The sequence below is a fragment of the Hippoglossus stenolepis genome, chromosome 23 (assembly GCF_022539355.2).
Source record: "Hippoglossus stenolepis isolate QCI-W04-F060 chromosome 23, HSTE1.2, whole genome shotgun sequence".
In the NCBI taxonomy this organism is placed as follows: Eukaryota; Metazoa; Chordata; class Actinopteri; order Pleuronectiformes; family Pleuronectidae; genus Hippoglossus; species Hippoglossus stenolepis.
The window spans coordinates 6,514,140-6,654,338 of NC_061505.1; the positions used below are offsets into that span (position 1 = coordinate 6,514,140).

General features: G+C 42.2%; 9 protein-coding genes, 4 long non-coding RNA genes and 2 other non-coding genes across 26 annotated transcripts; 3 read left to right on the top strand and 12 right to left on the bottom strand.

The window, feature by feature from the left end:
* Positions 1-859: 859 nt before the first annotated feature.
* Positions 860-13,255, bottom strand: LOC118102305 (hepatocyte growth factor activator). The gene is made up of 14 exons (XM_035148407.2): positions 12,921-13,255; positions 12,742-12,805; positions 11,388-11,481; positions 9,579-9,652; positions 9,306-9,449; positions 8,611-8,742; positions 7,210-7,320; positions 6,464-6,638; positions 5,591-5,688; positions 4,095-4,341; positions 3,028-3,167; positions 2,592-2,732; positions 1,758-1,900; positions 860-1,202 (listed from the first exon to the last, which is right to left on the bottom strand). The coding sequence occupies exons 1-14, from the start codon at positions 12,969-12,971 to the stop codon at positions 1,017-1,019; spliced, it is 1,800 nt and encodes a 599-aa protein (XP_035004298.1). The 5' UTR covers positions 12,972-13,255; the 3' UTR covers positions 860-1,016.
* Positions 13,256-15,145: 1,890 nt separating this feature from the next.
* rgs12a (regulator of G protein signaling 12a) lies at positions 15,146-53,751 on the bottom strand. Of its 8 annotated transcripts, none has more exons than XM_047338901.1 (19): positions 53,674-53,751; positions 49,785-51,663; positions 47,974-48,066; positions 31,055-31,076; positions 30,020-30,052; positions 29,305-29,474; positions 28,503-28,595; positions 27,486-27,629; positions 26,762-26,944; positions 26,506-26,656; positions 25,765-25,862; positions 25,349-25,534; positions 24,901-24,974; positions 24,673-24,799; positions 24,095-24,191; positions 23,564-23,625; positions 22,989-23,100; positions 22,171-22,740; positions 15,146-16,478 (listed from the first exon to the last, which is right to left on the bottom strand). In XM_047338901.1, the coding sequence occupies exons 2-19, from the start codon at positions 51,579-51,581 to the stop codon at positions 16,201-16,203; spliced, it is 4,290 nt and encodes a 1,429-aa protein (XP_047194857.1). In that variant the 5' UTR covers positions 51,582-51,663; positions 53,674-53,751; the 3' UTR covers positions 15,146-16,200. The 8 variants fall into 8 exon arrangements, with proteins under 8 accessions (XP_047194857.1, XP_035004253.2, XP_047194856.1 ...); XM_035148362.2 differs by lacking the exon at positions 53,674-53,751 and adding an exon at positions 52,762-53,129 and having other exon boundaries at positions 23,564-23,622; XM_047338900.1 differs by lacking the exon at positions 53,674-53,751 and adding an exon at positions 52,762-53,129.
* Positions 53,752-54,236: 485 nt separating this feature from the next.
* Positions 54,237-57,745, bottom strand: msantd1 (Myb/SANT-like DNA-binding domain containing 1). The gene is made up of 3 exons (XM_035148442.2): positions 57,117-57,745; positions 56,732-57,025; positions 54,237-55,404 (listed from the first exon to the last, which is right to left on the bottom strand). The coding sequence occupies exons 1-3, from the start codon at positions 57,365-57,367 to the stop codon at positions 55,119-55,121; spliced, it is 831 nt and encodes a 276-aa protein (XP_035004333.2). The 5' UTR covers positions 57,368-57,745; the 3' UTR covers positions 54,237-55,118.
* A 2,492-nt stretch (positions 57,746-60,237) lies between these two features.
* dtx4a (deltex 4, E3 ubiquitin ligase a) lies at positions 60,238-70,282 on the bottom strand. Of its 2 annotated transcripts, none has more exons than XM_035148391.2 (9): positions 70,117-70,282; positions 69,364-69,578; positions 66,397-67,567; positions 62,264-62,325; positions 61,826-61,987; positions 61,669-61,730; positions 61,166-61,486; positions 60,988-61,077; positions 60,238-60,891 (listed from the first exon to the last, which is right to left on the bottom strand). In XM_035148391.2, the coding sequence occupies exons 2-9, from the start codon at positions 69,569-69,571 to the stop codon at positions 60,661-60,663; spliced, it is 2,307 nt and encodes a 768-aa protein (XP_035004282.1). In that variant the 5' UTR covers positions 69,572-69,578; positions 70,117-70,282; the 3' UTR covers positions 60,238-60,660. The 2 variants fall into 2 exon arrangements, with proteins under 2 accessions (XP_035004282.1, XP_035004283.1); XM_035148392.2 differs by lacking the exon at positions 70,117-70,282 and adding an exon at positions 69,824-70,083.
* Positions 70,283-70,519: 237 nt separating this feature from the next.
* Positions 70,520-70,591, bottom strand: trnaa-cgc. Its single transcript has one exon. It is a non-coding gene; the product is annotated as a tRNA-Ala (tRNA).
* An 846-nt stretch (positions 70,592-71,437) lies between these two features.
* si:ch211-119e14.1 lies at positions 71,438-74,264 on the bottom strand. 2 transcript variants are annotated; one of them, XM_047338884.1, is made up of 4 exons: positions 74,103-74,264; positions 73,611-73,712; positions 73,418-73,519; positions 71,438-72,598 (listed from the first exon to the last, which is right to left on the bottom strand). In XM_047338884.1, the coding sequence occupies exon 4, from the start codon at positions 72,594-72,596 to the stop codon at positions 72,000-72,002; it is 597 nt and encodes a 198-aa protein (XP_047194840.1). In that variant the 5' UTR covers positions 72,597-72,598; positions 73,418-73,519; positions 73,611-73,712; positions 74,103-74,264; the 3' UTR covers positions 71,438-71,999. The 2 variants fall into 2 exon arrangements, with proteins under 2 accessions (XP_047194840.1, XP_035004348.1); XM_035148457.2 differs by lacking the exon at positions 73,611-73,712 and having other exon boundaries at positions 74,103-74,261.
* Positions 74,265-75,739: 1,475 nt separating this feature from the next.
* On the bottom strand, positions 75,740-83,383 carry coro1b (coronin, actin binding protein, 1B). The gene is made up of 12 exons (XM_035148412.2): positions 83,166-83,383; positions 82,901-83,045; positions 81,574-81,779; positions 81,234-81,356; positions 80,660-80,789; positions 79,044-79,225; positions 78,805-78,924; positions 78,514-78,618; positions 78,282-78,427; positions 77,823-77,880; positions 77,419-77,739; positions 75,740-77,166 (listed from the first exon to the last, which is right to left on the bottom strand). Exons 3-12 carry the CDS (start codon positions 81,775-81,777, stop codon positions 77,044-77,046), a joined length of 1,512 nt encoding a protein of 503 aa, XP_035004303.1. The 5' UTR covers positions 81,778-81,779; positions 82,901-83,045; positions 83,166-83,383; the 3' UTR covers positions 75,740-77,043.
* A 1,353-nt stretch (positions 83,384-84,736) lies between these two features.
* trnar-ucu lies at positions 84,737-84,825 on the top strand. Its single transcript is given in 2 exon segments — positions 84,737-84,773; positions 84,790-84,825. It is a non-coding gene; the product is annotated as a tRNA-Arg (tRNA).
* Positions 84,826-85,424: 599 nt separating this feature from the next.
* On the top strand, positions 85,425-98,830 carry LOC118102294 (oxysterol-binding protein 1). 3 transcript variants are annotated; one of them, XM_035148388.2, is made up of 17 exons: positions 85,711-86,038; positions 86,963-87,135; positions 87,417-87,625; positions 88,225-88,393; positions 88,740-88,851; positions 89,076-89,259; positions 89,975-90,092; positions 90,367-90,424; positions 90,609-90,773; positions 92,224-92,469; positions 93,164-93,284; positions 93,503-93,606; positions 93,907-94,002; positions 95,089-95,276; positions 96,561-96,796; positions 96,920-96,958; positions 97,085-98,830. In XM_035148388.2, exons 2-17 carry the CDS (start codon positions 86,999-87,001, stop codon positions 97,225-97,227), a joined length of 2,325 nt encoding a protein of 774 aa, XP_035004279.1. In that variant the 5' UTR covers positions 85,711-86,038; positions 86,963-86,998; the 3' UTR covers positions 97,228-98,830. The 3 variants fall into 3 exon arrangements, with proteins under 3 accessions (XP_047194848.1, XP_035004279.1, XP_047194847.1); XM_047338892.1 differs by lacking the exon at positions 85,711-86,038 and adding an exon at positions 85,425-85,575 and having other exon boundaries at positions 96,920-98,830; XM_047338891.1 differs by having other exon boundaries at positions 96,920-98,830.
* Positions 98,831-100,260: 1,430 nt separating this feature from the next.
* On the top strand, positions 100,261-103,483 carry LOC118102323 (N-acyl-aromatic-L-amino acid amidohydrolase (carboxylate-forming) B). The gene is made up of 6 exons (XM_035148434.2): positions 100,261-100,526; positions 100,608-100,803; positions 100,916-101,009; positions 101,107-101,214; positions 101,339-101,451; positions 103,179-103,483. The coding sequence occupies exons 1-6, from the start codon at positions 100,264-100,266 to the stop codon at positions 103,419-103,421; spliced, it is 1,017 nt and encodes a 338-aa protein (XP_035004325.1). The 5' UTR covers positions 100,261-100,263; the 3' UTR covers positions 103,422-103,483.
* LOC118102334 (claudin domain-containing protein 1) lies at positions 103,466-109,737 on the bottom strand. The gene is made up of 4 exons (XM_035148447.2): positions 108,920-109,737; positions 107,660-107,767; positions 107,236-107,373; positions 103,466-105,994 (listed from the first exon to the last, which is right to left on the bottom strand). Exons 1-4 carry the CDS (start codon positions 109,209-109,211, stop codon positions 105,774-105,776), a joined length of 759 nt encoding a protein of 252 aa, XP_035004338.1. The 5' UTR covers positions 109,212-109,737; the 3' UTR covers positions 103,466-105,773.
* Positions 109,738-111,052: 1,315 nt separating this feature from the next.
* On the bottom strand, positions 111,053-112,447 carry LOC118102355. Its single transcript, XR_004694656.1, has 4 exons — positions 112,223-112,447; positions 111,998-112,062; positions 111,762-111,910; positions 111,053-111,665 (listed from the first exon to the last, which is right to left on the bottom strand). It is a non-coding gene; the product is annotated as an uncharacterized LOC118102355 (long non-coding RNA).
* A 613-nt stretch (positions 112,448-113,060) lies between these two features.
* Positions 113,061-115,176, bottom strand: LOC118102354. The gene is made up of 3 exons (XR_004694655.2): positions 115,025-115,176; positions 113,498-113,554; positions 113,061-113,214 (listed from the first exon to the last, which is right to left on the bottom strand). It is a non-coding gene; the product is annotated as an uncharacterized LOC118102354 (long non-coding RNA).
* Positions 115,177-120,860: 5,684 nt separating this feature from the next.
* LOC118102359 lies at positions 120,861-122,921 on the bottom strand. Its single transcript, XR_004694660.2, has 3 exons — positions 122,795-122,921; positions 121,231-121,287; positions 120,861-120,967 (listed from the first exon to the last, which is right to left on the bottom strand). It is a non-coding gene; the product is annotated as an uncharacterized LOC118102359 (long non-coding RNA).
* Positions 122,922-134,271: 11,350 nt separating this feature from the next.
* LOC124851348 lies at positions 134,272-136,341 on the bottom strand. The gene is made up of 3 exons (XR_007032388.1): positions 136,225-136,341; positions 134,694-134,750; positions 134,272-134,410 (listed from the first exon to the last, which is right to left on the bottom strand). It is a non-coding gene; the product is annotated as an uncharacterized LOC124851348 (long non-coding RNA).
* Between the last annotated feature and the right edge of the window lie 3,858 nt (positions 136,342-140,199).

A 140,199-nucleotide genomic window follows, 5' to 3' on the forward strand; every position in this document is an offset into this window, starting at 1 on the left:
ATCTTTAAAATCATTAGCAAACATTTACTTTAACTCATTTAAAAATGGAAAGCTAAGTTTATGGATTAAAACAAGTTAGTACATTTAAAAAACGTGCATTAAGACAACACAAGTGTATAACAGGATTATATGAAGTCTTATGACGAAGTTGATGCAGTAACATTCAACTCATCTTGCAACTTTTACTTTCATGCAATAAGAAAAAAAACATGTAAAAAATTGTCCTCACCCCTTCCTTATCGAACACTTGTGTAAATACATTACACCTTCAAAGTAAGAGGACGACCAGGCTGCTGCAGGACAGAAAACTACCAGAAGAGACAATCACATTAATCTGTTCGTCACAAGTAACACATTTCATACAATGCATCTCTAAAATCAAACATTTACTTAATTAAAAAGTGTAACGAGACAAACGCATATTAATGAAAAAAAACTAGCTGAAAATATTTCACAGCTAGTTGACTTGATGACGACAGTGTTAATGCAGTTACTACAAAACACATCTTATACTTAAAATAATTATGACATAACCCCCCCATCAAAGACACGGAAATATATTACACCATTAAAGTAAGAAACATGTGTAAACACGTCAAACTACATTGTACAACATGGTGAAATCAACTTTAAATACCGACAGTCATTTTCAAGTTTTGCCATTCTAGAACGAACACAATCACAACAATGACACAATTATAACCTCATTGAAAAGAGTAGCTATTGACCTTGAGAAAAGCATAAACGGTTCAATGGCTAAAATATCAACTACTGAGCTCACACAGACAAAACAAACAAACACCAGCAAATCAAAAAGTTGAAAGCGTTGGACGCCAACAAAAAAGACGCGATGAAGCAGTTCAAGATGCAAAGTTTCAAGTCAGTGAAGGTTTAATCAGTCAAAATGTTTCACAGTTAAAAAAAAGAATGTATAAACTTCCACAATTTGTTATCAATAAAAAAACAGTTATAATAAAATACATTACATCATCTTATATTAAAGCAAAATGTCCAGGTCAACTTTCGTTCACGAAAGCTTTGGATTTACGTCGGATCACTGAATGGATCCAATCGATATAATTTACCACTTTAGTGTAAACGCCAGGTTTTCCCGAGCGGCCGCAGCCCTCGCCCCAGCTGATGATCCCGTACAGGAAGCTGACATCACCCCTCACACAGGCCAGAGGGCCCCCAGAGTCGCCCTGAGGTCAACACACACACACACACACACAAGTAGATTCAGTCACACACAAACATTCATGCACAGATCAAAACAAGAGGCCCACAGGCAGCTGAGTCACACCCACACTTCACCGGGCTCATTAGGAACCTGTGCTCTACCCACGAGGAACCTTGACGTTTAATTGAAGAGGAAGGAGCTCCCCGGTGTGTGGATCCATAAAGTTTTATCTTATTAAAAAAAAAAAAACTGTATTTAGTGAGGAATCTTAAAATATGAAGATTTCTAAGAAAAGAGTTTGGTGCATTTGCTACAGCCGCAGCTCTTCTGGTTCAGGAACCAGCCAGGGCTCATGGGTAATATCCATCATTTACAGTTTTTTTTCTCTACATTCAAATCATTGAATTACTCAGATATGGGAACACGACCGAATTTCTCACCACATATAGCAGAGGGCGCTGTGGCTCAGTAAAAGATTAGCCCACACTTTTTAACTACCAGGTGTAACTCTAACTGGATTTTAAACTGTAAAGCGTGTGTGTGTGTGTGTGTGTTCTGTCCTCGTATGTTCTCTTACCTGGCAGGCGTCATGGCAGCCGTTGAGCCCGGCACACATCATGTCGGCGGTGACGTGGTTGCCGTAGACTTCCGGCTTCCTACAGGCGTCGTGAGGAATCAGCCGGACTCCGGCCTCCTGCAGAGTGGAGTATCCTGCAGCCTCTGTCACATGAAGACAGTTCACGTGTTAAAACTTTTTGGTCTGTGTGTTACTCAGTTGTGTTTTACTGCTCCACACAATGGCTCCCACTTAATCAGCCTGATTAGCCTCCTCTGTGTGTGTGTGTGTGTGTGTAGGGGCAGGTAGAGGTATAATTACAGACTGGGAAACACCTGTATGGCTGTGCAGAGCCTTAAAAAAGACACATTTAAATTCAAAATAAGTATATTCTGACTAAAATAAGTGACTTATAACGAGTCTGGAATCTGTAGCTCTTTCACAGACACATAAATAAATGTGTTTCCATCATATTTCCCAATATGAAGGTGAAACGACAGAATCTAACATCCACCAGGTTCCTAAAACAACCTTAACTTGTGTTAAGTTGTGTTATAGATTGTGATGCCTTTGTTTGTTTGATCTTAAGCAGGATTGCACAAAAGTTTATTTTACACAAACTTAGTCATGGATTTGTGAATAGATGCCAAAAGCTGATCCTGGTTCTAAGATAATGTTTCTAATGTTTTAATGTTTTAATGTTTTGCAAAAGTGCAAACAAACACTGACTCGGCTCTGACTCTTGCACATATAAATCCAAAATAAATCATTTATCATTGACTGAATGTGAAGTTATTGAAACAATGCAGGTAGTTGTTGTCACGACGACTCTGCCGTGACGTCTTCATCACTCACTCTCGTGCATGTATCCCCAGCCGCTGATGGTGCAGCAGTAACCGCTGGGGAACGTCGTGCTTTTCTCCGGCAGACAGATGGGCCGGATGAACGGCGTCTTCCTCACACAGCGGCCGTCCTGCTTCTTCAGCTTGATCAGAACTGAGCGGGGGGGAATAAAAAGTTATCAAAACGGGAGAATAGAGGTGGAGTTAGTGATGAAGCAAGTGGTGGACATGGAGACTCTGTGTGTGTGTGTGTGTTTGTGTTTGTGTGTTTGTGCAGGGGGGAGCACAGAAACACAGCTGTTCAGTGACGCACAGCTGTGCACACAGACTGGGGTCTTAAGTGAATTTGTGTTTTTCTGAATGGGGACAGGAGGTCTTCCAGTTCATGAGTCACTTGCGCGTGTGTGTGTGTGTGTGTGTGTGTGTGTGTGTGTGCAGTGAATGATTACCAATGTCATACAGCGTAGGATTAAACACTGAGAACTGTTTTGGGAAGACGTACTCCTCCACGCCGAACGTCCTGGTGTTGGGGCCGGAGACGTTGAAGTTCTGCTGGCCGAGGACCACGCGGATCTGAGACCTCAGCGGGCTGCGAGGAGACAGTTTCTTTTAAATCAATTCGGGCTCTGACTGTCCAACATTTCAGCCCAGAGCCAAGTTATCTCTAACAACTGCTGGCTGCGGGATTTCATTGAACTTTTCTTTGAACTGTCTCCAGACGTTGAAGCCTGAGATACCCCAACGTCTCTTTTTTTACCATTTTATCATCAGTCTATTCCACGTTTGCACAAGAAACAGTAAAAATCCAACAAGCGCAGGGCCACGAAATCGATCTATTACATTCATACTTATTCATATATTTGGCCATCAGGGCCCCAAGACTCTGGATCAATAAAGCTTTCTGAGACAATGTCTTCTTCCTTTTTTTTCTCTCTCTATTATAACATTATTATTTATGCACTTCCTGTACTTTCTGTATTCTAACCATTTGTTTTCTTGTTGTGCAGCACTTTCTACTTTGTGTTGAAAAGTGCTCTATAAATATAGTTACAATCATTATTATATTCACCAGAGGATATTGTAAAGTGGCGTGTAATCAACATGGTGGACTCTTATCAAAACTGATAAGAAAACAGTTAGAATAAATCCCTGCATTTGTCTCTTTCTAAAAGATAAAATGCTTTTTGCACTCGTGTTTAACTTAATGATTTAATGCTTGAACAAAAGATCTTTGAACTTGAACAGTTGCCTCATTTGTTGACATCAGGAGCAAATGGAACCATTCGCACGTAAACAGCATCTGTGCACGAGGTGTTTTTAGGTTTTCCTCGAACTGGTCGCCGCTCTAAATATAGTGCGTTCACAAAGCTGTGAAGCCGAGGGGTCACAGTCCTTGAATGACGCACGTGTTGAGTATGACCGTATACGTTTTACATTGTCTCCAAAGGGCATCAAACCCTCTCCTTGATCTGCAGATACATGTATTTAAACATCCACTCGTGCGTATGTTCCATACTTGCGGAAGAAGCAGTGCGCCGCAGACACGATCCAGCAGGAGGAGACGAGGGTGCCGGCACAGAAGTCGGACTTATCGATATAAATCGCCGCCATCCAGGGGTGAGTGCCTGGCATAGCAGCGTTTCCTCCCATTATTCGCCCCCTGGCTATCGACAGCCTCTTCTTGTGCTTTTTCCCGCACACAGGCTTTCTGCTCGGCTTGCGGGAGCTTGGTTTGTTGAATGGGATGATCCTCCGCGAAGAAGCTGCACGAGGAAACAAGTGCTTGGTTATGAATCAATAAAACAGGAAGTATCATCAAAAACTGGTCTAACAGCTAGAACCCTGCTAGAACTTGCTCGCACACTTCCCAAACACATGCCCTGAATGTGTTGTTTGCTGATTTCCCACCTGCAGGAATCAGAGCAGCTTCATCTGTAAATAAAATGATGAGTTTGTGGATTCTGTTCCTAAACCTGGCACTCTGACAAACGGACAAATCCCCCTCAACACATAAACATTTGGTTTCACCTGACGTGACTTATTTCCCTCCTATCTCATCTTAACCCACGTCTTGAGGGAAAAAGGCTCGTTGCTGAACTCCCTCTGAATTCAGCTTTTTTTCGCAGCAGCAGTGACTCAGCAGAGATAAGCTGTGTTTTTAGTTCTCAAATGTTTCTCAGATGGCGAGAGTCACCGACTGTGTCATTTAATCAAGGCAGAGACAAAGACTCAGAGATTGAATAATGCAGGAATTGGCCTTCAGGAAAAGTCTGTTTCATCCTTTATAATGACAAGACGGAGACTTAAAGAGCGGTTTAGGACAAGGACAGATAAATGAAATAAGAATATGTCTTCGTTGATAAGGTTCATAAGGAAATAGACATCTAGCTTCTCAGGGGCGACAAGAATTTCTGCAGGAAATGATGAATGCAAATCATCTGTCTGACCAGGCATCAGAGTGAAAGAACCTGTGTTCTCTCCAATGACCAGCAGGGGGTGACAAAAAGAAGAATTTCTGTTGAAGTCTATGAAGAAATTCTAACTCTCTAGTTATTCAATACAACATGATGTTAATTTCGTCCATTATATTCATTTAGTGAACTAGAATATCCAGTAGACTGCATACATCCTCCACCAACTGTTTCCTTAGATTTAACCAAGCTGCACCAAATTAATAAATATATATCAGTTGCCTAAATGTGCCAGATTTTTTTTGTCATCAAGATCCATGAATTATTCCCTGGGAAATTGGTGAAAAAAACTCAAAATGGCATGGATACTGTGTGATTGACACCTAGTACCGTCCAATGGGTGCAGGTCACAGGTGCAGGTGGGCGTGCAGTGTCCTTGAGCTACTTCTAGCTTTAAAAAAACCAAGATTGCGAAAAATGCCAAACTCAATACACCGGTTCGCTACAGTTTTGAATGAATTACAGGCGCTATCCAGTTCTAAACACGTTCTCCTGACACCAGAACTTCCACAACACCTCTTCCCTGTGTGTGTTTACTCACACACGGGCATCACACAGGAGGGGACGCCACAGTACTCCCAGGAGATGGCATCGTCATTCAGCGTGTAGCACCACGGCTTCTTGTCCCCGTCTGGGTTCCTGCACACACACAAACACAGTGGACATTGTGAGTGTGTGTGTGTGTGTAGAGGTGTGGCAACACTGTTTTTAGCTCCATGCATTACTCAATACAATACAGAAGCTAAAGGGATTATACAGGGGATTTGTCTCTATTCAGAAGGTGAAAGCTGGTTGGGATCTCCAACCAAAGCCTCACAACTTCAATTAAATGGAGATTTAATAACTATCTGAAAGAGTGGTGATAGTTCATATTAAAACTGCAACATGCAACCTTTCCAGCCCTAAACTAACAGGAATTCCGACTGTGAGCCTGTCAGTTGCTAGAAATTGGCGTCTCTTTGATGTTTGGGGCGTTTTAGGACATATAGCCTCCTGTTTGTGGATATGCCAAATGGCTGACGGGTCGTCATGGCAACAGCAACAAGTGAAAGGAGTGAGAAAGGGAAGAGGAGCGAAGAGATAAGAAATGTTTCTTTCTTTTTGTATCACACATAAGCTGGATTCACCGTGTGCTTCTTCAATGCTCGTGGTGGTTTCATGGCTGCTGGTTCTCTCTGGGGAGATTTGAGGGCTCGTGCATATGGGGGACACATGCTGACACACACTTTTGACCGATAAGCCTTGTAAACAGTTTGTCACCACGAGGGGGGGGGGAGTGGATATGTTAGCTTTGAAATAGATTTTACGACAAACGTATGAGGAAATCTTGTAATTATCGCCTCAAAGCCATAATTTGAAGAATCTTTCATTCAACTCGCAGGATGTCTCAGCACGTGCACGCACACACACACACCTGCAGTAGGCGTGTTCGCCAAGGCCCCTGAGCTGTGACGCGACCACCGTGCCCACGTGCAGCTCGTCGTGCAGCAGGTCTGAGTTCCACGGCAGACACCGGGCTCCAGACACCGTGGTGTTCGCCAGCCCTCGGTAACTCTTTCCCCTGCTGTTATAGCACTCGGTCTCCGGCTCTGCACACACACACACACACACACACACACACACACACACACACACACACACACACACACACACACACACACACACACACACACACACACACACACACACACACACACACACACACACACACACACACACACACACACACAGAAACTCAGTATCACCCAGGTATGTAAACAACACAAGTGCAATCAGACTGTTTGTGAATGCAGATGAGAATCTCTGTGACGATCTCTTTCTCTTCACGCTGGAATCAGTCGGAACAAGTCTAGAAGAAACGCCACAGTTACAACAACTGTGGACAAGTTTGGCAGCCTGCTCGTGTCTCCACCTGCTGCCATTAATAAAAGCCTTTTCACACACATGCATGAACACACATGCATGTGTAGGAACATGCGTAAAGGACAAATGCACAGAAGGGAACATAAATAATGTCTTCGAAGAACTGGTGACGCAGACTGTGCAGCCACTGGAAAATGTGAATCCACTGAACCATTATTTTCAACCTGATATGAGCATTGTGTTTTTAAATATATTTATAATTTAACGAGGGGAACAGCGTCACACAGTGTAACTCACCGAAGCTGCAGTCGGCGCCACTGTAGCCGTGCCTGCAGTTACACACTTCCTTGCCGGTGGCTGTGATGAGTCGACACGTTCCGTCGTTGTGACACTGGTTCGTACGGCACACTGGACACATCGAGACACACAATACGACAACTTAACACCATGCACTTCTCATGTGTCCAAGATTCCCTGTTTTAATGTTTGACACAACTTTGACACACCTCTACATCAGCATCATGACATTATCTTTCTATCTTTCTTTCTGAATTTAAAGCTGCACTAAGAGAAATTTCTTATCTGAACAATGGACCAAAACCTGATCTCACAGGAGTCGCTTGTATTGTTCAATATACACCGAAATATTACACTGTGGGACATCGCAGCTAAAAAGACACATATTTGCCTCTTCTTCACCAAGTCTCCCTCATAAAAGAGATTTTTAATTTAAGTGCGACTAACTTGTTTAAATAAAGGCTAATAAAAATAATTAAAACGTGGTACACCGCCTTTTGTGCTGCCCAATGAATGCAGGTTTAGCTACAATAAATCTCACCACTGAAATATGGTTTAAATTTTTTCATTGTCATTTTTTTACATAAAGTATATTTGGTCCTGAATCTTTCTCTAAGATCTGATGCCGGATCTCTGAAATGTGACTGAGAACAGTTATGCTTCATCTGCATCGGATCCATCTAAAGAGCACAGGCCCCAGCAGGTGATTTGGGAAGTGAACTCACCCCCTTAAGAAACTTTTACTTAATAAATAAATGCAGCTGATATCAGCACAAAATAAAGATAACGTGAAATTCCAGCTCAAAGCCGAGTCAAAGCACATTCAGGTACAAGGAGTGATTTTCAAATTCATGGCCACTGGATGACAAAAGGAAAAAAAAGTGACAGTTTCAGTTCAGGGAGCCTGAAACCACCTCAGTGCTGCTCGCTCCTTTATGCCAAAGAATGTGTTCAGATGAAAGCACTGTATGGACCCATGGGGTGTGTCCTAAAACACCATTCCTGAGTCACAGTGAGTCATATAATCTGCATTTTTTTTCCCCAAGGTAACGGCAAACTGTGGAGCTTTGATCAAAGAGAGGGCAGGACACACCTTTCATATCATCTACAAGGACGTGATTTTGGAAGGAGAGAAAAGAGCTTTTTTTTTTTCCAGGATGGGACGAGACATGATACTTAGACGTCTCTTGGGGGGGTCATACTTTCCACTATCTTTGATTTTTGGGGAAAGCCTTTGTACATCAGGTGTATGTGATGAGTAAAATGCTGAATACATGTATTTCATTGTTAGCTGATGGTTAGATTAAGAGCTTGCTCAGGGCAGGACCAAGGGAACAAAAGCAGAGCAGAGAACAAACGCCAGACACAGTCGGAGCCGAGGAACAAAAGCTGACGTCTTACCTGAGTAGCGGACTCTTTCACACTCGATTTCCCCCGCCACACATGTGCACTGTTCCACGTTACGGAGGTGGATGCGTCCCCAAGACTCTCCGATGTCATAATGGCGCAGGTGTACGGTTTCGTAGCACTTCTCTGGAAAGCCGACAGAAAACATAAAAGGCCGTGGGTTGAAATGTGAGAGGAGATGGAGGAGCTCAGTGGAGCGTACAGAGTAAAAAGGCCTGACAGGAGAGTGGCTGCATGTGGACACAGGGTTTTTAACTGTTTTTGTAGTCGGCCATTTAAATCATTTCAAAAGTGCAAATGGCCCATAACTGATTTTTCCATTTTACTTTGGCGTATCTGGAAATAAAGGTGAAATCTTTTTAACTATCTATTTCACATCCTAAATCATGTATCATGTATGTTTCTGCTGTTCATTTAACCGAGTTAAGTTAAATCTCACTCAATTACTTGATGTAGATTGTGGTACGTGATGAAAAGAACTGGGAAACACTCGTAAGTGGAAAGCAAGTGGTGTAAAATCCAGATTAGATGAACTCTTAACCCTTAATAGTTGATAGTTTTAAGTCGGCAAGTTAATAACATTGCATAATAACATGGACAACAAAAGTGAAGCCAAATCATCAAAGGCTGAATGAATGAATGAACATTAGAAAACACTGGCATTATACTTATAGTAATAATCGACCTACCCTCTTCACACAGTCTCCCAGAGAATCTCTCGGGACAGTGGCACTCGAACGTGTGTCTGTGGGGGATCAACGCGCAGACGCCGCCGTTCCGACACGGGTTCGCCTGACATGGATCTGTGATTTTACGAGACGTGTGGACGAAGACTGAAACACAGGAGAAAAGAGGAGCACGATGAAAGGATGATGAAGAAAAGAAAAACAGGATATTTCTCATGACAAAATGACTCTGGTGTCAGTGATTGAATGCACTTTTATAGTGTTTGGTGAACTTACCGTTTGGTTGAGTTCTGTCCGGTGCACAGAAACCCCACAGCCGGTCCCGGTCAAAGTTATGAGAGAGTGAGCACCTGAGAGAAGGGAAACAGAAAGATAAAACCAGTGAGGGCAGATTACACTCTGAAGAAAAGATAGATGGATAGATAGATAGATAGATAGATAGATAGATAGATAGATAGATAGATAAAAGTTTTTTGAAAATGTAATACACTGATATGGTGACATAAAATCCTTTCTATCACGATGGAGGATTTTACGTAATCCAACCACCTCTGTGATAGAAATGTTGCACCTTGGCAGCCAGTTTGAGTCTCAGGTGGAAAGGAAAAACACTTTCTGTAATAACCAACCAACTCCGGTGAAGTCTATCAATCATCCACTCATTTAATCAACGAGACGAACCATCAGCGTACTTCAATGTGCCGCTCACTGATTCTGCAGAGCGTAATAGTAAATCTATCTCACCGCCGGGCGCATGAGCACATCGAGGAAACATGCAGGCTCATATTGCCGTAATGTGTTTATGTGTAGGTGGACCAGAGACGTCGGGCCGTATATGGTGTAATTGCATACGTGTTGCTCCATCGTGCTGCCTGGCATCCGCCCTGACTGTCTCATATCCAAAGAATGAAGACGAGCGCAGAGCCCCACAGCAAGTCTCGTGTCTTTTTTTTCTTTTCCAAAATACACATCCAACGAAAAGAAAAAAAGAAAGAGTGCAGCTGCGTCATAATCTGAGGTAATAAAAATGCACTTGGGATGGTTTTGCTGAGGCAGATACACACCCTTAGGATAAACTGTAAGAAGCGGTAAGTGTCTTATAAACTTCATCTGTAGTCACAGTTTAGATTTCACAGACATATCTCGGTTTTTGTGATGACGACAGTACATTTTCAGCCTACGTACATTTTTTTCAAGAATCAGATGCAATCACCATGACCGAAAACGTGTTTCGTAAAGGTCAAGGTGACCTTTGATCACCAAATTCTAATCAGTTAATCCGTGAATCCAAGTGACATTTTTTTATCAAATTCAAAAGGACTCCGTGGAGGTGTTTCTGAGATATCGCCTTCACAGAGCAATACATTTATTTTGTGAGGTCACTATGACCTTGACCTTTGAACTTTGGCCCCTTTAGGGTTTGAAAACGAGATCTTAGGCCTCACTAACTGGACATAAACATGTATATGCATGTTATATGGATGTCACAAATATTATACTCATTAATATTAATAACAGCATCAGCCCCCAAACATCCAAACCGGCCGTGCTCTAGTTTTAAAGGAGGTTTCTACATTTCACCTTTAAAATCAGCTCCTTCTGATACCTCTGTTCCGATGTTGTAGCTGTGACACACAAATCATTACGAGGCCCACACACAACTCAGAAATGAGAATTTCACTAAAGCGTATTAGCCCATTACCTCATTATAAAATTGCATTATGTCTCCTGTTGCACAAATCCCTCATCAGTGCGACCTGTAATTAAGTGCGACTAGGCGCCACGATTACACACCGCCTCAGTGTCGCAGGCGTAGCTGCAATGCATGATGGAAAATCACAGTGTTGATTTATGCCACCTTGAGGAAGAGTCAGACAGAGGCCTGTGACGTAATAGCTGCGCTGGGTGAGTGTGAGAGTGGCTGGAGAAGTTCTGTGGTTTCTGAGTGTGTGTCTGGGCAAAATTAAATATGACGAGGCAGCACAGTCTGACCTAAGTGTGTGGTAACCGAGGGTGATTACGCACACACACTTGATTGTTTGTGTAACCAAAAAACAATGGATCCAGACGAGGTGGAGGACTCACCAGGGTCTTGAGGACAGGATGGTGACGCAGTGATAGTAGAGTCTGCCGCCCTGACGAAACGGGAACTTACACTCTTTGCCCGTCGTAGTGAGAACTGACCAACAGAGGAAGAAAGAAAAATGTTACGTTCACTGGTCACAGAAACAAACAGAACGGTGAAATGAGAAGAACACTTATGCAGTTTCCCTCTTGTACCTCACACACAACTGCTTTCACTTCGAAAAGGCCATTACATCTCTTCAGACAATTCAATCCTGCTGTTGAGTGACAGGTAACAGACCAATACAAGCACATGCTCAATATTTATTATATAATATATCTTTCAGTTTGAGAGCAGGACTTATTGATTTCACGTTCAGATTTTGTAACGCTTGCACTCAAAACCCTGTGCTTGCACTCAGATGGCTCCTGCTTGTGTGTAGATTTGCTCTGCTTGTGCTCAAACTTTGCAGATATTTTCTTGCTTGGACAGATTTCCTAATTTTTTGTTCTTCTGCAATTGGATTTTTTTGTGCAACGCAGATGTGTCGTGACGAATTAAATTGTCCCTCCCTGGTTGTGGGTACATTAGCTTTACTTCCTTAAGAGTCCCGTATCGGTGGTTACTTTAACCCTGTTCATGCAGTCCCATACAGGAGTTGGTTGGGGGAACTTTGCCAGGCTAGTTGCCCAAAGCACCGAAGAAAAAACGTTGCAACAAAATATGTGAGTGCAAGCGCACAGCTTGAGCACAAGCAGGGTTTTGAGTGAAAGCTTTACAAACCTGAACGCAGCATCAATACGTCCAAGACCATGATCTTGATTATAGTTTGAGGACAAAAACATAGGCTCCTGGTCAAGATGGGCAGGGCTGGATGATATGGTCAACTGTTATATCAAGATAAAAATCAGTCGACATTGATAATTATCACGATAAATGTCACATTATTATTTATTTACAGACTGATCAGTCGTGCTCTAGTTTTAGAGGAAGTTTCTACATTTGACCTTTAACAACGACCTTAAAAACGACTCCATTTGAACTTGATAAACAGAAAAACCTTTCATAAATCTGAGGTGGATCAATGAAGCGTCATACCTCCACACCTTGTTTTTAAACTGCATGATAACCAATACAATCGCATCTATCGAACCGTTGCTATATTGCTTTCGATGACAATTAAATCGTGATAATTATTAACATGGTTTTATCGCACAGCCCTACCCACAAACTTCACATTCATGTTGCACAACAGACTTTCTCAGTGAAAAAAAACCTTCATCCCCATTCACTGCCAGTCTAATGCGCATCCCCTCTTCCTCCCTCCCTCCCTCTTCTTCCTCTGAATTAGACACAGGACTCAGTCCAACATACCTCTCGTGCTCTCCCTGTGCGGCTCTGTGGAGATGACTGCTTCACGTCCAGGGACCAACATGCGCTGAAAACAAGTCAAAAGAAAGTGGTTTGGCACGTTTCTTCCTTTTTTACGCACGCACGGTGGCACAGTGGATAAAACAAGTTGCGCAAAGGTGGATGAGATGGCGAGAACCTACCGTCCCGACGCCGAGAACACAAGGCAGCAAAAGTAATATGAGGTGAGCCATCGTGAGAGTTTGCACCGGTGTCCGGAGCTGCTGCTTTCCTGCTGGAGGAGGAACAGTCAAGTTATACCAGAGAGTTTGTGAGTCCTCTGCCTGCTGTTGGTCATAGGAAACGTGGGAATCCCTGCATGTATTATCCTGTCCCTCACAATATTAAGCGCTATTGAGTAAACCCGTTGCGTCATCATCCTCTGGTGGCTGGAGCTTCCCTCACACCCACGGGTTATTATCACTGGAGGAACTTTCCAGAGGCTGAGGCAGAAGCTGCACGGGCCACTAGAGCCCTGAGACCCCCCCAGGCACCATGTAATGCCCCCCCTTTTCACTGACACCTGGCTTTTGTCTTCAATCGGATTTCACTCTCGGGGTCAAATGACTGGAGGACGCTTTTATCGTCCCTGGCTTTGATTAGCAGTGACGCAAACGTGCCGCCCGAGTGAACGCAAGACAGCGAGGTGACAGGTTAGTTTATCTTCCTCTCTTTTTCCTATAAATAACAATGCAAATTTGTTTATACTTGATTTTGGGTATGTGAGTTTGTATATATGTATAAATATATTCAGAGTATAGAGGGACGTCACGACTGTGTATGAGCACATTATCTACAGTTGTGTAGTGTCTCGGGGGACATGGCTTCTTTCTATGTCAGGTCTATTTACTGCCCTCGTATTAAATGTAGTGCGACAATCATGATTTGAATGGCAGAACACATTTTAAACCAGTTTTACACTGTAACAGACAGCAAACGTGGCTTTAGGGCCGTGCATCATGTTCCACTGAAAATAAAACTGAATGTTCCACAATGAAATCAAATATAACTTTTAAGAAATTAAATTAAAGAAATGTTAGGCCAACTACTCTCAAAACGCTACTCCAGAAAATGAAAGTTGTTTTTTTTTGGAATTGTTTAGAAAATATTTTTACCTTGCAGTTAAACCCCCTCGCCAGTAGGGAGTGCATCTTCTTCTTCAAGTGTCCTTGGCTTCAACAATTGGGTTCAATGAAAAGTTAGCACACGTCCGTCAAAACGCTCCCACGACCAAACAAATTAAGTTAGCAGAAACACAAGCACACAACATTAAGACTGGAATATGAACCCCCCACACACACACAAACATACGTACACATGCACACAGGTGTTTAAATGACTTGGGCGGAGTCTGTGGTGGGAACTACAAGATCGTAGGCAAATGCAGCTGTCAGTCAAAACCAATTAGTCCACTCCCACATGGTCCTGAGAGGAGGTGTGATCAGGAAACACGTGTGTGTTAAATGACTCTAAACAGAAAATTAAATTATATCGGCTGTACTCAAAAATAATTCTACAGAAAATATAATATTGTGCTGTTTTTCAATCAATTTTAAGCTACAAAATTTCTATATATATATATCATATATTATCTGAGAAAATGTTATTTTAATTCAAGTTTTTTCTTGTTCTCCTCAAGACGTATGTTGCACTTGCTATATTTTAATATTTTAAATATTTAATACATCACAGTAGAAGTGCTTTATTTGTGGCAAAATGTGACTGAGGTAATAAAGAGGTTTCTGCCCTTCAAAATAAAAGTGGAAGCAGTCTGCACATCAAAACATTTCCAGCTGATCTACTGAATTATCCTGAATTTCCAAGATAAGAGAAAGTCTAGAGCCTGGAGGCAGTAAATGGTTCTGAATGAAGAACTCAGTAATGACAGTGGCTTTGAAATGAGGGAGTTGAAAAGCCGAAGTAACTCGTGTGTTGTCAGCATTCCTGCAGTGACTTGCCGTGTCACGACAAAGTCTCATAATCTAACCTCTAATTTTCACCAGCTGTAATAATCTCTCTCCAGATGCTGAGCTAAAAATACAAAGAGGAGGCCGGACGACGAAGGAGCACATTCACATGGGCAACTAATCCGCAGGTGAAGGTTCTACAGAGGAAGTTGTTCAACTAAAGTCAACTGCAGCGTTAATTATTGACATTTCTGGCAAAGCAAACACATTAAACCAGCCAAACACGTCAAGATTGTCAATGGAGGAGTCTTGCTTAAGACTAATCTGCAACAGAGGAGTATTTCAGGTATGTTTTTACAAGGTGAGCCCAGGGTTGGAATGGGATGGTGAGGATTTCCCTGCTGTCAGAAGCACCAGCATCAATCATACGCAGCGAAGAAAAAGAAAAGGAAGGACGAGGATTTGCCGCCGTCAAAGCTTTTTAATCATTCAACATTTGGACAACCTCAAAACCACAGAAGAAGAAAGTACAGACAATAGAGGTACTGTCATGTATTAGCATCTGTAAAACATAGGAAGTAGATATATACGTAGGAAATAGTTAAATATCCAAGTAAAGCGTGATTTGCCTCCGTTTTGATCCTATAAACTGATTTCTGATGTCTAACATGTGATCCAACGGCTGAGGTCACCACTTTCCAACAGGGCACACATTACAAAGTTCATTTTTTCATCTCAGAAATAGGAAACAATGGACACGGAGTTAAGTTCTAAGTATTTATGGGTTCCAATTTATAGCACAATTCATTTTAATGAATTGCTTAACTCAAGAGTATTACATCTTCTTTTCATTTTTTAGCAATAACTACATTTTATAGCAGTTCCAGGATGTTGCGGGAATGGAAAAGTGGACACTTAGGTTAAGACCTGTTGTGTCACATTTTATAATTTAGTAATGCTTTAGGAATAAGTTGTTCATTAAAATGATGTCGTCCAGCTTCTTCTGGAGGTTTTAGCTGTATCTCACAGTCTTCCTCAGAGGAAGAGTAGTGGAAAAAAGCTGGAGTTATATAGTGTTTCTAAATTGTAATAAATTTAAATCCCTTCAGCTGATACATATATTTCATAATGTAACTCCCTCATTAGCAAGCAATGACTGATGCATAAAAAAAATAATCACAAATAAATAATTGGTAATGTATGCCTCATTAGACAATGGAACCTAAAGTGGCTTCTTCCATGGCTGTCCTCGGTCTAACATGGCTCATGATAGAACTGCTTTGTGCCTAATCATTGAACTATACCATAACAAAAACGTACCACTGTCCCAAAATCACAACCAGTACTAAAAAAGACGCCAGAAGAAATATACAACATCTATCACTATAATCTTGATATTTTTGGAGTGGTCATTTACATCTTTCTACATGCAGCCCATCACTTTGACTCGCTCTCTTTCAAAAGACGTTGCCTCAGGCTTAAAAAGTGCAGCAGTTGGGGGGGGGGGGTTTCCCTTTTAAACAATTGTGGCCTTGTAAAGTTCTGTCTGGCAGTCGTTGCCCTCCGGTGGATTGCGGCCGTTCTGCGGCAGCTGGCCCGTCCTCATCTTGCTCTGGCACTGCCGCAGCTCGGCCACGTAGCCCTGGAAGCTCAGGCTGAGTTCAGACTCCTCTCCCCCCCGGGGCGTCTCCAGTGTCCCCTCCTCGAGATGCACCCCCTCCACGTCCATCACCTCCTGAACCGTCAGTGGGCCACCGGCCCTTTCGCTAGATGATTTTGCGTTGGGGGTTGTTACTGTTCAAAGAAAAGACAAAGAAAATTTGAGATCAAACATCATTGATTGTGGAGAAAACTGTGAATGTGAAATATAGCAAACAACCAAACACGTAAACATGCGACGTAACTTCAGCCACTAGGGGTCTCTCAATCAAAACAATAAGAAAAGACCTAACAATGGGATCATGGGAGTTCTTCAACACCATTGCTGATGAAAATCAACGTGATACGACTCGGGCTCAAATTATGTTCAGAGATGAGGTAATGTATTAAAATTGTATTCACGTTACGCAGCAAACGGCAATGAATTGTCGTGATCCATTACAAAAAAAACAGCCTGGACAACTGGCTAGCAGCGTGTTTCTCATTCGTCATACTTTGTTTACGTTGATGAGAGCAGGAAATATACCAATGTCAGCTGATGAGCTCAAAGAAGATGCAAAAACTGGGAAGCTACAGCTGCAGGTTGAGTGATAATTGTCTGTGGGTTTGTTACCTTGAACGAACCCCTTCACATTCAATGTTGTAATTTGCTGTAAAAAAAAAATGTATTGAAAAGAACAGACAAACTTATAATTAAATTGGGATAATTACCACCACAGGCAACTATCCTTACTTAACATATGGTTGTCACGGCAACCAAACACAGATACAACACAACCCCAATCATGACTCACGTGGGGACTGAGCGCTGACTTTACAATACACCTCTGTGTGTGTGTACACTACATTTCAGAGGATGTAAGAAATGGAAAGTTTCTCACCCACGGGTGCACATACACTTTAACTGTGCATCACTTGAATGAACACATCGGCGTTGGGCTGCGTGTGTGTGTGATCTGACAACGCTGCGGTTGTGTAATCTGGACAGCTGTCGTCAAGACAAACCTGATGACATCACCGCTGCTGCTCCAACTTGCTTCACTCACTTGCTAATTCATGGGAAAGAACCTTATGACATTTAACCAGGATGAAATACAGTCGTCGTCACATTGTGGTAGATTTCATAATTTCAACCTGTATTTCATTCTCAAACTATTCGGAGCTGCATGACTTCATCAGAAGGTTCCGGTCGCAACTTATTTATTAAAACTTTAGCCTCACTTTAGAAGAGGGTGTGTTGGACATGGGGGCTCTAATGTTCCTCTGCCCTAACGAGGATGTGCTCAGGGGGCTAAAAGCTGATGTTTCCGGGACACCGGCAGCGTAGATACACTGAGGGATAAACTCCCTACTTGTGAACCCTGTGGCCCCTCAGACTCTAAACACTGAGGCCCGAGTGACTCAAACACTTCAACACAGCGACTCTCCCAATGCTGTGATTCTGTGATTCACTGCTGTCCAGCACACGCGTAAACAGTCTCTGAGCTCCAGCAGCTGACCCTCCAAATAACACAGTGCAAGGTGGACGACCAGATTGAAACCACCCAGGCAAGTACGAGGACTTTACAACAACATTGTGAGTTTAAAGGAGATGATAACGAGTTGTCAGGGACATTGGTTGAAATCAGTTTAATTCAGGCCTCTTGTCAGAACTTGTGCCGCATCCACACGGATCTCCGTCACAGGCTTTTCCGCAGGATGTGATGTGTGGATGTTGGTATGTGGAGCTGTTAGGTGACACATTATGATGAATTAGGATTTAGTACATTTAAAAGAACTCAGTACTTCAAAGGCCAAAGAGATGTTCACTTCCTCTACGCCCCATTTGTCCATTCTCTATATCAGTAGATCCCACTCTGGGCATTGGGACCCTCTTACGGGTCGCAAGAAAAACCTGAAGGGTCAGAGTGTGATAACAATTTGGAAGATATGAGAAAAAAACAAAAACTATCAATAAAACGTAAACGCTAACCTCTGTTTTATTTTTGAAATACTGGTTAGCTTTATTGCTTCAGGTTTTAAAATGCATTTGAAATCCATTATGTGGAGGTAAAATCTATTAGCTTCAGCTCATAGCTCTTGAAAATATGCACCAATATGGAAACTTTGCTTCTCGTGTCACAAGTGAGAGTGCAACTTAATTACTTGATTTAATAGTTGCTCCATAAAACATTATTTTTCCCAGTCTCATGCTAAATTTAAAGTTGTCTTTAAAAATACAGTACTTCTCCGTCCTGGTTAATTGGTGGTTAGCCATCAGCTTAGCCTCAGTACTTCTCCTAGAAGATATATAATTAAGCAATTAATTAGGATTTAAGGTTATTTTATCTGACCAATAGTCTAAAACCTAAAGATGTGCCACTTAGACACATACAGAAAAATGAGAAAGTATGAAAGACTTATCTAGAAGCCATGACCTCACTAGACCTCATCAGAGCAGTGTCTCACATCTTTATTCTTTAGCTATAGATTTTATTACACATGATATTTTACATCTTCCAACTTGGTGACTGTGATTCCTGTGGCGAGTCTCGTCCACAGTCATGTCAGCAGCAGCCAGCTTGGAGCGGACCCAGCTACAGCCCTCGCCGAGGCCCGGCTGCCAGAGAAGCACCGTGCGGAGCCCTGCTCTCACCGGAGGCATATGGTGCCTGAGGTGCACACGGCTGCAAACAGAGTCATTACAGAGCACGTTCTGCTGATAGTGGATGTCTCTAATCTTCTGTGTGTGGGGTTAAAATCACATCAGGTGACCTCTGACCCTCACTGCTGAGAGGACACAGAAACACGACCTCACTACTATCTCTTCTACAATATACTCCTTATTGTTAATGAATACTTATACTACATACAGCTATATTGTTGACTCAACTGAAAACTATTGAGTTAGAAAACAGTTTAATAAGAATGGAGTTACACTGTGTGATGTCACCCCCTAGTGGACGTCCTAATCCCTACAGACCTGAGAGCTGCCAGACAGTGATTACAGCCACTTGTGCACAGAGAGCAGAAGTTTTCTTCCTCTGGAGACAAAAAGGCTCTGGTTATAATTTCTTACAGTGTATTTAGGAAGCTAATTTACAACTGACTCTACCCATTACCCAGAAACACTCATAAGAGGTAGGATAGGAAAAACTCATATTTAGACTCACATATGAGGGAAAGTCTGACTCTGTTCTCTTACACATCACTTTAAGCGTCCTGCTATTGTGATGAGCTCGTGGGTGAGTTTTGATTTAAGGGAGATGTTGGTCCACATCAGCTGTAATGACATCTGCTCCCTTGGAACAGCAGGGGGCGTCAGTATTACACAGTAATACAGAGGGTCTGCAGGGACTGAATCAATCTGATTGGCAGTAAGAGTGAAGCGATGGTATAAGGTCATATTTGTCTTGTTTGGTGCTGTGAATTCATCATTTAAATCAGTGAGTGTTTGCCTCCTGAACACAATGTACCTGCGAGTGTCTTTCCACCCAAATTCAAAATCTAATAACTTCATAAAGTGACGAAAAAGTGGTAAATAACGGAGGCGTAGCTGCAGTTTCCAGCAGATTCAGCCCAAGAGTGTTAAAAATACGGCTCTGTTGAATCATAGCTGTTCCTATTTTAGCTATTAAGCTGGAGAATTGGGAGAGAAATGGGCTCCGGAGATAAGACGAAAACCAGCAGTGACAGTTTCTATCTGTAGCCCTGTTAACTCTCGGATAAGGTTACCATGGCGCCCGGTGGTGGTGGGAAGAATCAAGTTCGTGCTCTTAGCAACCAGAAAAAGAAAAAGGAGCGAGTCTGCGGAGGAGCTGAAAGGCTTTAATTCCTCCTCCTCATCTCATATCACCTTTTGATTAAAGCCCCGGCCATTAACACGAGGTGGCGAGGTCAGAGTGAACACGTCTGCAGCCGCCTCGATTAAGAGCTTTGATACTCATCAAACGAGCTTTGTTGTTGGGAACATGTTGAGTGTGATTATCTTCCTCTTTTTTTATTGAGTTCACAAGAATTTCAAAAGAGGCTTCCTGGGATTTTCATGAAAGCTAGAATAGAGAATTTGTTGTCTCTAATTGGATATCTGACACACACACACACACACACACACACACACACACACACACACACACACACACACACACACACACACACACACACACACACACACACACACACACACACACACACACACACACACACGGTGCAACAAGATTCTGACAACTGCAGAAGAAACCAACACCTTTAGAAATCAGTCCACCACTTGTTTGTTTACCCATAAGCCTCATCCCTCAACGTACACAGTGGGAAAGCGGGAAAAATTTACAGATCAACACTGGAAAAAGTGGATGAAAATCCATTTGCAGGAGACGACAATGACCTTGCACCTGACAGACCCAACACTCCAGCAAGCTTTGAAAACAAGAGACACACAGGACAGACTCAAGAGATCCACAACGCCACGCTGAAGCTACACACAACAGAGCCGAGACCCCCATGAATAAACCACACCAAGCAGGTAGACCAAGCTGTGTTTGACAAGACCGCACAAACATGCCACACACAACAATCTGAAGACACAAAGCAAGCAGCGGCTGCCTGACAACAAGCGCACACATGAAAGTACACAGAAAGGAGTGGGAGCCGACGAGAGGAGGAAGCCACAAGACTAAATGAGACCGAGCTGAGGGAGAGCGGAGAGAAGGCATGCGGAGGCGGAGAGGAGGCGATGGAGTAGGAGGAGGAGGAGGAGGAGGAGGAGGAGGAGGATGGATACTGGGATCACAAACGTGTAAAAAGACAGACGAGAGTGATTTCCAATTCTAACATTTATTAGATCTACTCAATCACAGGTACAGAGTTTATTGGCAGTGATTATCTACAACAGGAATCTGAGAGAGAGAGAGATTGAGAGAGAGGGAGGGAGGGAATGGGGTGACCCAGATAAAGAATGACAGGCAATTCAACAGTGTCACCGGCGCTGAGCAGCACTTGTCCTTCGGTGAATAATTATTTTCACCGCTGCTGAAATTGCTGCAGCACGAGCCGACACCGTTTAATGAGTCACCGGTTGTAGAGAGTTACATAAGGAGGAGGAGAAGAAGAAGCTTTTCGACGCTGACGTTGTTGAATTGCTCTTAACCAGAGGTGGTGGGATGGAGAGGAACACAGCATTTGTTTTGTAATGACCGTTTAGCATCAGCACGTCCAACACTGTGCAACATTTCCATGGGTCTGACCTACAATGTTTTCTAATTGTATACGATGAACCCGAAAACGCCTGGAAACACCTGCTGATCTCGTGACTTTTCACTGTTCGGCTGCTCTGAACTATAAACCTCAGTACAACATTTACTGACTACAGTACTGTCAAATATTGATTATTATTGATCTGTATGCAGTATTCATATATTAAAAAAAGCTCAGCAGTCAGTTACATCAGCGTTCTCATGCACCCAAAACCTACAAAATAAATTCGAACCGGAATAAACTCCAGTCATGTGGCGAAACCCAACAGTTTGTGTCGTGGGGAGTGACATCAAAGTAAACGTTACTTACTGAACAAAATATACACATCACTATTTACATGATGATCTGAGCAAAATCCCGATCAATCGCACACATGCTCTGCTATGTTTCAGTTAAACAAATCAGTTTAAGAGGAAATTGGCAAACTGAGAAAGAGTCAATATCAATTTGTCATTAAAGTGCATCAGGGTCAGTGTAGAAGGGGGGGGTTGATTGGGGTGGTGGTCGGGTAGAGACCACCAGAGGGAGCGCACACATGCACATACGACACACACGCAAACACACGGAGCACTGGTTGGTTACACTGTAGAAATACCTGAAGTGGACTTTCCCTCTCCACCTGCGTCTTGAGACTGGGAGTAGGGTGGCGGTGGCGGTGGAGTGAAGTTGGCCTCGGGCAGGCTGATATTGAAGGACAGCCTGGGGGACGGCGACGGGGGCAGCAATGTGCTGTTGGGGCTGCTGATGTCGCCCTCACCCACGAGTGTCAGGTCAGAGTGGGTGTCCTCCTCCACGGTGCGGAGGCTCGGCCGGGTGTCTGAGGGCCGGGGGATGGGGGACAGGTGCATGCCAAAAGTCGGGTGGCGGGGAGGGGGCATTAGGCACCGCCTGGTTCCGGAGTGTCCGTTGGCACTAGAGCTGAGGGAGGAGTCGAGGCTTTCCGAACGAAGACTGGAGGTGAGGGGGGCCCGGGAGGGGACTCCGTTCTCTCTGCTCTGTTTTAGTGAATCAGGAGTGGAGCAGGCCAAGTCAGAGGAGACGGAGCAGGAGGAGATGGGTGGGATCAGACGCAGGAAGTCGGGAAGCACCAGGTCTTCTTTTCTCAGGAGTCCGCGCTGGTCGTTGGCTCGGCTGCTCTGTGCCCGGCTCAGCAGCTCAAAGAATTCTGCAAAACAAACCACGACAAGTTCTCTCACTATTACTTTCTGAACAGGTGAACGCCTCGGAGAAAAGGATTAATTGGTTTAACATGCAGCGTAGCAGCCTCACACCTGACAGAGACAAATAACCCTGTAGTGAAGCCAAAGAAATCAGTTAGTCCTGAGGGCGAAGCAAAGCTAAGAAATCCACCACAAATAAAAATAAATAAATGAAAGAGAAAGAGAAAGAGAAAGAAGGAAAAGGGGGGTTTACCTTCAGCTTCATCTATATTAATCTTTTTCTGTTTTCTCTTTTCCCCTGGGAGTGCTGAGTCTGGTCCACTTGCTCTCACAGAAAAGTCCTTTGGTGTTGACCTCTCATCTCCCTGCAGATGCAACAATAACAATGCACTCTGTTAGGGGATGGAGGGATGAGGAGTGGGAGTGGGGGGTGGGGGGTAAGCATGAGCTGCTGAGCACCCTACTGAGCTGAGAGTCCAGATTTACTGGGATCTTTATATAAAGAGGAGACGGGTCCATCTGGTGGCTCAGCGTCTTCTCTGACCTTGCCAGTATCTGGACCGAGAACCATCTGACTACATATGGTGCAGTTACTCCAGCACGGAGAAATATGAGTGAGTGAGTCAGCCACAGGCAGTGTTAGGTCGAAGAACACAGACAAAAAAACCCAGGAAATAAACACCAACGGATGGCTTAGCATTGGCTACGTGTTAATAAAGATTAATGTGGGCTGATATTCAATGATACTGAATGTTTGCAGAAGCAGCACAGCAACAGGAAAGGACAAAACACCACCATGTGACCGACATTGAACGTGGGAGAACTTACTGTTGCAGAAAAACTCCTGGTAGGAGGGTGACCTTTTAGAGAGGAAGACTTGGATTTGTCTGCTTGAAAAAGAGAAACAAGAAAGAAGAAAATAAATGAGAGAGAGAGGACACTTAATTCATATATTAATTAAATCACATGAATAACAGAGGTGGACATGGTTTATAATCAGGAGTTAAACTTCTCAAAGTTCTTATTCCTTTGTCAAGTTTCTAGTAACCTCAAACAAGAAGGTTGTATTTTATTTGTTTAGCTGCTTTCAGATATGCAACGAACTCTGGAGATTTTCCAGTACAATTAAACAAAAACAAATTAACGAATTTCTACTTTTCTTTGTTCTTTTTTGCCATTTTCGCGGATTTCCCAAGGACTTATTCATGGTTCTGAATTAAACAGGTTTAAGGGACTGATATTGAGTGTGTGCAATTTAAATGTGGCTTCATACGGGGACTGCTGGGCCTTGGCAGCTGTATGTACTCGAGTGAGGGCCATTCTAGTATTTGGGATTAACAGTGTCTAATGTCTTCTTACCTTTCCCTGAAGCTTGGTCGGCTTTGTCCAACACAACTCGCAGGCCGTCCAAACTGGATATGGGAGCACCCAGATCCAAAGGCTCAGTCTCACCACTCTGAAACAAAACATAATTAGACGTTCAGCGAGTTCGTAACATCCCCTGTTTTGCAGCAGTCTCCATATGCTGCGAGTTAATTCCTCTTTGCATATGGTCGTTTTCTGAGGGCATGAGCCGTTTGGCTAATTTATGAACTGTGTTTCGGCTCAGGTCTACTATATAATACAGTTATAATGCCTGGAAACCGACAAGACGAAAATAAATCATCTGGCAGGGGTTGAGGGGAGGAGTAAACAGTCGGCATGTTTGAGGAGTGTCGTCATTCTTAATCATAGCCCCGGTTCTCCATCTTCAGAGGCTGGGCTGAGTCAGAGCACTAACCACCGTGTAGAGATGGAAAAGGATGCGGTCGCTTCCCTCCCCTAACCATGATCCTCCACCCTGTGGCAGTGTCACACACACAGCGCAGGGCTGCTCTCCGGACACACAGCAGCTTCAAACACATTAAGCCATTGTAGACGACAGGGGGGTGACTTACTATCTTGGCCACAAGATCGCTGAGGTGGAGGCCATATTTAGCCACCACGGGACGTAGGACCTCAGTGACTGGTTTGGTGGGTTTGGCTTTCAGGCCCACGGAGCGGTTAATGGGAACCAGGTCCAATCTGAGAGCAGATAGAGTACAAGTAAATATCACAGCATTAAAAGAATAAACAGAAAATATGGAGCTGACGGATCAAGTCAAAGTTTGAAGGGTTGTTCTCACCTAAACAATGTTCGCTTCTCCAGCCTGAGGTCTCGTGAGCTGAGGGTCATGCAGTCTTGGTCCAACACCAAAGGCTACGAGGAGAAAATATATAAAATTACACATTATCAACACAGAAATCCCACCGAAAACTAAAATCTTTTTACCAAGACCTTAACCTACGGACAAATTCTGCACTAAAATCCTCTAATCTGTTCAATTCCCTTCAGATTGTTTCACTTAACTTCTCACAATGAATCCTAACAACAAAACAAAGCACATTTAAATGTTAAGTGCAGTCATACTGTATTTATCAAAGCTTGAATCGTAATAAACGAGAGCCGAGTCAATTCATTCAAGAGCTCCTCGCAGCACCGCTCTGATTCCTGATCTATTAGCAGCAGATGTTCTCCGCATTTTTGTCAGTAATTTGTTGGCAGAGTGTGCCCCCCCCCACACCCCGCCTCACCTTCTCCCCTCCCACCAGGAACAGGTCGGCGGCTGCGATGTTGATGCTGATGCTCTGGCAGAGATCATGGAGGACGTCCCTGATGGAGGCGCCGGGCCGAAGACTGATGGAGGAGCAGGAGCCGTTGGGCAGAATCACGCTGCAGTGTTTGGGGGAGCGTTCCCAGACTGAGTGGCGATTATCAGACTAAGGAAAGAAGGTTTAAATGGTTAATTTAGCTCAAAATGGAAGAATTGAGTGATACATAGATTCAGTTGTAAATGAATTTCTTCATTTTCTCAATTATTCCATCTATAAACCAAAAGTGAGTGGGCTGACAAGTTGAAAGAAAAAAAAAACAGCTCTGGCCTTTAATGATGACTACACCAGTTGCTGGGCCCTGTGTTTCCATGGTGATCTGTCCAGAAGAATCTTACCTCAATCTTGCCGGCAGAGCAGGAAGTGGCCATCTCCAGACTGGTACCGGACGACAAGGAGCCCTGGGACTCCCTCCGCCCATTGCTGCCCCAGTAGTCTGCTCAAAACACAGAAAAAGAGGATGAGTTGATGCAGAGAAGAATTAACACATTAAATGAGATTTTAACATACGCAACACCAACATTATTAAGCTATAGCTTATAGGGTTCTGTGGACTGAGACACTTTTACAGTTTCAGGAAGAAAGCTGCAACCAGCACAACCACAGTCCAAGCAAACAACCCATTACTAATAAGCATGTTTAGAAACGGCCACTGCACCAGTAAGACTACATTTTATTGTATTTATATATTATGATATTATAACCATCAACATTGAAGAATACATTTCACATCACCATATTGACGACATGTGGTTCGTTTAAAACACTGGCTCCTGGCTGATAATTCTCTAAATCTCCCCTAACTGTGTAAAAAAGCCACTGTATGTTTTTGCCAGTGTGCCAGCAGTGTGTGTGTGTGTGTGTGTGTGTGTGTGTGTGTGTGTGTGTGTGTGTGTGTGTGATCAGTGCAGGGCAGCTGTGTTTCTTCATTCCCCCGCATGTTGCTAATGACAGGAGCTGGCATTGATTTGGTGTATTGTTCGTGGACACTAAAGAACTGTTAAAGTTTGTGCGTTGCTGAAGACTCCGTGGGGATCTTTGTAACCAGAAGGCAACAGGCTTGTTAATTAATTTCTTACCGAGGTTAATGTCTCCGATTTCCTTCTTCTTTGGACCCTTCCCAAAGCTCCTGTTGCGGGACCACGAGAAGAAGATCCCACGTTTCTTGTCTGCGCTTTCGTCTTTGCTGTCCTCGTTCAGTGACCTCCCTGACCTCTGCTTTCTGACCTCCTGTGAGATGGAAGACAAGCAATATGTTCTTAACCTGTCACACTGAACTGATGACCAGACATTTTCATCTGTTATCACTTAAAGCAGTCTAGTCTCTTGTGGCACCTTCTTCGGAGTGGACAGGGTGGAGCGGTCCGAGCTGGCGCTGTGTTTGGACGGCGCAGGGCTGCAGGGGATCTGGTAGGGGTCCGGCAGGGGCTGACCGTCCACCTCAGCGCGCATGCACTCCAGGTAGAGGGAGGACTTGAGGAATCGTGAATAGCTGTCGAACTTCATCAGGTTGAAGATCTGGAGACATTGAGAAAGAGCAATGAAGAGACAGAAGTCAAGAGGGTTCATTAAAGTGAGAAAAGAGGCAGACTAAAACAAGAGACAAAACTACTAGTGTTAACACAAGTTTATAGCTGATGTTATGACAGGTGTCTCAACAGTTATCATTTCTATCATGCTCGTGTGCAGGCTGGAAATATACAGATCTCTTGACTGCATGTCTATGTGTCTGTGTGTACAGTATGCTCTAGATTCTCTGTGGGTGTATGCCAGTTTGTGTTTATCTCTGTGGGAAAGCCTCAGCGCCCTTTCGTAAACAAACCCAGATGGCCACCAAAGAACCCAATATGCTTGTGCAAAGTGGCTAAAGGCGAGAAGAGAACAAAGCCCCCTATAAAAGAATGTCTCCTGATAATACTGCAGGGTGAATACTCTTAATCTTCAGCCCTTGTTAATCAAAGATGTGAAATACTGGAATAACTGTGAAAACACTGTTTTTTTAATCAACCAGCAGATTGTGGTGTCTCATTTAATCAACTCCGCTGCCGTGTGTTCGTACCTGTAGCTGCTGGGTCTTGAACATGTCGGGGCGTGGGGAGGTGAGGACGTCGTCGGCCAGTTGGGCTTGGCTGTCGATGTTGACCGGCATGGTGGCCTTGCTGGACAGGAAGCTGTTGTAGATCTCTCCTGCTCTCTGGGACAGCTGCAAGGAAACGAGAGAGGTGATGCCGGATTACAAAAACAACAGCAGCTTCCATGTTGTGTCTTCTTATCTAACTGTTTCACACAGTGAGACCCCTTGTTTTAGCCCCATTAGTGGCTCTATTACCATAAAGCAGTGGTTCCAAACCTGGGAGTCATGACCCACAAATGGGGTCACAAGATAAACATGAGGCTACATCCATAGAACGAGTTTGTTTCAAAATGGCGTATTAAAACTGTGCTTTAAGATGTGTATCATACCTTGACCATAATAACACACCTGATAACTTACACCATGTGACCTGTCACATACACTGGGCATGTGGATGCCGGTGTAAACAGGAAGCACATTGTCTACTCTGCAGCTCATTGCTTGGTTTCAGAAAATTCTATGAAGGAGAAGCAGCAAAGGTGAAATATAAGAGGGGGGTCTTTCTTCTCTTGGACCCACAACGAGGTGGAGCTGTTACTGATGGTGAGTGTTAACAATGTTTTGCATTCAACATTGGTAGTAGGCAACATTTGTTTGAATACTGTGGACGCCAGACATAAACTGAGCAACAGTGGTGCAATATAAATATAAATGTGGCCTTGTGGATGTAGCCTGAGGGAGCAGAGATTATTTATGGAATATGAGAAATTTAATACATGGATTCCTTCAGGTGTCAAAAAAGATGCAAATGAACCAATACACTTTAAAACCTGCGAAAAAAGAGGTCACAGAATGTATTGTGTTTTAAATTGGAAACCACTGCTGTTAAGACAATTATAATTGAACCACTGTGTATTAAGATTTAAACAATAACATAATGTGTCAGTTTACATTGGACCACAAAGCTTAGACTGCAGCTGTAGCTGCATACCGTGGACTTACCTGCTTTTTATCAGTTGCTGGGACATGACTGAAGTATTCACAGGCCTGCCAGAACAAGATATTCTCCTCACTGAATTCTTTCTTGAGAAATTCCTGTGAAGACACACAAACCCAATAAGTTTCTCTCTGATCTCAAAGTGCTGATCACTTTCACATCCTCCCGGAGCTGCTGCTACTGCTGCTGCTGAAGCCACTAGCGAGGAAAGAACATTATTTAGTTTTATGCTGTGACCAAAATTGGTGTAAGTGTGGGCGCAGGATGGAGTGGGCGAGTGCGGCTCTGATCAGCGCTGAGGGAAGGTGAGGAGGGAGGTGGTTCTGGGACGCCAGGACTTAATGCGGAGCCTTCTGAAGGTGTCGTGGGCTAAATTCAAACACACATCTTTTATGTGGGAGGTTTGGTAACATAAAGGAAAACTGGCTCTGAACTTGAACTTATTCCAAATTTATACATAACTAGTATTTGTTAAGAAAAGCTCTCACATCACTGCAATACATGCGGGTCAACAGTCAGAGAGGAAACACTTACAAAATGTAATGACTGTGTGTAAATAATTGAATAGATGAAGGAGGGTGAGCAAACACAAAACATTTACTGTAAGTTTACATACGCGTACAAATTAATGTTTATTTTACTTTTCTACTCCTTTAGCTTTCATTGAATTAATGAGCAGAATTAAAAGAATCTAAACTGTAGCACGGACTCCCTGTGTTTAGCTCTTACATCTGAATCATGAAGCTGTTTTCAACACCACTCCGCAAACTTTCAATCAACGTGAGAAACTTGTTCTACCCAGCTTACCGAGAAGTAGCGCACGCCCACTGGATCCTGGAGGAGCCGCTCGAAGCAGGCGGCCCAGCTGGCAACGCGCTGCTCTGGAACTCCCCGGTGGCTGCCCGCTCCTGGAAGACTGCCATTGCTGTTCAGGCTGCTCTGGCTGCAGCATCCCTGCAACTGGACTCCACTGTAGTCTGCAGGAGCGGGAGAGTGACGCAAAGCTTTAGACAGATCAACGGGCAAAACGTAAAAGGGTAAAATTACAGATATCAGCCCTAATCAGCATTTTATTGTTCTTTTTTACCTTTTAAATGTAATCTGTAGTAAAATAGCTCCAATATATTTTCCTAGACCTTGTTAAAGATATGATTGAAGAAATATTATTATTATTAACACACATCTAGAATAGGACTGCGCAAAAGTGTAAGATATTTGGTGAAACAACATAAATGCTCATAGGTTAAAACAATACAAATACATCAGATTCGGGCTCTGGTGCTAATGTTACTAGCTCTAGAGGGACGTGTGGAGCACAACACATCTGATTGCATCCTACAAGGAGTGAAACAGCAGATGCCACTCAGGTGATAAAAGAGGAGCTAACAGGGTGCATGACAAAGAGGGAGAGGAATAAAAGAAGGAGAGTAGACACAGACGAGAAAAGGGAGACATGCAGGGAGACTGGGTGAGGAGCTGGGGGTCAACTAAAGTGGAGAAGGAGGCACGTCCTCTGCGGTACCTGCTAGCGTGGCAGCAGATGGCCACTTTAGGGCTGCAGGACGAGCAGGGAGGGAGTGCAGAGCAAAAACAAAACAAAAGGATCACAATAGAACTGGTTACAGATAAACAGGCGCCTGGTGTCATTTTGTGAGAGAGAGAGTTAAACGGTTGGCATGGGCAACTGATATTGACAGACTTTATCTTTTCTATTGAAAGTAGAAATGTTGGATTCACAGAAATTTGACTGTGGCATTGTGAAATAAAGCAACTGTAAATCTAAAATAAAGTTATAATGTGGCCTCTTTATGACCTTTCAAAGTGCAATTTGAATAACAGTGAATTATCTCTTTCGCTGTGACAACACAGGCCAGATGACTGATTTCCTTGTGTCACTTTCTGTCCACAGTTTGCTGACAAGCCATTTGTTTGGACGCGGTTTAATGTATTAGGACTGAGGCTTTTGAGATGCCTGTTTACCACATTGTGTGCAGCTCAGTTAATGAGATGGCTTTGGAAAGCAAACAGCCCTGCATGTCTGATCCACATCCACAGTGAAAGGAGCGGTGCTGCGCGTCCACAACCGCAGCCTCGGTCGGCCTGTTAGCAAATGTTATTAACTGCTATGAAAGGGAAGGACCAGACAGCATGCACGCTAGAACCGACTGTGACCCGAAACACGCTCAACAAACATCCTTTGTTAATGAGGCATTCTGCCTGCAGTGCATACATCATTCTCACTAAAAGTCTTTTTATTAGACCATTTTATTGAGCGGCGACAAAGTCCTCTGTTGAGGCCAGAGCAGAAAATGAGAAATAAAAATGCAGACACAGGAAAAAATGGACACAGCAGCAATATGAGCAAGAGGAGATGAAAAAGTTTCAGTGTTAGTGAAAAGGAATGAAAGAGGAAAAGCTTTAAAATCTTGTTAACAAGCCTCTTGTTTACTTTGAGCGTTAAGATCACAAATAGGCCATTAAATAGCTTGAATTCGACTCTGCTTTTACACTTAAGTTTCCTTTTTTAAAAAAGTGGTAGTATATGAATGGTACTCACCGCCATCTGAAGAAGCAGCAGACTGAAAGAGAACAAAGAGAGACATGAGTGAGGAGCTGCTCTCATGACCTCTTGTGCTCAGACAAGAGGCTGAATACTGTGCGGATAGCAGCGTCTCTCCAGGCATCTGACCAGTAGCTCTGAGGTGTGTGTAAGAATGTGAGTGTGTGTGTGTGCTACTAGAAAACATTCATTTGTAAGTGGGTGGACCCCTGCTTGCTACCACACACAGCTGTTCACACCTCCACACCAGGACCCACCCCTCACTTTATATTTTCCTCTCAGGCTTGAATGTGTGCATTCCTGCAAACTGTAGCCACAAAGATCACAGCTCATCAAGGCTGAGCTGCTTGAGAGGCCATCACTGGCCTTAATGGTCATCCTTTCACTTGCTAATTCAGGAAGTGAGTGGTCTATGCATGAGTAGATGTTGCTGAATAGACGCCAAACAGTTCCACCCCCCCGGTGAGCACGGAGATTTCACAGTGACCACTTTCTGTAACTGGTGTGTAATTAAAGCCAAGAAATGATGCCCAGATCTCACGATGGCTCAACAAATATTTAAACGCAATTTATTCAGCTTTCGGGCTTCTGTAAAAACCTGTCTGGATTATTTTGGTCGGGCTAATAAAGAGAGATTTAACGCCTAATCTGTGAAGCTGTTATCGTAAATAAATTGAAAGGCAGGGGAGGATATGAGAGGCGGATCTCAGGGTTCGGTCCAAGAACAGTACAAATCTGTGCGTTGGAGGATTCATCTGAAAAGGGGAGACTATTTCCAGAAGAGTGTTTGCTGAGCTGCCACTTCAAAGTGCGAATATTCAAGACTGATAATGCAGCTAAACAAGGCTCCTTTTCCCACACACTAAGCTTTGGTGTGAGCTGTAGATACAATTTGTGATTCATCGTATAATACTGGATTGTAGATCTAAAATGAATATAAAATAAATAAAATCCTGGACACACTGCCTGATCTGGATCCACACCAAACTTTAAAGGGTTCTTCCTTGACCAATACCACATGTATCCACCAACTTTCGTGGTGATACGTCCTGTGGTTTTTGTGCAATCCTGCTAATTAACAGACACACAAACAAATGCAGATGATCACATAACATCCTTGGCGGAGGAAATAAGGGTGAGTTTTGTTGTCATTATCAGGTTTCAGCCTCATCAATGAGCCTGAGAACAGGTCCAGACATATCGTGCTCCGGCCTCTTCAACTGGCCATCTGAAGGCCGAGGACGTCACCTCCGTCATGTGCTGCTTGCTTCCATTTTGGGAGTGACCACATGTAAAAACTCTATCAGACACAGACCGCTAAACCACTAATTGTCCGTCACAGCCCCTTTACAACTCGGCTGCTGCTGACTATAAGGAGCTCCCGGCTGCATACAGTCAACACCCAAAATCATGGGTGGGTAGCACGAAGACCAACATGAAGCTGAAACAGAGGAGGGAGAGAAGAGAGAACACCCACTCCATCTGTCCGTCCCTTTTGGATCTAAAAACAGCTAAACCTCTAACCTTAAATATATGGAGTGTTGAGACTGCGGTTCGTTTTAAAGAACAAGACAGACATCAAACAATGTGACGTAAATGTTGGATTTGAGCGAACAAAAGGGTTCCCAGCCTGGGACTTTGAAATTATGAATTGGTATATTCACGATTGTCAATGCTTAATGAGCCCTTGCTAATTCTTAAGCCTCCGCATGGAGAGATTTTACATCTGAGATGATATCAAAGATCTACGTGTGGTAGGAACGAAACTTCCTCAGCGACACGCACAGTAACAAGTGGGAGAGTTACAATAAATCACGAGGAAGTCTCCGTTGGCACACACTAATGATGTCATAGCTAAGCTTTTATAAATCATACGTGTGTCAGAGGAGAATTATGTCGATGACACACCGCCATGAGTTGCGTTGAACACGCCTGAGCATCTGAACAAATGTAATTTTGCAAAACCCCACAATCTAAGCAAGTGTCATAATTTATAACAATATCATTTTGTTGCTTTTGTTCCTTTTCTTGTTCTTTACAGTGGCCGTGGGTACCTTGAATGAGGCTATATAAATCAAAGCTTTATCAAATGGCAGGAAATTGTAGAAAAAAATGCCCACGGTAACATGTCCGAATGGCATATATAATATAAAACCCCCAAACATTCCATATGAGATGATATCAAATATAAAATACGTGAAAACCTTTATATATGAGAGGCTGGAAAACACAGATACGTCGCTCTTTAACTTGATAAATGACTTAAATGATAAATCAGTTGGTTAATAATCTGTAGATCAGCTAATTAGCTGACTGACTAATTGCTTAAGAACTGACATCAACATAATTACACATAATTTAAAGTTGAGCAGGTAGAGCTGGCAAAGATACAGAGGGCGGTGTGTGTGTGTGTGTGTGTGTGTGTGTGTGTGTGTGTGTGTGTGTGTGAGGCAGCAGGGGTTAGACCACACACACACCACCGAGTGTTTTTAAAGTCGTAAGTGCTTCCTTGACCACGAGTACCCCACAATGAGTCTGAAGTGCTGACCCATCCACACCATCCCCTCTTGTCCACATACGCTTCCTCTGTCGACACCTCTGGTGACAAGCGGCTCCACTGTGGGTGGCTCTGCAGCACTGCAGGCCCTCTTTGATCCCTTTCATCGGAGGTCAGATTGCAAATATCCAATTTCACAGTTGGAATCGCTCTGAGTGCCATACGTATGTTGGGTTGTTATCAAGCAAACAGACAACATCACAGTTCAAGTCACAGTGAGTTCCCACCGGCTCTGAAAAGAGCATGATTTGGCTCTTCGGTTGGAAAATGCTCTTCCAAGCTTTACTGTGGTACAACCCCCACGCCGTGTAGTCTGGCATCTCAAGACACCGCATGCTAAAGGAACGTAGATGAGCACACCGACAGATTTATGTGTGTGTGATCTGAAGTGACACATCAGGACTGAAACACACACTTGTGTTAAATGTAGGGTTGTTCGGTTGGTTGGTCGATATGCTCTTGTCCAACCAATTGTCATCGGTGGAAACTCGAGCCAGGGCCGATGCCAATATTAGGAGGTACAAACATTTCAATACTGATATATATTGGCCAGTATACTTATCCAACCCTTACCGTAAAATTATATTTGAATGTTTTAACAATAAAATCTAATATAAATAACTATAAAAGGAAAAATAAAACACAGATACTACAGTATAAGCAACTTTAAATTAGGGAATAAACATTAATACACATCTTTTCTGTAATGTTTATTCTGAAAAATAAGTTTTCATATCAGCAAACATAAACACTAATACCTATATGTCTATGAAAGGCTCATATGGACTGATTTTAATGGTCCAACCGATAAATTGGTCAGGCTCTGGTGAAAACTGTATCACAACTTTGAAGTCACGTAACCTAATGAAAACCACTGGGTCTGACTGATTTAATATGTGTTGAACCTTAACTCTTTGTCTGTTCAGTTAAACAAACCAAAAGGTCCAACATCAGTTTGTATATCACAGCTCAACAGCAAACACGGTCCATCAACTTGCTCCTTCAACTTTGTGTTAAAAGTTGAGTGTGAACATATCAGAATTGGCATATTTCAATAGGTTTGCTCTTATAATTAGCTTTAAATTAAATATGCTGCAAAGACTAACCGAAGATTTTTTTGTTACCCCCGTGACTAATCGATTAGCTGTAGAGTCGGTACGATTACACGGTTTTACGTGGCTGACACCTGACCGAGTCAAATCGGTTAAAAGATAAACAACATTCACACAAACGTTAATGCAGCTCATTAGCTCCTCTCACAGAGTTAATTTCCGATGTGTTAAAAGTTAGTTTTTTCTTGATAAGGCATGTTCCTGCCGTCAGAATCTGGATTGAGATGTACCCTGTTAAACACACGGATTAAAAAAAACCCAGAAGCAAAGTCAAGTCAAGGCTGATTCTCGCACCCCGCGAACAAACAGCCACCGTTCCCGACCGCTTAAAACAGCTGTTCAGAGCGTTGGAGAGAACAGCGACAAAGAGGGAAATTAATGAGAAAAACAGCTGACTTAACAAAAGGAGTTTCACCACTTCGTACAGAGGAGCGAGAGGAGGCTTGTGCGGCAAACCACAGTTTACTTACAGTGCCGAAGTTCCAGGTCCTCTTGAAGGAAAGTCTCTTTTTGAGACTCATTGTTCCCTAGTCTGCTACACCAGCAGCACACAGACAGAATGTGTGTGTGTGTGTGTGTGTGTGTATGTGTGTGTGTGTGTGTGAGAGTGTGTGAGTGTGTGAATGCATACCTGAACATTCCCCACCCAAAACTCAGAAAACCATGTCTGTACAAGTCGGAGAGAGGGAAAGAGAGGGAGGGAGAGGTAAGCAGAAATCTGACAAGGTACTGGACAGAGAGGAGGAAGAAGAGGAGGGTGGGGGTATGAAGGGCGGAAAGACAGATTTCCTTACTCTGCAGCTGTTACCATGGTAACCCAGCCGACAATACATACAGCTTGTGCCACAGTGGCATGAAGGAATCAGATGAATCAATCCCCCCACCACCCTCAACTATTGCCACAAAAACAAGCACTCGCTATGTCAAAACCACAGCGGCCTTCCCCTTTTGTTTCCAGTCCGGGACCCCCACCCCTCTCTCAGAAATAAGTACTCAGTCGAAACTTAAATGGAAACCAGATGGATTTGGTTTAATCAAAATAAAAGTTTGGTCGTCTCTTAGCTGAACTCTGGGCTTCATTATCCGCTGTCAAAAAGCACCATTCTTATGAGCCCAGCCGTAATCCTGTCAATTGGTGTTTTCTGCGAGCAAAGTAGCTCACGTACGAGAAAAGGAAAATATTTTTTTTTTTGCTTTCCTTTTATATTCTGGCATCGCTCCTCGTCTCCGCTGCGTTTCCGCGCCTCCACATATCTTCTAAATCTCTGTATTTCGAGAAACTATTATTCTTGAATAATAGGGCCGTGTGTTCTGAGGTTTTCCGACAAACGTGTTTGTGTTCTTTGGACTTAATTTTGACATAAATAATGGATGAGATATGGTGTTTATTAACAGACTGCTTTTCATGGTAGATTTATCCTGTTTAATTGGATTTCTACATGGTCTCCCCCTTTGGATATCTTGGATGTTTGTAATATTTGCACGCCTGTGTTGATGGTTTGAAAAGGCAAACCACAGATTACATCCTAATACCCTCAGGAGAGGCTTTGTTCATGTATGCACTGGGTTGTATAGATTTGTGTTTGCACTGAAATGTACAAATGCAGATAAATAATGGTGGGACACTTTCATGTGTTGCACCAGATTGTGACAGACAAATATTTTGAGTTGCATTTTCAACGGCTATGGGAATTTTTGCATTTCACAAATCGCAATAATCGTACACATCACAAATAAATCTAAAAATAATGTATAAAAAATGGTAATGATGTGATTCTCTTGCCAGCGTCTGCGCCACAACAAGTAGGGCTCCCACGATGAATCATATTAAAAATGCGTTCTCGATGCATATACGCCAATTCAATCTCACTTCCAAGTGACATCGACTCTGCAGCATTGTCATTAGGGAAATCAGCTGCATCAAAACAAGCGTTCCCACTTTGTCCCTCAACAAATGACAGCGCGGCGTTACACCACATGATGCAGCAGAAAATTGGCAGTGAGAGAAGTAAACCCATCGAGAGCAATTCAGAGACTCAGAAGACAAATTGAGTCCAGAAGAAAGTCCCATTGATGGGGCGGAAGGAAGATGATGTATTTGTGTAGTTTATAGGAAAAGCATCTGTTGCATCTGCGTTTCTATCTGTATCATGAAAACAACTGCAATAAACATATATATTTAAAAATAAGTGAAAATATCTCACTAAATTCTGAGTAAGACATTTTTGATTCTCATATCATCCAAAGCTGTGCAGGACTACACACTAACATGTTCCTTTATGTGTCTTCATGTGGACAATATGATTTGTAGTTATTATAAATCAAGCATCAGAAAGCTTCATTCATAATTGTATGTTTTGGCCAAAATCTCCCACACCTACAATTCATTATCGAATTGTAAAGTAATGTGCTGTAAAGAAAAACGGTGCTTTTCATTTGTACGTCATGTCCGGCCTCCTGTTGCTCTACCCAGGTGCCACCACATGTTCCAGACATTTTCCTGTTGACCCACACATGTCTTGCTGCACTCTTCATATGTGAAAGACAAACTCCAGAAAATGTCTGGATCCAATTCTCCAGATATTTAGCATTTTTAAGCTTTTTTGAGATGAATTCGATAATTGCATGTTTCGGTCTGAATATAAGAAATCCTGTGGGCTCCTCACTGGGACAAAATAATCTGTGTTCATTGTGTGCAATATTGTCCTACAATACAAAGCACAACAGAAATAGACGAGCTCTCACAGCTGGAAAAATTTAAAAATAATTCTAGACAGTGTTGATACAGCTCCAAGAACATCTCAAAAACACCAAATAAAGAATTAAAACTCTGGAGGATCTATTCTCTTTATGAGTTTTAATTGGCAGTAGCTTTCCAAAGTCATGTTTGATGTTCACCACCACATATGTTGTATCATTTTAGTACAAAAGGTTATTTATTAAAAAACACAGTACTGTGCAGATAATTACTAGTGTACATACGTAATGCTATAATATAGAACTGTAGCACAGAAAGCATGTGCGCCTTCATGTGCAGATAAAATCTGTCCTGCAGTAATTAGAAGCTATTCGAGGCACTGAGCTGAGTCATCCATAGCTGTGGTTAGAAACTCACAGAACGCAGATCGCTCAGCCCCCCAGCTCTAATTTTGCTCTTTGACCCCCCTGAGGCAGAGAGTGGCTGCAGAAAGGTGACCGCATCTATAGGTTCACAACAGGAGCGAAACATGTTGGAACTCTTCAAGCAAAAGGCCTCCAGGAAAAAAACATTTCACTGGCGTTTTCTCCAGTGTTGCTGCTCCAAGAAATCAAGCCTGTTGCCACAAAGTAAAAAGGATTCACGTGAGCTCTGAGCCTTCGCTTGATTAAATCAATGTGCAAAACATTTCCACACGGGCTTCACAGCGACAACGAGCGCCGCTTGTCACAAGACCTAATTGCATGTCAAGCTCTCCGCCAGGCAATCTTGACCGAGGACGGGAAAATAATCTGGACCTGCTATCTGCGGCAGACGACAAACTATTCCCTGAAAATAACATCAAGAGAGAGCTTCGCATGGAGGCAACTTCCTTTAGAGGGAGGGAGGGAGAGGGTGCGGTGACTGATAAGATGGAAGAGACATTTCTTTCCCAACCAAGCAAGGAGTGTGTGAGAGAGGGAGGGAGGGAGTCAGACTGATTCGGAGAATTATGAAACTCATTCGACAATATCCAAGTGAAGATAAGTGTAGACAGACAACAGACAAGCTTGTATTTGATTTCTGGTGGTTAACAAGTGGAACCCAGTGTTTTTATTGAGGGTAATCTTGTTTGTCACCACAAATATGCCAGACACTCTATCACATTAGCAAGGATCTGTTGAGGTCAGCATGCTTATGTGATGCTAAGGGACCAGGAATGGTAAACAACACGAACACAATTCCTGAGTCTCCTTTGCTATTATGTCCATACATATCAAGGGCTGTGAAACTCGAACATTTCAACATGTAACTGACGAACGCTATTCTGGTCACAAGAGTCTAAGAAATGATGCCAGTGGTGTAATTTCACTTTTGCTTTTAATACTGAAGGAAAATTAAATTTAGAAATGTTCTGATTTTCGTTTTTTTCTACAAGGGGCACATAATGTTGGTGGAAAAAAACCACACTGCTCAAATCATCCTGGATTTCAATCATGAAACATCATGTGTGACCAGCAATCTGGAGCGCAATATCGTGGTTTAACACCATGTCACAAGGAAAAGATGGCGGCACCCGCATCCAGGATATTTTGTACAATGGGAGGAAGTTAATTTGTGTCGTCCAGCTTTATATACAGTCTATAGTTCAGACCTGGTACTAACATCCGTCTCTGGTGATCCAATCACAAATGAACAGCTCTCACGTCAGTCCACACCTGGCTTTAGAATGTGTCTCCTCTCCCCACATGGGATTGGATCTCACTTCCCTACTCCCTATGCAAATAACACGTACATCATTTCTGTTTGCAAAGACCAAGTGATGTTGTTTTTTCGCCAGTCTAAGTTTGACAGACAGGTTCATTTACAGTGTGTGTGTGTGTGTGTGTGTGTGTGTGTGTGTGTGTGTGTGTGTGTGTGTGTGTGTGTGTGTGTGTGTGTGTGTGAGAGGGAGAAAGAGGCTGTGAGAGAACAGGCCTAGGAAGGGCTGAGAGAATCAAGGGCTGAGAGAATCAAGATTTTACTCATTTGAAACAGTGAAAAGAAAATAGAAAATCAATGTGGCAGTCGGTTGTAATATTGCGGAGGTGGCCACAAATAAATCAATCAATGGATGGGAAAGACTGAGAATTGTAATAATCGTTTTAAGTTAATTATTATACTGTAGGGGGTCAGAGGATGTAGTATCCTTGAATGGACCCAGGACACGTGTGTTCATGCTGCTAAAAGAATGTGGTCACAAGTGTCCCAGACCATGGACCTCACTTGGTGTCCTCAATGCATCGTGGGTACATTCACACCTGTGCTTCATCACCCGAGACGGACGTTTAATACCAGGCCTGAACAGGGCCTAACAATGGCCGCTTGTAATGGGTGCTTTAATTAAGTTGCTCTCTAAATAGTTTGATTTAGAAACAAATAAACTAAAAGGGATTTTCCTGTTAAACAAACATATGAAAGTTCTACCTCAGAATGTATAATGATGCTGGGTGAACAAACGTCAGGCCCTGTGTCATGAGCCAAGTAAAGGGTCCAGACTTGTGTCGAGGCGGCTTTTAAACGTAATCCTATCAGTAAACAAATGAGTTGCTCTCTCGGTGTCTTTAAAGACATGAGTGATTTGCATGCAAACAGAGGCCATCGTCACGGTGCGTTTCATCTCTTAATCCCCTTGATCAACTGTAATCTACCGCCTGTTCCCCAATGCTAACCGGTGAGCCCCAGCAGATGGGTATGGCTCTACTCCTGTCTGGATTAACGTGGCATTACTATGATTTCCGCAGTGCTCCTGCTGTGTGTGGGTGCACATATGCGTGCGCGTGCGTGCGTGCGTGTGCGTGTGTGTGTGTGTGTGTGTTTGTGCCACTTGCTGCTGATAAAGAAGCTGACAGGGTGTGCTAGCCTGTTTACATGTTTCCCTTTGCTGCCCTCCTCGCTGAAGCAACCCAACCAGTATCAGACTCTCTCTTTCCCAACTCATAACAATGTAAATTCTGATCTTCACTTTGTCTGAACCTGTTCAGCTCATGTTAGCAGACACTCGACTCAGTCACTACAACTGTGAAGCCTTATCACAAGCATTAAAACACAACATTAACTCCCTTTGCTGTGTTGGACAAACACACATGAAGAGCGGCACAACACAGCTGGATCCCACGAAAATAGAATAACTGAAGAGAGCGAAATTAGAACCGGAGACCAAGACCCCTCCCATCCCCATTTATTATCATAGAAAAAGGGCCGCGCACACATGAGCCTGGAGGGCTTTAGGTGGGTAAAACCACATAAGATGCCACCACACCCTCCCGCTGCTGCTCTCCTTGTCTTCCATAAAAAAAACCACCAGAAAACGGACTTTCCAACCTGGAACCTGACACCTATAATTAGCCCTGTGAACCCCCCACCCCACGTTTTCCACCACACGTACTTACACGAACACTTAGTGTATGTTGTTTTGAAAAGTCTGTGTGCTTGGGTACATTTGGTTGAGCGATGATAAGGCCGAGATATGTATGCATATCGGCCTCCCGGGAGTGTACAAGGCTATTTAATGCCTGTGACAAGGAACTGGCATAATTGTTTATTTCCTGTGGGAGTCCTCCTGACCTTACGGGGGTGCACTAATCCTATTGGTTATGCAGGGAACATTAGCTGGATGGATGAGACTAGGGAAGAGGTGAGGACAAGCTTGGCTTAAGTCCATCCCTTTAGTTTGAGGGCTGTAGGAGGACACTGAATCTCTACTGGTATTTGGCATGATAACAAAACCATGACAATGCTCACAGTATTGTTGTAGCTGAATAGCTGGTTATACAATACTGTGTGGTGAGTTTTTACTTTTGCCAAAAAAGTGCTCGTCTGCACACTCAATGCTTCCTAGTAGACAGTTACTTATTTATGTCATAACTATGCTTCTGCCATTTTACATAGAGCATTGAGTTATCTAGCACTACACAATTTGCATTTCAGGGCAACCTTTTCATTTACTGCCTTTAAAAGCACTTAAAAGCACAATAACTCATGGTGCAGGACATAACACGCCCGTGGCATTTTCCTCAACCAAAAGATCGAAGCTATATATTTCTTCATGTTGACCACGGGATTATGATGTTTATAGAAAAAGTGCATGAGGAGAAGTTAGTGTTTACACTGCCAAAATGGAGCGCCAAGCCTCACAATATCACAGGGAGAACTTGTCTGCCCTGACAATCCATGTTTACGACTTCCACAGTGCGACCTTGGCCTGATTCTGCAGCATCTTGTGCCAATTCAAGGCCACAACGATACCAACTACACACTCAGCTCTGGGCCTCCCTGCCATCCCATCACGTTCTAATGAGACAGCTCTGTCTTGCTCAATGCGAATCCACCTCAGCGTTGTCTGAGCTACAGGTGTGGGGTAAAGAGTTGAACACGACAGGCAGATCGCTCTATCCCAGACATGTCTCAACTGTTACCAGGGAGGTGATAAAAGACTTTGGCAGGTCCTGAGCCGTTCCTTGTTGAGTAACCTCCACACCCTTGGCAGTAGATTCCCTTTCGGTGAAGCAGAGAAATGTAATAATAGTACAATTGAGGAAGGTAAACAGTGAGTGGTGAATCATTCCCCACAGTTGTGTATCAGATGTATAGACATCATGGTACAGACAGCTTTTACGACAGCCAATCAACAGATGATGATATGTGGTTAACTGAAAAAGATACATCATAATCATGGATGTTGATAGATGATGTCATAGCGTTTTTGCGTGACAACAGCCAACAGTTGAGCTGCAGTGCGTCTCCGTCCAGAGATGGCGAGGCAGCGGGTATTTTCCGTGGTTACAGCGCGGTCAAATAGCAAACTCAGCAACCACAGCCACATCTGGTCATCTGGTTATTGGCTGTTGCACGTTCATGCAGCGAAAACATCAGCCGGACATTTTAAATAACTTCTACTCGAGTGCTAAGTTTTGTTGTGTTAACGCGCTGTTTTTCCAGTTGGTGGGTTTGAAGAGAGCAAAATTACAAGTAATCGCAGTGAAATGTCTCGCAAGGAGGAGGAGAAGGAGAAAAGGAATCATATAGTGGAGACACTTACAAAATGTCAGGCTACTTAGTCTTTGCATCCTATAATGCTAGCCTAAGGACACATTTCGTGAGTGCAAATGTCCACCCACACTCCAGAGCTGGCCATGTGATGTCAGTGAGAAGTGCGTCGTGTTCGCCTGCCTGTAACGCAGATCCCCTGGAACACACTATTCTGGTTCCTATCCTCAAGTCATAACACCCTCATCCATAATAGACAGATTAATTAATATAATCAAGTGTGGCATCCAATCTTTGTAACTAATGCAATATAGTTGAGGAAAAAAAGATCAAGCAGCACCAAAAGTAGGACATATTTGAGCAAAGAGAAAAGTGAATAAGACTTTGAATCAGAGAGAGGACATGTCTGCACAACACTAACACAGGCAAGGTAAAATCACAGGCAACCATTTCAAGTTTAAACTAAAGTCTTGCTGTAACATGACCACTGCAAATACAGTGCTCCTGAAGATCCCTGAAAATGTAACTCTGTCAGACAACCATAACCTCAGAGAATTTAACTTCTCCCATTGTCACCAACTGACTGGGAGAAGGCTTCCCCTCTCAGAGCGAGTACAGCCGAGCGCACATCATTCAAAGGCTCATACAGTTCACAAGAATAATCCGGGGTCACTTTACAAACCCCTTTTAGTATAGCTAGGTCTAATTTAAAGTCAGCATGCATCCTGATGTCGGAGCTACACCACATTTTGCTGTATACAGCAGTGCTGTGTGTACCATAAAGCACATGAGAATTCAGCTGGCACGACTCAAAACATTCCTCTGACAGACCACACAAGCTAACCACTGTATGCCGCTCAAAGGCTACAACAGGAGCCACAAAGAGCCCAAAGAAGGAAAAGTAACGGTGGCAGGGAAGATACCACCACAAGTGTGAAAGATGAGGTTGGCATCGCCAAAACAGAGAAGTGAGGACAGACGGAGAGATGAAGACTTCCAAGATTTTTATGACAAGGACTTACAGAGTTGAGAGTTAAAGTTTGCTCCATGTATGACGCTGTGTGCGTGCGTTTGGCTCGTCTTCAGCGCTTCTCCACACGCCTGCTGTGTGTAAACGAGTCCATCCGCTGGAGCTCCCTGGCGTGTGTGTGTGTCAGTGTTTGCAGCGCAGAGAGACAGAGCTCAACCGGGGGACGAGAAAGCGTGCAGGAGAGCCAGCAATCCTGACAGCTACTGGGAGTTCAAAAGCTCCCTCTCTCTTCCTCTGCTGCCGGTTCCTCTCTCTCTCTCTCTCTCTCCCTCCCTCCCTCTTCCACCCTCCTCTCTCTCTCGTTGCTGTAAATTCCTCCTCCTTTCCTCTCTGTTTACCTCCCTCCCCGCCTCTGTGTCTTCATGCCTTTCTGAAACGCCCACAGGATAGATCTATTACCCACAGGCGTGCAAACGAGAGCTGCTAATGTCTCCACACCTGAAAGGAGAAACTTCACACTAATGGAGCAAAAAAAAAAGAAGAAGAAGAGGTGCCCAAAATTTCCCAGCAGACACTGAGAGTACGCCTGAATAAAACAGTGTGCCCTCACGTTAACAGATGTTTTCACATGCAGCAGCACATCAGAGGACAGAGTCAGTGTGAACACAGACACAGCATCCAGCCAATGGTGTCATCTCTGTAAAATTGCAAAGCATCAGTTTGGAGCTGGTAACAAGGGGGAGGAAGGAATCGACTCATAGTGGTGGTGGAGTGGTGCGGTGGGATGTGGGGGGGGGGCATTTTCAGTTGGGCTCAGAACATTTCTGCGTGGAAATAACATAAAAAGCAACACATTCTTCAACATGCACAGACATAAGGGGACGTGACAACAAAAGCTCAGCATACATCGAAATCTCTTCATCGCAGGATGCAGGGGGAAAAAAACCAGTCACCTCAAAGACAAACAGAGAATTAAAAAGAAGCTTCTCCCTCTATTGAACTAGACAAGCACAGGTCCAAATGTGTCCAAAAGGCACAGGATTATGTGTGTGCTGTTCTGACTCGTGGGTGCGTGGGTTTGCAAGAAAGCTACGTGTCGGAGTCTTTGTAATGTGAAGAAAAACAACAAGCCATTGCTCATTCCTGCGCCGGCCACTGTGACGCACACCGCCAACCATGGAAAGAGCAACACGGCCACACGCGTCCAAAATTGTGCTGGGCTCGTCCAGAACGCGCAGCGAGGCCACGTACAGGGGTTATCCACAAGGGTCTGCCCCGAGCACTGATGGTGAACTCCGGAATAGTCTCACGGTGTCCTTGTGAGTACAGATGCGAGCGCTGGCTGAGAGCTTATCGTGGTTTTTCTTTGGCATGAGAGCAGTCCTTCAGAACATCCTTCACAACAACACACGAGCTAGAAAGCGCCGCAGAAACCAGACACTTTACACCTGTCAAGTTTGTTCCTGCGCTGCTATCACTGAATATGTAAAAGCTTGTAGTCACTCAAGGTGAGCGCTTTAGTTTGGTAGGTTAATCGTTTCCTTTTCAGCGTTCTCTCTGAAGAGGAGTGCAACCTTCACAAGACGAGCGAAGTTCTGAGAGTTGAGTTTTTTCAGACTCTGCTGTCTGATGCACAAGGTCTTCATAGTTTCTGGTTTTACCCCACCTCTCACCCAAAGTAAGCTGGGATTGGCTAAAGCCCCTCATTCTCTGCGGGGATAAGTGGTATAGATAATGGATGGATGGTTTAGAGACAAGTGGTTCTCCAGATCTGCTGCTTCAGATAAACCACCAAACCTTGTATAAACCGTATGCAAGTCTCCATTAGAACACAATTGGTAATGCCAATAAATGGGCTTTGGTTTGCTTTGTAAATACACAATCTGATCTCTGACCGTGAACTCAGGGTGAAGCCCCTTGAAATGAGACCCTAAGTGCTGTGCAAGGATCTAGTTGCCTTTGACGATCATAAAACATTCCCTATGGGGTCATTTCTTGGAATGTATAGGTGCAACGTGGTGGGAAACGGCACAGGTTTGATAATGCTCTCGATTAGACGCAGTGTGATGAGTCCAGTGCATCGTGAGAAACTTGTCTTGTCTTTCCTATAGGAGGTAAAGCTTGACTGATAACTTGTACAAGACATAACAGCAGAGAAATGTTGAAGTGGAGTGATTTAGAAAGAGTGTACATCATTTTGAGGACATATCTAGGATATAATAAATAACAACATTGAAGGGATCAAAAAAGGCTTTTTTATGCTATGGGTTGATGTTATACCTTTTTAGTTTTCTACTGAGCCTCGAAAATCCAGCACTACTTTCCTTTAAGACAGGAAACATGCTACCAGAAATCTGAGGGTACAAAACCTTATTGTAATTGATTATTCGAAACCTCTGAACAGGGGAATCAATCCTTTATCATCCTTCACTTCCTCTGTAATAAACATGGCTCCTTGCAACTAGAGGTATAGAGTGTACTCACTATGAGTTTGCCCTACAGATGGATTTTGACTTAACATATATCGAGCTTCGGAAAAATGTCCACAAAATTGGATGTAGACATTCTCTGGGGTTTGCAATTCACATATGAAGAGATTAAATGGATCAGATGTGTAGACAGAAAAATGGTAAACAAAACTCAGCCTATCTCACCTGGTCAAACTCAGCCTTTCCATCATTTATTCTACATGTCAGAACTTGACTATGCGCAGAAATACTGATAATGCTGCCGTGAAGAAGACCACTGTTTTTAAACAATGATGACACTTAAAAAGCTATAAGACCAGCCTGAGCCTGTCTTCTCACTTCTCACTGCAGGTCCCGATATAGTCGAGGTGTGAAGTCCAGGTATTACAGGTGACAAAATATTGCGTAACAAAGCAAACTCAAGGTGTAAAAATAAAAGAAAGAGAAGTCAACACAACGCACCACAAGTGTGAAAGCATCCGGCTCACCACGGAGCCAATGTTAGTTTGTTCCATAGAAAAAAGATCGACCACGGAAACGGCTTACACCCTAAACTGAGAGCAGGAATAAATGTCTCATAACAAGGCCGGCAGAAGTTGTTAGGGATGATGTTAAACTTTTGATAGATTCCCTACACTTAGCAACTGCTAGGACACCAACCGCCATAGCAACTGAATGTATTAAACAACATCGTCAAACCAACACAAACATGTGGAAATATCAACACATTCCAATTTAACGACTCGTTTCTATGATGTGAACATACAGTATGGATGAGGGGGGAGTATCTTTAGTATCTGAAGCATTTTTGGATCTCTTTTGTACAAGAACCTGAATGTAGTGTGGTCTGGTGATTACGGTAAAAGCAAATCTATGCTCATCGTTAGATACGTATAAGGATAAGGACGGAGCCTTCTGGTCGTACTCTGCGTTCATTTCGACCATATTTGTGCACCTCTCCTTAAAGTTTATGGATCAGGGACCAAACAGATCAAACGGAGCAGCACCATTGGAAATCATGCGGGGGGGCAGTAAAGCCAATAGTTCAAACAAGACATACATAGGACACAAAGAAGAATTTTCAATAATGGCAGGACTTTTTGAACAAAGACTTTGTGAGCAAAAGTCGTTCACAACACGCCCTTATCTGGCTTACTGTCCAAATCTTTATCACACATAAAGCACACATGTGGGAAGTGATGGTTACGTTGTTTCAAACAGACGTATCTCTTCGTTTGTAGGGGCAACATGACTGAGCCTTAAATCAACAAGGAAAGAAGGCAAAGAAGTTCTGCTGTACGCAAGCCAGAGCTCTGTGGCTGTACCTTTATATAGCCACCTTTAATCCTGTGGCTGTGCATCTGCAGCAGACCCTGAGATTTTTAAACAATAGCGCTGTATAGTGTGGGTTGGAATAATCCCGAGGAGGAGATCTGTGGCGAGTCTCTTTGAGTACAATGTGTGGTCTGCAGGTGTGTCTGTGTGTGACTAATAGTTGGATATGCAATACAGTACACCACTTTTTGGTTTGTTACAGTGTCTGAACATGTGCGTTCGGAGCAATTATGGGATGAAGGAACGTTTTTATGAATGTGAATCCGCTGTGTATGAGTAATGCGTTGAATGGAGGGACGACAGGAGAAGCAGAGTTCCTCGGCAGCATTTATACGAGAGACTGCGAGGGCGATGTTCAGTCGCGCGGCAGTGCTCATTAGCGAGACCAAACAAACAGGGCCGTGCCTCTGGCCCCCGCACAAAGGCCACTTTGTGTTGTTCCCCCTGTGCGCAAGTGCAGCAGCAAATGCGGAGTTCAAGGCAACGGAAATGAAAGGTTAAAAAAAGAGCTGGAATTGGAGCAGAATCGGTCACAATGGTTCACCTGAATGTGCACATTAAAGAATCTGGCCGACCTTTCTGCAAACAGGCCCAGCCGAAAGGGAAATACACTGTCAGACCGTCAGCTTGGATTTAAAAAACTGTCAATTCTAAAATGGGGAAAAGTGGTGCACGTCACATATTACACTGCCACTGTTTGTTATTTTAAAACAACTCAATAACTCACATGCTGGGAAAACTAGCAATAAGAAAAGAATTTGGTGAATACCTCAAGGTCATCCAGTGACCGTGCCAGGCTGAGACGTTTGGCAGAGCGGCGCTTTGAGGCACGAGCACCGCCCATTCCCCAAAACCTGGAGCCCTGTCAAAATAAAGGAGAGATGGATGAGCAAAAACACACACATGAACATTGATATCCTTGTACAGGTAGCAAACTTATACAAACCTCTAAAAAGGTTTATGGAACAGTCAGTCATAAGCACTGGCTCCAAGTTACTGTCATTAATTTAATTCAACTTTATTGTCAATATACTTGTGTAAAATCCAGATGTAGGTATGACAGCATGGAAATGTTAGTGTTCCTACTAAATTTGACGGATTTCCTTGTTTGAGCTTCTACAATTATGAGGGTGATGACACACAATTGCAAGTGGTAGCATCAGGTTCATGTGAACTTGTGAGGCCCAGTTACAAAGCACCAAACGAGAAGCACTTCATCTGTCACAAACTACCATTGGAAATCAGAGAGAGAAGCACTATGGTTATCTGCCTTCCCATCATTGCGGGAATGATTATGCAGTTTAACCAGCCACCCCTATTCTTATGATGAGGGACGCTGTGTCCAAAGTTTCAAACAGGAGTTGAAGAATTACAGATAATTACCAGTGCATGACACGGGCTCTACCCTGTAATTTCCCTGGCTTCCTGCACAAGATTGTCCTCTTTCTGATTTAACAGCTCGGGGACGAAGGCACAAATTCAGCTGTGGTGTAAAAATACTTTAAAAACTTTGCTTTGAAGGAGGCAAACTCCAGTAAATGGTACTTCTACTATTTGTGTTGTTAAAATACAAACACACTCTGAACATAACTTAGATTGTCCTTCAATACTTAACTTTGTACAAAATATCTGTTACTATATGTCAGCTAACTGGAGCCATTTCTGTGGCTGAGAGACAGAAACTAATTCAGAGATTCTGCAAACACATCCATGTCACGGCTCATTTCCTGCACTACATGGGAACACGGGGACATCTTGTGGCCAACGAGAAGCACAACACACGCACAGAAAACACGCATGACAAAGACATCATTGAGTCACAACAGGTGCTTTCTGAGTTCGATTCACACTTGGCACCAATTGACTGTTGAAATAGTAGAACTGTATCTGATTTGAGGTGACACAAAAAACAGACTTGCTAACACCCCCGGCCCTCGATGTCTGGAAACCTAAGTCCCCATGAACATTTAATACTTCCTGTGTCGCTGTGTTAGACACGAACCAAGTACAGAAACAGATGCTCTCGGACAATGGAACTATTTGATGTCACTTCGCATGAGGTTTTCTCTCCACCACATGGCAAAGAAATTATTCAGGATACAAGTATACAAGCAAAAATAAGACTTGTCAGAATTTATAATCCTGTAGTATCTGGATAAAATACGCACAAATACAAAATATACACAGGTTTTAAATAATCTGTGTTTTTAGACCATTTGAGAGGATCAGATTTTTTTGTTTATGTGTGAAGCTGTTTCACCAAATCTCATACAGGCAGTCGAAATTATATTATATCACTAGTTAATGATATTTGATTGAATTGATTGAGATCAGTGGTTCATCATAATCAAACTATGCTCTGTAACATGTAAATGGGAATATGAATGAAGTATTCTTTTAGCAACGTATGTAAATATGTTATTTAAATAATGTCTTAGTCGGAATAAGATCAATAGTCGCGGTTATAATCAAATAAGGTGTGGAATCCCTGAAATAGACCACTGCTCACCTATGTGACCTGAGTAAGGAAAGTATCTTCATGTGTGATTTTTAAACGTTAGGTAAACAAAGCTTACTCACATGTTTGTTGCTACCATCTTTCCGTTGTTTCTCTCTCTGCTCCAGAAACCTATTGGTCCATTCCTCTCTGGGAGGCAGCATCATGACCTCTGCCGACTGGTATCTGTCTGAAGGAATCTGGTGCATGGCGGGCGGCAGGTTATTCGTGCCTGAGCTGAGGTTAATGCACGAGGAACAGCTAGTGGTGAGCATCACCGGAGGCTCAGGGTCATCATTCGGGGCTTTAGGCCACTTCTGCTTAGAGAACCACCTTTGGCTACCTCTGAAGGACTCTCCGAAGATGTTGTTTTTTTTACCCAAAGGCAGAGGAGGTGGTGGGGGCTTGAACTGGAATTCGAGCCTGGGTGGGGGACCTCCGTAAAAGCCGGTTAGGGAATCAGGACCAGGTAGAGATTCCGAAAGGGAATGTGTGCTGGCACTGTTGTCTGGATTAAGTTTTTGTCCATTCTCAGGGAGGTTTATTGGGGTAAAGTCTTCAGTCGGAGGATAATCCCAAGGACAGCTGGGGAGGTGGGCCCCAGGGTGGTTTTGGATTGCAGGAGGGAAATCCCTATCCGTTCTCTCCTCAGGGGGGGATGCATTTCCAATACCACTGTCCCCATTGCTGCTGGCGCTGCCTTGTTTGTCAGTGCTGCCATTCGCCTTGGCTTGCTGCTGAGCCTCCGTGTCCAGTTTTCCTCTGAGCCTCTCCACGGGCTCTCCCATGTCACTATACAGGACAGTGACAAAGTGAAGAACATCGGGGGGAGTCTGAGGGAATTCCAGGCAGCCCACGGCATCTGGATCTGGAGTGCAGTCAAAGCCAAAGCGTCCAGCGATCCCTTTGTGGTCCTCGTGGCTTCCCAGCTCTGGGTCCATAAAGAACACATGGCAGGAGGCCCGAAGAGGACCATCCTCTGGTACATGGCCATCTATTATATGTGCTGTAGTGACCAGGCAAAAGAACCGAGGGTCTTCAGCACACACAGCCCCTAAGACGAGGTTCTCAGCGGGGAGGGCTGCCAAGACAGCTCCTGTGTCGTCACAAAGACGGATGCAGTCAAACATAATTTTCATCAACACCAGAGTGTGGGTATCCTGCTCTGTTCCCAACTGTCGTATTCGCTCCCGAATGGCCTTTAAACAGTCCTCCTCTGATTCTGTAGTGTTCAAAATCAGCTCTGTGGAGCTCAGGTAGCCGACCACCAAGGTCATGTTTAAAATACCCCAGTCTGGGCTGACGTCCTCTGGGTCTGTAAACACAGAGTCTGAGTACCCCACGCTGGACGTTTCCTCCTTGGGTTGCTCAGTTACCATACTCCACTGCTGGGACCACTGAGACATGTCGGGCTCAGACACAGGCCTCTGTTTAGGGGTGACAGCGTGACTCGCGTTAAAGGAGGAATTGCTTGAATCGTGAGAGATAGTGCGAAGAACACCAGCCTTTTGGTAAAACCCCCCTTTATTGCCAATCCCAAATTTTTCATCATGAAGGATGGGGTTCCCCATTATCCTGCTGTCAGCATGCACCACCAACCGCAACGGTCCTTTGCAGCTGCCAATCAGCTGCACAACAGTCTCATGCAAAGCAGCGGACACGTCTGTTCCGTTGATTGCCATGATGCGATCCCCTTGTTTGAGTCCCACCAGGTCAGCAGGACTTCCCTCCAGGATGCCACTCAACAAACATGGCCTCTGTCCAGTAATAGTAAAACCATATCCTGCTCGACCACGGATGATCTCCACTCCCCTGAGCTCACCGAGTGCATTTAAATCCAGACGCCTCCTTGCGCCCTCAGGCTGTCCCTGTATCCTCATCTTTGTTGTCGGGGGCTGTGAGATCCAGTGTGTGGGAACCGAAACACTTGCAGGTTGCCAACACTATTGTGTGGGTGTCATCCTACAGTTACACAAAGTGGACACAACAAAAAAATTGTGAGAAACAAAGTTAAAAATGTGTTGCAGTTCACCGAACTACACAAAACATATGATCACTCAGATGAAGGAATAATTCACTTGCTCATCACCTATCAACAGTGACCTGTTGTGATCAAACATTAATTTGCTTTAAACCAGGGATGCAACTGAATATTTAAGTTTTCAATTATTCTAAACCCTGAGTTAATAGTGATATAAAAACTGACAATTCAGACCATTGTCTGACCACCCGTTCATTATTTGGTCTATAAAATGCAAAAACCCATATTGGCACCTGCTAATTTCTTATCTTAACTTATCTTTAACTTAAACAGTCAATCAACAAAAACAAGTTCCTGTCAAATAATGAACTGATAAATGGACTATTTGTTCTAGATCTCAATAGTTTTCATTAAACACTTTTGAGCACACTTAAATCTGATATATCTCACTCAGGTTTAACTATTCTAACTGAGCGATACTCATTTTGTATCATTTTTGTATATATTATTGCTATCTTTTATAATTCCTGAGTTTATATTGAATGTTTACTTATTTATCAAAATTTCTGTTGAATGATTATATTGTATGTTCTGTTTACACTGCATAAATAATTTTCTTTATGTTTATATGGTATGTTGTTACTCTTCCTGATGCTTCTATTTTTACTATCCCCTTTGCTGCTCTAAAATGCAAAAGTTCCCAAATTGTGGTACTATTAAAGGATTATATCATAATACTTGAACACTAATAATACATATGGTTTTAGAGCAATTTGGTGAAATAAAAATTACAGAATACACCTACATAACAAATCTAAATGCAAAGCCCCATAAATTCACTTTATGGATGAATTATAAAAAGGTAAATATTGGGGATATAAAAAAAAATAATAATAACACAGACCTTATGGAAATGAATTGTTTCCTCTAATTGTTTAACCTAAACGCTAAATAGAACATTAACATCAATCTGATTTAAGCGATTATCTGTCACACGCAGCTCCCCCCCCCCCACTCGCCCACTCCCCACAGACCTGGTCCCAGCTGCCTCCTCTCTCACCAACAACACTTTGACTCACCGCAGTTTCAAATCGCTCCAGGTTTCCATTCACCACAACTGCTGTTGTTTTTGGAAAACCAGGAACCAGGTGAAGAATCGCGGGGGCGGCGCCGCTTGTATTTCAAACTCAGGTGTAAAAAACGTCCAACCGGTAAAACGACGCTGCGCCACTTTTGTCCCAAACTACCGCACGTTAAATTTCCCAACTACCTTTTCTCCCCAGCGGCGAAAACTTCCCTTAAAAAAAACTCTCCACGCTTCACTTCCGCGTTTAAAAGAGTCCTCACGTTTACATGTCCCCGCATTACGCGTGTTTTTCTCTAATAGTTAGTTTAAACTATTGTTTTACTCCGCGGAGGTTCCGTCCACGTGGCTCCGCCTCCCGCCGCCGAGACCACAAAGCGTCTTTCACTGTAACCATGACAGCGTAACGACTCCGGGACGTGACGTGGCGGGGCGCTGGCCAATCACCGCGCCCATATTCAAACGATCGCAGTGACGCTATTGGCTGACGCGTGTCTGACAGTTGGCAGGCTTTTGTTTTCTTTTTGTGCTGAAGTGAAATTTAAAAGCCTGAGACACATTCTGCGTATTTAATGTGTTTATATGATATATTATTTTTATATTGTATGTATTATTTCTATTTGTTTATATATCCTTGCTTAAATATAGAAACGTGTGATTTTAAACTACACTTTACTCGTTTCATGCTTCAAATCTTTGTTAAAGATTTTATTTTATCATCATTATGATATATTTACAAATGTGCTATACTAATAAAGTTGACATTGACATATCACAAGGAAGCACTTTACATAAAAAAAATGCACAACACACCGGATTAATAATAATAATAATAATGCCCAAATATTATATACTCTCAATAAGTATAATTTAAAAATATACATAATAAATAATGTAAAAATCTTACCAGTATAATTTTGCTATTAATCCACTCCACCTCCACATGTGTGTTTCCTCCTGTGTCCTTGGAGGAAGGTGTGTAAACATTACCTCTGTGGTCAAAGGGCTGCAACGGCTGCACGCCGAGTCACATGACTTTATTACAGGCGTGCAGCCAACACATTTGCGGCAAACAGAGAATACGTCATGAGACAATAGGATTATTGATTATTGATTGAACTCGTGCAGCACCATGACGACAGGTTGCACTTTGTTTCATTAATCATTGATGTGAGTGTAGTGTCCCATCACAGGCTGCAAGATTGGTGTTTATATTTTGGGGTAAAAAAACTGAGTTGCATTATTCCTTTTTCTTGAAGCGGTGGCTTCCATGGAGTTGGTGTGGTGTGCGATGGAACCAATTTAATCCCTAGTTTCTCCAAATCCTCTTAAAATAGGCTGGAAGGCAAAGACCTTAACATTTCAGTTCTATCGCTCCTCGTCCTTCTGTGTATTTTTGCATGTCAATAATCACGCTGCAGAAACAGATATGCTGAGGTGAATTTACAGTGAGACACACGAAATCATGGCCGGATTATGAGTTGTTTTTATTCAGCAGAAATGCAAAACGAGACCAAGTCATCTTAACATATGAAGAGAAAAGAAAACGTGTTATTCTGTCTCTGTCATGACATCAGCATGTGTCAAATCCTAAAAGCACACATACCCAAAAGTCTGTATCGGGTCACAATGACACACACGGTAATCCGAAGTTGCTGGATTTGAAAAGGATTTATTTTATTCATCACATATAAATGTTCTTGACCTTGGAATAGTTTTTTTTTTTTGTGTATCTGGATGTTACCACTCTACAGGGCACCTGTCTTTTCTATGGAGCTACATCAACGGCCACTGTAGAATCAAAACACAATTACGTCTCTTCTGCAGGAGACTGTAGGCCGGAGTGTTTTTGTTATTACTGACTGTTCTGCTATTGAGCACAAAAAGGACATATCTAAGAGCTATAAAATGCCCCCTAACATGGAATCTGATGCACGTTGTCTTGATTGCGATGCTATTTGCTGACAATCCCCTACAGCACAACAGGCATTATTGCCTCAATTTCTGCTTCATCACAAATTGTCCTGTTTTGGCATCAAACCGCCCCAACTTGCAATTATCTTGGCACATTGAAAGGAAAAACTGAAGTGATAAGATAGGTCTGTTTTTTCTTTGTTGTTTTCACCACAGCGTTTTTAATGGTTGCAAATTCTCAAGAATGATCTGCTACAAGTGTCCTTGACTTTCATTAATGACATTCAGGCTGAGCACGCCTCTAGAAATCAAAAGTGCATGTTGTTGTTCCTCTCTGTTCAACGTTGAGGCAAAATCAAAAATAAATATGCTTTATTTTTGTGTCCGAGAGGCTTTTGGCGTGGCAGGATCTCACCCAGTAACCATAACCTACATGCTTCATGGGTTCCCTGGGTCCTGGTTTCCACTCTGAACCCATGACGTGGCAGAGGGCGGCTGGATCAACTTCTCCAGGAGGTTCATCATACGCTCCTGCAGCTGCAGACACTGCACCTGGAGGAGGTTCTGTTGGTGCATGGCTCGACGGACCTCCCTGCACGTCTCCTCGATGGCTCGGCTCGACCGCCTTTGTTGCTGCAGCATGGCCTGCATTAACTGCAGCTTCTTCCTCTTCATGGAAAGAGGCTTGTTGGCGTGCCTCTTCTTCACTGAAATAGGATGGGAGCTGGAGAACAGAAAGACGGGGAGGAAATGGCCTCAAAATCAATTTTTAAACCCAAGAGTCTTTAGCCAGCGTCTATTCTGCAGTTTGTGAACACCAACAACTTTCTCTCAAAGCCGAAAGTCATAAAACTAGAGTAGAATAAAAGTTTTTTTTAAAGCAATGTTGAATACCGAATCAAGGGATTTAATTGGCATTGATTTATATACTGGTTTACAAAAGCTAGAATGTAAATGCAGTTAACATTTTATTTAAGACTAGCATCTGACCAGATAACCTTTGTTTTCAAACAAAGGTTTTTCAACCTCATCAAAAAAGTATTGTTATTTCATATGTTTTTATGATTTCAAGGAAGACAGCATGTAAGATGTGCTGTTGACCAAGTACAAAGGTTAACGCTCAATACCGAACTAGTCAACTGCCTATAGCTGGTCGTGGAGCACCAAATCTAGCTGAAGATAACCATTGGATAACCCTAACCCTAACCCTAACCCTTATGCCACAGTTATTACGTTTTTTTTTCAATTCGGTGAGGCAGCACCTAATTCCAGCTTTAGGGAGGAAACATTCTCCAGCTACAAAGCTAACAGACCTAGCTTGGATTAAAAAGCAGCTTTTGACTTTAAGGGAGTCAAGTTTTATATTCAATTCAAGGTGATTCAATTAAGTGTCAGTGAAAGAGAGCTTAGAGAAGCACACATTTTGTTTGTTGATGTAATACAGTATCAACAAGACAAGATAAAATCTGGTATTTCCCCTTCATATTTCCTGTTGTTTCCCAAAAGCTGTTTGATTACTTAGTTTTAAAATAGTCTTAAGAGACATAAAATGAATAAATTTGATCCGAGCCATCTGTAACAGTTTACTGAGTCAGCCTGAACATTATCATACCATTCTCCACAGCTATTTTAATTTTAGCACCACAGTCTGCTATTTATTGTGCAGAACTTGTTTTTATTTCTCAGTGCTACTTCTAACTTTCCTGCACTTTCAGCCACACTTCATGGCCTTCTTCAGTGGCTGGAGTAGCTTAGTAGTTTTCATAGAGATAGCATTAATACGTTTGTGAATGTATGTTAGTTACTGGAAACATGTGTCACATTCCGGCATCTAGACATCCCATTTTGGATGGATGGATGGATGAATGGATGGATGCATGGATAGATAGAGATATAAATAGATAGATAGATAGATAGATAGATAGATAGATAGATAGATGATTAGATAGATAGACTGACTGACTGACTGACTAACTGATGGACGGGCAGACGGACAGACGGACAGACATACAGATAGATAAATAGATAGATAGACTAATATTTCATATTACCTGGATCCCTGTGTGTTGTCACTGTCGGAGCTCAACGACTCCAGCTCTTGCTTTATCTCCATTTCATCTGAGGAGCCTGTGTACTCTGGCAGGAATCCCATTATGCCCTCCTCCGACGGGGCCACCAGGTTCTCTGTGGACTGGGAGGAAGTGGAGGGACCCACAGCGGAGGCCTGAAACTCCACAGAGCTCACCCGCCCGTTCTCCAGCGGCTTGGTGAGGATCTTCTCGATGGATTTGAAGTACGGCCAGTCCGGCATCTCCCCGTTTTCTGTAATTGTGGATTTCAGCCGCCTGTTGGGAGCAAAAGAGGGACGTTAATAGTCATGCAACATCTGGAGTGAAGAGTCACTGCTCTGGATGGACACCGATCTGGTGCACTTGCCTGTACTGGAAGGACATGTTGGTGATTTTCATCTTGATCTCCTCTTTGAACCGCTGCTCCCCGGTCAGCTGGAAAAACCTCTGCGACATCTTCTCGTAAACCTTGGCGTTCCTCTTGCTCATTTTCAGTTCGTTGTGGTGTTCGTCCCACACGTAGAGGAGGGCTTTCATTTCGCCGTCGGTCCAGTTCGGTGCCCGTCTGTGTTTCTCATTGTGGCCTGGTATCAGGTAGCTGAAATCCTCTGATGCCATTTTTTCTTTGAAATGGTTCTCTTGGCCTCTGTGTTTGCAGAAAGTGGATCTTTAGAGGCTGGATTTGAAAGTCTTTTACTGAGCTGGGAGCTGTGTGAGGTGTGAGACATGCATGGAGGCACACACACGCCTGTGCCCTTCCCCTTAGCCTTGCTGAAAGAGGACTCAAAATGGGGCCTAAGGCAGGAGAGGAATCCGGTTAAAAGCTTTTAGTGGTGCATGATGTCACCGTGACATCAAGTTGCCTTGGCAACGGTGAGGGAGGCCCTTCATTTTCCCTCCCCTCTGCTCTAACCACTCCCGTCCGCTCGCCTTTCCCCTCCATTCTGCACCACTGGCAGCACAAAAAGCTTTTAGCTGAAATGCAGCAGTGTGAGCGCACCACAATCCTGACAGTTTTGAAATATGAGCCTCCAGGGGAGGAGGAGAGAAAAAAGGAGAAGAGAGACAACGGTTATGCGTTTCCTCGGCAACAAGGCACCAGAATTGGTAGTCAGCCAACACGCTGCTCCATTTAAAAGCTTTTAATAATAGACAAGTCATTTTGATGCAGGGAGAGGGGAGATTTGCTTTGTCTGGCGTGATGTAGCAGAGCAGAAAAATACATCCAGGCTGCAGTCTGGACCTAAAAGGAGCAAAAGCCTTTCACTGGAAAGATGTGAAACACTTAAGGTGGAAATAATAAAAGGAGAGCTATCAGACAAAATGGCAACATGTGGTGATCAAACCACAGGCGACCCTGGAGTGGAGCACAATATGCTGACTGCTGTAATCAGCTTTCTATTCATAGCAGTGGGAGGTAGACAATGGACCCCAGCAGGAAGGGTCTCTCTGACCAGTAAGAGACCCCTCCCCCATTCAAGTCTCAGCAAGGCGCAGATCTCCGTCTGCCCCCATCTCTGCCACCTTAACCTAGCATAACATTTGCATTTTGCCTCTTGTCTGCTCCTCCCTTTCTCTCTCTCTCTCCCCTCTTTGTTCCCCCTTTCTCTGCAGCATCTCAGCTGCTGCTCTGCCTCTCCATATTTATCTTTGCAGAGCAGGAATGGTGATGCAGCAACACAATCATGTTTATCCACCCACTTCATCTTTATTAGTGCCACAAGTTGATGTCAGCTCGGCTTAACTCAGTTCTGGTCTGATTAGACCCTCAACCCCATCTGCTCCTCAGTAACCTGACAGGCGGCTGGTGAGTTTGTGTCATATAACGCAAATTGGCAGCTTTAGCCAATCCATCACATCTGTCACTTTAGAGAAACGTTAAGCTCTGTTTGTGCAGAAATGGGAAAAGTGAATGAAAGTTAGCGTGAAAGGCTTTGTATTTTGTTTTTTCTCATTTGCCTTCAGCCGACAGTTAAAAGGCCTGCACCTCCAAAAGAGCAGAAATGTGATTATTTGTTTCAGTGTGAGCTCATGCTCAACTCATTATTTCTGCAGGGTTGTGTCTGTATCCTTGAAAACAGAGTAGACGCCTTAAAGTAATTAAATCTAAAATAAAAACGTACTATTTCAGTGACTTAACAAGCGCAGCTGCCTATAAACCTTCTTCTATTTCAGCATCATGACTGGGTTTTCCTACTGGGCTCCGTATAATTGTATTTTCCTCAGTAATTTGTTTCATTCATTAAGGTAGTGGTAATCCAGACTACTAATCCAAGAGCCAGACTAATCTACAGATAAACTGGTCATGCGCCACTCATGTCTAAGAAGTAGAATGTGAGTTATCTAAAGCAACCTTAAAATTTAACTATACGACAAGGCTAACTAGAGTGTATCTTTCAGGAACTTTCGGAATTTGATGCAATTTTACCAACGTAACAATAAAGATTACAACAATATGGATTATGCAGTATCAAGATGTAAAGTAAGCCATTTAAAACAGTAGTAGTGCCACCTCTATGTTGTTATTCCTATCTGAGTAGAACAAATGTGAGAATATATTAACAAAAGCATTATTTCTTAGTTTAGTTAAGTTAAAATTAAATAATAAGAATATTAATATATTTATCTGCTTTAGCCAGAGACAAAAAAGTACTTTTGCTAGTCTTCAGTTCCACTTTACTTTATATGCAAGCGGCTTTACATAGCCTACAGTACTGTCATTAGTTTCTGCAGTAGTCTTTGTGGTCATCTTACTTTTTCTTCCCATAAATATTCAAACCAAATTTAATGATATTGATCCAAAGAGCTGAAAACACTAAACCCTTTATTTAGTGAAAATTATTTAGTGCCTTTGAGTGTTTGTAAAAGATCATGGTCCTTGAAAAAGTAAATGAAGGATTGAATGTTACAATCTTTGTCTCATGATCAAAAAGCTGCAGTAGCATTAGGTTGTGGTGGCTAATATTAGCTAACATTATTACTTAAAGGTTCAGTGTGTAGAATTTAGTGACATCTAGTGGTGAAGTTGCATGTTGCAGCTAAATACCCTTCATTGGTACAATGCTGCCACATTTATTAAATAAAAATCACATGATCAACAATACAAAAAATAAGAGTAAAACCAGAGTAGGGTTCTGATACGTTGGAACCTTAGAAAAACGTTTAATGCAAATTTGTGCACATAAAACACATACAGTACAGTGCATACGTAACGTATCATAAAGTATAAATGCTTTTAATGTTGGCCCACGTTAGTATGTCAACACATACTGTTGTACACATCGTCTATATTACCTCATCATAAACCGGTCTGTGGAGGACCGGATGCAATCTGACTGGACCACCTGGTCCAAAGCTGCTTCCCCAACAAGAGATAGTCTTTTGCACCTGCTCATGCAGGCGAACACCAAACATGACGAAAACAACTAATTGGCCGCATTTTGTAGTTTGATAAGAGCATTTGAGGCTGGTGTGTGTGTATTAACTCAACTTCATTTTAATCTCCTTCAATTCCACATAGCAGCAGTCGCAGTGATAAACACTCCAGTTCAGCAAAATTGACTTAGTTACATTCTTGATAAGAAGTCTCACAGTAGAAATTATTTTTTCCCTTCAAATGTCCCACTGGATAACATCTGTGATCTTGACACCGTTACTGCATCAGGGGACGACAATGATTCCCCATGTTTCAAAACTGACTCATGCAGTCATAGGAGAATTTTTCATCTCGAATTCGGCTGAAACTACTTCTGTAAAGTTCCAGTGAAGAGTTTTGTTTTTTAAACTGTGGTGGTAAAAGTTAGTCTTTTATAGATTTTGAAAATGTCCAACTCCGGATCCTGTTTCCAGTGTCGTGCGTTTACAGACTCCGGTCTGGTGTCTCGTCTCTTCAGTGTCTTGAGTGTCTCGGCTCAGTCTCTGGGTAGACACTCCTCCTCGGTGATGCCCTGAGCCTTGAGCTCCTCCAGGACGTTGTCCAAGTGGCCGGGGTCAGGGTAGCCGTGGCCCGTCAGGTTTGAGCCAAACTCCGTCTTGTGGTGCACCTCGTTCCAGATAACTGTGTCGGACTCGCCGGTGGTGCTGGACGTGCCAACGGAGAAGATGAGCCGGCGGTCCCACGCTACCAGGAGCAGCCTCAGAACCTGGACGAAGAAATTAAATATGTAATTTTCACATAATCAAGGCATTTTTGTCTTCATACTACTAATAAAATCAGAAAGAGATGTTCTCTCATTTACCCTGCGTCCCTTCTCACTGTCAGGGAGGTAGCAGTGTCTGGGGAACCCACGGGCGGTGAAGGGTTTGCCTGGATTTGGATGCTCTGGGCCCTAAAGAGAAAGCTCATCACATCATCCGAGCCAAGATTTAATATCTAAGATAGACATAATCTTACATCACAGAAGCACCTCAATGTACCTGGATGCCAGGAGGGATGTTGTAAATGATCCGGATGGTTTTACAGTCCGGGTGGCCGGGCAGTGAGTGAGGGATGACGTGGTACTCCATCTTGCCCGGGGGCTGGTTGCCGGTCTTGACTCCGTAAATGGTTTTGCAGGTGGGGCACTGCAGGCTGCCGTCCTTGTTGCCGTTGTTGTACATGGCGACGAGGCACTGGAGGTGGTACTGGTGGCCACACTGTGCCAGGCGGCCCACCGATTCAGCCCGGGAGATGCCGCCCACGCCGGGTCCCTTGTAGCCCGACGGTCCTGCCAGGGCCTCCATGCAGATGGTGCAGTCCTGAGATGGGTGAGGAAGGTTTAAGATTTATTTCTCATCCAACATGATACAAACGGACACTTTTGAACGCAAACATTCTTCGACATTTTTCATGTATATATATTTTGTATCTGTATGTGGAAATAAATAACTAACAAACCTATGTTGAAGTGTGTATTTGGGCCAGTTGTTGCTGAACTCACCTCTTCTGGAGGATTACGAACTTTCTGAAGGTACCGCTTCACCACCTCCTCGGGGGTCTTGCCTGAGAAATAAAAACACAAAATGTGTCAGCTGTTCGTGAACAAAATGCACGTTTCAGGTAAAAGCGAAAGCAGACTTCCTCATCATCGTGCCCACCTTTACGGGCCTGCTTCTTGGTGGTCTTGCGGCAGCAGTGGCCCAGACCGGGCACGGGCTTGATGTCACTCTTGCTGACGGGTGGAGGATGAAGCACCAGCTTGGGCGGGCGGGTCAGACAGACAGGAAGCCCTGCTGCGCTCATCAGGATGCCTGTTATGCCTGCATGTAGCCACAAGAGGGAGGATGTGAGGTTTACTCATTGCATGATGAGTGAATTATATATGGACCGTCCTGGTGAATGTGGATTTACTCAAATACTAGTTCAATATGGGGCCAAATGTGACTATGTGTGTCGTCTGTGGGGAAATAAATCAATGAGATGCCTCTTTAATAGGCTTAAAGGCTGGAAGGCTGGATTTTAGACCCAATATAGAGTAAATATGTCTGATTGATTTAAATCTAATAAGGAAATAGGTTATATATCCATATTTGTACCTGCCAGTGCAGGGTGCACAGGGCTAGATCCATTCAGGTTCTTCACCGGAACTGTTGGCACACTGAAACACATGAGGAAAAAACCCACTTGAATTAATCTTCAGATACATTATTTGCTAAAATGAAACACTCAACAGGTCGGGTCAACTCAGCAGCACCAGATTGAAGGTGTCAATATCTGACGAGTCACCTGTGCACACACAGCCGGACGCAGCATAAGCTAGACGCCGGCTGACCCAGTGTCAGCGGTCTAAGGAGCTTTTGTCGAGTCATGAGGAGAAACAAATAGACCTGTTGACATACTGTCCCATAATTATCAGTGGGACTGCCGGCTGTGTGAGGCTTAAGCTTAGGATGACAGCACATGACAGACAAGGTATTTTTGCTGCTAATTATAGAGTGTGACTGATATTGTACTTCTCGATACCTAAGCCTTTAAAATATTGATAATTAATGGACTATGATTCAAAGTTTTTGAAAGAACAAATTAAAGTATTTTCGACTTAAAATGAGGATATCATCACGTCATGTTCAAACAAGAATGACACTCAGTAGAGCATATACCTCCTCCAGGGCCCAACAGTCCCTTGTGAAATGTAAAATCCCTGTTCCCCCCCGATCGAAATCTACACCAGAAGTGTTTACTTGGTTTATGCCCTACCCCTCCACAAATTTCATGGAAAGCAACTGACTAATAAAAAGCGCAGACAAAAACATAAACGTCCTCGGTGGAGGCAATTTCAGCAGCAACATAAATTTGTACAATGAGCCCAAAACATAATTTTAATCAAAATTAAACTCATATGCTTTTATTTAAATAAAATATCAAACCATTGAACTATATCTCTGCTCATCCAGAGGGGAAACACACATGAATCCTACATTAATATCACCACTTCAACTGTCCTCTCGCAGGTGTGTACTTACATTCTGGCCGTAGTGATAACAGTCATCTTTCCTTCTCAAAATCACCAAACACCACTGATATGAGTGAAAATATTCCTGCAGCAATATCCACTTGTTGCAACAGTCGTTTCTGACTCTTCCTTTTTTTACACCTGCTAACCTAACCGAACCTCACGTTTAACAGCGGTGTCTCCGTCTCTCTCCTCCTCTGCTTGTGTGCACGTCTCCTTCCTCATTTATAGAGCTAATCCACCTGTTGGCTACAGTCTAGTGGCAGGCCACAGATTCGTCACAGCAGGGATTACCTGTGGGTTACCACGTCACACTGCCAGGCTGCCATAAGGCTGACAGACAACTTCCGGAAACAACTGTATACCAACACAATGCTGCTACACAGAAATCACAAGATGTTGATGTAATAAAAACAGGATTTCCACCTCTGACCCCTGTAGATTTAAGAACCAGCACCTTGCAAACACGTTTAAAAGAATATATCAACCTGTCAAATTAAATATGTGAATTGGGAATTTTTGGTACGGCCAACAACATGAATTAATGTAAGGTAATTTGAAATCATCAGATTCTCCATATTTTAAAATTATTTGGACAACTACACTCATTTAACTCTTTCAACACAGAAATGTCCGCTTCAAGAAACGAGTACTTGCTAGTGTGACCTTTAAATCTGAGCCTAGTTACCCACATCATATGATAAAACTACCACAGGGTTCATCAGCTCCATGACGTGGAGCTCTTCATCTGTGACATGACGGGGTTTTACCGCAGCAGCAGGTGTGACCATCTGCTGGAGGGAGGAGGACTCTCACCTGATTTGCCGAAAGAACGGGTCAGTCACACAACTCAGATTACCAGAGCAGTGACATTAAGCCTGTGCTTGTCAGTATTTATATGAGGATTAGCTGGTGTGGAGGTCGTCTTCACTAATGTGAGGATTCAGAGCACATAGTCTTTTTACAGGAAGTGTTGGTTCACAGTACAAGCAGCCAAAATTCATTAAGACTCTTCAGTGACTCTGTGTGTGTTTGAACAATGTGGGATACACAAGACCTTGCTTTACTATTCTTCTCTTTTATATTTGAGGCTGGAAACAAATAAGTAAGCGTCCCAGATAGAAAAAAAGAGTTTCAGCGAGACGCAACGATCGTGAGGAGGCTGTAATTGGAATATGATGAAATCGAGACGTTAACATTCGTAACACGCTCACAAAAACTCGCCGCCAGCTGCAAAACAGAGAGTTGTGATAAAATAATGAAGAACCAGCTGCGTCCTTGTTCACCGAGCCACAAACCTCTTACAAACCAGCGCCCTCTGGTGACGACACCCGCACACTGAGACTGGCCTCGCTTATTTACCTTCACTGATGCTGACAACTGTTTAAAACTAGTCTTTGGCAGAAATACAAAAAAAAGTCACCCTGCAGATATGTCAAAAGACAATTAATCTGCTCTAAGTAAAAATGTGTTCCTGAGGTGTTTTTTTAAAATATAACAATACATTTTATGATTTACGTTCTCAATGTCACCAACAAATCCATAATTTGTAAATATACAAACATTTTATATTTCAAAATGTAACTACTGAACAAAAGACTTTTCCTACGTCAATGAAACATCCATGTGAATGAGCCCCGGGGGTGTTTTCAATGAGTGGCTTTAATATGCTAATCTTTTTCTTTCTCTACTCAAGGAGCTATTGCCAAGCTCTAAGCTAAAAGTGAAAGTATAAGGAAGGCTTGTACTGAGAAAAAATCTAATTCTGTCCCATCCCAGTTGAGCAACATTTTTGCAGGGCTTTAGGTGGCGTTCACATGGATTTTCCCAGTCTCTTCCCCAAATTTTCTCAGATTGTTCCGACACCACCTGAGGAGCACTGAGTCGACAGCACAGGAGGAGCACTGATAAAAAAAATCCTAAATAAATCAACCATTTGTTTACAGAAATCTGAATAACCCCAGATGTGTTCCCGGTGTATCCAGCATGCATTCCAGATGTGGTCAGGGTCAAACCAACAGCAATCAGCAAAGTTATTCAAACTACTCCATAAACCTGCTTTCTATCGTCACTGGTCCACATTGGTTGCTATGGTTACCAGTTCCAAGTGTTCCCAGGCCATTCTGATTCCCCACCATCCTGACTGTTTGGTGAAAACTGTATACTAACTACTTTATAAGTCAACTGCATGTGCACAGTTGTGTGTGTGTTGATGAAGTAATTTGCTGCATGACAAATGTGTGGAATGTGTGAAACACTTGTTCGACTTCACTGTGAAAGCTCGTCATTGTTTCTCCGTTGAAAAGAATGAATTCAGTGGACTTTGTCACAAAGATTAAAGGCTCACAATCGCTAATGAGCACTAATGTCACACTGTGTAATGAGGCCTTCCAACACATGAGAAATCCCTGTCCTTTTTTCCAACGCACCCCGATTAGTGTATACAGCAAATTGATACGGGATGTGATCACTGCGAAGATTTGAATTATAAATTTTAGCTAAACTTTCCCATCAAAAAGTGCAGAATACATGTTGTATGATTTATGTAATTTGCTTAACAACTGGTACTGTTATTTTCAAAAGCAGCAAATTAATATTTGGATATTTACAGTTTACAGGTAACGTCACTGCCTTCATATCACACCTGTCTATATACAAGCCTGTTCATTCATTTGCAAATGTAAATAAAGATGGACGACATGACAGCTCCTAATGAGTGAAGCCGATTCATCTCGATCGCCCCCCAGTGGATGGCTACAATATAGGTCATAAACCATCCCTCCTTCATGTTAGTGGATGGAACTTGGACCAAACTAAATAGTCAAAGTAAATAGGTTTTAGTTAGTTATTTGATGTTATAAAGATGGGGTGAAACATCATGATTGACAGCTGAGACTGTCTCGTGATTGGTCCAAATGATGAATGTGTAAGATGTGTCAAAAGTGCAAGATGGCTGTGCTCTTATCCCAGAATTATTTGGCTTAATTTTTTCACAGTGGAAGGAAGTGTAGATGTGTCGTCCATCTTTATTTACAGTCTATGATTTGCAAGGAAAAAAGAGGGTTTTTTTGGAGCTAAATTGAAAGACTGAACTTTTCTGATTCCATGTGACTTTTGTCAGAATGTACGTTTTTGTCATCTGTTGGAGAACAGAAACGTTTGGGTTGTACGAGAATATTTTGAGTGACAATGTGACGGCAGCGGTCGTCTACTCACCCAGAGGCAATGAGGGCACGTGACTGAGCCATGGCGATACGCTGCAGTGCAGGTCGGCTCAGCCCCGCTAGGCTGGACCGGGGCGGCAGAGGCGCCGCGCAGGCAGCAGCACCGGACGTAGACACTGGGCCCAGGACGCGGGCAGAAGGCGAGGGCGTGCACGTGGAGGCAGCCGTAGAGATGAGTGCGGGGCCCGCAGTGGGCGCTGCGGGGCCAGGACAGGAAATGGAGAGGGAGGTGGAAGGATGAGGGGCAGAGGTGGCGATGGATGAGGACAAGGTGCCTGGTGGAGGAGGAGGCGGCGGGGGTGGGGGCAGAGGTGGAGGAGGGGGCCGGGTGGAGGAGATGGAGAGGGCTGCGGTGGCCGAGCCGAGGAGGGAAAGAGAGTGAGTGAAGCCTCCTCCAAAGCCGTAGTTGGCATTGCTGATGCCGCTGCCCCCGACGATACTCACACCTCCAGGCCCACCCATACCACCCACACTGAAGCCACCTGTCGCCCCAACTATAGACGTCCTGTTTGGGGAAAGTGATCGGGACAGGGACGGTGGCCGAGGAAGGGTCAGTGAATACGACCCTCCTGGAACAGGGTGACTGCTGAATTTGGGACTGGGTGGTTTGGTCAGTGGCGGTCTTCGACCCAGAGTGTGAGTGGTTGACATGGTGCCTGCTTTGACACTCAGCACCAGCATACACTGCTGACAGGCGCAGGGCTGTCCCAGAGAGGTGATGGCTGACGCAGGGAGAGCGCCGCTGGGGTACGCACTCCCGTTCCCGCTGCTGCTCACCCTGAGCCCCATGCCCACCCCAGACACGTCCACACCGAGCAGTCCTCCGTGGCTGGGCATCGACGCCGGTCCCCAGGCGTGGTGGGACTTGGGCAGGGGCCCTGACACCAGCGGGTAAGCCAGGTCGGAGCGACGCTGGATGCGCCGGCAGCGTTGCGTCTGCCCGTTGATTTGGGTCATGCTTTCGAAGTCAATGAGGTAGCAGAAACCCAGCGGCGCCAGGTCCAGCCAGGGCTGCTGACGATCTCGTGCCGCCTGGATGGCGATGCCCACGTCCGTGTCGTACGCCGTCCAACTGCCAGTGTCGTTCTCCCACTCCCACAACCAGCCCTGGCCTGGCGCTGAGGTGGGGTCGTAGAAGCTACGTCGTACCGGTCGAAGGGTACCTGAGGCAGAGGTCAGAGGTCACGACATAAGTGAAGGTTTCATGCACATTATGAAGACTGTAAATGCAGCTCTGCAGATTTCTACACACTTTTACTGTAGATATAAAGTTTAAAGCTCCTTGACCAGTAATAAAGATGCTCTATGATGAGAGGTAGATGTGAGTGGAGGTTTACACTATTTACTGTGGACAAGTAGATTACAACCCTAACAAATTCAACATGTCTGCGTTTGCTTGCTAGGAATTTGGGCAAACAGGTTGCCCCTGGTAACAGCACACGGTGTTCTGATTTCTGATTGGCTGGCAGCCTTGATCCGAACCAAAGCTGCCTGTGTTTGCTTTCCCAGGCTGTCCAAGAGACACTCCACTTCCAAAACCTTCCACTGTCAAATTCTGTCTTCAGGAGGAGCCAGATATAGGCACAAGTGTAAAAAGAAATTTACATTTCAATATGTATTATTTCTCTTTTCTTTAATAAGCAGCGATGAAAGCCATGGAGGGATTATAAGAAAAATTTCACGGACAGATAAAAACACTCCCTCAGGCAAAAGTTTGTGTCTCTTTACGGTCATTTTTCATCCCTTTGTGGTTGGTTGGCCTTTTCTTTGAGACTATTTTGCATCTCTTTGTGGCCATTTTGTGTCTTTTAACTGCATATTAACAGCCAACGTCATGCTGTGTTGCCGGCCCGAGGGCCTCATGACCCCTCCTGCTCCCGGGCCTGTGGCTGCCAGGTAGGTATAGGTCCACTACCCCACCCATGCATTACAAAAACCAGCCAGCCTCTCACCCATACAGTACGTGTGACCGCTTTACACCAGACAACAGGGGAGTTCATTCACAAAAGCTGCTCCCGTCGACCCCATTTCCTCACTGACCTCAGACTCCTGAAATTCCTCACTCCCCCCCTTGTCTCCTATTTAGACTTGGGGGGGGGGCACCCGGCCTGCCTCCCACATAGTTTCAGCCTCTGCTGGGTTCGGAAAACAAACTGCACAAAGGCTTTTGTCAGCCGGCGTTGAGAGAGAGAGGAGGGTGGTGTTGGTGTGTCTGCCAAAGTTAGACGTCTGACAACTGACAATCCCCGCCTTTGTCTTTGTCCTGCTTATATGAAGCTTTCACTTGGTCTGTAAATATAGCCCTGAACCTGCTTTACAGTATTTCAAGCATTCACACATATATGCAGCACTTTCTCTGTCATACTTCACACTGCTGCCACCGCCATCAGGGGCAAGGTGGGGTTCAGTGTCTTGCAGAATGGGGGCGAATGTGATCAAACAGCCGACCCTCTGTTTAGTGGGCTACCCGCTCTACCTCCTGAGTCACAGCCTCTTGTGATGGATCATCCCTCATGTCCATATGCTCTTATAAAAATACAGAAGTGGTTATAGTGGTTTAAATGGACGTGCCGAAGTTAAGTGTCTACAGTGTGTGTGAGTGTGAGAGTATGACTGGACACTTCAGCTGTTACTGTGTCCTATGTGACACACACACACGCACACAACAGATGTGCAGCAAAACATCCCTGTCCTTAAATCATGTTTGCATAAAACATGGACATATTGTGATATTTTGGATCCTATTGCACATTAGAATTTGAACCCTGCAGATGTTGGAGGCCACTTTGCAGCAAAAAAAACCTCCAACATCTGGAGCAGACGAGATAAATCACACATGAGCAATAATAATAATAAAAGGCCTCCACCCGAGGCCCTGGCTGCACCGTAGCATCCTCCACCGGGTGTCTCTGCCTCCCCTCCCCTCTCCTCCCGTGTCCTCCCTCCTCCTCCTCCTCACCTGTGTCTTGTCGGAACTGGTGCATGGAATGCAAATCGATGATGTAGGGCGAGAGGCGAGAGTCCACCTGGCCGAGGACGACGCTACCACAGCGCGGGTCGCTCCGGATGACTGCCTCGATGTGGTGACAGACAGCCGGGCTGTAGGGCCGCCAGCGTCCGTGCTCGTTCAGCCATTCCCAGACCACAACGGCGGACGCTAGTAACATCCTACTCCTGCGGATGCGAGAAAAAAAAAAACGATGATGTTGATGTGTGATGAGTGATGGGCTTGTTTTTTTTTTTACAGATCCCCTGCTGCCGCTCCGCCGTGCATCCGTGCGCACAGCGGCGCTGCATCCATCTTGGACAGTTTTCAACCCAGATGTGTCTCCTATCTCTGGATATAAATATATATATATAAATATATATATATATATTGTGAGGGGGGGGCGAGGGATGACACTACATGCAAACTGTACCTTCCATGTTTGTAGTTTCGGATGTGCAGCAGTAAGTGGATCCCCTGATCACAAGCCGAGCACAGAGAGCGTTTCTGGGCGATAAGAAAAACACAGCCTCGCAGGATGGTTGCATCTTAGTCCCTATGCAGATGAGTGACGTGGACTGAAATCATGTCTCCGGCAACAATCAAGTTAGGCTGAGAGGACGCAACTCTGGTGCTCGGGGTGGTGAAGCAGGTTACTGTGACAGATCGTGCACATATTTACACGTTAGGCCGAATGAGGGGTGTGAGGATCAGACGGGTATTTACCGGGTTTGATCGGCTCCGGGGTTTTAATGATCCATCTGAGAGGCTGCTTCACTCCAGGTGAACCTCCCTGCTCCTCCTCGGCTCCATCTTTGTGTCTGATGGCTCCTCCACACCGACGGCTCCTCTCGTCACAGCTGGAAATTATTCAACCGGCGGAAAAATAGAAAATCTGTGACACCCGCGTGCGCGAACACGCCCACGCCTCTGCCGCCTCCGACATCCAATCAGGTTGGAGCCAGGGCCCCGTCCGGCCAATAAGGAGGGACTCTCATGTCACACACACGTAGAGACGCGTTGAAATACGAGTGTATTAAATGTATTAATCACATCAGTTAAAACAGTTGAACACGTTTACATGACAAACACCTGTCGTGGTGTGAATTTAATTTAAAAATAAAAGTGGTGGAGATGCCGGGGATTGAACCCGGGACCTCATACATGCGAAGCATGCGCTCTACCACTGAGCTACATCCCCATTGGTTCATACTGAGGACAAATGTCACTAGTTGATTATGTTGTCACTGTAGTTTTTTGTTGTTGTGCTGTTATACACTTTCTAAATACAATTTATGGTGTTTAGAGTAAACATTGCCCTCAAAAAAAGGTAAATTCATATTTTCAGCAGATCCATAATGTCTGTCTGTTATTTTCGTTCATTAACAGTGCTCTACATTTTACCGCAACATTTATTTATAAACTATGAAATCACCAGTTGCATTGCAGAGTGTGGTTTTACATATACTACACTATATGATAAACTTATATATAGTGTGATGCCTCATCATAGATTTTAAAAAGTATAGTCGATCAAATCCACCTCAACTTTCTTTCGACTTTGAAGTATTCTTCATGTGAAAATGCATCTGTGATAAAATAACAGTAAATATATAATATAAAAAATAATAGATTTGTGCTTTTACCTTTGTTACTTCAAATACATCTAGCGTATAATACTAAAGAATGTAAGATGTGTACTAGTTACCTTAACTACAGTAAATCTCACTAGAATATCATTAAACAGCTCGGCCATAACCACAATTGTTTACCTGTAAGTTGATGCCACTTTCAGTTCATAGTGACATTTGTTGTTGGAATTATTTAATTGTACATTTATTATATGCATAAACATATAATGATACAGTCAGCTGTAGAGTCAATATATGATTCCTGGAACCATTTACTTTTTCCAATTTCTTATTAAAGAAATAAATAAAAAATAATAATCAATTATCAATAAAGTTGCCTATCAATGTTCTGTCACATAAGCAATTGATCGTGTCAATATCATTTTAAGTAAAAGAAAAACATGTTGAAGTCTGTATGTATTCTTCTGTTTTTATTCTCAAAAAACATTTTTAAACAATTGAAAATATGTTACACTCCAAAATTTACCACATATAGATGGTTGACAAAATAATAGAAAATCTGATTTCTTAACTGAATCAGTGTGACATAATAAAACATAACATTCTTAAACAAACAGTGTACGTCTGCATTTATACCAGCTTCATTCACCAGTCAGCTTTGTATTGTGCTACAGCAGGAAGTAATAATACCAGGGCTTTATTGTAATTAAAAAAATACTCATAGTGGATGTTTTACAGAGTGATTCCAGTATTTATTATCATTATTTCTAGAAAACCACACAAGGATCAGCATTTCTACTACATCCAAAATTGCTTACCCAGTTAAAGAGAAATAGGCTACTTCAATTGGTAACACGCAAATGAATTAGGTTTGTTCAAATTAAAAATGAATAAGCTATATTAACTCAGTTGAACTGTAATTGGAAAAAAACTTGATTCATTTGTGGGGTACAAACTGAAATATCCTTTAAGCTGGTAAATGATTTTCTTTGGTCAGTGCACCTTCTTCTTCTGAGCTCACAGAGAAGTCACCTCCCTCTCCATCCCCTTCTCTTCAGACCAGATCGCACTTCCAGAAAACTGCTTCAGGTCGATCAGCAATCCAGACCCTCCTCTTTCCTCTCCTCTACTTGCCACTTCCTCCCTTTTCCCCTCCATCTCCACATTTGCCTCTGGCTGATCCGTCAGTCTGGTTTGCTCCCCTGCCTTCAAACCCTCTGAGCTCGAGGAATCATGTGAGGTGTTATCTCCTTTTCCCTGCTCCTCATTATCCTCCTCCTCCTCCTGGCTGCTCCCCTCGCTGTAACTCCCCTGGCTACCCCCCTCCTCCACCTGTCCCTCCTCATCTCTGACCTCCTGCATTTCCTCCCCTTCCTCATATGAATCACTGCCAGGACACAGTCGGGCTCTGACACGTGTCCCCAGAGCTATTCCTGCGACCCTCGTCTGGTCCCTGATCCCTCCTTCCTTAAGCACCATGCGCTGGATGGTGTATTCTCCATCATTCTCCTGGTTCATCTTTTTGTAGAAGAAGAACAGTAATAAAAGCAGGGCTACTAGGAAGAAAGAAAGGATCATGATATTCACAGTGGATTGTCGGTAATCATCCGCCATGCCTGTAATGAAGACAGAAAAAAAGGTTGACTGAGTTAATGTGTCACATATTCAGTGCTTGGATTTCATCAATTCAAAGATTTGTTGTTTTTGTGAGACTGTCTCCTAAAGAAATAGACACTTTGCAAACTGATCTCATTTGCTTTTTTGCTTATTGTTGAAAGAGTCATTTGTATTTTCACAACTGCACTATTAACGGTTTAGCAGGAGCCATCTCATTGGAATGCTTACCATCTAATGTTTTGTAGAGCATATTTCAATCAATCAAATTATATTTGTATAGCCCATATTCACAAATTCAAATTTGCCTCGTAGGGCTTAACAAAGTGCGACATTCTTTGTCCTAAACCCTCGACTTGAGTGAGGAAAAACTTCCCAAAAAAACGTAGAAACCTCAGAGAGAGTTGCAAGTGAAGGACTGACAGAAGTACAACAGATGCCTGGTGTTGAGCACATTAACAAAATAACAATATGTACAAAAACATTTCCTAAACTGTAGAACAACTCTTCTAAAACAATAGACTTTTGGACTTGAAAAGAGGTTTTATGAGTTATTGCTCATATTTGGTTGCCACACTGTTGTCGGCTGTCTTAAAACAATGCTGCATGTAAAAGCAGGATAAGACTATCCCACAAAAATCGAGATCTTTATATATGTTTCTGCTGTATATAAGTTTTGTGAAACCTAGTTTCTCCTGTGACAAACTAAAATCAGGTTGACACACATATTATGCAGAGAGTGTGAACCAAAATCCTGTGAGTTTTAACAAACTCTTAATCCCGGAATACTAAATCAGACTGGAATCAGAAATGTACTGTACCTCTTTAGAAAGTTCCCTGTTAAGTAGAAAAATCCCACTGGCTTGGTGTTCCAGTTCAAGGCTGGTTTTTGCCGTTAACTCTGACAAATTTACATTCAGGATCTAGAAAAAAAGTAAAGTTAATGAAAACACATTGCAAATAATGCTTCAATACTACACAAATCATGTTGGAGAAAAATATTAATATACATACGTTTTCTGGAGATATAACAAAATGTCTGTGTCGCCTTTATCTCTGCATGCATGCGTTGCAATGACAGGAAACTAGCAGAGCGCTCGCACCATCGCTGGTTTCCTGTCAAAATTATAATTAAGCATCAGTGTTGAAGAACACTTTTTTTTTACTAAGATCATACATTAAGTGCTGCAAAATCAAGTTTTAAAATACTAATAGGAAATGAAGTAAGTGCACTGAACACACGATTAGAGCTGAAAGGTATGAGGGCAACTGACCATAGTGGTAAATTAATGCCTGCAACATTGTAATTATAAAACCATTTCACATGTACGGTATGTTAAGTAATGGTTCAAGTGTTTGAAATGTGAAAGGTGTAATATTAAGATTATGCATTTGGAGTTTTAATTGTAGAGAAGTATTTAGAGTATTTGAAGTATTTAGACAAAAATGTGCTAAACAATTGTTAAGAAATATTAAAAAAAAGGAAGTAAATTGTGAACAACTCACCGAAGTCAAGAGCAGCAGATAAAGTTTGTGCAGCCAAACAAGAAGACGAGTCAGGAACTGAGTGGTGATCAAGTAATTTTGAAGTGTGACAGAGCGTGCGTGTGTTTGTGTGTGTGTGTGTGTGTGTGTGTGTGCATGAGATGTGGTGAGCTGTCTGAAACTCTCTGTGGACGGTGGAAGGTGGAGGCTGAAGGCAGCAATGACAGATTGAAGACAAAAATCAAGCAGGGCGTGGTGGAAAGTACCATTCAGAACTATTTTGACTGTTCATGGAAAGAGGAAGACGTAGAGATATGAATTTATTCTACTACAAAGTCGACTTATGTCACTTTTACTCTGCAGCACAGGTGCAGGTTATTACACAACATATTCTGAGTACATATAGGCATTTTGACTTGAATTCACCTATGAGCAATGAACAGAATACAGTGGTTTCTCGTGACAGATTCTAATCATGCACTGTCATTTCCGTGAACAGGTTGCAATAACAGCTCATTATAGGGGTGAAGAACAGAAGGGGTCTATAAATTTTTTTTCAAATTAACATCACTTCAAGAATTAAAGCCTGAATCAGATGACAATGTGATTTAGGCTGGGTTTATCACGGTTTGCAAAGATGTGAGCCAATCAGAAGAATGCACGAGTTCAAAAGCTGCACGCTGACTGTGAAACATGTCAGCCACATCCTGTTTCATGCTTCAGTGGCCTAGCAGAGACGACTAACTGTATGACAGTGTATTTCACCCTGAGTTACACAAAAGACCCCGCACAAAACACCCACGACTGTGTGTCGTGCAGAGCATGAGACATTATTGATTTACAGTCGGAGAGCAACTGTGCTGTGAAGTTTCAAAGAAATGTTTTGGCGGCATCCATAGTTTGTATCATCTCAGTGTGTTGTAAGCTCTTTATCAACAATCCAGATATTAACACGCTGTAATAAAACTACAAACAAGAGCAACATGAAACTGATAAGAGCTTTACATGTTTTGTCTATCTCAGTAAACTCAGCTTCATACCTTATGTCTCTGTCTGTAGTTTGAGAGATAACGTGACATTTCCAGGGTTACTCCCCACTTGGCTATTATACATTTTCTTCAATTATGGGGAAGTGTAAGTAAATCTTGGTGTCCGATATTCCTTCATATCTGTTGTACTTAAAATCGGTTTTAAATTTCATTCATTATGGATTTGAAAGAGATCTCTCTTAAGGTAAAGCATTCACAAGGTAAAAAAGTTGTGAGGTCACAGTGATCTTAAGCTTTGTCCTCTGACCATCCAAAATGTAATCAGTTCAAACTTGAATCTAACAAGTATAACGTAAGAACCAAAATTTGAATAAATTCCTTCAAGGAGTTCTTGAGATGTCGCGACAGATGGAGGGATAACCCGAGAAAACCCTGGTGTCATCGGCACGGAGGCTTACAAAGCAAAACCCTGAGAAATCCCATAATCAAGGTTGCTTCAGTACTTGATGAATGCAGTGTGTGCATACAGTAAGGCCATTAAAGCAGCAGCCACCTTACACTCAATAAACAGTGAACACTATTAAAACATATCATGATCTGAAATTCACCACAAATCAATGAACACGAGCAAAACATTTCTTGGCGTAAAGAAAAAAGCCACTCCATTTATACAAAGGAGGAATGAATATTTATTGAGCTTTCACAATGTAGTCTCATTTTAAATGCTACCGCTTTCACAATTAGTGTTAGGAGGTCAGTGCATTGAGATATATAAATCACAAGTAAAGGAATGAAAGGAAAAGCGTGATGTGAAAAGTACCATTGTTGCATTATGAGTATACTATGCTATAAGTGCCTTTAAATGTACCGGCAAAAAGTAAAACAAAAAAACAAAAACAAAAATAATCAGTTTCAACACCATTACAAATGCAAAATGTAGAAAATGTGTCACATTTCGGTGTAACTCCCTCTTTCTTGTGGCTGTAAAACTGATGATTCGAATATATATTTAGTGTGTTACCAGCGAGGCCGCACTGTAACTCGTGTTAAGGTTTGTATTTGAAAAAAAATGCTCAGGAGACTTCACGACTCACAAGTGTCAAGGAAGCTTAAGGGGCGAGTGTTTTTCTGCGTAATATTTTTTTTTTATCTTCATGTGGACAAATATCTCACCTCATGACGTGAACAACACGAGGTACGAATTCACAAGCGGTACCTTTTCATCGACGACACGGAATTACACGACACATAAATATTTAGCTACGCTCTCATCGGCTACCGTTCCAACACATCTCTCCGTCCAGGTCAAGATTTGTTCACCAGAAGATTTTCCTACCGTCAACCTCACACACACAGCGTCCTACAAGTTAAACAAAAGCACAAGTCACAAGATGGGTAACGATTGAGGGTCTGATATGACATCACTGTTTAGCAGCTTTAACTACCTGATTAAATAGCCCTAATGGTTACATTTGTGAGTGCGTCAGAAAGGAAGAAAATCATATTAGAGGTACTTAATTGCTTTGCTATAGAATATGAACCTTCATTAGCTTGAATATAACGCTTGTTGCTAGCGTGTGCATTAATTTGGGGCAATGGTGCCGGTGTAACTGCTTCGAAAAAACCTTCAAAATTATGACATGGAATTCTGCAAAGCTCCAATATATGCACCACCAAATCGCTGCTACCACACTCCCTCATAAAACCAAACATTATCTCACTGTTAAACTTCACGCTACGCAGATGACGCCTTGTTCTCCAACCACAATCTGGAAAACTCACCGAAACAAACTGCAGGGCTGTTTTCACTGCAATAGTTGACTTGAGTCGTAAGCAACTGTGATTCACAGTTAGTTGCTACCGTACACTACATTCTCCCACTTACACAGCTTAAGGTACAGTTGATTCTAGTAAGGCTATGGTCTATGGATTAAGAGGGAATGCCCTCGGAATGTAGTGAATCTCCTGCGTCCTCATACGTCCCCATCCTCAATCCGAGCCAGCTGCCGCTCCAGCAGCTCGATCCTCTGGCTCTGAGCGAGCACGACGGCGCGCAAAGCCTTCATTTCTGCCAACAACTCGTTCAGCACGTCATCCTGAGGAGAGAGAAGAGACGGAACATGTCAGAAAAATGACTCTGAGCACGAAAGACATTAGTTAGGTCAATGGGCCTCATACAAGAATGTGCTTGTTTTCTTATCCAAAATGTCAACTTCCTATGGTGAGTCTGTCAGATTCAACAAACTTGTCTACCTTCATTGAAGTGTGTAAATGATGATAGATTTCATGAAATCTCTTCGTACAAACGGTTCTTCCATGAGGCCTGAAATGTCTCACTATCGACTCACCTCTCTCTTCGGCCTCTCTGCATTTCCATCCGTCTCTCTCACGGCTACTCGTGGCTGTGGCGCCTCTTCTTCCGGCTCCTTGGTGGGCGCTGCTGTGGGAGCTGCTACGTTGCCTGACGACGGCGGGGCACCAGAGTCCTGTGAGGCAAGCTTGGGCTTGCTCCTGAGGGTGTCTCGGTGCTTGGATGGCGGAGCCGAGTAGCCACCGCTCAGGGAGACCAACAGCGGCGGCGCGTCCTGCCCGGCGATCCATTCGTCGGCCAGGAGAGCCGGCTCCGAGCTGGCTGTGTCCGGGTAAAGGTCTCCCTGAAATAGATCTGACTGGGGAGGCAAGATAGAGATGGGGTGGATAAGTAAAGTGTATTTATTGTTAACATGATGTCATCAATTTGTTAATGTCTTACCTTGCGTGGTACAGTCATAGAGATGGGTTCCACTTTTCTTTCATGCAGTTTGTAGAACCTACAAAAAAACCAGGGAATTAGAAACCTTGTTTAGGGACAAGTCTACTGTAATTCTATCTTCTCCCATGAATTTCAATGTGGTAGTCTTTCTTCTAAGACTCTCAGACTTACATATATATATATCTCATGAATTAAATAAAGGCCTCATTCTGGCTTAGCTCATTGTCATTAATGAACCAATCAGACCATTGGAAATTATAATAAAACCACAACACCCTCCACCCCTCCAGGGTCCGTGCCACGTTTAACCATATACACATTAACATGGTTTTTATACGGAAGTCCTGCCACTTGAATCTTTCACTCAGAAATTACATTTGAACCCAAATTTGACCCAAACACTGGGAAGAAACACATACAATTCCCTCAGCCTCATCTGACTAAACAAACTGTACCTACCGTGCGATTTCACACTTGTTGACGTCCACGCCTCTTTTACTGAGAAAGCCCGCCCCTCGCTGCGGCTCCTTGCTGCTGTACAGGCTGAGGAAGTGAACATACGGGGATTCATCCGTCACCTCAAAATACCGGATGGTGCAGTCCCCCTGAAAACATGAAGATAAAACAGAATGAAAACGAGTGCATCAAACTAAACATTACCAGCTGGGTGAATTGGGGTTTGAGGGTATACCTTTCCACACAGGTAGACCATGTTGGTGTCAGGGTCGTAAAAGGGTAGAAGAACTCCATTACTCGTATCCATTTCTTGCACAGCCATTGGCTCGGAGAGATCTTTCTGTAAAACAATAAATATTGATCCGATACTTATTATAAGTGCTTACTAATGTCCATCTAATGCATCCCAACCTTCACTAAACAAAGGGCAGAGTATTTCCCGCAAACAATATGGATATTGGATGCAAGTAGTGTACGTCAGAATTTTCCGATACTGATGTAATACCTTGGGGTGCTAGTGACCTACCGTATCCCACAGTGCCAGCTGTCTCTCACTCATACGACTGAAGCCTGTGGTCAGGATCTTCCCGTCAGAGAGGAACACAGCTCTCATAGGCCTGGTACCGTCATGGACCTTCTCTCTGACCTGGTAGAAGAAGGAGAATGGAGCACAATGGGATTTCTTTAGCGTCAGGATATGTTCACGCATGATGCGGAACTGCGCAACCTCTTTTGTACGCATATGCACACAAATATTCAAATAACCTTGAGGACGGTGTTTCTCCGAGGGTCAATGATGCGCAGGGCCTTGTCTTTGCAGACGGTGCACACAGCGCTGCCGTCCTTATTCCAGCCGACACTGTAGATCAGGTCTGGATGGGCATCGCTCAGCTGGTACACGAGCTCCCCCGTCCCCACGTTCCACACACACATCACGTTATCACAGCCTAGGGAGAGAGAGCTGAAGAGGTGAGGACGCAGACGGAGGACACACAGAGTTTTATAGATCTGGAGTGGGACAGGAGACATTTGAAGCTTGACTGGGGAGATCTGGGAAATGGTTCAGGGTTTACTTTCCCATAAGTCCTTGGGATTCATTATGACGCTAACCTTGGGCTGTTTAACAGCAAAGCATTTTATTAAGGAGTGTTTATGGCCGTGCTCGTCGGCTCTTAAATCTTAGATGTGAATGAACGGGTTTGCTGTGTGACAGGTGTGTGCCTGAATGCAAATACAGGGAAAGAAGGTGATTGGGTCAAGAGCTGATGGCATCTGCTGCAAGGAGATATCAGGTCGAATTTAGCTACGCCAGTCAAATCTCACCTTATTATGCTCATATTCGGGTTCAAGCTGAAACTGAAAAGGTTTACATGCTCTCAAGTTAAGAAAGCACATCACTTTCCTCAGGCTGTCCATTGATGCAGCTCCTCTGTTCAGCCTCTGTCTCAAACACTTAGCTTAGTGGTGGAGAGGAGCTCCCTTTACTGCGGACTTTAGGCTTTTTAACTTTGCATAACCTTTACATACACAAAACAAATAACACAACACACAAGAGGAAAGACCAACTGAAAAAGCCTCATGTGTCTCCTTTAACTCTTGATAAACACAATCTAACACGTGAAAGTTTCCAAACTTTAACTTTGATTTAGACTTTCTCAAAAATACCTAATGCTTATAGCAAGAAAATACTTTGATCCAGAGGCAAGTTTAGGAGCTTAAATATAATTTTATTTTGCTTATTTGAATAAGGGTTGCGTTAAGATGGCGAGTAGTTGCATGGCAAATTCAAGCCGGTATGTTAGGGAGGTTGCTTTCTTCAGTTTTGTTAGATCTCTCCTCTTTGTTTTCTTATGTTGGCCTTGTAAATTGTAAAAGCATCGTTATAGTTCATCAATATACGTCTTTGGTTACTTGTAGTTTAATTGGAAAATGAGGCACTGTAAATGATGTGCACACTCACGAGCATACAATAACAGCAGCTCACAATCTCACACAGGTTTAACCAGAATTGCACCTCCAGTGATTTGATTATATACAAAGATAAACATGGTCTCGTACACTTGCCAAATGAAACTAAATCCAGTGCAGTTGCAGCAGAGTGTACTTATATCTCAGGTTAGTCCGGTCGATCAAGCTGCACTGCATGCTATGAATTCCTGTCAGGACTTCGGATTCCTTGCTTGTATACTGCGGCAGTATTTGAACTGGCTGTCACTGAACGCCAACTCCTTCCAGACAGATTTACATACGTCACATTCCTGGAGATTCACATTGGTATACAACTCAAGAATGACACATAATGATACAAAATGAATAAATACATAATCCAAGTACTTTTTTGAAACCGAAAAGCGAAACCAGAATGTGACGAATGACGCTACCTGCAGTGAGGAGGATGTTGAAAGCGGTTGGGTGCCAAGCCAGGATGCCCACTCTTTTACTGTGGCCCTCCAGGGTCACAATGGCCTCAGTCATTGGACTTGTCAAGCCCCCGTCTGGGATCTGCCACACCTACAGGCAACACAACACAGCAGGCATTTGTTTAGGTACAGCAGCATGCATTCACATAGAATGTCTTTAAATTGGCTCACAGAATTTGTTCTTGGTCACGGAAAGGAAAACTGGTGTTTCAAAAACATTAACACCAGCTAAACAAGGACTTAAGAAATAGGTTTTCTCCTTGCTAAGGGTGTATGATGACATTTTTATTTTTCTGTGTAAACCTCAAAAGTAACTTAGAGGAAAGAAATGCAGTTGTTCACTTTCTTGCTGAGAGTTAATTCAGAAGATAATTAACATTTTATATGTAAAATGTAGATGCACATCTTTTTTTCTTATTAGCGCATGTCAGCAAACATCTCTGTGATATGAGCCTTTTCCTGAAATCAGTCAGACAATCTGTGGTTGTGCCGCAAACCACCAGCACACCGACAAGCCTCGCGACGGTGAGGGTACCTTCACTGTGCAGTCCTCTGAGGCACTCGCAATGATGTTGTCGTCATGAGGCGACCACTGGATGTCCAGCACCGGTGCTGCGTGGCCGCACACTGTCGGGCAGGACTGGTCGACTCTGCCGCTCTGTGGGAGGAACAGAGAGTTAGACTCTGACAGCTCGCTTGAGAAATATTTTACAGTTTAACCTTTGTCTACTATCTGTCTTGGATCTGTAGAATTGCTGCACAGGCATTAGCCATACAAGGAGTGAGAAAACACTTTAGTAGCAGTGCGGAAGACTGAGGCTTTTGAAAGTATTGATCGAGTGTTAGTGCTGGATGTGATGCAGAGATGCTCCGACCTTGCTGATGGGAACAACGAGGAAGGCTCCTCCTCCGCCCGCCTCGATGATAACGGCGATGAATTTGGGGTTGACCGCGCAGAGGGAGGTGTCCCACGTCACGCGGGACACTCTGACGTCGTCGATGCCGTGCTCGGCCTTCCACGCCTGAGCAAAGACATGGCGGAACTTGCTCTGCCTGACCACACCTCGCCGGAAAGACATAACTGTGGACAAGGGAAATAAATGGCAGACATGAATTGGAAAAGTAATAAACAACAACGTGACAAACAAGGAGCAGAAACGCTCTCGTTCCAGCGGCTGAACTGTGAGGATTTACTGCTTTATTTCTCAGTTTCATATAATTGCAACTGTGACAAATATGATCGTCTGGAATTGTTTACTACTCTCTGATGTTTTATTGGCCAAATAAACGATGACTTGACACACTAGTGGAGCAGCTACGAGTTCGGGCTCTCGAGCTTTCATTTTGGGCCTTTTCAGCTTACTTGGCTTCGGGGGCAGGTGGATTGAATTTAAAAAGGAACAGTTGGGCCTTTGAGGAGGTTTATGCTCTTTTAAGTGCCAGTCTCGTTCTTATCTGTGTTTTACCTTGACCTGTTTATTTGTTAGATTTTATGTTGTAAAAATGTCATATATAAACACTTGACAAGCACTTCTCAGTGTCCAACTAGTGTCCAACTAAAATCCTGGTGCATTCCATTGTTCTTCAGTAAATTCCCCCACATCGTTAGGCCAGCCTGCCAGAGAGAAAAGCTGGGTTTGTCCAAACAGCAGGGGGAAAGCTTTCATACCCGGAGTCTGTCCTGAAAAGTACAGTCAGGCTTCAGTGGACAAAAGGGCATGATCCGCCTGAGACCAAAACATGCTATGGCTGTGAGGGGGAAGGGGGGGGGGGGCTGGGCAGCCAGATCTGCTGAGGCAGGGGAGCCAGTAACTCTATATGCCATCTACCTAACGCTTCCCAGTTGTCCAAGCAGATTGTTATGAGCAGGAATGCAGGAAATGGTCCAAATTGTGCTTGTGGGGATAAAACCGATCAAGGGGAAGCAATGACTGAAACACTTGCATAGGTATTCAGGTATTCTGAGTTGACCAATGATGAGATGCCATTGGGGAGCCAGACATTTAACAACATGCTTTATGGCTACACACAATTTAATTTCATTGCTGCACATAATACAAGGATATGTGGATTTGCAGAGACAATACTTAGCAGTAAAGGCAGGAGCAACAAAGGGCTGAACAAAGGTGTATTCACACGTAGTTAATCCATCAGTGAGACGCGGACACAGCGGGGTCATTATTCTCGAGAGGACGATCTTACCTGGCGTTTTTTCGGCAGCCTCTCTTTACTCGGAAATGGATCTCCAAAAGACTCGGGCGTGACAAGAGCAGGCCAATAAAAATAATCCTCCGCCAGCAGCAGTAACTTAATCCTCTCCTGTGTCCAAGCGGTCGACGGCGCAGACCTGAGAGAAATCCGCGAGAAATAAAAGAGCCAATCCGAATTATTAGCCACCGCGTTTAATACTCACTTCCCGTTGGATTGTGCGTAATTACGCATGAACACGGTGCGTTAGCTGCCTGACCTGGTGGAGCATGTCCCGTGCCGATGGTCTCTGCATGAATGGAAGCCGGCTGAGGGCGATGATGATGATGATGATGATGATGATGGAGTGTGTGTGTGTGTGTATAGAGATGCAGACGGTTCTCGCTCTGTCTCCTTTTTACAAGCGACTGTTTTGGAGATTGAGCAGAATCCCAGACACTTCCGGTCCTGGCAGGATGTGACAGAGGCACGCAGGAGTCAAGAGGGTTATCATCCGGTTACGTCCACATCCTCCGTCCGTCTGCCTAAACCGGATGTAACGGAGCTGCTAAACCATTAGCTGGTGTGATTAATAATATACAAACATATTAATTAAAGACACCACACTGCGCATGCGTGGGACAATCTCAATTGTATGCTTGTTTTTGATTAACATGTCGTCTTTTGCATTACAAAAAAACTAAAGTTTGAAAATGTAAGTTCAAATTATGATCTTGATCTTATTTTGAGTGTTTGTTGTTAAATTTCACTTTATTTGCTGTAACTTTTTTCTCACGTGCATGTATTATTATTATAACTAAAAAAAAACATGTTTAAAATAAACTAACTATAAGTGTTTTGGAATTATTGTAAGCTATTTTATTTGGTGCCTGACATATAAGACAGCAAAACGCTCGGCTACATTATTTTGAATAAAATGTGTATTTTTATTTTTCACTTTAATAAATATTTTGATAGTTGAGGTCTTATTTTTTCCAGATGCAGTTTTTATTTATTTCAGATTCAGATTTCACTAAATTAATTTGGACAAAACAAACATTATAAAGGTACTCCTTATCAGCCAGTGTTGTTTAAAAGATATTTTAGCTTTTATTGACATAGTGATTGTGAAATGGGGGAAGACGCACGCGACTGCTGCAGGAGGGCTCAGGTCTTCATATGTTGGAGCGCCCCCTAGCGCTCCGAGTTGTACTTCTTTGCTTTTTAGATTTTTTAGAAGCAAACATTCAATTGATTAATCGAGAACAATCAAACAAACTGTTGATGAATCCATATTGAAATGAAAAACAACAGCCCCTATACAAATATTTGGAACTACCTCTACCTCAACAAACCACTACAGTAAAGTCCTGTTTTTACTTTCATTCCAGGCAGGACTTTTATTTGTAATTAAGTTATTTTACTGTGTGGAATAAGTCCTCCAAAGTAAATTATCTGAATATTAAAAAAATGTCTACACTGTAACTTTGTTTAAAGAAGTGCTGTAAAAAATCTAGATATTATTTTGTCATCATATTTCCGTTGCACAGTCGATTAAAGTAAAATTGCATGAGGATAACTTTTTTTAAAAGTCTGGATTCACGTGGTTGTGGTGTATTCCTCCGTAAATACTTTGTTTTCCGCGATCATATCTTTTATATCATCATTTGTGTATTCTAACCATAGAAGTATTGACTCTCTGGTGAAGTAAGATTCTACAGACTGTTTTGTATTTCTTGTAACTGTGCAACTTTGGCGACATCCAGTGTTGGACACATTACAGACTCACCAGCCACCCCACATCAGCTCAACTACCTACAAGTACCACTGGGTGCAGTGAGTGCAACAGGTGGCTCCGTGGCGCAATGGATAGCGCATTGGACTTCTAGGCTCTGAATGCAGTAATTCAAAGGTTGTGGGTTCGAGTCCCACCGGAGTCGACTTTTTGATCCTGCGTTTGGATCCTTTCATTTTTAACTTCTTAATCCAAGCGACCTTTTGCTTTACTTGTATTAATTTGTAGTTTTAATTAATGAATTAGAAAACACGAGTACAGCAGTAATTTATAATAACAAAAGCAGGCTAACACACTTCATTCATTATAAGCAGACAAAAGTTTGAAAATGTAAGTTCAAATTATGATCTTGATCTTATTTTGAGTGTTTGTTGTTAAATTTTACTTTATTTGCTGTAACTTTTTTCTCACGTGCATGTATTATTATTATAACAAAAAAAAACATGTTTAAAATAAACTATAAGTGTTTTGGAATTATTGTAAGCTATTTTATTTGGTGCCTGACATATAAGACAACAAAACGCTCGGCTACATTATTTTGAATAAAATGTGTATTTTTATTTTTCACTTTAATAAATATTTTGATAGTTGAGGTCTTATTTTTTCCAGATGCAGTTTTTATTTATTTCAGATTCAGATTTCACTAAAGTAATTTATAATAACAAAAGCAGGCTAACACTCTTCATTCATTATAAGCAGACTTAGCATTGTGAAGCTAACGTTAGCCATGTTCGCTGGCTGGTCGCGAGGAACCATATTGAGGAACGAATATCAACATAACGTCTAAATAATACTTTCATAGAAAAGTAAAATTAATGCAGAAGTTCCAGTTTCGTCCTCCACAAATAGAGCTCGTGTCCGTTAATTCGCCGATAATCTGCTCTGAAAATAAAAGGTAAAATAACATCGATGTTTTGGGGATTAAAATGTACATTTTGTGTGTTTTTACGTGGCGATGAACTATTACTTTAAAAAGGTTTTTAAAAAACACCGGTTCATGTGAGCTGTCGTGTTTCTACACGGAACCGAATCGTGTTGCACCGGGTGTAACCAGCAGCGAGCTAATGTTAGGCTAGTCAGATGTAGCTAGCTAGCATTAGGGTTCATGTCGGCGCGCGCGGGTGTAGAATGAACAGCACACACGCGGCTGACGAGGGATACGACTTCAATTCGTTGTGTCGCCGTCGCACCGCGGCCGCCGCCGCCGCCGCCTCACGCCGAGCCGCTCTCCCCCGGGCTAGCTAGCTAGCTAGTTAGTTAGCATCTCCGGGCTAGCCACAGCGGCGTATGGGTGTCAAAGTTGGCCGTGACTTCGCCGGGTGTCTGGTTGCCTGATCTCACGTTGCGGACACGTCAAGGTAAACGCTTCGCCAAGTCGGGCGGGTTGCAAAGCTAGCCGGCGGAGGGGACGGGGGTTTCGGCGCTGCAGCTCGCCGTGCAACGGGGTTGGGAGATTTTGTGAATATGCACACGTCAGCCGGCAAACTCCGAGCAAACATGTCAGCTGGTTAATTCACTTTAGCTCATGTTGTGGCTGCAATGATCCAGTGACTCCCACTTAGCTTCTGGTGTCAAGCTCTTTATGAACTTTACCGTTTGAATGTTCTGTTGTTGTTAGTATTGTTTGGGAAAGTGTTTTTTCTGACATATGTCAAAAGAAATCTCAACATCTGTGTCAGTCACTAATATATAGTTTAAATGTCATCAAGAAGACAATGATTCATCACTATTTAATCCCTCTTTCATTTAAACAGTAGAAGTGTGTCAACAATGAATCTGTATTGATTCTATAGTTGACCTTTGACCCCCCCCTCATACCACACTGAAAGATCAATATCCGCCACCGGTAGTGGTTTGTAGTAATGTTGCATTAAATGTTGAGCTGGTTTAGTGTGAGAACAGGTAAGTGACTTGCGAATATTTTTCATAATCAGTGAATCTGCTTATTATCTTCTCGTTCAATTTGTTTTGGTTGTAAAAATGTCAGAGAACCTGCTGCAACATCACAAACTCCAAGTTGATATATTTGAAGTGTCTTGCTTTTCCCAGTCAGGAGCCTAAAACGCCCAGATAACGGGTTTAATAGAATTGAAGACAATGAAAACAAGTACATTTTTACATTTGACGAATCGGGACCAGCTTATTTGCTTCAGAAACAACAAACAGACAATCACATGGTTATTTTCTGAGTCAACCTTTTAATTTATGAATCAGTTTTGCTTTATGTAAGAGCACAAATCTTGTCACGTGCGTTTTAACTTTACTTTTCCTTTTATTTTAAGGTTCCTCAAATCCGTATTCAGATTTTGGGGGCAGTGATGTCAGAGCCTAAGACCCCCACCCCAACCCCAGCTGGTGACACTTACAAAGGATGGGTCTTCAAGTGGACAAATTACATCAAGGGTTATCAGCGGAGGTGGTTCGTCCTCAGCAATGGGCTGTTGTCATACTACAGGTTTGTTTTCCCGCAGAACACAGATAACACAAATGATGCAGCCTTGATAATGTCACTAGAGAAATAGCTTTGATTCATCCTCAGTAACTACTGTATAGTTACACCCAACAAACCGTCCTGTGTTATTTCTATTATAATCAATGTCTGTCAAATTTGAATCTCTCAAGAAAACTATAGTACAATTAATAGGACTGTGTTTTAAAGTCTGTAATACTGGCAATTCTGTTTTCTCCATCTTTCAATTTTTTTTTAACAAAAACTCTAATTTCTCTGGTTATCAGGACCCAGGCAGAGATGGGCCACACATGTCGGGGCACAATCAACTTGGCCACAGCAACCATCACTGTGGACGACGCCTGCAACTTTGTCATCTCCAACGGAGGGGCGCAGACCTATCACCTGAAGGCCAGCTGTGAGGTGGAGCGTCAACGCTGGATCACTGCCCTCGAGTTGGCCAAAGCAAAGGCAGCTCGCATGCAGGCGGAGTCAGGTAGAGCCAAGTTCTGATATTTTGCCTGAATTTATTTATTCATTTAATTTATTTTGAAGTCACTGACAAAAGCTCCAGATTGGACCCAAATCCGCATTCAAGTAGCAGTCACAAATAGCTCTGTGTAAACTCTAAAAAGATGACACGTTGCACTGCCCAACTAGATTGCTAGCAGCAGCTACAGGCAATCAGAGCGCAGGGTGGGGTGAAGGTACATGTAGTTGTGAGGCGCACCCTGACTTCTGCATGTTGCTGTTATGTGAAGTACTTAAGAAATTCATTAAGTAGTAAGCTTAGTTTGAGTATGAGCCACCCAAAGTAAAAGCTGTGTAATTACTACTTATTAAGTAATTACATTTAGATTTAACAGTGATTTGAAGACTCCCTGTCACAAGACAGGCAGTCATGTTGTGTGAACTGCAGTGATCTCATGAAGTTTCTTCATCTGAACTTTGGATTAAACACTCGAACACACTGGAGGATGTAAAAGAGCAGGCAGAGGAAAAAGCATTTAGTGTTTTTGATCTGTGGATCTTTTAAAAAATCAGATTGAAGTTATGACAGAAGAAGTCTTCCACTGTTGTTTTTATCGTCAACAGATGACTCCGGGGATGACTTCTCACACTCATCTGCTCCAGTGGCACCTGGACAAGGTGGCGGCTCTCAGAATTCAGAGGTCCAGTCTGCTCTCAGAACACTCGGCAGCAAGGTGGAGGACCTCAGCACGTGCAATGACCTGATCTCAAAGCATGGCTCTGCCCTCCAGAGGTCCGGCTCTGTCGCTCTGTTTGTCCTTACGCACTCAGTTCACAGTTCAATGTTTATCACATCTCTTCTTTCTAAAAATACAAATGAAAATTCCCAAACATGTAGGCAAACAATACGCACATACTGACATTTGTTAAAACACAATGACACCTTTTCAAGGATAGTGACTAAGTGTAGGTGTGGTGGTGCCAGCATGCAAAAGAAGTATGTAGATAAACAGATGAGCAGACATGCCATTTGAGTTATAAAAATAAACCCTGTGAACGTCATGCTCGTGGCTTTTAACACTGTAACCGGATGACATCTTGCCAACAGATCATTATCATTGTGCGTTTTATTATTTCAGGTCTCTATCAGAGCTGGACAGTTTGCGTCTGACTGGAGAGGCTGGGGATAAGATTCGTCAGGTCACAGAAAGGGCCACGCTGTTCCGCATCACCTCTAATGCCATGATTAATGCAAGTGTCACGTCTTCTCTCAGTACATTTATATCTTGTCTTTTAATTATGTAACCAGTGAGTCTGGCCCTGCTGAAAAAACATGTTTTTTTTCCCCTCTGGACTGATCTAGTTTGAACTTGAAGAATCCAAACTCACTGTCCTCCTAACAGGCCAAATCAACAGGTCACAATAATTTAATTTTGGGTTTTAGTGGTTCTAAGTGTGAATGTTTGGCTCCTCAGGCATGCCGAGACTTTCTGAATCTGGCTCAGGCTCACAGTAAGAGGTGGCAGAAGGCCCTGCAGGCAGAGCGGGAGCAGAGAGTGAGGCTGGAGGAGACTTTAGAGCAACTGGCCAAGCAGCACAATCACCTGGAGCGAGCGTTCAGAGGGGCGTCGCAGGCAAACGCCTCAGCAGATAATAAAGGTAGCACGCGACTCTCACCCCGACCAGCTCCCAACTCATTATTTCACAGATTCTTTTTGTGAACACGCATCTATGTAATCACTCACTGATTCATTTGTTGCTGAGAGTTTTTCTGCCAACAAAACTGTCACTCAAAGGAACACTGCATTTGTTGAAGTACAACATGATCAGCGTTCACACTGTAGTGTAGTGAACTCAAAGTTTTAACAACAGAAAGTTTTGCTGATCGAAACCATGTCGAAAAATGTTTTTGACAAGTCATCAAAGTATTCTTAGTAAAAATGTATTCATCTGATAAAGAAAAAAAGTTAAACTATCAAAATAAAGATAACTACATGTAACACAAATCTTTAAATTGACTGAGTTTCTATGCACTTGATTGTCTCTAGAGCCCAATTTTAGTTGCAACCTCCGAGTGTGGGACCCACTGCATTAGTTGATACACAGAAAACCAGCCTGAACTTTTCTTTCAATCACTTCTTAATTTAAGTTGTTTTTTTTCAAGATATGCTACTTTTTTGATAATACAATGAGATGACATCACCTTTTTCTTTTAAGAAATTGCGATGCTTAGTTTTGACATTTTAAATACCAAACATTTCATTTGATCAAGGAAATACTTGTGAGCCCGAATACTTTCTGCTGTTGTCAGTAAAGAAAATCCTTGACATGTGAAATTTAAATGGAGTCTGGTAAGTAATAACTTTCTGTAAAGGTGCTGCCGGGCCGGGAAAAGGCGAGGCCAGTGACGAGGACGATGACAATGAATTCTTTGATGCTATGGAGGAGGCTCCGGAATTTATCACTGTACCTGCCGATCCACAATTTCACAAGTGAGTAGCGTGCCATTCACAATACACGTGATTGTAGAGAAAGAAGTGTTCTAACTAAAGGGTGAATTCCCAGAGGCTTCATTTATTTATTTATGTTACCTGCTACCTTGTATGACATGTCCTTAAATCACAAGGATGTACTTCTTTACACCCCTGTATGCAGTAATTTATGGCTGGCATACTGTCCTACTATCCTATTAACTTACATTGGTTGTTTGTTGAAACAGAAACCTTTTATACACTGACACAATCTTTGTTTTTTAATCTCTTACAGAAGGTCAAGCAGTAATATCAGCGGTTTCAACAGTGAAATGTGTCCTGATGATCAGTCGGTATGTCTCAAAGCACCAGTTCAGTTCATTAAAATGTTCATTAAGTGTTATTGTGCTACGATCAAGAATCGGATCAGAAACATTTCAAGAACGACTCATTTGAAAACCAGTGAATCGTTCTTTAAAGCTTCATCTCTTCCAGTAGGTTTCATGCTGATTACTGACAAAACTTTCTGCCCTTCAGCTCAATGAGGAACCCCTTGCCATAAACCCGGAATCCCCTTCTCAGGAGCTGGTGCCCTTGAAGAAGAGGCGAACACGCATCGCGGACAAACCCAACTACTCCCTCAACCTGTGGAGCATCATGAAGAACTGCATCGGCAAAGAGTTGTCCAAGATCCCGATGCCTGTGAGTATTTCTCTGGCTGTTGCACAACACGCAGTCTGACTCTCAGGAAGTTTGTTTGCTGATCTGGCAATGAAAAGGTCACATGAACGTTCACCTCCTCGTCTGGCTTTTCTTTTCATGTCTTTGTTTGTGTGCTTGTAACAACTCCTCCAGGTTAACACAAGGTTAAGGTCGTATCAGCACGTCACAGACCTGCAGCACCAGTGTGCGACTATCATGTTGTCACATTCTTTTGGCGCCATCTATAATCACAGTTTCTCTTTTACTTCATCTATTGTGGGATCAGTAATCAAGTCACCTGAGTCATTCCTCCTCTTCTCATTGCTGTTGAATAATAACACATTGCAGTTTAGACAAGTTGAGTTTTATGCTGTAAAAATCTATTATAGTTTATCCATACTTTGTTTTATTTTATTTATAACGATAGTAATAACTTTTCATATATATTATGTCATGTTCCAGAGCTCCCTGGAATTGTGTAGGTCATATAAGGGGGTTATTATTATTATTATGATTATGATTATTGTTATTATTATAGCACACCAGTCAATAGTCTGAGTCCTCTTGGCCTTTATGGGATTCTATACCCATAAATTATAAAAGTAATGACAACATATATTTAGAATAATTACAACCTTAATCGCTCTTTTCAAAATCCAAATAACAGTGTTACAAAAGAATATAAAATAAAATGGCATTAGAAACTAAACACAATTTTAAAAAGTCATAAAATCACCAAATTTAAAAGACAATAATTCAGCTGTGGTGAGATGAAGGCGTTACTTTTTTTTATATTTTTATGCTGATAAATACTCTTTTATTTCCTGCAAGAGACTATGTATGAGCATATGTAACCAACAGAGGGCAGACTTTGTTTGGCCAAGTTCAGTGAGCCAATGATGAGAATCTGTTTTGCTTGTGAAAAGATTTTGACGTCCAGTTTTTAACATCATTAGACATAAAGTGACCTCAGCCGTCCATGTTCTGTTGGTCTAACATCTGTTTGCCATCAGGATAACAATGTCTAATCGAATCAAATATACTTTATTGTCCCCGTGGGGAAAGTTTTCTTGGGCCAAAGTGCTACAGCAGCTGCAGAACAGTGCATTGTACAACAGACAACAAAAACCTTACACAAAGACATATCGTGTAAGACCTAGAATAATAATGCAGAATAAAAGTAAGTTGAATATTGAACCTTCCCTGAAAACACTTAACACTAAAAGGATATCACTCATAAAAGATGAAAAACAAAAACTGTCAATAAAACCAGAGTGTAAAATGTCAAAGTGCAAAGGTTATTGTCTATGTCAAAGTGTTTTGTCAATACTAAAATTATAGTATCAATATTAAACTACACTATTAATATATGGGCAAATAATGTACCATAGCATCTTAATTTGTGATGACTGCAACCATTACTTTACACCTGTTCTGCTCTCTGCTGTAGGTAAACTTCAACGAGCCCATCTCAATGCTGCAGCGGTTGTCGGAGGACCTTGAGTACCACGAGCTGCTCGACAAGGCCGCCAAGTGCCAGAGCTCCCTAGAGCAGATGTGCTACGTGGCTGCCTTCTCCGTGTCCTCCTACTCGACCACCGTCTACCGCACGGGCAAGCCCTTCAACCCCCTGCTGGGAGAGACGTACGAGCTGGACCGCCGGCGAGAGAGCGGCTACCGCTCGCTCTGTGAGCAGGTGGGATGTGTCCTCTGCAACATCTTTTTTTCCTTAATACTGACTGTTCGGTTTTCGAAACACAAACGGAGAACAAATTCATTTTCTACACACCTCTAGTGTTATGCAGCAATGTAGATAGCTTTGGTTTTAATTGCACATGTTTTGAGATATCTACTAAAGAGATTTTAGAAAAATTATACACTTAATGACATCATCTATTTCTGCAAAAGATACACAGAAGCCTTCTTCTAACAGGGAAGCCAAACTGAACAAAGAATGGAGGAAGGATGACATGAAAATTCCAATGGACTCAGCACTTTGACACATTACATGGAACTAGCATTCATGAGAGTTGACTAATAATTGAGGTTAGTCAGGCCTCATTCAGGAAGGAAGTATACTTTTTGTTTAGCTGTTATTTCTATGTACCATGGGCATAGCAGCGTGTTTCAGTCACTTTTCATGCATCTCTGATTCTAGTTCTCTCCCTCTCTTCTGATCAGTATCATTTTGACATTTTAGTTTTGCTTGCGTTATTGGTTACATTTTGGACACTATTACATAAGTAGTTTGAAAGTCATGTTGCTTCGCGCTCTGATTCTGACATGAGAAGTGTAAACGGATTTTTACTTGCACTGCTCAAATCTGTGTTTTTTCCTACTTGTGCACAGTGTGTTTGTTTACCACTAATGTATCTGTTCCTCTTTTTCAGGTGAGCCACCACCCTCCTGCAGCAGCACATCATGTGATTTCTGACCGTGGCTGGACCCTGAGGCAGGAAATCACTGTTGCCAGCAAGTTCAGGGGCAAATATCTGTCAATCATGCCTTTAGGTACGAAAGGCAGTTACGTCTTTGTGGACAAAACAAAAGCAGCAAACAAAGCAACGTTTGAGCATTCATCCACCATTGAGCAAAGCCTGAGGAATTAATCAGTCACACCTCAGCACAACCTTAACTGAAGGTTGTCAGTCAGAAGCCTAGAATAACAAACTGTTGTTTTGTTAATGATGCTGGTTCATTTACCATCTGCATTTCCTCTTTCTGTGCAGGCACAATTCATGCAATCTTCGAAAAAGGCAACCATCACTACACATGGAAGAAAGTGACCACCACAGTGCACAACATCATTGTCGGAAAACTGTGGATCGATCAGGTGAGAGCGAAAGTTGCAAAATCGCACTGTTTAAAAAAAAGAAAAAAAAGCTGTGAATAAACAGCCGAGCCCTAAGTTGATGAGCAGCAACCTTGTTGTTGTTGTTGGTGCATTTCCAAGAAAGTCAACAACAATAGGGAGATGAGAAATGACGAGTAACAAAGATCTCAGCTCGACTCCGAATTATATCAACAACAAATTGCCAAAACCTGAACTTAAGTTTTAAACGTCTATCTGTTGAAAATGATATTATTCCCTTACATTGATTTCTCTCAAACTTACTTTCTGTCTCCCTTCTAGTCTGGAGAGATAGACGTAGTGAATCACACCACTGGAGACCGCTGTCACCTGAAGTTTGCTCCTTACAGCTACTTCTCCAGAGATGTGGCCAGGAAGGTAAGTGAAGTGCAGAAACCTTTGACTCGAATCAATTCGACTTTTGCAGATTTACAGATTTCTGAAAATTGACTGCAACTGGTTAAAGTTTTTATGTATTCCATATTCACTTAACTGTTAATTGTAACACAGCAGAAACTGTCGCATGGTGCAGTTTTTCTGCTTTTATCAAAGCATAGAGAACACGTCCCCTTGTCACTCAGAAGGCAGCACAGGTTCTGGTCCAGGTTCTTGTCATCTCACGCCTAGACTACTGCAACTCCCTCCTGGCTGGTCTGCCTGCTAGAGCCATCTGACCTCTGTAGCTCATCCAGAATGCAGCAGCTCGACTGGTCTTCAACCTTCCTAAGTTCTCTCACACTACACCGCTCTTCTGCTCCCTTCACTGGTTACCAGATGCTGCCCGCATCCGCTTCAAGACACTAGTACTTGCGTACCGTGCTGCGAACGGATCGGGCCCAGTCTACATCCATGGTTAAACCTTACACCCCAGCCCATCTACTACGCGCTGCATCGGCCAATTGGCTTGCTGCTCCCTCACTGCGAGCTAGCCACTCAACAAAATCACGACTGTTTGCTGTCCTGGCTCCCAAATGGTGGAACGAGCTCCCCATTGACATCAGGACAGCAGAAAGTCTACACATCTTCAACTGCAGGCTTAAAACACAACTCTTCCGACTACACCTTGGCTAAGAAGATGGTCTAATAACCATCGTCAACTCTGATGTTGAGAGAGAAAAAAAAAAAAAGAAAAAAAAGTTAGTTGCACTTATACGTTGCACTTACATGTAGCACTTTGTAGTTTGGCTTTTTTGAAGCTAATGTACTGACACGATTCTTGCTCTTCTGGGTTTGTACCCTCATGGTTGAATGCACGCTTTGGATAAAAGCGTCAGCTAAATGATATGTGCTGTAACCAAATGAATCTTTTGTTGTTTTCTGTGCTACATGCATCATACCTCTACTTTGAGATACTAAAGATCTGCTCTGTTAGTTTTAGCCAAATCATAGTTGCATTTTATACTTTAACTGCTTCTCGGGTCATCATGTGTTACTCTGTTAACCCCCTCTGTTTCCCATCTGCAGGTGACGGGTGTGGTGATGGACAAAGACGGCAAGGCTCACTACGTGCTGTCAGGGACGTGGGATGAGAAGATGGAGTTCTCCAGAGTGATGCAGAGCAGTCGAGGTGGAGAGAACGGAACAGAGGGCAAACAGAAGACAGTGTACCAGACACTTAAAGCCAGAGAGGTCTGGAGGAGAAATCCTTTACCGTAAGTACCGTCTCTGCACGGTAAGCAATTTTTAAACCTGTGACGTGTGCCGAGAATAAAATAACAGCTAACCAGGAAGGTGACCCAATTGTACTGGTTTGGACTGTAAATTGTTTGCTATCAAGAACCAACTCTGGATTTAGACTGATTCCAAAATGTGTTAAGAACAAAAACAATTTCAGCAACATAAAAAAATATCTTTTAATCGACTTCGCAAAGTGAAAGTATCGACGGGTTGCAGGCTAATTATGAATCACACGTGGTACTGTAAATACTTGTAGTAGTTTTCATTATGTGACACACACAAACGCGAGACTAGTGATGACGAATTGTTTATTCAACTTGACCGCTTGACAAAAATAGAGCAAATTACATAATATATATTGTCATTGAAAGCCAAGAACAAAGGAGTTGAAATTCAGATCTTCCCTCAGATAAATGTAAAGCTGAGGTTGTGAACCTTACACATCCTGCTCCGCCTGTTCCCGTTTTCAGTTTCGGGATTCGATGAAGGCCCAGACGATGTCCACACACATGGAATATACTCGTCGTACTTTCTCGAACTGCAGATCGGCCAGTGGCCGGAGGCGTTATGTTTTTGGGTTGTCTGTGTGTCTGTGTGTCTATATGTCTATATGTCTGTGTGTCTATATGTCTGTGTGTCTTTGCCACTATTGTGAACAAAGATATCTCAAGAACACTGAGGCAATGTCTTCAAATTCGGTAGAATCGTTCAGTCGGACTCAAGGATGAACTAATTCGATTTTGGTGGTCAAAGGTCCTGACGTCACACTTTTCTAGAAAAATACATGTATGTAGTTTTTAAATTCACTGGTTGGTCGAGTCAAACAACTGCAGGGCGGTAATTCTAGTTTTAGATAATAAAACTGGGTCGAATATATAATGTCTGGGTTAAGGTTTTTATTTCAGGTTAAGTGACCTACTTTTATAATTAAAGACTGTGAGAAACCTTTTTTCAAAATAATACATTAATTACAATGATTAAAGTTAAATGATACCAAACCCTTAAGCACAATGGCGGCGTTTAATTACCACTGTTGCATCATTTTGGACATGTATACTTCAGCAACGAGGCCTTTTGATTTGAATTGTTTCACAGTCGTAGTTATTCTGCCGTCTGGTCTTATGCTTGTTAAATTAATTTTGCAAGAAAAATTGTTTATGATAATAATTATACTTAACTCTCTTTAAATTATCTCTCATAAATAAGATCCAACCCAAAGGGATTTTCTAAGTTCTGCTGTTGTTTATCTTTGTCCACAGTGATGGAGCAGAGACCATGTACTACTTCACCGCCCTGGCTCTGACCCTAAATGAGCCCGAGGAGGGCATGGCACCCACCGACAGCCGTCGCCGGCCTGACCAGCGCCTGATGGAGGAAGGTCGCTGGGAAGAGGCCAACGCCGAGAAGCAGCGGCTGGAGGAGAAGCAGCGCAGCGTCCGGCGTGAAAGAGAGAGGGAGGCCGCCAGCCAGCGCACCTCCAGCCAATCAGATGAAAGTGAGTCAAATGTGTATTAATGCTTTTCTTCTTCTGTATTCCTCTCTATCTTGTATGGGGGGGGGGGGAATCTTGGAATAAAGGGGTAAAAAATCTCTGTGATCCCCTTTTCTCTTTCAAAAGCTGTCGATGAGGATTCTCTTACTGATCCCTCCTTAAAAAGCAAGTATTCCTCATTTTGTCTCTCACTGTTGCATCTTCACATTTCAATTTCTGCTCTAATCATCTCTATGTATTGTTTTCTTTCAGCTTTTTTGGCAATATCTGACAATCTCTTCTCTCTTTCAGGCTCACCTCATGACAACTACCAGGCACTCTGGTTTGAGAGCTGTGAGGACCGGATCACAGGTGAGCAAATCCATCTATATAAGGGAGGCTACTGGGAAGCGAAGGACCACGGCAGCTGGGAGGGATGCCCAGACATATTTTGACCTCGGCGTTGACTGCAAAGTGCCCTGAAGAGACTGGTCCATCAAAGCTGCCTGGTGGACGCCGACCACAAAGGCCTGCTTGCCCCCCTACTCGGACGGCTGCTTCCCTCCAGCGGCTCTCTGTTCTAAGAGATCTCCAGGACGGCCACTGCTGTCTGATCCCGAGGGAGCAGGGTTTTCCCTCCTCGACCCCCTTTGTTGCTGTCACACATCTGAGAAGGCTGAAAGTCTCTGTGCTGCTTTGTCTCGGGTCAGGCTGGGCATAAAGGGGAGGAAATGAAACAGGCAGTGCTTCCAAATCTAGAGTACATCCTCCTTGTAGTCTCTCTTCTCAAGTCTGTTCAGTCTCTCAGATCAGGAGCAGGAGAGGTTTTTGTGCTGAAAACACCTTGTGCGATAATGTAGTGTACCTATTGTCATCCACAGCAAACGTGTGCTTTGGTAATAACTCTAAAAGTGGGGCTAAGACCTGGTTAATATATAGATTTATAAATAAATATGATTATGATAATTTCAGTAAAATGTCAACTGGTGGCCTTCAAGATGTTAGCGAGGATTTCTTGTTTCTCTCTCTCTCTGATTTAGTGTCTTAATGTAATGAAGTGAAGGTTCTAGTGTGCTTGTGTGTATGACTGCATATCTGTTCTTCCATCACTTTACATCCCTGCCACTGTGCAGTAAAAAACAGAAAAAGAAATGATTGGCCAGAACGCTGGTTGACCCTCGACACTGTCATGTTTTATTCTTTTTGTTTGTTTTAGTTTTTTACCGAGGCTTAAAGGAAATTGCTGGTGAAAATTACAACAAGGCCTAAGCACCCGTTCTCTTCGCCTTAGAAACAAGTAGCCTGCTCTCACTTGCATTTACAACACAAATGAGTGGATACGATCCTGAAGTGTATCGCCGGTTTCTCGTACAACCATTTAAACTTTGAAGATGTACTTAAGGAAAGAAACCGTGAGGTGGTGAAGTTTTTTTTCCCCCCCGGTGCTGAGGAAATCTCACATTAGTGCAGTTTTATATAAGAACAGTTAATGGAATTATCCATTTTCACAGCGTCGGAATAATGTTCAGTCATTTTGCTAACAAAGCGAGAGGTAACGTGGTTACATGGCAGTATAAAGTGTTAAATACTTGCTGTGATTAAGTTCTCGTGACGGTATCAAACGAATGAGCAAAGACGACAAATAACAAGTAAATGCAGTGGTGAAAGCCAACGTCACACCATTTATCTGCAGAAGAATCCATACATATGCAAGTACATTTTGACACCAAAAACGTGGGATACAATGTGTGTGTGTGCATTTCATAATTTTGTTTAAGTGTACTTAAATATGAAGAATAAATAAACAAAGAATTTAAAAGAAATGCAAATAACTATGATTTTATAAATGTATAGAATTTCATATTATAGTATTGATAACTGTAAATTAGTTTTTTTTTTTCTTGTATTTTTGTTTCCTCACATATTATTGGAAGAGGACTGTCTTCACTTTCAGAAAAAAAGGGAGTTTCCATTGAGAGGTGAGACGTGACATTGTTCAGTATTTTGTATTAACAAAGAAAAAGAATCTAATAAACAAATGCTGTGATGTCAAACAAATTGCTTTTCATACCGTTCTTCATGCTCCAACATTTGTATTTGACGCGACAGAAGGTTAATGTGTCCCACTGGTTTGTATTCCAGCAGATTTGATGACGTCATATTGTAGTTTATCAAAATCTCAAAATGCCAGACCTCATGGAAAAAATGTCAAACTTACCATTAGAATGTATTGCATGTTTATTAATGTTGTAATGTCAGATTGGCTGCTGGTCCTCGGCTAATTGGAGTCTAAGACGGCCCACATTTCAATTTAGCTATGGCAAATAAAGTGTAGCTTATATATCAGAAACAAAATGAAAAAAAAATCAATATCCCTTCTTGTTTGTTATAGGGAAGGTTCATTTTCCAATAGCATGTCAGAACTTTAACCTCTTGATTGTAAAATCGTACAAACAGTGCAAGTTTTTATGTATTGAAGAAAAACAAATGCACTCATACTTTTTAAATAATTACAAAGCAAATCATGATATACGTTAATAAAGTTACTTAATAAATAAAACCAGTGTAAACTCTAAAATGGGGGAAATAACACAATTTAACGTATTTATTTTAAAAGGCCGTCTCACAATGATTAGTCAGTAAAAATAGAGAGCAACACAAAGTTTAACCAGATATTTAAACTTTTCCTTGAGCAGTCAAACTCGACTCTGGGTTTAAATCACCGGCTGCTTCACATATTTTTCCTGATGAGAAGAGCTCTTTGTTCCACTGTTCACATCGCAGGCGCCTCTCCTGCTGTGTCATGCCAGCAGATTTATTTTCAGCCCGTTTTCTGAAAGGCAGACTGGAACCTACCATCCTATACAAGGGGCCGACAGAATCGGGAGTCGGGGGGGTGGGGGGAAGTTGGGGTGGGGCTTGTGGTCCGGCCAACCTCACAGCCTGTGGGGACCAAAGGATGCAATCGACGCACCACATCCCACTCAGGACACACCCTGATACAGTGTAGTGCAGTGCAGTGGACAAGAGGTGGTAGAGGGGCGCTGGGAGTTTGCATAACAGGCAGCTGAAGCCTGTACAGTGGGAGGGATGGGAATGCTGAATCAGTGAAACTGCATGAAAGCCGGGTAGAGGGTGGAAGAGGGTAAACGGCAGGGTAAGATGTACAGTATGACGCCGCGTCACTCATTTCCTCTCTTAGTTGTGAATGTGGAGCTGACAGTTCTACCTCAGGCTTTCCTCCTCGGTTAAAGAGACTTTGAATCGACCTTTATCTCGGTGCTGCTTTGGTGCATTTTTTTCAAGAGCCGGAACTGCCCCCTTTACAGTTCAGCGAGCCAGAAAAGCGAGGTAAGGTTTCACAAATCAATATTTCAGCTTTATGTTGCAGTGTCAGTGACAACGGAAGATTTGCAGTTTTGTGCACGCCGAATACAAACGGACACAAAGTAACATTTCTTGCCCTTTCTCCCCTTTCTGCTCTCAGTCTGATGGAAGTGGATGAGGTGGTGTGTTTACCGAGGTTGTCCCGAGTCGCAGTGTGTGGCGGTACCCATGGCAATGAGCTGTCCGGGGTGTACTTGGTGAGAGAGCTGCTGAAGGCGAAGAAGGAGGCGATGAAGAAGAAGGAGGAGGAGGAGAAAGAGGAGCCAGTGTCGGTGCTGATGGTGCTGTCGAACCCACGGGCCACGCAGCAGTGCCGCAGATACGTGGACACCGACCTGAACCGCTGCTTCACCCACGCCACCCTCAAGTAAGGCGGCAGCGAGAGGTGGTGATGATGCTGATGTTGTGACAGATGATGAGCTGTCTGGTTTTCTTTCCTGTCTCCCAGCGGTCCCGTATCAGACATGGCCCCCTACGAGATGATCAGGTCCCGAGAACTGAACACGCTGCTGGGGCCGAAAGGCAGTGCCAAGGCGGTGGATCTTGTTTGTGACCTCCACAACACCACCGCCAACATGGGCCTGTGCCTCATCGCATATTCTGACTGCGACTGGATCTGCCTGCACATATTCAGACACCTTCAGGCAAGACAAAGACAAACGGTCAAATCCATTCCCTCTGCACATTTGAGAAACTTCCCAGAGTCGGTCACATTTTGATACAATTAAAAAAAAGTCTGATTTGTCTGTTTTTCAGAGGCAGATGCCAGATGTACCAATGAGGTTCATCCATTTCGACGTCTCCAGAAAAGAATCCTATTCCCTCGATTCAGTGGGAAAGCACGGCTTCGGTAAGAAGGTCTTTTTTTTTACTATAAACTGATTGTTGGAAGGACAGAGAAGCTGCATGATTTGTGATGTCTCCCGTCTCAAATCAACTTCCTGTAGCGATGGAGATCGGCCCTCAGCCCCACGGCGTGGTGAGGTCCAACATCTACACGGCAATGAAAGATGGCGTGCAGCACATGCTCGATTGGGTTCGCTCCTTCAACTCAGGTACATGTAAACACAGGTTACCAATGGAGTTATCTCACTTCAGAAGTTACATCTTGCAAACTTTGCGCATCTCTTAACCCCTTGTTGGACTCCATCATCGGGTTGTTTTTGCTTTTATTCTCAGGTACTACTTTTGAAGGAGGATTCGTGGACGTGTTCACCATGGTTAAACACATCGACTACCCAAGAGACGGCCAGACTCACGACATCACAGCCGCCATTCACCCACAACTCCAGGTACAGCCTGAAGCGTATTTGTAGCTGCAGGATTTTATAAACAGACGGGCCTTTGTCCAATTTGAAAGCTTCTTCCCCTAATTGCGTAAGTTCGAATGAACCAGGGAGTGGATAAAATAAAAAGAATAAACAAATTACCTCACAATGAAGTATCACCTTAATGACATTACCGCATGAACACAAAAGTGGCTTTTGTTGCAAGGAAAAGTTAGTTTTTGTTAAAAGGTGCTGTGAACAACACGTGGATGAATTGTATCCAGTGCTTTACCTCGCCTGTTGCTCATAAATCTATTTACAGTATTTGTTGCAACAACAAGGCGGGTCGTCATTCTCTAAGACGTCTTTATACCAAAGAGCAATTATGACGTAAAAGCACTAAATCTGCTCCTATTAATAGCAGACAAATTACATGGTGACTTGCAGGCATCCGGAACACTTGTTTAACGAGGGACTACAACTCCTACCATGACGGTGGGGCCTTTATAAAGAATTTCACGAGATGAATGTAATAATATGTAACAAATAAGATATATTAATAAAAGTGACGACTAGAATGCCGTCACTAGATTGACTCCGAGTGTACCCTTGAGAGTCTTTTATTCAGTGCACAGCAGGAAAAATTTGAACTCTATCTTCAGAAAAAACATACGGTTCAACAAATATAGTGTGTGGAGTTTCTGTTTAATGTTTACTGGGATTTAAACTGAGCTTTTCTTTCCAGAACATCGAGGAAACTTCCATGACAATGATGTGGAAGCGACAGACAAATACAGTGTTTGTGTGTTGTCTGTTGTCTAAAGTTTAAATGTCCAAATGCTGGTGCAGGTACGAAGTGTAAAAAAAAAAAAAAAAATAGATGCTTCAAGGTGTGTGCACGTAGATGACAGGAATAGAAACAGGTGGATTGAGTTCCTGACAATGATGCACTTGTTGATGACAGGTGTGACAAGCAGCCACTTTATCAACAACTGGCATTGTGCCTTTTACAATTGCTTCTCAGAGGTGCTGATTGAGCCCTGCGGTAGAATTTAGGAACATTAAAGGTGTTAGGCAGCGATCTCCGCTCCTCCGTGACGGTAAGTCACGGAGGATGATGCAACCATTACCGACACATCGACCTAAAATAGCTGGTTACTTACAGGAAACGTACAGGAAACAGAAAATCTTTTTTTTCTTTGAAGGGAAAAAAGATTGTCATTCCCGCTTCTCATTTAGATTATTTCAATTCTCTCCTCAACCGCGGGAGCCGACAGAATCGATGTAAATTACAGCTCATCCAAAACGCAGCAGCCAAACTCCTCATCAAAGCGATTTAAATAGAGCATATTACTTTGATTTTATATTCTCTTTATTGGCTTCCAGTGAATGTGACTTTAAGATCTTATTTTTCGGTCCATCAGGCCTTTTTTGTCACTCTCTGAGGAGAACCATCCTGCAAACTCCTTATCCTCTTTTAAATCTATCTTAAAAACACGTTTTTTTATAGGTGTGCTTTCTCCTAATCATTTATCACGTTCAACTGTAACTTATTTTTACTCTTTTTATCCTGCAAAGCACTGTGTAACTCAAAACTGTTTTAGCAACTTTGGTGACCTCTGCTCCTCAAACCACAGCACCTCTTGGGAACCATTGTTAGCTGTTGCACTGCTGAAAAACCTCACACATAAAAGTGCAGAACTCTCGGCTGACAGCAACCAATAAATCTAATTCCCTGCCCTCCCACACAGGACCGAGACTTCTGCCTGCTCCACCCTGAAGACGCGCTGTTCCAGACTTTCTCAGGTGAAACACTGAGATACAAAGGCATCGAACCTCTTTTTCCTTTCTTTGTCAACGAATGTGCCTATTACGAGAAGGGCATCGCTCTCTCCCTGGCGAGAAAGAGGCACGTGATGATCCCCGCCATCCGGGTGCAGACGGAGGCGGAGCAGAAAACTGACGAACAGGGACTTGCGTCAGAAGAGGAGTGAGGACGGGATTTTTACAAACCAATGACACTGATGTGACTGTGAAATAAATTTTTGTAAAACTTTTTTATTGAAACGACAGCAGTTGCTTTTGAACGTGCACCGCTGTGCGTGCACGATTGCACACGCTCACACACAATATTCAGGTGGAGGATGGACGACACATTCACTGTAGATTCACAAAAGCACAGTCATACAGCTGTTATACAGTATTTACTCTATCGTGGATTCAGGGATTGAGGAATATCTTGTATTTAAAGGCTGAATACATGAGAACACACACCGTGCATCATTACACAGGCTTTATCCCATAAAACCTTGTGAGCGCTAATACTCTATATATCAATGGAAACTTACAGCATGATTTTAAAAGTAACAGCTGCGTTTTCTGTAAATGCATTAGATATTTTGGGACATTTACATTGTGAAAAAATAGAAATTCACTACCAAGCACTACAGCAATATTCAGATATGTTCAAAAATAATTTAAGTGCAAAGGAATACTGTAGCTTATCATAATATGGCATTTAAAGTACATTCATAATGCCTCACAGGAAACTATTTCCCTTAGATCCTGTTATTTACTGAACTTTGTTGTTTTTTTCCCCATAATGGTGAACGGAAATGATTTAAAAAAAAAAAAAATCAAGGAACAAATATAAATCAAATAAATAACAATATGCACTAACTAAATCACAAAAGACATGGAAACCTATTTCAGTGAGCATACAAGAACACAAAACACAAAGTACTTTTACTGTTGAGTACATGAGGGATTTTTCATATTCTAAAAAAATCTAAAAAAAATCAGTCAAACATTAAAATCATACTTCAAAATAGCAAACAAAACAATATCCATAAAACACCATGTGACCATCGTTTCCACAAGTAAATAAATGTCAATTAAGTCGAAAGTCAATCTTAATAAAACTGACTTTTGACCTAATCTAACCTTAACCCATAACTACAACAATAGTACAGATAATCTCTCACTTTAAACCTCATCGCTGTTCACATTCCCAGACTGTGTTTCTAACTGGGTTGGTAAAAGTCTTAACACGCAACATAAGAATAAATATCTTCAATTGTTTGTCGTGGTGCAGTGAAGCGTAGTCAGGGTGCGTCCACGACATCATCAGAAATGTCACCGCACCCAGTTTTCATCCTGGGTGTGAGCAGAAGTCTAACAGATTTCAACCAGTAGAGGTCAGTGAAACAGTGGGTGCGTCTCATAGCACATACTGTACTACGAATGCACTACCACACTGTCTATAGTACATAATACACTTTGTCTTTTAACGCCAGGAACTTGTACAAGGCGCATGTTGACAGACATCCATCTGAGACACACACCAGCCTGTTAAAGAGCTGTGCTTTTTCAAAGTATGTCACATTCTGTTCTCCAGGAAGAATCTCAGAAAACCTGTTTATACATTGCATTGTTGACACAAAATCTGTGAAATTACGTGACTTCAATATGCATACCTGAGTCTTTAAGTGTACTTTAAAAAGGTCCAGTGTGTAAGATTTAGGTGAAAGGGATCTATTGGCAGAAATTAAATATATAAAATAATCCTAGCGATGTTTTCAATTGTCTTTAATCATCTGAATTATATTTAAAACTTTGTATCTACATCAGAGTGGGTCCTCTCTACGGAGGCTGCCATGTTTTTTACAGTGGCCCAAACTGGACAAACTAAACCCCTTTTAACAACTGAAGGCTACCACACGTTCTCTCTCATGTTTGGAAGGGGAAGGTGAGGTGAATTCAGCTGTAACATGAAACTTCACCACTATATGTCACTAAAGGCTACACACTGGACCTTTAAGTATCCTTAAAGGAAAATTCATGTTCTCCAGACTTTGTGGCTTGTTCAGGGCATTTTGGACATTCTCCCCTTTGCATCAATGCTTTCTACCGAGATCAAATTGTACAGGGAGTAAGACCACAGAACATGTGTCGTGGTTTTTAAGTAACTGCATTTTTTATGTCTGCAATTAACCTGGTAGAGACAGTCTTCCTATAGTAGACATGAAATGCTGCTATCCTGTGATCCAGAACTTTTCTGATGTGAATGCAATATATATTGAATTAAATGAGCGTGTACTTATCTACTCTTAACCAAGCATGTGCAGCGCTATACACGTCTTTCTGATTGACCTTTTTTTAAACCAATTCCAAGAGAAAAATGAAAATCAAATCTTTTAATGCGGCAGATAGGGTCTTTACTGTAGTGTGTATGCACTTTAATCCATCGGAGGTGCACAGATTGACCCAAATCCCGTTCCTCTGAGATCATCATATAAATTCCATCTTGGTGTCAGAGCGGGGTATGAATTCACACAGCTCTCAGTCTATGCAACGCGGTATGCTGTCATGCGGTAGTAATTCTGACTGTGGCTGCGTGCCGCCCACACCAGCAGCGCGGCGGCCATCATGTGGAGCGGCGAGGAGATGAGAGCCAAGTAGAGGGACCAGCCCAGCGAGCCGTCCACCTTGTCGGGGAGCATAGACACCCTGTGGAGCAGGTCCATCCCTGCCAGGTAGCAGCACACTGTGGCTAAGGTGCAGAGACCTGCAGGGCACAACCATTAGGGGGCGGACCGAGACACTTCTTACACTTATTTTTGTGCCTGACATTTCACACGCTCATATTTTTGGACAAATCAAACAATAACACACAGTGTTTGAAGTATTGCTGCAAACAAGCCTTTTTTTCCACATCAGACATTTTGAAAAATCAAGATAAACAGTAAGAGAGAGTGAATGTGAGCCAGCATGCACAATATCAGGATCCTGAACCTCTAACAACCATCATTCATTTTGTGATTTAGACCTGTGCATTTCTTACATTAAAAATGGCCTAAAATGTCCCTGATTTGGACGGCAATGCCACACAGACTCAAGCCAAAATGGACAATTACTGACTTTACGGACATTGATCGAATGCTGTTGATGGTCGAAAAGCAGATTTGCTGTTGTGTTATATTGTATCTCTCTCTGATGTTGTCTATTGTTGCATTGCTTTGGTCTACGAATAGTCAATATTGCTGTTTTAAATCTGATTAAACCTGCAATAACAGATTTTTGACCAACCGGGAAAAATGCAACTATTAGCCTAGTAAACACAAAATTGACATTTGGCAAACATGTTAGCACACAGCAGAAACGGATGCATTTTTGGCAACACGATGATTGTAAATCCATTATTCTTTATTCATTATTCGCCTTTGAGCTCTAACTTGATCTCAACCACCTGCTAAAAACTCTGCTGTGCTCACCAGCTAGTTTCTGTGTGCTGCATGTAAATCAGGTTATGAGAGCAGGTTTTTTAACTGCCTGCCACACCTCAGCATTGGGTTGTTGGAAGTGGTGGGAGTTCTTGTTGCTCAACACGCAACATAAACAATTCATTGAAAAGATGCTGTAACGCTTGTATTTCTGGTTATTGTGGTGCTAACATGGACTTAAAAACCTTACAGAAATAAATTTGAATATTCCGAAATAAGTTACCTTCTTTACCACAGTTTTAATTTCCTTTATGTCAATGCGTGATTGGATTACTTCAAATAAAAAATTTGGTTTTGGACATTTATTTAACTGTGAACATGCCTTTATGTTGCTGATGTACTCATGTGACACTCATGTGACACTGCTGATGGACTCAAGTGACACTGCTGATGGACTCAAGTGACCTGCAGGTTCAGGTCGAGGCAAACTACTTTCAACAAGCTACTCAGTTGCTTAATTCATTTCTTTGTGGATGCATAAAGAGAAAAGGTGACAGTTATGAGGTAATGACCGAACAGGTCTTACCAGCCAGCAGGTGAAGCACTCCGATGCCAAGGGTTGGGGTGAGGCTTCGGCAGAGGCAGGCAAAGAATCCAGTCAGGGCCGCCAACACCACTAAGCCCAGGGACACCAGTGGCAACAGAAACTGGCACCTCCACAGGTCTAAACACACAGACACAGGAAGGATGGAGTCAGTGGGCTTTACAGTAACTTCAGTTTTCCACCTTGTTTTGCATGACAGACGACAGTGACCCAATTGGCGACAGTGCATTATTCAGCATCACATATTGGACATAATTAAAGGGACAGTTCCCCCAAAAATGAAAATTCACTCATTATCTACTAACCACTATGCCTATGGAGGGGTGGGTGAAGTGTTTTTACATCTAGTAGCTTCAAGCAATGAACACCACTTGAAGATGGGTAAAGCTGCGGAGACAGAACTTACAGGTGCGCAGCATGTCCTCTCCACTGTTGTGATTTCCTGGTTCTTTGTACTTGGGAGTGAACTGCTGAGGCAGAGTGAAGCTTCGACACTCCAGCACCATTTTGGCATCTGAAAGAGGTTGTTCACTTAAATAAGCAAAATCTGAGCATGACAGTTTACTACACGTAGCATGATGCAGTACATTAATGAACTTTTTATGTTTTATGTTATGTCATGTGCTGTCAGTAGTCTTTCTCTTAAATAACAATACATATGACAACGTGTGAAGAATCTTTATTTTTCTCAGCTTCTTTTGAAGAACACAATGTACAATCCACTAACTAAACTACATGACGAAAACCCAACTTAATTTAGTCCAGTATTTCCAGAAAAGTGATGGCTGTCATGAGACAATCACCTGGGTTGTTAGGGAAAATGTTATTTACAAACACTGGCATGCATTTCAAATTGTGAATGACTTATCATGCCTGCATTATTTGGTTTAAATCTGAAATGCTTCTAGTCACATTTTTTGGGGTTTGACTGTCAGCCTGTACGTTAGACAAATAATCTTCTCTGTATACAGATCCATGTTGTAATGAACTCATATATTTAAGTCAACTGAGGCTCATCCAGTTACTTCATTTATTCACCACTGTGAACACAGATTAGAAATTCAGCCATCTTCCCCGATGGCATACGGATGTGGGCCAATTAATGAAGCTGCACTTTTGTGGCCCCAACATAAAGCTAAAAAACTAAAGTTGCCTACTTACACAATTGGCCCAAATATCCCAGAACAAATGTGGACCCTGTTCCGCAAACATGCGGTGCTCTAGGTAAAGTGTAATCTGGATGTGAACCTAAAATTGCCCATGTGGTAAATTGTGATTTTGGCCTAAATAGCACAAAACTAATTCAGGCCACCTTTGGTTTGCAAATGGTATTTCTATGGCTTAAGTGTGGACCGCTCGGACCGCTCATACCGCACGGTGTGAGGGCCAAACCTGGGCTTCATCACACATCCGTGCACATTTTTCTCCATTGTGGGTTTATTCAAAGACAGTTGGGTGTGATTGAGCTCAGACTGGATTGACAACAGCAGAAATCCCCTGTTATCCAAGGGTGATGAATCCTCCGTTACACCTGTTTGGAGGATGAGCCACACCTGCGGTCGTTAACGAACGAGATGAGGCTTGCAGGACAGCCTCTCCAAAACTTGGTAGCGATGCCTCACCTTTCTGGTAAAGTGATGTGTGTCATGTGAGGTGAGCCACGTACCTGGCTCCTTGTGCCAAAGAGCGTTGGCAGGGACGAGCACGCACCGCCACCAGAGGCCCACGCTGCCGTTGAGGCGGAACAGGGTGTCGCTGTAAGTTTTCTCATCAAACTCCCCGTCCATGAACTCCTCGTACAGGGAGCGCAGCTCGGACACGTTGGCCTCTCCGCGCACGCTGGGGCTGCTGTACTGGTACCAGTGCTGCGTCCCGATGGCCACCGACACGTACACGGTGGCCAGCGCGCTCAGCACGCAGGCGATGACCAGGGCCGTGGCGTAGCGGTTGTCAACCATTGTTCACCGGGCTAGAGGCGCGTCACAAGCAGATTAGGTTGATGCCAGCGGGTCGCGTCCGCCGCGCACATCGATGAATGGCGATGAATCCGCGATGCCCCCCCACCCCACACACTCTCACCCAAATCACTGTGGCATCGTCAAGTTCGCGAAAGATGCAGCGAATAGAAAAACAGGCAAAGACAGGCTGTTATTTTACTGACTGATCCTCAGCAGCCCTGCAGCCCGGCTTGGACGCGCCATCTGTTCCCTTGTCCCACTTCCGCGGATGGTGGGTGGCCCGACGCTGCGACAGAACCCCCACCAGCTGCAGCCCGCGATAAAATCCTCTAGTCCTCGGCGAAGCATCCAACACAAGCCCGTGATCTGATCATAATCATAATAACCATAACGATGTCTGCAGAGTCGAAACAGCAGCACCGGACAAATGCAAATAGCTTTGGTGGGATGACAGGATGATGCCGGGTGCGCGCAGGATGACGGGGGTTGTAAACACACTAATCTATGTGTTTTCCTCTTCCGGTTTGCGAGTCTCTGTCTATCGAGGTCATCGAGCGACCAGAGAGACATAAACAAGTGTTCGGTGAAATGGTTCATTGCATTGGTTGGTTGATTGATTAATTACGCTTCCGAATAATTGGTTGGCCTTGGAACAAATTGTGAAAAATATCCATCACTGAGACCACCTATTAATTAAACACTAATAATAATAATAATAATAATAATAACGATGTCAATAACGTTTAATTTTGAGTACATCTCGAAAAACAAAGTTGAATAAAATGCATAAAATATAATACCACTAATGAATACAGTTCAGTCAGACAACTCCTGTTCAATTGTTTATTGTAACAGTAGAACACGTTAGTGTTTGGCATCGAGGCTCCGACTTCCTCACTCCCCTAGAATTGATAATATAGATATGATGGGAGTGTTGCGCAAACATTTATTAAAAAAATGAATTTGAGGGTGATGTTTGTGTTCGGGGGATTTTGAGTTATTGAGTTGAAGAAAATGTTGTGCCCTCCAACTGTGGAAATATCTGAGACAATCTAAAGCAGGAGCAAGGCTTTTGGGGTCGTCACGTCTCAGAGGAAGGTCTGTCTGTTTGTCATCAGCCCAGCAGTGAAAAGATACATTGTGGCGATGGATTATTTGACAGTGAAAACATGTAGATGGTGAATCAAATTGGACCTAAAATTGAGCCTTGCGGTACACCACAGGTAATGTGAGTTGTTGAAGAGGTGTGATTACCCTGAGCAGGTTCTTTGTAAAAGATATAGGAATAATACCAACTAGTGCAGTGTGCCACAAAAATAATTGAGATGGCTCTTAAATCCCTGTCGATTGTTCAAGGCAGTCATTGGTGAACTTGAGGGGGACACTTTCTCTACTGTGTAAATCTCTAAAACCTGACTGAAACTATTAACCTAACCTAACTGCCTCTAACCAATCCTTGTTATTAGTTATAGATTGTGCTGGGAAATGTTTTTTGTATAAAATAAAGTTCTTTATATTATTTTAGTAAATTTAATATTCCATTGTAAGGTGTGAATAACGAATAAGGAGTGTAATAATGTGTGATCATTTTTTTTATGTAAAACTCCAAGGAAATGTATAAAAGATCAGTCATAGATAGCCACAGTGTTTTTCCTGCTACAGCTTTATGTGTGCTGGATTCAGGTTAGCTAATGTTATTTTTAAAACTCTAGTTTTTGTCTAATAAAGATAATAGTTTATAAAGTTTAGATTGATGCTGCTGCATAACAAACTGTGGCAATGACTCCTTCTTGTTCCACTGCTGTGTTATTACCAAGTGCGAAAAGAAAGAAAATGCAGGGTTTGATTTTCTGTCAACTTCAGTGATGCTTTTATTAATGCTTTTGACTCAGACACATGATCCAGTTTCTCCTTAATCAACAAAATTACAAAACGTCACGCAATAAACACTTTGACTTTAAGATGGGAATATTTTGTATTCTGATCATTGTAAAGTTTTTAACTTCTAACATTAAGAACTCTCACAAAACACAACTATGCATCATATTGAATCACAGTATTCATGTTTTACTCCATGGCCTTTGGTAGAATATAAGCAGTTGGATTGTGGAGCCCGCGATGACCTGCATGTGTTCTTTCATTTTTTCGAGAAACAAACCTGAACATTCATTTGACATGAATTTGGAGATTATAGAAAGCTTTAGATAAGACATTAATATCTAACAAAGTAAAATTTAGTTAATCCAAAACCGTGCAACACATTAAAAAAATCAACAATCTGGGATTTTTGCTGACAATAAAGTCCTTTTTCATTCCAGAGATGTTGTTCTTGTTCCCATGGAAATTCATAAGGAAATCAGCACAGATGCTATTGCTGGCTTGACAGTAGCCATGACAAGAGCACCAGACAGGATGCAGTGACAAGACTGATCTGTTGACTGACTCCACTTGAAGCTGTAAATGAGGAGAAAATACATCAAAACATTAGTTTGATAAATACTATTTCAGCCTGTGAAGTTTTCCAAACAAGCATCACTCAGTATTTCTTACCTATGTCCTCCACGTTGACGGAGTTGGCTTCAATGTTGAAGCCGCTGACTGATGAAGCTGCATTTAGCAAAACGTTTTTAATCGCAGTGTTGTCAGGAACAGATGTGCCATTGAAGGTGAGGTCAGAAATAGTGATGATTGATCCATTTCTGCAGGAGGAGAAACAAATAAATGTTGAATGAAATATCAGATTTAGGCTGCAATCCTGAAAATGTAACAATATGTTAACAAATTACCTGAATTCCACCACTTCGAAGGAACGGAAGGAAGAGGGGAATTCCTTTTTGTACTCAGGTTCAAGCTGCAGAAACAGAAAACACATGGTATTTTAAAAAATCTACATGTTTTATGCTCGATGTACTTTTACTTGTTCTATTTGTGGCTCCTTGATTAACAAAAAATACTAAAATAAAAAAGACAATAATGTGAAGCCACAGGTTTTATTTTGAGAAGAGGTTTACCTGATTCTTTATGTTAGTAGCTCTTCCTTTAAAAGCAGCAGATGATGGATCCAACAAGTCGGTTGTGAATGTTTGCCCAACAGACCTGAAACTCACTCGTTTTTTTGTGGTTGTTGGTGCCACAGTTGCAGCTGTTGGTGCCGCAGTTGCAGCTGTTGGTGCCGCAGTTGCAGCTGTTGGTGCCGCAGTTGTAGCTGTTGGTGCGGCAGTTGTAGCTGTTGGTGCGGCAGTTGTAGCTGTTGGTGCGGCAGTTGTAGCTGTTGGAGCCGCAGTTGTTGCTGTTGGTGCCGCAGTTGTAGCTGTTGGTGCCGCAGTTGTAGCTGTTGGTGCAGCAGTTGTAGCTGTTGGTGCCGCAGTTGTAGCTGTCGGTGCAGCAGTTGTAGCTGTCGGTGCCGCAGTTGTAGCTGTTGGTGCCGCAGTTGTAGCTGTTGGTGCAGCAGTTGTAGCTGTTGGTGCGGCAGTTGTAGCTGTTGGTGCGGCAGTTGTAGCTGTTGGTGCGGCAGTTGTAGCTGTTGGAGCCGCAGTTGTTGCTGTTGGTGCCGCAGTTGTAGCTGTTGGTGCCGAGATGTAGCTGTTGGTGCAGCAGTTGTAGCTGTTGGGCAGCAGTTGTAGCTGTTGGTGCGCAGTTGTAGCTGTCGGTGCAGCAGTTGTAGCTGTCGGTGCCGCAGTTGTAGCTGTTGGTGCCGCAGATGTAGCTGTTGGTGCAGCAGTTGTAGCTGTTGGTGCGGCAGTTGTAGCTGTTGGTGCGGCAGTTGTAGCTGTTGGTGCGGCAGTTGTAGCTGTTGGTGCGGCAGTTGTAGCTGTTGGTGCCGCAGTTGTAGCTGTCGGTGCCGCAGTTGTAGCTGTCGGTGCCGCAGTTGTAGCTGTCGGTGCCGCAGTTGTAGCTGTCGTTGCCGCAGTTGAAGCTGTCGTTGCCGCAGTTGTAGCTGTTGGTGCAGCAGTTGTAGCTGTTGTTGCTGCAGTTGTTTGAGTTTGGACTGATCCGTAAAGAACTAAAATACAAGATTTGTGCTTAAGTGGTGAACAAATAAATTAACTTACAAAATAAACTGTGGTAAACGACTGTGTTATAAGTGTTCAACTAAAATGTTTGTTGCAATTAATCACCTTATAATCTGTATATGTTAATTTGATTTAATATTTTCTTGTATAAGATATTAGATAAAGTTTCTACCAAGTTCTCTTACTAAAGTCACATAGTATTGATCATCAGACTTTATTCTTATTTATTTCAAGACAATCTGAAGTCAATCAGTTCAAGCTTATTTATCTTACCTGTTAGAATCAGGAAAACTGATATGATCTTTCTGGTCCCCATCCTGTCAATGCAATCTGCAAAATCAAACAAGATAGATGCAGAATGTGAAGAGATTTTGTTCCACAGTGTGATTAGTTGACCCTCAGAGATGTATTACCTTGTCTCTGATGAAACTCTTGAATGAGTTTATACACCATCAAAAACATCTTGACTATTTTTGCAATATTCTGAATTAAACATTTTTTTATTTTATTATACATCATTTAGTTTTTGTTAATGTTTTTCTTTGGAACTATGTTTCAAATAGAAGAAAGGTTTTGAAGAAAAAAATAGCATAACATTAACACATTCCATTGTCGGAGTAATATTCTCCTTTATAGCTAGAAGGTAACTTTTCACAAAAAGTAAATAGTTTTAAAAATCTGTATCCTGAACCATGCAGATGTTTAACTTTAATGACAGTTGTATTTGTACCTGTTACACAGGTTTCTGAGATGTCTACCTCATTAAATAATTATTGATAATGTTGATAAATACTTTCTTGATATATGGTATATCATATGTTTAAAATGATTCAAAATGTGTTCATTTATCAATGTCTCAATATATTAGTGAATACGAAAACACTGATGAGAATTTTCTTTTTTTTATTTGAATTGTACTATGGAGTAAATGCATATTTTTAATAAATATCTAGGACATGCTGGTCAGTTTTTTAAATGTTATTTTTGATCCTTTCAGCTGCACATTGAAATGCCATCAATTACTTGTTTCATATTTTGGTTGCAGTGCAAAATGGTGGCCCACACGCACAACCAAAACTTTTTCTATGGCCATTTGTTGCCAAATTTAGAGACTAAGATGTCTAGGATATCGTTTTAAAATAAAGTGATCAATTCAACTTTTCACTTTTTAAGTGTAATTGAGAGACTATTATTTTTAAACTGCTATCTACAAAATATTCCTTTGGGAGATTTCCAGCTATTTTACAATTCAGTGAGTAACAATCTATTAATTATTTGATGGAAAAACCTTAACATCCCTGAACAATAAAAAAAAAACAGTTTTTCTCAACTCAGGAAATGTAACAGAAAAGCAACAACGATCTCGAACGAAGTGTAATTTAAGCATTAACCAGGCTGAGCTTTTCTTGAGCAATTGGACGCCAGAAAATTCTAGAAGAACCACTACTGTATCAATTTGTTTTCAAACATTTAACAAACGTATTAATGCAAATATAATATCCAAATTTAAATTGAGCTTAAAATTTGAAAAAAAATGTGAACATCAGGTTTTCATTTAACAACAAAGGTTTATGATGTAATTGTCAATCAATTACTATCATTTTAAGTATTAGATAATATGTAGTAATGTTTCTTTTTCATAATGAAATACATGTTACATCTTTGGGTCAATAATTAAACATTAAACAAAATGAGTATAATAAATAATCGCCATTCAACAGACACACACAAACATTCAACACACACACACACTGATGATGAATTTAGAAAGTGTACAAAAAGTTCTAAACTTGTACTTACCCCCATATAGATCGGTACAAGATGAAATTGATTCCCTTCTTTTTCCGACGAACAGGTTCTTAAAATGTTCCCTTTTCCCTTCAATTCAGCTCAGTTCACATATGATGGACTGCAAACCTCTCTTCTTCTGTGACAGTCGACTTCTATTTGAGCCTTTATATATTCAAATGTGAGAGAAGCTACTGACGTGACAGATTGGTGAATCATCGATCAGAAATCCTGCGATACCTAAGATGATAACAATCTGTTTACAGTCAGTTTACTTTGCATAGTGCCATGGTACACTTGTACCTTCTTTTGTCCTGTGAGAAAAGTACAGGTGCAATCTATCGACGTGAATGTTGGAAAGTTCCTCTTGTGTGACAGTAAATTAAGGCAAATGAACAATTGTAGCTGAGTAAAGTGATTACGAGAAAACTCAGATGATATTACAATTTTTTTATTGTAAGCAACCACTGAATGAATATCTTAATGCGATATTTGGAGATACAATACAGGTAAAGTGTGCAACTTTGATGTTCATATGGACACATCCAAGTTAAATAATTCAAGAAGCATTAGATTTATTTCCTCATATGTGTTTGAGGGTGTGCCAAGTTGTCACATCTAGAAAAATGTGAGGAGGCAAAACAGAATTGACAAGAGTCAAGTTTTTATAAATACTCTTCAGTCAGACAAACACATTTCTGGTAACCTGGTAGTCAAAACCAAATCCAAACACAAGGAAAACACAGGTAAATACCAAAAACACAACCAAAAATCTAAATGTTCCAAAGCCTCATGACAAGGGCAGAATTCCTCCATCAATGTGATTTCTTTTCATTGTTTTTAATAGATGTTGAATATATTTTGCTTCCATCCTGAATGTTGGTGGAAAACAAAGTTTCAATGGTAACAATTACAGCATAGTGTTGACATAAGGACGTATGCTTTTACTGCTGCTTTGTTGATTATTGTTCACAAGTTATACGTGCTATAAAAATAAAATAGTTATTATTTATGTTTTTAGTGATAGTAGTTGTTGTGATGTATTCTTATTTTGCATGTGATTTGTCCATTTGCTGGTGTTGCAGTTGCAGTCCTTCACGATCTCAGGTTCACTGTTGCTGGGTGGATTTTATCGCAGCGGTAGCGTTAAATGAAGGTCAGAGATCAAAGACCCAAATAAACACAGAGGAGAATTCCACACAAAAACCTAATAAAAATTAACCCAACCAGATTGGGGCGATCAGAGTGTGATTAGGCACATTTGGAAGCTTAATGCTAGTTAGAAATAATACCTTATCAAGTAATCAACAGCCAGACAACGCCACCTCAGGAATTTCACCTGAAGAATTATTTAGATTTTAGTAATACCTGTTCCAAGGCATTCAGTTCATTACACTGAGGCTCTTTTTAACAAAAATATAATAATTTTTATTACAAAAATAGCATGTCTTAAAAGGCAGTAAAATCCAGTCACACAGGGATGTGGTGAAAGGGAGTCCTAATCAGGAGCTGAGGCTTACCAATGGGGGGATGGGTCGATGAGGGAGGAGGGATCCCAAAAACCAAAACACAACTTCACCCCAGTCACACGTGAAGACCACTCGCACACATATGTTGTGAAGAAAATCAAACCAGGGGGAGCAAGCACACAAAGGGGGAGACCACCACCCGGGACTCCAGCACCACCACCTTCGGCTCTCAGTGACTGAAAGGGATAAGGGAACACAGTCAGTAGGGTAACAGGCAAAATAAATTAACCAATGTACAAATAAACACAATATACCAAAAACCTATGGGGTTGGCAGCCATCAGGTTACAAAATAATTAAACCAAGGCCCAAATCCCTCTACTCTACTCTACCCTAATTAAACAAAATCAGCCGTGGCAATGGGGCAGGCACTTGACACAGCTATACTAGGTTTGATAATTAATATATTTAAATTAATTAAACCGAAACTCCAATGATATCAGTTCCCCAAAATGGAACATAAAACATAATGCAACTAATTCAAAAATAGCAAACAAAAAGAAATCTCAAATGAAAAGGAGTTAATATTGATTCAATGAAATAAACAAATGATCACAAGCTAAATAAAGGGAATAAACAATTCAAATAATGAGGAACTCAAACAATTCAGGTCAAAAGAAGGGAGGTAACCCCACAGTCCACTCAAACATTTAACATGTGACCCAAGCTAAAAGGGACCCAAAGGCTTAGCCGGCTGTGTAGCTATGTCAAGGTCTCCACGCTGTGAAGGCGAAGCAGCCAAGGCATGCAGGCAATGCAGGTGAGCCGAGCAAAGCCAAGCGGTGTAAGCAAAGAATCAAAAGCAGCGAGGCGACAATCACCTGAGCGAAAGCAGGTTAAGCAAAACAACTTGAACGAGGCAAAACAGCAAAGGTAGGCAAAACAGCGAAGGTAGGCAAAGCATCCAACTTAGGCAAAGCATCCAAGGGAGGCAAAACAGCGAAGGTAGGCAAAACAGCGAAGGTAGGCAAAGCATCCAACGTAGGCAAAGCATCCAAGGGAGGCAAAACAGCGAAGGTAGGCAAAACAGCAGTGTTTCTGTCATCAATTACGGGCTGAGCAAACCTGTCCCTCGGTTCCGATCATATTGCGTCCATGCGGACACATGAGGGAGAGGAGAGGACCACGCTCACACACCAACAGTGGCCTGCGGGCATCACGAGCCGGTCACACCACGTGTGAATCTGCACCGGTGAACGGAGGAGGAAGCAAACACGGCGACCCGGCAGTTGGCGGGCTCACGTGCCAAAGAGCAGAAATTAATGATGAGTCATCTGTGCGCAATTTTCTCTTATTAAACTCAGATAAAACAGAGGCTCTAATACTCGGCCCCAAACACCATATAAATGCATTATCTAGATGACATTACCCTTGCTTCCAGTGAAACAGTCAGGTATCTGGGAGTTATCTTTGATCCCGATTTGTCCTTTAATTCTCACTTAAAACTAGAAAAATTTCTAGGACCGCCTTCTTTCTCTTACGTAACATCTCAAAAATCAGACATGTCCTGTCTCACAAAGATGCAGAAAAACAAATCCACGCCTTTGTTACACAGACTTGATTCCTTATTATCAGGCTCGTCAGTCGTTAAAGACTCTGCAGCTTGTCCAAAGTGCTGCAGCACGTGTCCTGAAAAGAACCTGAAAAGAGTCTACAGGTCTAGAATGTCGGGGGACACATCACACATGGAGCTTCTCGTTGCTCTTCTCCCTCTTTATCACATTAAAGACATTAATGTCTCATCTATACATGTGACTGAATTGACTTCTTCCCCGGAGTCCCTGTGCCTTATCGTTTGCAGATCCAGGACCGCAGCTGCGGCCACATCGTGGATCATTATGATGGATGAATAAGAATTGAATACTACTATGTGCTTCTAGGAATGACGATATTTGGTTCGACACTTTTCTCAAGACTGAAAGATCTCATGAGTAAAACCTGAAAATCATCACCCAAGAGAGGACAAACAATTGACCAAACATTTTGTCCCTTGTTTATTATGACATTTCTGACAGAAACCCCAGAAAAATACATGAAATCTCATAGAATAAAGAAATGTGCGATTATGTAAATCCACTATATGTAAATATGAAAATCGAGTTTTCCCATATATATATATATATATATATATATATACCAGATACACCATGACCTTTGATCAAATAAATGAGGTCGCATTGTGAAGCCCGCTATGACCTGCATGTGTTCCTTCATTTAATTTAAGATACAAACTTAAACATTCATTTTACATGCGTTTGGAGATTATAGAAAAGTTTAGATAAGACGACATTAATACCGAACAAAGTTGAATATTGCTATGCCACAGTGCTCAGTGAAGTCAGATACATTTTGACTTTAACAGTGCAACAGAACAGTTATTTTTTTAACTCCCCAGTGTTTCATAGATAGTGTTGTTATGTTTCAATAGAACAGAATCTTAAAGGCAGCTGTGTCATTCTGTCCAGGATTCTGGACGTCCCCAAACACTAACGTGTTCAGTTCCACAGACAAACCGAATCCACTGTCATTGATGTGTCGGATCAGTGCAAAGTTGAACTTGGTGGTGAGTTCATCCAAAACAATGCAACACATTAAAAAAAAATCAACAATCTGGGATTTTTGCTGACGATAAAGTCCTTTTTCATTCCAGAGATGTCGTTCTTGTTCTCATGGGAATTCATAAGGAAATCAGCACAGATGCTATTGCTGGCTTGACAGTAGCCATGACAACAGCACCAGACAGGATGCAGTGACGAGACTGATCTGTTGACTGACTCCACTTGAAGCTGTAAATGAGGAGAAAATAAATCAAAACATTAGTTTGATAAACACTTGGTCTGAAGCACGTGGTGCAGGTGCATTAGTGTTGTTTCCAAATCCACTGTCACTTGTTTAACAGAAAAATGTTTGCTGCATCAGACACATGGTTTTAAATTTTTGTCATAACAGGCAATAGATCAATCATTGTATCACCTGTGGTTGGTGAAGCGGTCGTAGGTGCAGCGGTTGTAGGTGCAGCGGTAGTAGGTGCAGCGGTAGTAGGTGCAGCGGTTGTAGGTGCTGCAGTAGTTGGTGCAGCGGTTGTAGGTGCAGCGGTCGTAGGTGCTGCGGTCGTAGGTGCAGTGGTTGTTGGTGCAGCAGTAGTTGGTGCAGGGGTTGTTGGTGCAGCGGTTGTTGGTGCAGGGGTTGTTGGTGCAGCGGTTGTTGGTGCAGCGGTTGTAGTTGCAGCAGTAGTTGGTGCAGCGGTTGTAGGTGCTGCAGTAGTTGGTGCTGCAGTAGTTGGTGCAGCGGTTGTAGGTGCAGCAGTAGTTGGTGCAGCGTAGTAGGTGCAGCGGTAGTAGGTGCAGCGGTAGTAGGTGCAGCAGTTGTAGGTGCAGCAGTTGTAGGTGCAGCAGTAGTTGGTGCAGCAGTAGTAGGTGCAGCGGTAGTTGGTGCAGCAGTAGTTGGTGCAGCGGTTGTAGGTGCAGCGGTAGTAGGTGCAGCAGTTGTAGGTGCAGCAGTTTTAGGTGCAGCTGTAGTTGGTGCAGCGGTAGTTGGTGCAGCGGTAGTTGGTGCAGCAGTAGTTGGTGCAGCAGTAGTTGGTGCAGCAGTAGTTGGTGCAGCGGTTGTAGGTGCAGCGGTAGTAGGTGCAGCAGTTGTAGGTGCAGCAGTAGTTGGTGCAGCGGTAGTAGGTGCAGCGGTAGTAGGTGCAGCGGTAGTAGGTGCAACAGTTGTAGGTGCAGCAGTTGTAGGTGCAGCAGTAGTTGGTGCAGCGGTTGTTGGTGCTGCAGAAGTAGGTGCAGCGGTAGTAGGTGCAACAGTTGTAGGTGCAGCAGTTGTAGGTGCAGCAGTAGTTGGTGCAGCAGTAGTAGGTGCAGCGGTAGTAGGTGCAGCAGTAGTAGGTGCAGCGGTAGTTGGTGCAGCGGTAGTTGGTGCAGCAGTAGTTGGTGCAGCAGTAGTTGGTGCAGCGGTAGTAGGTGCAGCGGTAGTAGGTGCAACAGTTGTAGGTGCAGCAGTTTTAGGTGCAGCGGTAGTTGGTGCAGCAGTAGTTGGTGCAGCAGTAGTTGGTGCAGCGGTTGTAGGTGCAACAGTTGTAGGTGCAGCAGTTTTAGGTGCAGCAGTAGTTGGTGCAGCGGTAGTAGGTGCAACAGTTGTAGGTGCAGCAGTTTTAGGTGCAGCAGTAGTTGGTGCAGCGGTAGTTGGTGTAGCGGTAGTAGGTGCAGCGGTAGTTGGTGCAGCGGTAGTAGGTGCAACAGTTGTAGGTGCAGCAGTTGTAGGTGCAGCAGTAGTTGGTGCAGCGGTAGTTGGTGCAGCGGTAGTAGGTGCAGCGGTAGTAGGTGCAGCGGTAGTAGGTGCAGCAGTAGTTGGTGCAGCAGTTGTAGTTGTTGCTGCAGTTGTAGTTGTTGTTGTAAGTTCTTGGCTTGTGGTTTGGATAAATCCGTAAAGAACTAAAATACAAGATTCGTGCTTAACTGGCGAACAAATAAATTAACTTACAAAATAAGCTGACCTCACCTAAAAAGTTTGTTGCGATTAATCACATTATATTCTGTATATGTTAATGTGATTTAATATTTTATTGTGTAAGATATTAGATAAAGTTTCTACCAAGTTCTCTTACTAAAGTCACATAGTATTGATCATTACAGACTTTATTCTTATTTATTTCAAGACAATCTGAAGTCAATCAGTTCAAGCTTATTTATCTTACCTGTTAGAATCAGGAAAACTGATATGATCTTTCTGGTCCCCATCCTGTCAATGCAATCTGCAAAATCAAACCAGAGAGATGCAGAATGTGAAGAGATTTTGTTCCACAGTTGGATTAGTTGACCCTCAGAGATGTATTACCTTGTCTCTGATGAAACTGTTGAATGAGTTTATACACCATCAAAACGATCTTGACTATTTTTGCAATATTCTGAATTTAACTTTATTTTAGTTTATTATATATACATCGTTTAGTTTTTTTAATGTTTTTCTTTGGAACTATGTTTCAAATAGAAGAAAGGTTTTGAAGAAAAAAATAGCATAACATTAACACATTCCATTGTCGGAGTAATATTCTCCTTTATAGCTAGAAGGTAACTTTTCACAAATGGTAAATAGTTTTAAAAACTGTATTCTGAACCATGCAGATGTTTAACTTTGGCACAATGAACATAGAATCCATTGTTTTTCTGAACCCTTTAATGACAGTTGTTTTTGTATCTGTTACACAGGTTTCTGAGATGTCTAACTCATTAAATAAGTATTGATCATGTTGATAAATACTTTCTTGATATATGGTATATCATATGTTAAAAATTATTCAAAATGTGTTCATTTATCAATGTCTCAATATATTAGTGATTACGAAAACACTAATGAGAATTTTTCTTTTTTTTATTTGAATTGTACTATGGAGTAAATGCATATTTTTTATAAATATCTAGGACATGCTGGTTAGTTTTTTAAATGTTATTTTTGATCCTTTCCGCTGCACATTGAAATGCCATCAATTACTTGTATCATATTTTGGTTGCAGTGCAAAATGGTGGCCCACACGCACAACCAAAACTTTTTCTATGGCCATTTGTTTCCAAATTTAGGGACTAAGATGCATTTCAGATGTCTAGGATATCGTTTTTAAATAAACTGATCAAATCAACTTTTCACTTTTTAAGTGTAATTGAGAGACTATAATTTTTAAACTGCTATCTACAAAATATTATTTTGGAAGATTTCCAGCTATGAGTAAGAATCTATTAATTATTTGACGGAAAAACCTTAACGTCCCTGAACAATAAAAAAAAAGGTTTTTTTGTTTAAACTCAACTCAGCAAATGTAACAGAAAAGCAACAACGATCTCGAACGAAGAGTAATTTAAAATTCTGCCTGACAAACTTGCTCCACCTTTTTCCTCACACAATAACAAGTGTTCACAAGCATTAACCAGGCTAGACTGTTCTTGAGCAATTGGACCCCAGAAAATTCTAGAAGAACGACTGCTGTATCAATTTGTTTTCAAACATTTAACAAATGTATGAATGCAAAAACAATATCAAAATTTTAATTGAGCTTCAAATTGGAAAAAAATCTGGTCATTTTAAGTATTATATAATATGTAATAATGTTTCTTATTCATAAAGAAATACATGTTACATCTTTGGCTCAATAATTAAACATTCAACAAAATGAGTATAATGAGTAATCGCACAAACATTCAACACACACACACACACACTGATGATGAATTTAGAAAGTGTACAAAAAGTTTTAAACTTGTACTTACCCCAATATAGATCGGTACAAGATGAAAAGTTATCGATTCCCTTCTTTTTCCAACGAACAGGTTCTTAAAATGTTCACTTTTCTCTTAAATTCAGCTCCGTTCACATATGATAGACTGCAAACCTCTCTTCTTCTGTGACAGTCGACTTCTATTTGGGCCTTTATATACTCAAATGTAAGAGAAGCTACTGACGTGACGCCAAAAATGCTGTGATACCTAAGATGATAACAGTCTGCTTAAAGTTTATCAGTTTCTTGGCATAGTACCATGGTACATTCACTTCCTGCTAAAAAGTACGGGTGCAATCCCTCGACGTGAATGTTGGAAGGTTCCTCTTGTGTGACAGTAAATTATGGCAAATAAACAATTGTAGTTTTGTGAAGTAAATACAAGAAAACTTGAGATGATCATATGCAACCACGAATGAATATCTTATGCGATATTTGACGATACAATACAATTAAAGTGTTCAACTTTAAATCAATCAATCAATCAAATTTTATTTGTACAGCCCATATTCACAAATCACAATTTGTCTCATAGGGCTTTAACAAGGTTTGACATCCTTTGCCCTTAACCCTCAACAAGAGTAAGGAAAAACTACTAAAACCCTTTTAACAGGGTAAAAAGAACGTAGAAACCTCAGAGAGAGACACGTGTGAGGGAGACCTCTCCCAGGACAGACAGAAGTGTAATGGAGAACCTCAGAAAGATAAGGGTATTTGCAGCATTGATTAGAATATACACATTGTAGCATAATGGAAGGTCAATTAATTGATGGATTATTGTCAGTAATGGTCGAGTATCTGAGGAGAAATATTGTATATCAAGCAGTCTTGTTGTAATCATAGTCCATGGTCAGCAGCCACCACGATCATGATCCACCATCACGATCGGATGCCACGATAGTCCACAGTCATTGTCCACTGCCGCCATCAGGATCCACCATCAGCTGCCACCTCAATCGTGGTCCACCACCACTATCAGATGCCAACACCATACAGGATCCGCCATTATTATCACGATCAGCCAGCACGATACAGAATTCGCCATACAGGATCCATCATTACGATCACAATCTCTGATTTGCGATCCACCATCATAATGTGGCCGCAGCCGTGGCCCTGGATCTGCAGACAATGAGGCAAAGGGACTCCGGGGGAAGAAGTCAAGTCAGTAACATGTATTGATGAGATATTAATTTCTTTGATGTGATAAGGATGGAGAAGTGGAAGAAGAAGCTGGGAAGAGAAGCTCCGTGTGTCATGTGTCCCCCGACATTCTATACCTATAGCAGCATAACTAAGAGCAGGTCCAAGACAAGCCTGGACCGGCTCTAACTATAAGCTTTATTTTAAAGGAAGGTTTTAAGTCTACTCTTAAACGTACAGATGGCTCCTACTCTACTTTTAGAGACTTTAGGGATGACAAGTAAGCCTGAATAAGCCAGAAGTGTGTAGCACTGCAGTTCTAACTCTGGGTTGTCATTTTATAGACTGAGTAATATTCCTAGATAAGAGAGCTGCTCCATCCCAAGTGGAATGAATGCCGTTTCTCCTAACAAGACCAGGTTTCCTCCAAAAAGTTTGCCAATTATCTACAAAGCCCACACGATTTACAAAGCCCACACCATTAAAGTTCACATGGACACATCCAAAGATAATTAAAGACGCATCAGATTTATTTCCTTTTATTTATCGGAGGGAGTGCCACATGTCACTGTGTCACATCTAGAAAAATGTGAGGACGCAAAACAGACTTGACAAGAGTATATTTTGGGGTAAGTGTATGCATAAGTCTATATTTACATACATGCACTGCAAGAAAACCAAATAAATATATACAAAATGTATATGGCTGTGATGAGAGTGTAAGTTTTGTCGGAACTGTTGTGTTTCTCTTTAAATTTTAAGGTATCAACCACAATATGTTGTGATTTGGTGCTAAAAATTGAATTGAATTAAATACCTTGTATCTTTATTCATGTTTTTTGCCATGTATTTTGTGAAGCACTTTGTAACCATGTTTTGATTGGTGCTAAAAAAAAGAGTGTATTTGCAGGATATGTATTCTTATTTTGCATGTGATTTGTCCATTGGCTGGTGTTGCAGTTGCAGTTCTTCGCGATCTCAGGTTCACTGTTGCTGGGTGGATTTTGCCACAGCTGTAGCATGGAGTTGAGATTAACATGAAGGTCAGAGGCCAAAGACCCAAACAGATAGGCCCTGTCCCATTTAGCTGGGGAGGGGGAAGGGAAAGCTAACACATAAAAACTAGGGCTGTCAAACGATTAAAATCTTTTATCAGATTAATCACAGGGTAGCTGTGACTAAATGACAGAAGGCGGATATGAATGTAGCGTGAGGGAAGCGGGGAAAATAAGGGATTGCAACAATGCCACCTGGGGAATTTCACCTCAAGGAAATAACTAAACCCTTTTGTGTGCAACAGCATGGTTCGTTGATATCAGAGGGCAACAGACGGCTTTACTCATAGAAAAGAAACAACTTTTATTTAACTCGATAAATGCATAAATCAACAAAAAGCTAAATGAAACAACAATCACCAGAACACAAATTATCATATGAAATTAAACACTTAGACAAGAGAAAAGGACAGGGCTGGGACTTACCACGGCGACAAAAAACCAAAGGAAAAAGGGAAGGATAAATAAACTAACCACCTGTGACACTGCACACCAACAAAACGAGTCATGAAGAAAACACCACCACCAGGGATTGGGTCGCTGCCTCAGGCCCACAGCACCTGTCCAACAATAAAAAGATAATTAAAACATGTCACAAGTGTTAAATCAATACAGGTGAAAACAAACAAAACATTGAAAACAAAATAAACCAAATCCAAACCAATATAAAGAACAATTTGAAAGAAACAAACAATAACAATGTACAAAATGACTATTACGTCAACTCGGGTAACAAAAATGGGATAAGAACAATATTGATCGAAGTCAGGCGTCCCTCTGAGGTGGTCACTCCAAGCTTCTAATCAAAGGAGCATAGAGAGCACTTCCATAATGCCAAAACACTTCCTTAAAAGCAGAGCCCTTCCATAGAAGCCAGAACAGCAGGGCAGTTCGAAGAGTGGTGGCCAATGACGGCTGACGAAGGACCAGGGCCTCTAGAAAGGCGAATAAACAAATTTAGTAAATAAAATGACAAATACACAATTTCGGGAGTAATGGGACCATACGTACCACCTTGTCAAGCCACAGACGTTTTTCCATACAAACAACCAAACCTTTACACAATTGTAAGCTATTTTATTTAGTGGCTTTATTATGGAAGGTTTGTGTGGAGTTCCTGTTATAAGCAGGGTGTCGGTTGGGACTCTTGTTTTGAAGGGGTTCTAACGGAAGTGGGTTCTGCCAGAAAGAGGAGTGTGGATGAGTGAAGGAAAATAAACGGGTGTGTTGTCCTGATTCAATAACCATCTTTCGTGTCCCTTTTCGGCTGATGCCTGACAGTATAAGAGAACAAAACGCTCGGCTACACAATTAAATGTGAAATCTGAATCTGAGCCCATCTGTAGAAGCAGTGTTGAGCCAGTTCACACTTAAAAAGAACGAGTTCCAAGTTCAGTTCATGCAGATGAAAATGAACTAGTTCACGTTCATAGTTAATTTTTTCTTGGGATGATTTAGGTGACAAACGTGCGGTCACGTGTTTGGTGATGAATCGATGGAGTCGGATCACGTCTGCGTGTCGCTCCACTCACTTTAACACTGAGTCCTGACTGTGAGCGTCTCGTGTCGTACTGAGCACGACATGTTGACGAATCATTTCCATGATGTTTAAATGCAGCCTCATAAACTCTGGCGCGAATCAAACAAACACTCAGTGACTTCATGTGCTGATCAGGTCCTGATAACTAGTGACGAGTGTTTATTAGTTCAAGTGATGATTAGTGCAGCGGTAGTTGGTGCAGCAGCTGTGATCAGAGAAACTCTGTGTTTCACTGTTCTTCTACAAAGTCACTGAGCGGCTGCGGAACGTGAACGAGCTCTGATCTCACTGCGTGTGTCGCTCTGAGCGAGTGAGTGGGGGCGAGTATGGGTACATGGAGCGGCTCATTCTGCGCATGCGTAAACGCGTCAAAAACAATGAACGCGTTAATTCCACAAATTAATCATCCCGCGTTAACGCGTTCATTTTGACAGCCCTAATAACAACTAATAAATAAATTAAATTAAATCAAGATAAAAAATAAAAGTTATTCATCAAAGTTCAGCACACAGGGATAACTCTTGTTCTATTTATTTATAATGTACTATAAGAATTGTATACTACTATGTGCTTCTAGGAATGACGATGTTTGGTTCGACACTTTTCTCAAGACTGAAAAATGTCATGAGTAAATCATGAAAATCATCACCCAAGAGAGGACAGACATTTTGTACCTTGTTTATTATGACATTTCTGACAGAAACCCGGGAAAAATACATGAAATCTCACAGAATAAAGAAATGTGCGATTACTTAAATCCACTATATATAAATAAGAAAATCGACAGTAAACAGTTTTCACATATATATATATACCAGATACACCATGACCTTTGATCAAATAAATGAGGTCGCATTGTGAAGCCCGCTATGACCTGCATGTGTTCCTTCATTTAATTTAAAATACAAACTTAAACATTCATTTTACATGCATTTGGAGATTATAGAAAAGTTTAGATAAGACGACATTAATACCGAACAAAGTTGAATATTGCTATGCCACAGTGCTCAGTGAAGTCAGATACATTTTGAATTTAACAGTTCAACAGTACAGATATTTTTTGAACTCCCCAGTGTTTCATAGATAGTGTTGTTATGTTTCAATAGAACAGAATCTTAAAGGCAGCTGTGTCATTCTGTCCAGGATCCTGGACGTCCCCAAACACTAACGTGTTCAGTTCCACAAACAAACCTAATCCACTGTCATTGATGTGTCGGATCAGTGCAAAGTTGAACTTGGTGAGTTCATCCAAAACCGTGCAATACATTAAAAAATCAACAATCTGGGATTTTTGCTGACGATAAAGTCCTTTTTCATTCCAGAGATGTCGTTCTTGTTCTCATGGGAATTCATAAGGAAATCAGCACAGATGCTATTGCTGGCTTGACAGTAGCCATGACAACAGCACCAGACAGGATGCAGTGACGAGACTGATCTGTTGACTGACTCCACTTGAAGCTGAAAATGAGGAGAAAATACATCAAAACATTAGTTTGATAAATACTTTTTCAGCCTGTGAAGTTTTCCAAACAAGCAGCACTCCGTATTTCTTACCTATGCCATCCACGGTGATGGAGCTGGCTTCAATGTTGAAGCTGGTGACTGATGAAGCTGCATTTAGCAAAACGTCTGCAATCGCAGTGTTGTTAGGAACACCGCCGCTGAAGACGAGAACCAAAGTATTGAAGATTGATCCATTTCTGCAGGAGGAGAAACAAATAAATGTTGAATGAAATATCAGATTTAGGCTGCAATCCTGAAAATGTAACAATATGTTAACAAATTACCTGAATTCCACCACTTCCAAGGAACGGAAGGAAGAGGGGAATTGCCTTTTGTATGGAGGTTCAAGCTGCAGAAACAGAAAACACATGGTATTTTAAAAAATCGACTTGTTTTATGCTCAACGTACTTTTACTTGTTCTATTTTTGGCTCCTTGATAAAAAAAATTACTAAAATAGAGAACACAATAATATGAAGCCACAGGTTTTATTTTGAAAAGAGGTTTACCTCAGTCTTTATGGTAGCAGCTCTTCCTTTAAAAGCAGCAGATGTTGGATCCAACAAGTCGGTTGTGAATGTTTCCCCAACAGACCTGAAAATCACTCGCTTTGTTGTGATGGTAGCGGTTGTTGGTGCTGCAGTTGTAGTTGTTGTTAACACAGTTGTAGTTGGGGTTGTTGCTGCAGTTGTATTAGTTGCAACTGGACTTTCTACAACACATTTTTTAGAAGTGTAAATGAATAAATCAATATGTACATCACCTGCTGTTGTAAGAATCAGAGTTAATAACAAATACTTTACAGAACGAGCAGTTTAGATTGATAAAAGGAAGCAAAGACTATCGAATGTTGCCACACACACACACAGGCACTGTTGATAGGTTGATTTCAACTGTACAGAACTGACAATCTTTAGGTTGTGCTAAAAATATCTTTATTTTACCTCATTGTCTTGTATAGGAACACAATTTTGAATGTGACTCATTTAACACCAGCATCAGAGACACATGGTATTTCACACAGTGTTCCCAATTTAGCTACTTTGTCAGTATATTTATCGACTTTTCACCTTCTCTAGCCACTAAAAATCTTTTCTACATGAACAGAGAGCCCCGAAGTCAAAAGACTCTATGGGAACACGTCACAAGTTAATGTTGGTCAGCTGAGAAGAGCTCTTTCACACAAAAGGGTTGATCAGTTATGGTTCAATGATAAAAATAAAGACCCCCAAAAAATTTCAAACAACAGAAATCATCCCCACCCATTTTCCCCACCCACACTGAATCAAAAATAGAATCAAGGACCAAACAAAATATCAAACCTGCAAGAGAATAGGATGCCGGTCGGCAGCGCGACGTATGCAAATTAAACGTATCTATGTCACATGTGACGTCATTACGCAATCTAGCGACCTTCAGAGAGCCAATGGCTACTTCTGGTGAGATTTTTTTCACTTGTATTTAGGACTGATGAGAGCGTCGCTGATGAGTGGCTCCATTCTAACAAGCTTAACACTTGGTCTGAAGCACATGGTGCAGGTGCATTAGTGTTGTTTCCAAATCCACTGTCACTTGTTTAACAGAAAAATGTTTGCTGCATCAGACACATGGTTCTTCATTTTTGTCATAACAGACAATACATCAATCATAGTGTCACCTATTAAAAGACCCTTGAACATTGGTGGATTACTGTTATAAGCAGTTTTTCCATAAGTAGTAAGAGACTACGCTTCTCTGCAGAGAAAACAGTTCTGCTAGTGCTCAAAGGCAGTGTACATGCCCTGTGCAGCATGTGGGTGCATATTACTATCTTTATAAGGCCCGATGAAATGACAGGAACATACTGGACGATTAACTTTTGTGGTAGTTTGATATCAATGCACCAACACTGCAGCCAACCACAGCTCATTTGAGGATAATTGGACAGTTTGGTGCTCAGATGAGTGCAGTAGTATGTACTAGATGATGAACTTGGCTGGGGGAGTAACAAAAAGTCAGTTGTGTCATGCTGTGAGATAGATGTTGGATTTACTTACCAATTACACTGATTGTGCTGGAATCTATCGTCACGTTGAAGGTGCTGTTGGCATTATTTACAGCTGATACTAATGTTTCAGCAACAACACCATTCTCTGGGAGTTCTGAAGTGGTAGAATTCCTACTGAACAGAATCTCCAAATCTGCATCAACTTCAACTGCTTTTGTTGATCGTTTCCTACGTCAGGAAACCAAACAAGTATTAATAATAATATTAGCTGACTTTAGATTAATCAAAACGTATAATTTGCACATGAAACTTTCAACACAGTGAGTCAGTAACCCTGAGCTTAAACAATATTAGTAAAGTAACAAATATGTTTTTACCTGAAACCTTTCACACGGCACTTGTCGAACTTTTTACCAAATCTTTTCTTGTATATTGTGTTGCACTGCAAAAAAAGAAGCAACACTTAGACGATGGGAAGATTTCAAACAATTTTCGTTAAATAAATTTAAGAATAAATGGATATTCTGGTGGAAATAAATCATTACAACTGGTTTCTAGTGTAAAATGTAATGAATGGGCACAACTGACACAGTTAATAAATAATATATAGGATATGAAAGTGTACTCACCGGCCCAACGAGTTTTTGTTCAAGCTCTTTGTATTTACTGCTTTCTGGGTTTTTGAGTTCGTCAGTAAATGGCTCATCAGTCAAGCCGACTGAGACAGTGTAAGTAGGTTGAGGAGCCACAGTTGTAGTTGTTGTTGCTGCAGTTGTAGTTGTTGTTGCTGCAGTTGTAGTTGTTGTTGCTGCAGTTGTAGTTGTTGTTGCCGAAGTTGTAGCCGTTGGTGCCGCAGTTGTAGCCGTTGGTGCCGCAGTTGTAGCTGTTGGTGCCGCAGTTGCAGCTGTTGGTGCCGCAGATGTAGCTGTTGGTGCCCCGAAGTCAAAAGAATCTATGGGAACACGTCACAAGTTAATGTTGGTCAGCTGAGAAGAGCTCTTTCACACAAAAGGGTTGATCAGTTATGGTTCAATGATAAAAATAAAGACCCCCAAAAAATTTCAAACAACAGAAATCATCCCCACCCATTTTCCCCACCCACACTGAATCAAAAATAGAATCAAGGACCAAACAAAATATCAAACCTGCAAGAGAATAGGATGCCGGTCGGCAGCGCGACGTATGCAAATTAAACGTATCTATGTCACATGTGACGTCATTACGCAATCTAGCGACCTTCAGAGAGCCAATGGCTACTTCTGGTGAGATTTTTTTCACTTGTATTTAGGACTGATGAGAGCGTCGCTGATGAGTGGCTCCATTCTAACAAGCTTAACACTTGGTCTGAAGCACATGGTGCAGGTGCATTAGTGTTGTTTCCAAATCCACTGTCACTTGTTTAACAGAAAAATGTTTGCTGCATCAGACACATGGTTCTTCATTTTTGTCATAACAGACAATACATCAATGATAGTGTCACCTATTAAAAGACCCTTGAACATTGGTGGATTACTGTTATAAGCAGTTTTTCCATAAGTAGTAAGAGACTACGCTTCTCTGCAGAGAAAACAGTTCTGCTAGTGCTCAAAGGCAGTGTACATGCCCTGTGCAGCATGTGGGTGCATATTACTATCTTTATAAGGCCCGATGAAATGACAGGAACATACTGGACGATTAACTTTTGTGGTAGTTTGATATCAATGCACCAACACTGCAGCCAACCACAGCTCATTTGAGGATAATTGGACAGTTTGGTGCTCAGATGAGTGCAGTAGTATGTACTAGATGATGAACTTGGCTGGGGAGTAATAACAAAAGTCAGTTGTGTCATGCTGTGAGATAGATGTTGGATTTACTTACCAATTACACTGATTGTGCTGGAATCTATCGTCACGTTGAAGGTGCTGTTGGCATTATTTACAGCTGATACTAATGTTTCAGCAACAACACCATTCTCTGGGAGTTCTGAAGTGGTAGAATTCCTACTGAACAGAATCTCCAAATCTGCATCAACTTCAACTGCTTTTGTTGATCGTTTCCTACGTCAGGAAACCAAACAAGTATTAATAATAATATTAGCTGACTTTAGATTAATCAAAACGTATAATTTGCACATGAAACTTTCAACACAGTGAGTCAGTAACCTGAGCTTAAACAATATTAGTAAAGTAACAAATATGTTTTTACCTGAAACCTTTCACACGGCACTTGTCGAACTTTTTACCAAATCTTTTCTTGTATATTGTGTTGCACTGCAAAAAGAAGCAACACTTAGACGATGGGAAGATTTCAAACAATTTTCGTTAAATAAATTTAAGAATAAATGGATATTCTGGTGGAAATAAATCATTACAACTGGTTTCTAGTGTAAAATGTAATGAATGGGCACAACTGACACAGTTAATAAATAATATATAGGATATGAAAGTGTACTCACCGGCCCAACGAGTTTTTGTTCAAGCTCTTTGTATTTACTGCTTTCTGGGTTTTTGAGTTCGTCAGTAAATGGCTCATCAGTCAAGCCGACTGAGACAGTGTAAGTAGGTTGAGGAGCCACAGTTGTAGTTGTTGTTGCTGCAGTTGTAGTTGTTGTTGCTGCAGTTGTAGTTGTTGTTGCTGCAGTTGTAGCTGTTGGTGCCGCAGTTGTAGCCGTGGTGCCGCAGTTGTAGCTGTTGGTGCCGCAGTTGCAGCTGTTGGTGCCGCAGATGTAGCTGTTGGTGCCGCAGTTGTAGCTGTTGGTGCCGCAGTTGTAGCTGTTGGTGCAGCGGTTGTAGCTGATGGTGCCGCAGTTGTAGCTGTTGGTGCCGCAGTTGTAGCTGTTGGTGCCGCAGTTGAAGCTGTTGCTGCAGCAGTTGTAGCTGTTGGTGCCGAAGTTGTAGCCGTTGGTGCTGCTGTTGGTGCCGCAGTTGTAGCTGTTGGTGCAGCAGTTGTAGCTGTTGGTGCAGCAGTTGTAGCTGTTGGTGGAGCAGTTGTAGCTGTTGGTGCAGCAGTTGTAGCTGTTGGTGCCGCAGTTGTAGCTGTTGGTGCCGCAGTTGTAGCTGTTGGTGCCGCAGTTGTAGCTGTTGGTGCCGCAGATGTAGCTGTTGGTGCCGCGGTTGTAGCTGTTGGTGCCGCGGTTGTAGCTGTTGGTGCCGCAGTTGTAGCTGTTGGTGTAGCTGTTGGTGCCGCAGTTGTAGCTGTTGGTGCCGCAGTTGTAGCTGTTGGTGCCGCAGTTGTAGCTGTTGGTGCCGCAGTTGTAGCTGTTGGTGCCGCAGTTGTAGCTGTTGGTGCCGCAGTTGTAGCTGTTGGAGCCGCAGTTGTAGCTGTTGGTGCCGCAGTTGTAGCTGTTGGTGCCGCAGTTGTAGCTGTTGGTGCGGCAGTTGTAGCTGTTGCGGCAGTTGTAGCTGTTGGTGCGGCAGTTGTAGCTGTTGGTGCGGCAGTTGTAGCTGTTGGTGCCGCAGTTGTAGCTGTTGGTGCCGCAGTTGTAGCTGTTGGTGCCGCAGTTGTAGCTGTTGGAGCCGCAGTTGTAGCTGTTGGTGCAGCAGTTGTAGCTGTTGGTGAGGCAGTTGTAGCTGTTGGTGCGGCAGTTGTAGCTGTTGGTGCGGCAGTTGTAGCTGTTGGTGTAGCTGTTGGAGCCGCAGTTGTAGCTGTTGGTGCGGCAGTTGTAGCTGTTGGTGCGGCAGTTGTAGCTGTTGGTGCGGCAGTTGTAGCTGTTGGTGCGGCAGTTGTAGCTGTTGGAGCCGCAGTTGTAGCTGTTGGTGCCGCAGTTGTAGATGTTGGTGCCGCAGTTGTAGCTGTTGGAGCCGCAGTTGTAGCTGTTGGTGCAGCAGTTGTAGCTGTTGGTGCGGGAGTTGTAGCTGTTGGTGCGGCAGTTGTAGCTGTTGGTGCGGCAGTTGTAGCTGTTGGTGCGGCAGTTGTAGCTGTTGGTGCGGCAGTTGTAGCTGTTGGTGCGGCAGTTGTAGCTTCTGGAGCCGCAGTTGTAGCTGTTGGAGCCGCAGTTGTAGCTGTTGGTGCAGCAGTTGTAGCTGTTGGTGCGGGAGTTGTAGCTGTTGGTGCGGCAGTTGTAGCTGTTGGTGCGGGAGTTGTAGCTGTTGGTGCGGCAGTTGTAGCTGTTGGTGCGGCAGTTGTAGCTGTTGGTGCGGAGTTGTAGCTGTTGGTGCCGCAGTTGTAGATGTTGGTGCCGCAGTTGTAGCTGTTGGAGCCGCAGTTGTAGATGTTGGTGCCGCAGTTGTAGCTGTTGGTGCAGCAGTTGTAGCTGTTGCCGCAGTTGTAGCTGTTGGTGCCGCAGTTGTAGCTGTTGGTGCAGCAGTTGTAGCTGTTGGTGTCGCAGTTGTAGCTGTTGGTGCTGCAGTTGTAGCTGTTGGTGCCGCAGTTGTTTGAGTTTGGACTGATCCGTAAAGAACTAAAATACAAGATTTGTGCTTAACTGGTGAACAAATAAATTAACTTACAAAATAAACTGTGGTAAAAGACTGTGTTATAAGTGTTCAACTAAAAAGTTTGTTGCAATTAATCACATTATATTCTGTATCTGTTAATGTGATTTAATATTTTCTTGTGTAAAATATTTGATAAAGTTTCTATCAAGTTCTCTTACTAAAGTCACATAGTATTGATCATCAGACTTTATTCTTATTTATTTCAAGACAATCGGAAGTCAATCAGTTCAACCTTATTTATCTTACCTGTTAGAATCAGGAAAACTGATATGATCTTTCTGGTCCCCATCCTGTCAATGCAATCTGCAAAATCAAACCAGAGAGATGCAGAATGTGAAGAGATGTTGTTCCACAGTTGGATTAGTTGACCCTAGGAGATGTATTACCTTGTCTCTGATGAAACTGTTGAATGAGTTTATACACCATCAAAACGATCTTGACTATTTTTGCAATATTCTGAATTAAACTTTTTTTTATTTCATTATATATACATCGTTTAGTTTTTGTTAACGTTTTTCTTTGGAACTATGTTTTAAATAGAAGAACGGTTTTGAAGAAAGAAATAGCATAACATTAACACATATGTTTTAAACTCCTTGCAACACATTCCATTGTCGGAGAAATATTCTCCTTTATAGCTATAAGGTAAATTTTCACAACTAGAATCCATTATTTTCCTTAACCCTTTAATGACAGTTGTTTTATTTATCTGTTACACAGGTTTCTGAGATGTCTAACTCATTAAATAAGTATTGATCATGTTGATAAATACTTTCTTGATATATGGTATATCATATGTTAAAAATGATTCAAAATGTGTACATTTATCAATGTCCAAATATTGTAGTGATTACGAAAACACTGATGAGAATTTTCTTTTTGTTATTTGAATTGTACTATGGAGTAAATGCATATTTTTTATAAACATCTTGGACATGCTGGTTAGTTTTTTTAATGTTATTTTTGATCCTTTCAGCTGCACGTTGAAATGCCATCAATTACTTGTATCATATTTTGGTTGCAGTGCAAAATGGTGGCCCACACGCACAACCAAAACTTTTTCTATGGCCATTTGTTTCCAAATTTAGGGACTAAATAAAGTTTTTAAATAAAGTGATCAATTCAACTTTTCACTTTTTAAGTGTAATTGAGAGACTATTATTTTTAAACTGCTATCTACAAAATATTCCTTTGGAAGATTTCCAGCTATTTTTCAATTCAGTGAGTAAGAATCTATTAATTATTTGACGGAAAAACCTTAACATCCCTGAACAATAAAAAAAAAAAGTTTTTCTGTTTAAACTCAACTCAGGAAATGTAACAGAAAAGCAACAACGATCTCGAACGAAGTGTAATTTAAGCATTAACCAGGCTGAGCTTTTCTTGAGCAATTGGACGCCAGAAAATTCTAGAAGAACCACTACTGTATCAATTTGTTTTCAAACATTTAACAAACGTATTAATGCAAATATAATATCCAAATTTAAATTGAGCTTAAAATTTGAAAAAAAATGTGAACATCAGGTTTTCATTTAACAACAAAGGTTTATGATGTAATTGTCAATCAATTACTATCATTTTAAGTATTAGATAATATGTAGTAATGTTTCTTTTTCATAATGAAATACATGTTACATCTTTGGGTCAATAATTAAACATTAAACAAAATGAGTATAATAAATAATCGCCATTCAACAGACACACACAAACATTCAACACACACACACACTGATGATGAATTTAGAAAGTGTACAAAAAGTTCTAAACTTGTACTTACCCCCATATAGATCGGTACAAGATGAAATTGATTCCCTTCTTTTTCCGACGAACAGGTTCTTAAAATGTTCCTTTTCCCTTCAATTCAGCTCAGTTCACATATGATGGACTGCAAACCTCTCTTCTTCTCTGACAGTCGACTTCTATTTGAGCCTTTATATATTCAAATGTGAGAGAAGCTACTGACGTGACAGATTGGTGAATCATCGATCAGAAATCCTGCGATACCTAAGATGATAACAATCTGTTTACAGTCAGTTTACTTTGCATAGTGCCATGGTACACTTGTACCTTCTTTTGTCCTGTGAGAAAAGTACAGGTGCAATCTATCGACGTGAATGTTGGAAAGTTCCTCTTGTGTGACAGTAAATTAAGGCAAATGAACAATTGTAGCTGAGTAAAGTGATTACGAGAAAACTCAGATGATATTACAATTTTTTTATTGTAAGCAACCACTGAATGAATATCTTAATGCGATATTTGGAGATACAATACAGGTAAAGTGTGCAACTTTGATGTTCATATGGACACATCCAAGTTAAATAATTCAAGAAGATTAGATTTATTTCCTCATATGTGTTTGAGGGTGTGCCAAGTTGTCACATCTAGAAAAATGTGAGGAGGCAAAACAGAATTGACAAGAGTCAAGTTTTTATAAATACTCTTCAGTCAGACAAACACATTTCTGGTAACCTGGTAGTCAAAACCAAATCCAAACACAAGGAAAACACAGGTAAATACCAAAAACACAACCAAAAATCTAAATGTTCCAAAGCCTCATGACAAGGGCAGAATTCCTCCATCAATGTGATTTCTTTTCATTGTTTTTAATAGATGTTGAATATATTTTGCTTCCATCCTGAATGTTGGTGGAAAACAAAGTTTCAATGGTAACAATTACAGCATAGTGTTGACATAAGGACGTATGCTTTTACTGCTGCTTTGTTGATTATTGTTCACAAGTTATACGTGCTATAAAAATAAAATAGTTATTATTTATGTTTTTTTAGTGATAGTAGTTGTTGTGATGTATTCTTATTTTGCATGTGATTTGTCCATTTGCTGGTGTTGCAGTTGCAGTCCTTCACGATCTCAGGTTCACTGTTGCTGGGTGGATTTTGTCGCAGCGGTAGCGTTAAAATGAAGGTCAGAGATCAAAGACCCAAATTAACAGAGGGAGAATTCCACACAAAAACCTAATAAAAATTAACCCAACCAGATTGGGGCGATCAGAGTGTGATTAGGCACATTTGGAAGCTTAATGCTAGTTAGAAATAATACCTTATCAAGTAATCAACAGCCAGACAACGCCACCTCAGGAATTTCACCTGAAGAATTATTTAGATTTTAGTAATACCTGTTCCAAGGCATTCAGTTCATTACACTGAGGCTCTTTTTAACAAAAATATAATAATTTTTATTACAAAAATAGCATGTCTTAAAAGGCAGTAAAATCCAGTCACACAGGGATGTGGTGAAAGGGAGTCCTAATCAGGAGCTGAGGCTTACCAATGGGGGGATGGGTCGATGAGGGAGGAGGGATCCCAAAAACCAAAACACAACTTCACCCCAGTCACACGTGAAGACCACTCGCACACATATGTTGTGAAGAAAATCAAACCAGGGGGAGCAAGCACACAAAGGGGGAGACCACCACCCGGGACTCCAGCACCACCACCTTCGGCTCTCAGTGACTGAAAGGGATAAGGGAACACAGTCAGTAGGGTAACAGGCAAAATAAATTAACCAATGTACAAATAAACACAATATACCAAAAACCTATGGGGTTGGCAGCCATCAGGTTACAAAATAATTAAACCAAGGCCCAAATCTACTCTCTCTACCCTATTAAACAAAATCAGCCGTGGCAATGGGGCAGGCATGACACACTATACTAGGTTTGATAATTAATATATTTAAATTAATTAAACCGAAACTCAATGATATCAGTTCCCAAATGGAACATAAAACATAATGCAACTAATTCAAAAATAGCAAACAAAAAGAAATCTCAAATGAAAAGGAGTTAATATTGATTCAATGAAATAAACAAATGATCACAAGCTAAATAAAGGAATAAACAATTCAAATAATGAGGAACTCAAACAATTCAGGTCAAAAGAAGGAGGTAACCCCACAGTCCACTCAAACATTTAACATGTGACCCAAGCTAAAAGGGACCCAAAGGCTTAGCCGGCTGTGTAGCTATGTCAAGGTCTCACGCTGTGAAGGCGAAGCAGCCAAGGCATGCAGGCAATGCAGGTGAGCCGAGCAAAGCCAAGCGGTGTAAGCAAAGAATCAAAAGCAGCGAGGCGACAATCACCTGAGCGAAAGCAGGTTAAGCAAAACAACTTGAACGAGGCAAAACAGCAAAGGTAGGCAAAACAGCGAAGGTAGGCAAAGCATCCAACTTAGGCAAAGCATCCAAGGGAGGCAAAACAGCGAAGGTAGGCAAAACAGCGAAGGTAGGCAAAGCATCCAACTTAGGCAAAGCATCCAAGGGAGGCAAAACAGCGAAGGTAGGCAAAACAGCGAAGGTAGGCAAAGCATCCAACGTAGGCAAAGCATCCAAGGGAGGCAAAACAGCGAAGGTAGGCAAAGCATCCAACGTAGGCAAAGCATCCAAGGGAGGCAAAACAGCGAAGGTAGGCAAAACAGCAGTGTTTCTGTCATCAATTACGGGCTGAGCAAACCTGTCCCTCGGTTCCGATCATATTGCGTCCATGCGGACACATGAGGGAGAGGAGAGGACCACGCTCACACACCAACAGTGGCCTGCGGGCATCACGAGCCGGTCACACCACGTGTGAATCTGCACCGGTGAACGGAGGAGGAAGCAAACACGGCGACCCGGCAGTTGGCGGGCTCACGTGCCAAAGAGCAGAAATTAATGATGAGTCATCTGTGCGCAATTTTCTCTTATTAAACTCAGATAAAACAGAGGCTCTAATACTCGGCCCCAAACACCATATAAATGCATTATCTAGATGACATTACCCTTGCTTCCAGTGAAACAGTCAGGTATCTGGGAGTTATCTTTGATCCCGATTTGTCCTTTAATTCTCACTTAAAACTAATTTCTAGGACCGCCTTCTTTCTCTTACGTAACATCTCAAAAATCAGACATGTCCTGTCTCACAAAGATGCAGAAAAACAAATCCATGCCTTTGTTACACAGACTTGATTCCTTATTATCAGGCTCGTCAGTCGTTAAAGACTCTGCAGCTTGTCCAAAGTGCTGCAGCACGTGTCCTGAAAAGAACCTGAAAAGAGTCTACAGGTCTAGAATGTCGGGGGACACATCACACATGGAGCTTCTCGTTGCTCTTCTCCCTCTTTATCACATTAAAGACATTAATGTCTCATCTATACATGTGACTGAATTGACTTCTTCCCCGGAGTCCCTGTGCCTTATCGTTTGCAGATCCAGGACCGCAGCTGCGGCCACATCGTGGATCATTATGATGGATGAATAAGAATTGAATACTACTATGTGCTTCTAGGAATGACGATATTTGGTTCGACACTTTTCTCAAGACTGAAAGATCTCATGAGTAAAACCTGAAAATCATCACCCAAGAGAGGACAAACAATTGACCAAACATTTTGTCCCTTGTTTATTATGACATTTCTGACAGAAACCCCAGAAAAATACATGAAATCTCATAGAATAAAGAAATGTGCGATTATGTAAATCCACTATATGTAAATATGAAAATCGAGTTTTCCCATATATATATATATATATATATACCAGATACACCATGACCTTTGATCAAATAAATGAGGTCGCATTGTGAAGCCCGCTATGACCTGCATGTGTTCCTTCATTTAATTTAAGATACAAACTTAAACATTCATTTTACATGCGTTTGGAGATTATAGAAAAGTTTAGATAAGACGACATTAATACCGAACAAAGTTGAATATTGCTATGCCACAGTGCTCAGTGAAGTCAGATACATTTTGAATTTAA

What these genes read in the sequence shown, in the direction of transcription:
- LOC118102305 (XM_035148407.2), bottom strand. Translation starts at nt 12,971, where the DNA reads ATGGCTCACCTCATATTACTTTTGCTGCCTTGTGTTCTCGGCGTCGGG. An exon ending in GCACAGGGAGAGCACGAGAG is followed by an intron (nt 11,482 to 12,741) that starts GTATGTTGGACT and finishes TCTGTTGGTCAG; the next exon opens with TTCTCACTACGACGGGCAAA. An exon ending in GCTGCCATGACGCCTGCCAG is followed by an intron (nt 1,203 to 1,757) that starts GTAAGAGAACAT and finishes TGTTGACCTCAG; the next exon opens with GGCGACTCTGGGGGCCCTCT.
- rgs12a (XM_047338901.1), bottom strand. Translation starts at nt 51,581, where the DNA reads ATGAGGATACAGGGACAGCCTGAGGGCGCAAGGAGGCGTCTGGATTTA. An exon ending in TCAAGACCCAGCAGCTACAG is followed by an intron (nt 26,945 to 27,485) that starts GTACGAACACAC and finishes CAATGTCTCCAG; the next exon opens with ATCTTCAACCTGATGAAGTT. An exon ending in GCGATCTTGTGGCCAAGATA is followed by an intron (nt 24,192 to 24,672) that starts GTAAGTCACCCC and finishes GTTTTGTTTCAG; the next exon opens with AGTGGTGAGACTGAGCCTTT.
- msantd1 (XM_035148442.2), bottom strand. Translation starts at nt 57,367, where the DNA reads ATGGCATCAGAGGATTTCAGCTACCTGATACCAGGCCACAATGAGAAA. An exon ending in AACATGTCCTTCCAGTACAG is followed by an intron (nt 57,026 to 57,116) that starts GCAAGTGCACCA and finishes TGCTCCCAACAG; the next exon opens with GCGGCTGAAATCCACAATTA. An exon ending in GACAACACACAGGGATCCAG is followed by an intron (nt 55,405 to 56,731) that starts GTAATATGAAAT and finishes TCTGTTCTCCAG; the next exon opens with CTCCCATCCTATTTCAGTGA.
- dtx4a (XM_035148391.2), bottom strand. Translation starts at nt 69,571, where the DNA reads ATGTTACTAGCGTCCGCCGTTGTGGTCTGGGAATGGCTGAACGAGCAC. An exon ending in CGTGCCCTCATTGCCTCTGG is followed by an intron (nt 62,326 to 66,396) that starts GTGAGTAGACGA and finishes CATGTGTTTCAG; the next exon opens with TGTGCCAACAGTTCCGGTGA. An exon ending in CAAGAAGCAGGCCCGTAAAG is followed by an intron (nt 61,731 to 61,825) that starts GTGGGCACGATG and finishes TTTATTTCTCAG; the next exon opens with GCAAGACCCCCGAGGAGGTG.
- si:ch211-119e14.1 (XM_047338884.1), bottom strand. Translation starts at nt 72,596, where the DNA reads ATGGCGGATGATTACCGACAATCCACTGTGAATATCATGATCCTTTCT.
- coro1b (XM_035148412.2), bottom strand. Translation starts at nt 81,777, where the DNA reads ATGTCTTTCCGGCGAGGTGTGGTCAGGCAGAGCAAGTTCCGCCATGTC. An exon ending in CAGAGGACTGCACAGTGAAG is followed by an intron (nt 80,790 to 81,233) that starts GTACCCTCACCG and finishes TGTTGCCTGTAG; the next exon opens with GTGTGGCAGATCCCAGACGG. An exon ending in AGCTGGCACTGTGGGATACG is followed by an intron (nt 78,619 to 78,804) that starts GTAGGTCACTAG and finishes ATTGTTTTACAG; the next exon opens with AAAGATCTCTCCGAGCCAAT.
- LOC118102294 (XM_047338892.1), top strand. Translation starts at nt 86,999, where the DNA reads ATGTCAGAGCCTAAGACCCCCACCCCAACCCCAGCTGGTGACACTTAC. An exon ending in GCCGATCCACAATTTCACAA is followed by an intron (nt 90,093 to 90,366) that starts GTGAGTAGCGTG and finishes AATCTCTTACAG; the next exon opens with AAGGTCAAGCAGTAATATCA. An exon ending in TGTCCAAGATCCCGATGCCT is followed by an intron (nt 90,774 to 92,223) that starts GTGAGTATTTCT and finishes TCTCTGCTGTAG; the next exon opens with GTAAACTTCAACGAGCCCAT.
- LOC118102323 (XM_035148434.2), top strand. Translation starts at nt 100,264, where the DNA reads ATGGAAGTGGATGAGGTGGTGTGTTTACCGAGGTTGTCCCGAGTCGCA. An exon ending in TTCACCCACGCCACCCTCAA is followed by an intron (nt 100,527 to 100,607) that starts GTAAGGCGGCAG and finishes CCTGTCTCCCAG; the next exon opens with CGGTCCCGTATCAGACATGG. An exon ending in CCATTCACCCACAACTCCAG is followed by an intron (nt 101,452 to 103,178) that starts GTACAGCCTGAA and finishes CCTCCCACACAG; the next exon opens with GACCGAGACTTCTGCCTGCT.
- LOC118102334 (XM_035148447.2), bottom strand. Translation starts at nt 109,211, where the DNA reads ATGGTTGACAACCGCTACGCCACGGCCCTGGTCATCGCCTGCGTGCTG. An exon ending in AGAGGACATGCTGCGCACCT is followed by an intron (nt 107,374 to 107,659) that starts GTAAGTTCTGTC and finishes CTGTGTGTTTAG; the next exon opens with ACCTGTGGAGGTGCCAGTTT. An exon ending in AGTGCTTCACCTGCTGGCTG is followed by an intron (nt 105,995 to 107,235) that starts GTAAGACCTGTT and finishes TGTGCCCTGCAG; the next exon opens with GTCTCTGCACCTTAGCCACA.